The sequence below is a fragment of the Ipomoea triloba genome, chromosome 12 (genome assembly GCF_003576645.1).
Source record: "Ipomoea triloba cultivar NCNSP0323 chromosome 12, ASM357664v1".
NCBI classification, from domain to species: domain Eukaryota; kingdom Viridiplantae; phylum Streptophyta; class Magnoliopsida; order Solanales; family Convolvulaceae; genus Ipomoea; species Ipomoea triloba.
The window spans coordinates 27,191,267-27,318,211 of NC_044927.1; the positions used below are offsets into that span (position 1 = coordinate 27,191,267).

General features: G+C 36.7%; 19 protein-coding genes and 1 non-coding gene across 28 annotated transcripts; 11 read left to right on the forward strand and 9 right to left on the reverse strand.

The window, feature by feature from the left end:
* Positions 1-806: 806 nt before the first annotated feature.
* Positions 807-5,964, reverse strand: LOC115999789 (plastidial pyruvate kinase 2). The gene is made up of 12 exons (XM_031239694.1): positions 5,526-5,964; positions 4,279-4,566; positions 3,912-4,077; positions 3,622-3,756; positions 3,376-3,486; positions 3,190-3,278; positions 2,789-2,851; positions 2,488-2,663; positions 2,141-2,243; positions 1,884-2,032; positions 1,490-1,598; positions 807-1,336 (listed from the first exon to the last, which is right to left on the reverse strand). The coding sequence occupies exons 1-12, from the start codon at positions 5,763-5,765 to the stop codon at positions 1,229-1,231; spliced, it is 1,737 nt and encodes a 578-aa protein (XP_031095554.1). The 5' UTR covers positions 5,766-5,964; the 3' UTR covers positions 807-1,228.
* A 1,929-nt stretch (positions 5,965-7,893) lies between these two features.
* LOC115998557 lies at positions 7,894-10,217 on the forward strand. Its single transcript, XM_031238153.1, has 2 exons — positions 7,894-8,364; positions 9,744-10,217. Exons 1-2 carry the CDS (start codon positions 7,961-7,963, stop codon positions 9,847-9,849), a joined length of 510 nt encoding a protein of 169 aa, XP_031094013.1. The 5' UTR covers positions 7,894-7,960; the 3' UTR covers positions 9,850-10,217.
* A 312-nt stretch (positions 10,218-10,529) lies between these two features.
* On the reverse strand, positions 10,530-11,867 carry LOC115999607 (UDP-glucosyltransferase 29-like). Its single transcript, XM_031239448.1, has one exon. The coding sequence runs from the start codon at positions 11,865-11,867 to the stop codon at positions 10,530-10,532; it is 1,338 nt and encodes a 445-aa protein (XP_031095308.1).
* A 1,729-nt stretch (positions 11,868-13,596) lies between these two features.
* On the reverse strand, positions 13,597-13,668 carry TRNAM-CAU. The gene has a single exon. It is a non-coding gene; the product is annotated as a tRNA-Met (tRNA).
* Positions 13,669-16,952: 3,284 nt separating this feature from the next.
* On the forward strand, positions 16,953-19,108 carry LOC115998174 (probable inactive receptor kinase At4g23740). Its single transcript, XM_031237666.1, has 2 exons — positions 16,953-18,219; positions 18,319-19,108. The coding sequence occupies exons 1-2, from the start codon at positions 16,989-16,991 to the stop codon at positions 18,972-18,974; spliced, it is 1,887 nt and encodes a 628-aa protein (XP_031093526.1). The 5' UTR covers positions 16,953-16,988; the 3' UTR covers positions 18,975-19,108.
* Positions 19,109-19,256: 148 nt separating this feature from the next.
* Positions 19,257-21,358, reverse strand: LOC115998175 (myosin ID heavy chain-like). The gene is made up of 4 exons (XM_031237667.1): positions 21,084-21,358; positions 19,769-20,087; positions 19,588-19,646; positions 19,257-19,487 (listed from the first exon to the last, which is right to left on the reverse strand). Exons 1-4 carry the CDS (start codon positions 21,271-21,273, stop codon positions 19,441-19,443), a joined length of 615 nt encoding a protein of 204 aa, XP_031093527.1. The 5' UTR covers positions 21,274-21,358; the 3' UTR covers positions 19,257-19,440.
* Positions 21,359-25,253: 3,895 nt separating this feature from the next.
* LOC115999683 (SUMO-conjugating enzyme UBC9-like) lies at positions 25,254-27,147 on the forward strand. 4 transcript variants are annotated; one of them, XM_031239548.1, is made up of 5 exons: positions 25,254-25,407; positions 25,536-25,616; positions 26,177-26,304; positions 26,503-26,607; positions 26,765-27,147. In XM_031239548.1, the coding sequence occupies exons 2-5, from the start codon at positions 25,547-25,549 to the stop codon at positions 26,906-26,908; spliced, it is 447 nt and encodes a 148-aa protein (XP_031095408.1). In that variant the 5' UTR covers positions 25,254-25,407; positions 25,536-25,546; the 3' UTR covers positions 26,909-27,147. The 4 variants fall into 4 exon arrangements, with proteins under 4 accessions (XP_031095408.1, XP_031095409.1, XP_031095406.1 ...); XM_031239549.1 differs by having other exon boundaries at positions 25,257-25,407; positions 25,523-25,616; XM_031239546.1 differs by having other exon boundaries at positions 25,268-25,407; positions 25,491-25,616.
* Positions 27,148-27,181: 34 nt separating this feature from the next.
* Positions 27,182-31,535, reverse strand: LOC115999682 (potassium transporter 26-like). Its single transcript, XM_031239545.1, has 6 exons — positions 31,360-31,535; positions 30,210-30,699; positions 29,078-29,128; positions 28,669-28,982; positions 28,210-28,579; positions 27,182-28,086 (listed from the first exon to the last, which is right to left on the reverse strand). The coding sequence occupies exons 1-6, from the start codon at positions 31,402-31,404 to the stop codon at positions 27,266-27,268; spliced, it is 2,091 nt and encodes a 696-aa protein (XP_031095405.1). The 5' UTR covers positions 31,405-31,535; the 3' UTR covers positions 27,182-27,265.
* A 23,180-nt stretch (positions 31,536-54,715) lies between these two features.
* LOC115998645 (ethylene-responsive transcription factor CRF4-like) lies at positions 54,716-56,408 on the forward strand. Its single transcript, XM_031238267.1, has one exon. The coding sequence runs from the start codon at positions 55,060-55,062 to the stop codon at positions 56,140-56,142; it is 1,083 nt and encodes a 360-aa protein (XP_031094127.1). The 5' UTR covers positions 54,716-55,059; the 3' UTR covers positions 56,143-56,408.
* A 7,535-nt stretch (positions 56,409-63,943) lies between these two features.
* Positions 63,944-65,667, reverse strand: LOC115998403 (plastid division protein PDV1-like). The gene is made up of 2 exons (XM_031237978.1): positions 65,249-65,667; positions 63,944-64,795 (listed from the first exon to the last, which is right to left on the reverse strand). The coding sequence occupies exons 1-2, from the start codon at positions 65,624-65,626 to the stop codon at positions 64,280-64,282; spliced, it is 894 nt and encodes a 297-aa protein (XP_031093838.1). The 5' UTR covers positions 65,627-65,667; the 3' UTR covers positions 63,944-64,279.
* A 1,253-nt stretch (positions 65,668-66,920) lies between these two features.
* Positions 66,921-69,136, reverse strand: LOC116000227 (inorganic phosphate transporter 1-11-like). The gene is made up of 2 exons (XM_031240259.1): positions 68,087-69,136; positions 66,921-67,660 (listed from the first exon to the last, which is right to left on the reverse strand). The coding sequence occupies exons 1-2, from the start codon at positions 69,104-69,106 to the stop codon at positions 67,079-67,081; spliced, it is 1,602 nt and encodes a 533-aa protein (XP_031096119.1). The 5' UTR covers positions 69,107-69,136; the 3' UTR covers positions 66,921-67,078.
* Positions 69,137-72,538: 3,402 nt separating this feature from the next.
* On the forward strand, positions 72,539-76,658 carry LOC115998113 (mitochondrial carrier protein MTM1-like). 2 transcript variants are annotated; one of them, XM_031237589.1, is made up of 11 exons: positions 72,539-72,766; positions 73,308-73,596; positions 73,731-73,820; positions 73,949-74,077; positions 74,306-74,365; positions 74,489-74,659; positions 74,886-74,988; positions 75,131-75,222; positions 75,339-75,488; positions 75,584-75,642; positions 76,048-76,658. In XM_031237589.1, the coding sequence occupies exons 2-11, from the start codon at positions 73,315-73,317 to the stop codon at positions 76,178-76,180; spliced, it is 1,269 nt and encodes a 422-aa protein (XP_031093449.1). In that variant the 5' UTR covers positions 72,539-72,766; positions 73,308-73,314; the 3' UTR covers positions 76,181-76,658. The 2 variants fall into 2 exon arrangements, with proteins under 2 accessions (XP_031093449.1, XP_031093448.1); XM_031237588.1 differs by having other exon boundaries at positions 72,540-72,766; positions 73,298-73,596.
* Positions 76,659-78,512: 1,854 nt separating this feature from the next.
* On the forward strand, positions 78,513-82,649 carry LOC115998642 (dihydrofolate synthetase). The gene is made up of 10 exons (XM_031238263.1): positions 78,513-78,848; positions 79,645-79,742; positions 79,840-79,990; positions 80,112-80,174; positions 80,292-80,453; positions 80,607-80,798; positions 80,904-81,003; positions 81,110-81,241; positions 81,400-81,531; positions 81,977-82,649. Exons 1-10 carry the CDS (start codon positions 78,558-78,560, stop codon positions 82,324-82,326), a joined length of 1,671 nt encoding a protein of 556 aa, XP_031094123.1. The 5' UTR covers positions 78,513-78,557; the 3' UTR covers positions 82,327-82,649.
* A 5,360-nt stretch (positions 82,650-88,009) lies between these two features.
* Positions 88,010-90,509, forward strand: LOC116000346 (transcription factor SPEECHLESS). The gene is made up of 3 exons (XM_031240413.1): positions 88,010-88,543; positions 89,022-89,546; positions 90,178-90,509. Exons 1-3 carry the CDS (start codon positions 88,166-88,168, stop codon positions 90,241-90,243), a joined length of 969 nt encoding a protein of 322 aa, XP_031096273.1. The 5' UTR covers positions 88,010-88,165; the 3' UTR covers positions 90,244-90,509.
* A 1,079-nt stretch (positions 90,510-91,588) lies between these two features.
* Positions 91,589-95,446, forward strand: LOC115999897 (RNA polymerase sigma factor sigE, chloroplastic/mitochondrial-like). The gene is made up of 6 exons (XM_031239842.1): positions 91,589-91,708; positions 92,568-93,261; positions 93,371-93,517; positions 93,651-93,887; positions 94,017-94,280; positions 94,922-95,446. Exons 2-6 carry the CDS (start codon positions 92,626-92,628, stop codon positions 95,117-95,119), a joined length of 1,482 nt encoding a protein of 493 aa, XP_031095702.1. The 5' UTR covers positions 91,589-91,708; positions 92,568-92,625; the 3' UTR covers positions 95,120-95,446.
* A 6,295-nt stretch (positions 95,447-101,741) lies between these two features.
* Positions 101,742-103,859, forward strand: LOC115998553 (bidirectional sugar transporter SWEET3). The gene is made up of 6 exons (XM_031238147.1): positions 101,742-101,863; positions 101,949-101,985; positions 102,094-102,316; positions 102,430-102,591; positions 103,044-103,163; positions 103,251-103,859. Exons 1-6 carry the CDS (start codon positions 101,827-101,829, stop codon positions 103,434-103,436), a joined length of 765 nt encoding a protein of 254 aa, XP_031094007.1. The 5' UTR covers positions 101,742-101,826; the 3' UTR covers positions 103,437-103,859.
* On the reverse strand, positions 102,933-106,642 carry LOC115998552 (pentatricopeptide repeat-containing protein At2g13600-like). 3 transcript variants are annotated; one of them, XM_031238146.1, is made up of 2 exons: positions 104,587-106,642; positions 102,933-103,300 (listed from the first exon to the last, which is right to left on the reverse strand). In XM_031238146.1, the coding sequence occupies exons 1-2, from the start codon at positions 106,597-106,599 to the stop codon at positions 103,298-103,300; spliced, it is 2,016 nt and encodes a 671-aa protein (XP_031094006.1). In that variant the 5' UTR covers positions 106,600-106,642; the 3' UTR covers positions 102,933-103,297. The 3 variants fall into 3 exon arrangements, with proteins under 3 accessions (XP_031094006.1, XP_031094005.1, XP_031094004.1); XM_031238145.1 differs by lacking the exon at positions 102,933-103,300 and adding an exon at positions 103,772-103,920; XM_031238144.1 differs by lacking the exon at positions 102,933-103,300 and having other exon boundaries at positions 104,380-106,642.
* Positions 106,643-107,998: 1,356 nt separating this feature from the next.
* LOC115999773 (polypyrimidine tract-binding protein homolog 2-like) lies at positions 107,999-112,687 on the forward strand. 2 transcript variants are annotated; one of them, XM_031239679.1, is made up of 11 exons: positions 107,999-108,172; positions 108,727-108,931; positions 109,038-109,247; positions 109,734-109,796; positions 109,894-109,967; positions 110,579-110,671; positions 110,834-110,891; positions 111,206-111,310; positions 111,410-111,491; positions 111,662-111,774; positions 111,987-112,687. In XM_031239679.1, the coding sequence occupies exons 2-11, from the start codon at positions 108,746-108,748 to the stop codon at positions 112,314-112,316; spliced, it is 1,314 nt and encodes a 437-aa protein (XP_031095539.1). In that variant the 5' UTR covers positions 107,999-108,172; positions 108,727-108,745; the 3' UTR covers positions 112,317-112,687. The 2 variants fall into 2 exon arrangements, with proteins under 2 accessions (XP_031095539.1, XP_031095540.1); XM_031239680.1 differs by lacking the exons at positions 107,999-108,172; positions 108,727-108,931 and adding an exon at positions 109,393-109,450 and having other exon boundaries at positions 109,076-109,247.
* Positions 112,688-113,249: 562 nt separating this feature from the next.
* On the forward strand, positions 113,250-119,331 carry LOC115999041 (ATP-dependent zinc metalloprotease FTSH 11, chloroplastic/mitochondrial). The gene is made up of 17 exons (XM_031238776.1): positions 113,250-114,072; positions 114,435-114,588; positions 114,815-114,907; positions 115,130-115,215; positions 115,356-115,476; positions 115,560-115,679; positions 115,811-115,861; positions 116,122-116,183; positions 116,311-116,368; positions 116,528-116,653; positions 116,733-116,813; positions 117,077-117,206; positions 117,387-117,535; positions 117,829-118,110; positions 118,285-118,374; positions 118,455-118,508; positions 118,780-119,331. The coding sequence occupies exons 1-17, from the start codon at positions 113,477-113,479 to the stop codon at positions 118,936-118,938; spliced, it is 2,412 nt and encodes an 803-aa protein (XP_031094636.1). The 5' UTR covers positions 113,250-113,476; the 3' UTR covers positions 118,939-119,331.
* Positions 119,332-119,623: 292 nt separating this feature from the next.
* On the reverse strand, positions 119,624-122,452 carry LOC116000505 (abscisic acid receptor PYL8). Of its 2 annotated transcripts, XM_031240595.1 has the most exons (4): positions 122,435-122,452; positions 122,004-122,308; positions 121,205-121,420; positions 119,624-120,306 (listed from the first exon to the last, which is right to left on the reverse strand). In XM_031240595.1, exons 2-4 carry the CDS (start codon positions 122,124-122,126, stop codon positions 120,088-120,090), a joined length of 558 nt encoding a protein of 185 aa, XP_031096455.1. In that variant the 5' UTR covers positions 122,127-122,308; positions 122,435-122,452; the 3' UTR covers positions 119,624-120,087. The 2 variants fall into 2 exon arrangements, with proteins under 2 accessions (XP_031096455.1, XP_031096454.1); XM_031240594.1 differs by lacking the exon at positions 122,435-122,452 and having other exon boundaries at positions 122,004-122,377.
* Positions 122,453-126,945: the final 4,493 nt, after the last annotated feature.

Sequence of the window (126,945 nt, forward strand, 5' to 3'; positions counted from 1 at the left end):
TGTGATGGGTAAATATGCACATGTACTAGTCGGTCCGTAAATCACCTGTCCGTCAACGGTCACCCAATCGCTCCGTCGACGGTCACCCAACCGGGTCGGTCACCCAACCGGTCCGCATGATCGGAAGCAACATGCACGTGTACTAGTCAGTCCGTAAATCACTTGTCCGTCAACGGTCACCCAATCGGTCCGTCAACGGTCACCCCACCGGTCCGTCGACGGTCACCCAACCGGTTCGGCCGCATGATCGGAAGCAACACACCTTGTGGATTGGAGGCTCGCGAGCGCAACAATAGCTTGATGTGACGACCGACAACTTTTCAGGAACAAGGGATCCGTGTTTTCTTCACCTCGAGTAACTCAACCACTTCGAGCAAACCAATGCGCATTTTGCGGAGTGACTATTCAGCCCATGCAAATATGCCCTCCACTTGCATATCAGACACCATGTGCATAGTAAATCCACTTTGTATAAATATAGGGGTCATTCCCCTCACTGGAGGAGAACACATCAGTACTACACTAATACACTTGTGATTTGCTCATTCGTCTCTCTTGCTCTCTCCTTGTTACTGTTCGTCACCTGTAGAGCGATATAGCTTCTTACCGCTCAGTCGTCAACCGGTAGAGCGACCGATTAACCGGCCGAGCGGCATCCTTCACCACACGTAACACACGTATCCGTAGCGTAATCGTAGACCCGTTTACATTTACGCTATCACTAAGACATAATAAGCTGTTTTTTCATGTGAGTCCAATACGATTGTCTACATCAAAATTTTATGTGGGTGAAAAAAGGTTAAGAGTAAAAAATGAAAGTACACATAGCATTTTCCTATTAAATATTAGGGAGTACAAACCATTATTTGTATACAAATGTGTGCATGATATGATGATAATACAATTAAGCTACTTAGCTACATTATAGCAGTACATCATGATTCATGAGAATTCACTACAATCATACATTTTAAACATGGGCAGCATCAAGTATCCCGCATCAACATTAACAGTATTGAACTTCTTTACCAAACTGTAAAGGATATGCTACCATAAACTCACTTCAACAATCTTTCACGCTGTGTTCACCAGAAATGGGTAGGAAAAAAACACAACAAACTAAAACCAAGCTGCCTCGTAGACTAGTAAGGAATTTATCTGATAATTAAAGGAAAATTCTACCAAGCAGGGAAGCATCCAAGGATGGTGGATCTTTAACGGTCTCTGTCTAAACCTTCCTAACCTGAATGTTGTGAGTGGATTGAAGCCGCCAGATAGGTTGTCGGCCACTCTGAACAAGAGCTACCTGTTCTCCTTCCTTCACCATTCCTTGCTTCTGTATTTGACAATGATGCAAAGGAGACCGTGAAAATGGGGAAGGTCTCACAAGAAACAAGAATGTTCAGATTTTGTATAGCATAGGTTACTGCCTATAAAAGGTCAAAGAAGAAATAGATAACTAGAAATCAAGATATAGCGATGATCTCACCTGCAGCACCGACAATGCATTTGTAAATGTCTCCTCAGCATCACTAGAGAACTCCATGTATATGGGGCATATGCCTTGGTACAAAGCTAATCTCTGTTGTATCTTCTTCCTGAAGTTGAATTGCAACTCAACAATTAATGGAACTTGCAAAAATTCTTCAGAATCACCTCACAACAAGTTTTATAAATTCAAATAATTACGTTTTAATCACGAGCATCTAGATAACAAACTGAGCATAGCACAGTACTACTTATCACAACTTGCCAATGTACTTGATTAGATATAGTACCATTCCAGAACAGGTTTTAACAAATTCATTTTCTGTAATCCCTAGGCATCCAACTTCCATCTTAGATAACATTAACCAATGTTCTATAATGGATGAGAGACTCACTCATTTGTGAAGGCAAAAATAGTGCCAGAAGGTCGGTAATGGCTCAGTAGTATGCCCATGAAACCAGTTCTTGTGAAAACAACTATTGAAGTTCCAAGAGTGTTAGACATCATGGTTGCGTGGAAAGCAAACATTTCACTCATATGGTTCTGTAAAAAAACAATGAAGGCAGTAAGTAATTTTGTAAGAAAAGAAGGGAAAGACTGCACATATAGTAACAGAAACAGTTCTAATAAAATAAGGATTAACAGTTAAACCTTGAAAGCTTGGCCTAGATTCTGCGGTGTTTCACCGCCAACAATTGTTGCTTCAGTCCTCAGAGAGACAGTGTGCATAACTTTAACAGCTTTTAGGGGAAACCTATTGCATAAACAAAAATTGTTTAGTACTAATAAATCCCCTAGATGAGAAACCTTCATAAGTAGCCAGTTCCCCAACTGCAATGTCCCTAACACCACCAATCATCATCTCCCCCATTTAGCAGGTGGACTAAGTTTTACATATATAGGTAATTTCAAACAGGCATTAATTGCAATGCAAGAAAAATAAGTTCTGCACTATACTTAATAAGGTATTAACAGTTACACCTAGAAAATCCACTCACTTTCCATGAGCTGTTTCTCCAGAAAGCATGACAGCATCAGCACCCTCTCTAACTGCAATGGCAATATCAGATACCTCTGCTCGTGTTGGTGTGGGATGAACAATCATGCTCTCCAGCATATTAGTAGCAACAATGACAGCTTTCCCCATACTACGGCAAATCCTGATTATTTCTTCCTGCATTCATAATTAATAGTTACTACATTAGAAAATGAACATGTACAATAAGTTGGCTACACAATATTGCACTCAAAAAGTTTTCCAATCTTTAGAAACTGTCCAAGCAGCAGCATATGCATTACCTGTAATAGTGGGACCTCTTCAATTGGCAGCTCTGCACCAAGATCTCCCCTTGCAACCATAGCCTGAGCAAAACACACAAATCTGTAACATTCAAGCGACTTGATGATATCCACAATAGAGCAAAATCAAAAGTATTTAAAAAATAAAGAGGGAGGTGGGGGTAGTTAGTCTTCTTGATAGTTCAGAAGAACCATGGGATTGTCAAATTTTAAATGCGAAAAAACAAAATTATCCTAAGAAAGTGTAAAGATAACCTCAGACCAGAACAAAAGTCATATAATGGGTACCAAGCTATTTTTTATCTTACACCATCTTGCTTAATAAGGAAACCAGTAAACCATCTGAATTTCTAAGGTATAGAGCAAGGACTCTTATGAACAACAAAAGTGTTGGCATTTACCCCATCAGAGGCAGTTATTATTGAATGTAAATTGGGAATGGAATCTGCGCTCTCAATTTTGACAATAACATGAATGTCCGCATCACAGCCTGTCACAAGAAGAAATTGCAAAGAGGTAAGAAAATATGAAGCATCTGAGAATTATTCATCCATTCAATTAGAAGAAAATGCATTATATAAGTTTACTTTTCAAATAATTCTTCAATTCATGGACCACTGCAGCATCTTTGACAAAAGAAACGGCATAGAAGTCAACTTCATTATCTACTCCAAACTTGATGTCATCCCAGTCCTTTTCTGTTGCATTGTAGTAGAAAGTTAAATAAATAGGTAAGATGAAATTGAGAGAAATAACGGACATATACACACACATACACCACAGGTTAATAAAAGTATATGCAGGTAAAAGGATGCTCAGATGACATGTCTGACCAGTAATAGATGGTAGTGTGGCACTTTTTCCTCTGACATTAAGATGTCGCCTTGATTTAAGCTCTCCTCCATCAACAACTTCACACTTCACTGAATCTTCAGTCTTAGCTTTCACCGTTAAAGACATCATGCCACCTACAGCGTAAAATAGGTTGTAAATTTTATTCACTCCAAGGCAGAAACTTTGGCGTGTCAACTATCATTGAAAAAAGTATGTGATTCAGAGATATGCAAAATTCTTATTTTTAGATTGTTGTGAAAATTTAATGAAGAGAACCAGTTCGGCATACCATCAACGAGAAGCATGTCCCCAACTTCAACATCATTTACAAAATCATCATAATTAACACTAACACAATCAGCTGTGCCCACCCCTCTCCGAATTGTGAAAGTGAATTCATCCCCGCTCTTTAATGTGATTGGTTGGGGCAAGTCACCACTCCTAACCTCAGGACCCTGCCAGTTTAAAGCCATATAAAGTGAGAAATCAGACTGATAATCCAAAATATATCTGCAAGCTCAAGGGCTCGTGTTGATGACATTAGAATCACCAAACCCAAAGCATATTTAATCTTGATAGGAGCCAACATCATCTAAGATATTTATTGAATTCTTTTATCTGCAACCTCAAGCAGGAAAAGTGAAAAACAAACTAACCTTGGTGTCAAGCATGATGGCAATGACGTTGTCTTTGGATTGTGCGTTATATTCCTTAACCAAATCAATCACCTTCTGATGAGAAGCATGGTCTCCATGAGACATGTTGAGACGAGCAACATTCATTCCAGCTTCAGCCAACTTCCAGATCATTTCCCTTGTGTTGGTAGAGGGACCAATAGTGCAAACAATCTTTGTCTTACGCCTCACTGTAGGTTTAGACCACATGCCCACTGATGTATCACCAAGTTGTTGAATTGCTTGTAGATACTGAACTTGCTCCTCACTCTGATTGAAATAACAGAAGCATGGGTAAGATAACAAATAGACACATCAGAAGGCTGAGAATCTTGATAGCCTGAAAGCTTTCAAAAGGTTCACATCTCAACTTCAAATTTTCAAAGCTTTAAGAGTGATCATTACAAAACACTTAAAACAAATAACAGAAATTTCCAAAAGAAAAATCATACAAATAAGACCACATTAATCATTAAAAAAATGTGTCGTACAGGTTGCAGAGCATTTTGTTCTCATCATATCAGTAATACAGTTTAACTCCTTTCTCACTTCTGGTGCTAATTACCAGTTTGAGTATTGCATAATTGCATAACAATCAATAAATACAAACACCTTTTAGGTGTTTCTCTTTTCCTCATAACTGAACGAACTACAACACGATTAAACTTAGGGTGTGTTTGGTTCATGGGTTTATACACTAAGAATGGGAATCAAAATCATAATTATTGTTTGGTTGACAACTTTTTAAAACACAACTATAGGATTTGATTATCCCTTCAGTTAAGAACCCCATTCCCTAATTAAAAGAAAATATCATTCCATCTTATATTGGTAATTTAATTTTTAAGTTTGGATTAGTACTTATAAATTTTTGTTTTGATTTTTTGTTCATATAAATGCTTTGGATGTCATTATATTATATTTTTTGTTTTTATATTTTAAAAACTTTTATTCCCATTATAGGGTCATACATAAACAAACATCAATACGAGTAATCATTCTAATTCCATCGTCCTACCAAACATGCAAAATACTTTCACTAAAACTCATTGCATCCTTTCCGATTTTCACTAAAATCCATTACCATTACTAAGTATCTGATTCTCATTCCGATTATGATTCCTATGTGCGAACCAAACACATAGAGAATAATACTACTATATAACGCCTGAGCAATAAAAAGCGTGCTATAGAGAATATTTCAAATGTATAGGTAGTAGAAATACGACCTTTGGAAAATCTTCAGGAGACACGGGAAGGATTTCGGTCTCAGTGCGAGCAGATCTCTGGGCGCGGATTGGCGCCGCATTTAGCCGAACAGCTTTGTAACTCTTGCTTCGATCATTTCGAGCTAAGATTTTCGAGGCAAATCCGGATGGTTTGAGCTTCTCGACTTGGCTCTGCAAGGATCCGGAGCTAGGGCTCGGGAATGAGCTCTGAACACACCGAGTCGCCACCACCTGAGCCATTCTTCGCCGGAGGTTATGGAAGGAGGTGAATTAGTGGAGAAAAAGAGATCAGAGAAACAAGAGTATAAATTAGAGAATGTGAGAAGCCTTGAAGAAATCGCCGCTATGGTTGGCTGGAATGAGGCTTTGGCTTCGTTTACATCGACGACTAGACGAGGAAAAATGGAGGGTTGCTCAACTGTGTTCAAAAACAGTTGTATCTTTGTTTTTTTTTTTTTTTTTCTTTTCGAAAACCACTTTATTATATTTTAATTAATTCCACTTTGGTCTCATAATTATACTGTACTAGTTTTTAGTTTCTTTTACAATTTCACCGCCTTAGACTTCAGCATCTCAATAGTAATTTTTGGATGGTTTTTGTCGAGTTTTTTTGGATGTGGTATGTGGGAGAGAGATATAAGAGCTAGTATGCAAGTTTAGATTTTTTTATTTTTTATTTTTTGGTGGGCCTTGCATAGAACGAAAAACATATTAGGGAATGATAGGGAATATTTTCTAGTCTTGCTAACTATACATACTGCATACCTATTCGGTATCTGAATGGATTGTCGAGAGAAATTAGTCTTGACCATTTACCAATCTTAAAGTCAATCAACCCGACTTGGTATAGAGAACCGACAATGGATTAGTCCGTAGCAGTATTTTCCCGCCGTTTGGCACACCCTGACTATTGGAGGTCATTTAAAAGTCGAGGGACTACAGCTGGTAAATCACTAATACTCGGAGGACCATTGAGGGTATTAACTCAAAAAATTAATGTGTAATATTAACATAAAACCCCTAATAAGCCCCTGCCCTTACGTGGTGTCCCTCAATAATTTAGTAGGGCGACCAAAGTTGGAATAACATGATGAATACAACGCCATAGACAAATTATGGATGTTTGGAGGGATCTTTAATCTCCATATGTCACGCCATACCCCATTAAGAGTTACACCTTAATCATACAAACCAGAGAGCAATCGATAGTTATGTTTAACAGAATAACAACCGATAATGTCCCCCTCCAACACAATTGATCATCGAAATGACTGGCAACCAGAACCTTCAAAATGAGCTCCACATCATGAGGCTCGAACAGCTCATTCAAAATCGCAATATCCTAATCCGCAGAGCATGCATATTCTGTAAAACTAACATAGATCTTCCATGCATTTTTTTTTTGGAATAGAAAGAACGATAGCATTAATAATAATCAGAGTTCAATACATCGGATAGAAAAGGAAACGGAATAGTAAAACAATCCGAACAGTCTGGCATAGAAAGGGCGCTTCTAGCTAAAGCGTGCGCGACCCTATTCGCAGATCGTTTAACAAACATAAAGCTGAGATCCACAAAATCTCTAGCCAAGTACTTAATATCATTAACCAAAAGATCAAAAGAGGATAGGAGATCATTGTTATGGATAGCAATGAATCTTCCATGCATTGTTAAAAGCATCCTTAGCAGTGGAGATATTTCGCGATTTTTGAAGAGTTTTTGTAAGTGTGATTAAGAATGAGAAAATGAGAGGAAATAAAAAAAATTAAAACAAAATTGATTTAAAAAATAAATTAAAAAAGGCAGGTGTCAAGCGCGCCTGACGCGCATCAGGTGCAACAAGATTTTCTTTTCCTCTTCCAAGTTACTGTGCTATGAACCCTTAATTTGCAGATGATGCAATTCCTCTGTTCTCTCCATTCTCACTCATCCATGTAAGATTACACTATACTATAAACCTCCAATGCATCACTGATAGGGATGCTCTAATGAGGCTAGCAGGGGCTGTTGTGTACGGTGTCTTGTATTCTTACTTAAGCTCCCTAAACATTGTATACAAATTTAAAATAGAATATAGACCCAATTTCTCCATCATCATCATTTTGTTTTGATATCTTAAACTGCCTACTAAATCCAACAATTTAGCGACTTATTCCTTCAATAGGTTGAGAAAATAGTTATGAATAAATACTATATTATACAACAATGCAAGTCCTACTAGAAAAAAGGTGCCGCCAACATAGAATGGCTTTGGCGGCAAAAAGGAACAGTGTAGAAAATAACGTTCGCACCACGTGAGGGCGAATGAAAGCACGTGACGGTGTAGCGTGGCAAAACGACGACGTAGGAACCCTATCTTCATTTCCATGTCTTCTTCTTCAATAACGTGGGGCGACTCGACGACAGTAACAGAGCAGAAGAAATAAACGGGGAAGATGGCCGCCATTAACAGACCTCCAAGTTTCATCACCAACGACAACGCATTATCTGCAATTGCTTCATCGTCTTCTTCGTTGTCAAGGTTTTCTACTGTTTCCCCTTTAATTTTCACCAAATTCCCGCCACGTCCCCGCCCTCTCACCTCATCTTCCCTGCCGAGAAGACCGTTGCTCTGTTCCAAGCCTTCTGGAGAAGCGGAGCTCTCCGGCACGGGGGACGAGTGGCTAGAGAGGCTGCCGGACAAGAAGAAGCCGCTGTACGCTCACAGCTTGCCCTGCATTGAGGCCTGGCTAAAGAGTCTAGGGTTTTACCAGAGCAAAGACGATAGGGCACTTTGGTTTGTGGAAAACCCTGATTGGCATGCTCAGCTATCTCTCGATGCCACTGACCTATACATAAGGTTAGTGTATTTATAAATACATTATGGTGTTTATTTCCTATTAAAGCTTAGATACTTGTAAACTTGTTGTTAGCTAACCAGCTCAACTAAAAATGGGCTAATAAGGCAATAACTTGTACATTGTGGTTATTTGACCTTCTCAAATTAAGAAGGCGATTGTAACTTTGTGGTGAGCTGACCGGCTCAAATTAAGAATGTGATTATAACCTTGTGGTTAATTGACCGGCTCAAATTAAGAAGATTGTTTTAAACTTGTGGCTAGCTGACCGGCTTAAATCGAGAATGCAGTTGTAACTTTATGATTAGCTGACTGTCTCAAATGCTTTTGTAACCTTATGGTTAGCTGACAGACTCAATAGGCAAGTTGAACTTATAACCTTGAGGTTATCAACAACTTGACCAAATGGGTTGCCCAAATTTGATGGCATGTGTAGTTTGGTTGAAAATCTTGATTGAGATGCTCAATTAACTGTTGGTTTTCAGAAGTGCAGTTTCTGTTTTTGACTAAAAATGGTGTTTCTAAATGCAGCTGCACTGAGAATTCTGAGTGGAATGATTAATGGTTGCAGTTGAATGCATTGATTCAGTTTGAGCTGAGGGACTTGAAATGGGTGTTTGGGATGTTCTTTTATGGTTATGACATCATTAGTAAATACAGTGCTAGGCCACAACTAGGATGTTGTTTGTGAAATTAATGACTAAGATAAGGGGAATGATTGATTGGAGTTTTAATGTCTTTAATTGGCTGGAAGCATATAGTTTAGTGTTAAAAGGAAAGTTCAAAGTTTTAATTGGCGATTAGCTGATTACATATTTACATGCTAGATGATTGAGAGTGAGTTGGGGTGCATCGTGTTCTCGAGGTTCCCTCTAGATCCTATAAGAAGAGCATTGAGTACGTATGTGAGGAATTGGATATTGTGTGCAGTGTTTAAGAGAAAACTTTTCTTGCTTAAAGAATCATAACCATCTGGCAGAACCTTGAGTGATGAGAGTAATCCTTTTTTCCTTTTTTGCTTTCTGCAAGTGTGTATTTGGATCCTGCAGGACGAGCCAACGCCCTTTGGTAGTTCGTTGCATTTTTGAGTATGCTTCTTTAGAGCAAAAAACGAGACAAACAAAAATTTCTCTGGACTTGACCATGTTTATAGTACAATTACATTGAGTGTTTTATATTCGTTCAAGAACATCACCAGAAGCACAGCATTGAGCATACATCATTCTTTAAATACAACAACACATGTGTTCTTTAAGTAATACCAGTTTTCACTTCGTTTCATCTAGACTCTCATTGTTTCATGTTCTTTTTACAGCAAACTTTGGTTCACTACTGCTACGTAAGCATCTCAGCCGACTTGAACTTCATTTCTGAACTGCAGGTACCTTAAGAGCGGACCTGGAATACTCGAGAAAGATGTCGAGAGAAGATTCAGTTACGCACTCAGCAGAGAAGATATCGAAAATGCCATACTCGGAGGTCCATAAGAACAGCTTGAAGCCAATTTGAAATATACTGTCATTCCAAGGATTAATCCCAGGCAGCCTCACTTAACTGCACATTGCTCATTGCAGAAGCTTATTTCAGTGACTGGTATGGGTGATATCACACCCAAAACACATGCATATATGGCTATATACTTTGGCAGAGAAGTTTGGGCTATGATTTGTGTAGAGATGATTGTTGCTTCAAGTTTTAGTATAACCCAATAAAATGTATGATGTGACGACAATGATCTGATAGTGTACAAGGTAATAATTGAGACAAAAAAATTGCTTCGTGGGTTTTAGTAACGCAATAAAATGTATGATGTGACATGTGAGTATATGACATAATGATATGATTGTTTGGTAAATTAGTTATTAGTTATCAACGTAATTTTTTCAATTAGCTTTTTGATAAAATAATTTATATCAGACATCAATTAACAATTTATCAAATACCTTCTAATGTTATCAATTAGTTTCAGCTAAGAATCATTTAGCAAACAAGAGTAGAATAGTAGTCGAGATAACAATTAATACGAAAAATTTTCAAAATTATATAATTTGAAATAGTGGACAATAACAAAATACTTGTCCACTAGCTAAAGTGGTTGTGCACTTAAGTAAGACGTAACATTTTTAAGTACTAGGTTTACTAAAATTATAAAGATGACAAGACTAAATTAGAAGACAGGAGTAAAATCATGTGTCTTCTTGGAGCAAAGCTTTCTCAGCTCTTCAACTACAGTGATGATTTCTTTGTCACCTTTCTCCGCCAGCATCTCACGCATGGCCGCCGCCGTGGAACTCACGCCCTCGCCGTCTTCCTCCGTCACAACGGCATTAATCACGGCCGTTATTTTCTCCCGGCGAAGTTTTCCTTCTCCGTCCCTGGCAACCTCCACCGCCACGCCGACCTCCTGCGCCAGCCTGGCGTTGACCGGCTGGTCAATGTGCATGGGAACGGCGATGATCGGAACGCCGTATTTCATGGCCTCCATGACGGAGCTCCACCCGCAGTGGCTAACGAAGCCGCCGATGCTCGGATGTTGCAGGATTTTCGCCTGTGGGGCCCAGCCTTTGACCACTAAACCTCTCTCCCCTACTTTTCCGGAAAATTGTTCAGGCAAGACGGAGGTGATTTCGCGGTCTTGTCCTTTAGGGAACCGTAAAACCCAAACGAAGTTAACGTTGCTACCGGCGAGTCCGTTAGCGATTTCACACGTGTCTTCATCTGATAAAAAGTATTCGCTTCCGAAGGAGACGAACACCGTAGATTTCGCTTCTTTTCCGTTAAGAAACCCGAGAATCTCGGAGTTCTCATCTTCGGAACAAGGTTCCTGGACCAAAGGTCCGACGGGGACCACATTTTTCCCGGTCAAACTCGTGATGTAGCTACTGTACTTCCCTTCAATCTCCTCGAAGCTCTTGATGAGAACGAGACCGCAGGAGCGTGCAAAGCACTCGCGTACGCGATTCTTATCCTTCTGTTCTCTCTCGGGCGGGGTTTCCGCCGCCATTTTCGCGAACCGTTTCAGCTCATAGTCACGGAACCGGACATTCGAGAACGGAAAGTCGACGCCGGGGCGTTTGAACCGGTGGATCATGTACGCCGTCATGGAGGAGCTGCTGCTGATAAACTCCACGGCGGGGATGTCCAGATCCGCGGCGGCGCGTGGCGCCCACGGCTGGAGAAAATCGTAGATGAGCAAATCGGGGCGGAGATCTTCGAGAAGCTTCGCGAAGCTCGGAGAGGCGGCGTCGAAGGCCTCCTTGAGAGCCGGCATGAGGTGCGGCGGGAGGCCGTTGGTGGTGTGGAGATCGGACGGGAGGTCGTCGGAAAATGGGAGATGGAGTTCCGTGAACTTCACGGCACCGGAGAATTCCTCTCCGAGCTTTTTTCTGATGGGATTTAGGGTTGCAGGCGTGGAACAGATGAAAATAGTGAAGTTTCTTTGGCTGAGCTTCTTGGCCAGCTCCAAGAAAGGGGAGATATGGCCGTAGCCTAGCCATGGAAACATCACGACACGGAGGTTTTGCTCGGCGGCGCTCATGGTTAGTTTCTCTGATCTCTTCTTCTTTCAAAGCAAAGTTTTAGGGTGGTGGAGAGAGGTCTAGGGTTACGTTTATATTGTGGGAGAAGACATGCATGCATGCTAATTACATGGTAAGCTTTCACTGAAATGGAAGGAAATTAGATAAAAATATTGGGAAGATTATATTTTTCAGAAAAGGTATTTATACCATGTACGCCATGCATGCAAATTTCTCGCACAAGATCTAATAAGTCTGGAAAAGATTATCTTTGTTTCCTTTACTGGTTTTACTTATTACTATCTAGTAGCTACTCTCATTGTCCACCAGTTAAAAAAATTGTGCAGTTATTCTAGATTCGATAGGAATTTGTGACATTATAAAAGAATGGATTTATCAGGCACATACCCTACCCTTAGAAGGTGACTGATTGTAAGCTTTTCTAGTCTAAATAATTATATTTGTGTACTTTGGCTTCCTAAAAATCAACATGCTTTAATTGTTAATATTCATTTTCTAAAAAATATTTTCATATCCCGTGTTTAGTTACGTTGAATTCTAAAAATATGTCTAGGTGTGTTTGGTTCATTCCCATAAAATGAGGTTATTTTATTTTGATCAAAAAGTCATTGTCCTTTGACTTACATTTTTTACCATTTACCAAATATTGTAAACCCAAAAAGTGATTTTCATAATTTATTTTTCGAGTTTCTAAACACACTCTAAAGGAATAATGAATTAAAGAAAAAAAAACCCACAAAAACGAAATAATGAAACAAAAAAGTTATTATTTTATTACCTACCTAATTAGTCATGAATTCTATACAGTAATGTACAACATTCTAGATGTATGGATAGAGAAAACTACATTAGGATTATTATTTGCTCGGCAGAAAATGGTAATTCCATTGTACTTTTTTTTTTTTTTTTCTTTTGTTCCATCCCCAAAATCTTCCATATTTTGTCTAATCTTTTTAAAATGTTCCCTATTCAATCTATGACTCCAATAAAAGTTTATATAATAATTAAATATATAAACTTTAAATACAATAATTACTTGTGAAATGGTGAATATTAAAAAGTGATTTATTAGAGAAATATAGCAAAGATGTTTCCATAATATATACGAGGTATCTTTGATGATAGGAAAAAGTGTCAAATAGACCACTGAACTTGTCGCTTTTGTGCAATTGGGTCATTGAACTTAAAAAGTGTGCAATTCAACCATCAAACAAGCAAAATTTGTGCAATTTGACTATTTTTACAAAAAAATTTAGTTCAATTTGAGTTAAAAACATTTCAATATTGACTCCCATCTAGTATGGTACAAGAAAATGTCACTCTTAATACATATATGTTAGTAATATAATTGGATTTTACCAGAAAATTTTTGTAAAAATGGTCCAATTGCACAAATTTTGCTTGTTTGATGGTTGAATTGCACACTTTTTAAGTTTAATGGTCCAATTGCACAAAAGCGATTAGTTCAGTGGCCTATTTGACACTTTTTCCTTGATGATATATTAGGTGGTAAAACGGAAATCTAGCTTAAATGTAATGAGTTCCATATATACACACACACACACTCAAAGGCCCAAACATCTTTAAAAGAATGGTAATACTTGGGCCTGGAGCGAAGCCCAAGAGAAGAAGAGTGGTAATAATTGGACATGAAGGAAAGCCGAACGTGAAGCAAAAAGCTTCGGGAAGCCCTCTTATCAGAGCCAGGTTTCGATCCTGAGACCTGTGGGTTATGGGCCCACCACGCTTCCGCTGCGCCACTCTGATTTGTTATTTGGTAAAGGTTTCAATCCTGAGACATGTGGATTATGGGCCCACTACGCTTCCGCTGCGCCCACTCTGATTTGTTATTTGGTAAAGGTTTCGATTTAATAAAACATAAGGTGGTAATACTAGCGCCCTGAGCTTGGGCCCACACATTTCGGAAGCCCTCACGGCCTCACCGCTTCGCGACTCTAATTTGTTGTTTATTCTAAGGTTGAAATATTTTGTCTGTTCTAAATCAAAAGTCTTGTGATTGAAGTTATTTAATTAATTTTTTTATAATATTATGTTAGTATTAGTATATATAAAATTTAGAGTTAATTCTAAAGGATGGTCATATTGTTTTTGTAGCAATTTTAAAATTAGTTTCGTGTTATTATTTTTGTCATTTAAAACCCAGATTACCATATTTTAGACATTTTGGTCATTCTGATGATTTTTTGGTTAAACTCTATTTTATGTAATGATATTTTCGTCTCTTCAATTTTGTTATTATTTTTTTTTAATGAGTTAGTTTCAGCGGAGGTCACACTGTCTTTCGTATAATTCTAAATTTAGTCTTAAACAATCGTTTTGGACCCTCGAAATGGGTGGACAATCGAATAGGTGAAGTTTGATTCTCTTACTAGAATATCACAAGTTTGATATTTTTAATGCTGTTTAGCTCTCCTATGTAATTCGAGTGATTGTTATATAGGAACATAGTTTATCTGTGTACATCTCTAGCTACATAATAACTTAAATATTTAAAAAGCATAATTAAATATGTGAATCTCACAATAGTCATAATTTAAAAATAAAACTTGTTATAAATAAATAGCAAAAAGAGGAAGACTTTTTTCAATTTGTCGTTGCTCGTAAGTGGGATTTGTTAGGGAGATGATGTATGATTGATGTGTAATTTTAAATTTATTTATTTATTTCTTAAAACAAAGATTTGTAGTAGCTTTCAATTGCACGTTTAGTATTATTATAAAAAACATATTGACAATAAAGTGAATAATATGTTCCAACTGCCATGCATGTGATCATTATATCATTTCTCATCATTTTCTTTGTCTAATCTAAGGTTTTTCCATTTTTAATTACTCCCATGCATTACAAGGAAACCCCTTTTATATCAATACCATGTTATTATGTATTATAAGCCAAAGAAAAGAATATATGCATAGTATAAAATACGTAAAATTTTATTACATATCATATCTGAATATGTCAATTCAAATTGTATCATACTATCAAAATTTATATATAATGAGTAAAATTGCATTATCATCAAAGCTATATTTGCACTATTAAATATATTCACATAAAATTGAAGATGATTCCATAATCATGTCAAGTCGAATGTAATAATTCTTGGAGTGAAAATTTTACCATTTGTAAGCAAATATGATGACACTATAATTACCTCACCTACATATGAACTAATGAACCTATTGTCTTCATTTATAACTTCTACTCCAAGGGGTATTATGTGTATCTTGCAAATCAATACAAGTTTCGATAAAACAATTCTCATAAGACTGATAAGAGCATTACTATATGTAATATTTAAACTTATTCTCAAAAAAAATAATAAATTAAACTTCTCCTCCAAGCGGTATTATGTATATCTTGCAAATAATACAAGTTTTGATAATATCTCATGTAAGACACTTCTCGTAAGAGCATTATTATAGTATTTAACTTATTTTCACTTGAACCAACATTGTTTTTGTGTAACTCGTATGAAATCGAACAATATGAGACAAATAACAAAAAGTAATGAAAATGGAAGACAACCTACACAATCCTATTCATTTTATTTGAATGACAAGAAAAACTTACATCTACTCAACTAGTGTCCAATAGTATGCATTGGGTAAATCTCATTTTGTTTAATAGCTGACAAATTACACAAAAAAAAAAGTAAACAAAAAAAAAATAAGAGACTCGATAAACTGAGCTGAAAAATATTAACAAGAATCGAACTTATAACTTTATGATTTACTAGACTTCTTAAAAAAAAAAAAAAAAAAAAAAAAAACTAGACTTCTAATATTTTCCTTCTTAGAGTTCACGACGAGCTGCTCATAACACGACAGAAATGGAGTACAATTTGCTTTCTTCTTCAATCTCCACTTAAACTACAGCCGACATCTTCTATTCGTTTTCTCTGCAACAATTATTTATTCTTTTTGTTTCCATTTGTTCCGTTTCACATCGCAGTGATGCATATATATATATATATATATATATATATATATATATATATATATATTCCAAATAGTAAAAGCTGTTTCCTTCCATCTTCCTTCTTCTACGTAGCACTTCCGCAATGTCTGCACGTGCATCCTCCACTCTTTTCGCTCCCCTTTCTTCTCCAAAACACTTCCACTCATTCATTACACCCCTGTCCCTTTCACCACACCCCACCAATCATTTCTGCTTCTTCAAGCAATCACTGATAGCGTAACTCTGCTACTACTTACAACCCCTCTCCAATTCCACTCTCTGCGTTCATCATTCTCAGCTGCAGCCACTAGCGTCTGCTGCTTGACCGTGAATCTTGCCCGCTTCTTCAAACTGATCGGTGAGTTTCAGCTTTCATTCATCTGTTATCTTCAGAAAGTTTTGGTTTTTATTGATTGGGGAGTGGTTGGTTTAGTAAAATTCTGTCTGTTTTGGCTTCCTGTGTTTAGATTCAAAGCTAGAATATGTATTTATAACCACACGGGTAGCTCAGTTGGTTATTGGGTATAAATGACACAAGATGAGCCCTTACAGCAGCGGGAGACTTGGAATTACACCCGATATGGTGGACTTTCTGTGTTTAGATTCAAAGCTAACATCTTTTTGGGTCTTTTAGAATGTGTACTTATAATCGCACGGTATCTCAGTTGGTTCTTAGGTATAAATTATGGTCAATAACACAACATTGAGTCCTTACAGCTATAGTGAGAGACTGGGAATTACACCCAATGTGGTAGGTTTTCTGTGTTTAGATTCAATGCTAATGTCTTTTTGGGTCTTTGGTTCTGGGTGGTAAATTGTGGGTAAGGACCCAGGATCGAGCCCCACCTGTCTATACCCATATACCCAATGTGTTGGGCTCCTTGTGAGCACCAGGTTGTGGGCAAGAATGTGTATTTATAAGGAAGAAAGAAACGTCTGTTTTTAATGTGATTGGGAATCATTTATGAGAGGTGTAATTGTAGTCATAACACTGCAGTTGCTGATTCTGATTTTCTTGAAATTGTTGCAGAGATGAAGAGAGGTAGCTGCTAGTTTTGGTTCAGGTGTTTAGCTTTAGCTCACAGAAAGGAGGAGAGGAAGGAAGAATGGGTTGTAAGATAGTAACATACTTGGCAGTTGTGTTTTGTGGAGCTGTTGTTTCCTGCTTGACAAGAGCTGAGCCAACTGAAGATAAAAGAGCTCTTCTTGATTTCCTCGGAAACATACACCATTCGCCAAAGGTGAACTGGAAAGAGTGGACTTCAGTTTGCAGTGGCTGGGTTGGAGTGACTTGTAATCATGATAAATCTAGAGTTATAGCGGTGAGATTACCTGCAATGGGATTGCGTGGCTCGATCCCTGTAAACACTCTGAGCAGGTTATCGGGGCTTGAGATCTTGAGTCTAAGAGCCAATGCTTTCAGTGGTCCTTTCCCTTCGGATTTTGCAGAGCTTGGGAACTTGACAGCTCTGTATCTTCAGTCCAATGGCTTTCAGGGTTCTCTGCCAGCTGATTTTTCTGGGTGGAGGAATCTTTCAATCTTAAATCTGTCGAATAATGAGTTTAATGGCACTATACCTTCCTCGATTTCAAACTTGACTCATTTGACTGCTTTTAGTCTGGCTAATAACTCACTGTCTGGTGATATTCCTGATCTCATTCTCCCCAGCTTGCAGCTGTTAGATCTGTCTAGCAATAACCTCACTGGGATCGTGCCCCGGTCTCTTCAGAGATTCCCTGATTCAGCTTTTGCTGGTAATCGTCTTTCTCCCAATGTCGCTTCACCTCCGGCTCCAGTTGCCCTTTCTCCAAGTGTTTCGCCAAAGAAGAAAACCACACATCTTAGCCAACCTGCTGTGCTGGGAATTGTGATTGGAGGTTGTGCATTAGGGTTTATAGTAGTTGCTGTGCTGTTGATTCTTTGTTATTCACAGAAAGAACATGAGAATAGGGCCTCAGAAAGATCACTCAAAAACGACATGCCTGTTAAGAAGGCGGCTTCCAGCAGCCAGAGAGGAAACAGCAACCTTGTATTCTTTGAGGGCTGTAATCTTGCATTCGACCTCGAGGACCTGTTAAGAGCTTCTGCAGAGGTTCTAGGGAAGGGAACATTCGGGACTACATACAAGGCGGCTCTGGAGGATGCAACCACGGTTGTTGTGAAAAGATTGAAGGAAGTTTGCGTTGGGAGAAAAGAATTCGAGCTGCAGATGGAAGTTGCTGGGAGTATCAGGCATGAAAATGTGGCTCCTTTGAGGGCATACTATTACTCCAAGGATGAAAAGCTCATGGTCTATGATTACTACAACCATGGGAGTGTTTCTGCAATGCTGCATGGTATGTTTAGAGTTTAGTACTCATACTCTTAGTATTTTTCTGTCAAATTCAGTATGATTGGCAAGATCAAATTGTAATATATACCTCTGTAAACTGCAGCTAATACGGGCGAAAACCGGTTACCTCTAGACTGGGAAACGCGTGTCAGAATTGCTGTTGGTGCAGCGAGAGGAGTCGCCTGCATCCATGGAAAGAGTGGAGGAAAGCTTGTCCATGGGAACATAAAATCCTCAAACATATTCCTCAACTCGAAACAGTATGGTTGTGTGTCTGACCTTGGCCTGGCAACACTGATAACTCCAGCTGCTCCAACACTCACCCGAACTGCAGGATACCGCGCCCCAGAAATCACAGACACAAGGAAAGCAACTCAGGCATCCGATGTCTACAGCTTTGGCGTCCTGCTGCTCGAGCTTCTCACCGGGAAGTCACCTGTGCATACAGCAGGGAGCGACGAGGTTGTCCATCTGGTGAGATGGGTACACTCTGTCGTTCGCGAAGAGTGGACGGCTGAAGTGTTTGATGTAGAGCTTCTGAAGTACCCCAATATAGAGGAAGAGATGGTAGAGATGCTGCAGATAGGGATGAGCTGTGCAGCTAGAATGCCAGAGCAGAGACCAAAAATGGCAGATATAGTGAAGATGGTAGAGGGCATTAGAATGGTGAGTACTGGAAATCAAACATCCACAGGAGGTACAACACCAGCTTTAACACCTCCCATGCCTCAAACAGGACCTTCTTCATACAAACATTGATTTTAATGTTTTCTTAGGTTTTTTCCTTTACTTTAAGAACAAAAAAAGTCTCTATTGTTTGTATGCATGGCTGATAATACCCTATAAACATGTCTTCATGTTGGTTTAATCAACAATCCTAACCATTTCAATCATTGGGTTAATGCCCTTCCCTACATGAGTATATAGTTTCAAGTCTTTAAAGGCTCTTGTTTTTTTCCATATTCAGTAGTCACATTAAAATCATTTGAAGGGGGAACACTGCACAATTCACAAGATTTGGAAATGCCAAAACAATCCCAATAGTAAAATTTTGTTCATATTATCCAGAAAACTTCAGAAATGTTACAGAGAGGTTATAAGCCCTAGAGTACATGTTCCATGAAAGAATATATTCAATCTCCTCCACATCTTTTACTATCTATTTATATGGAGTACACAGGTATGCAACCAAAATTAGCCATTTGTAATTTAAAAAGAAAAAAAATCATTCTTTACGCCGAGTGTTCTGCACAATTCTTGTTTTAACACCACCTGGTCCAAGAAGAAGTTGAAAGCTTTATAATCATATAAACAATTGTGAACATGTAAGTGGTGTGATGTGACACTGTTGTATGATAGAATCATTACTAACCTTCAACTTCCTCAAATTTAACTTGTTTCACTAACTCGGCAGTCGCATTATACTCAAACCTGAGAAATCAGAAAGAATACAAAAATACTCATAAGAGAGGCATATTATTTAAAGGGGAAAAAGAAGAAGAAGAAGAAGGAGAGCTGTGACCCTAACATCACCATACTACAGCATTCATTACCTATTTGAGTGAAAGACATCAAGTTCATAGTTAGATACAGTCCTGGTAGTGTCCACTATGGACATTACAATTTCAGTTTTCCTAGTGCTTGCCATGAGTATATCATACTCGGTTGGGATAATAATTGCAAAGAAGTTATCACTTAGTTTGCTCAAGCAAAGCTTTTCAACAGCTGCCAGGGCAATCCGCCTCTTAAGAACGTCAGTTTCTGGGTCCACAATATAAATTGCAAAATCAGTGATAAGAAGGATGCGTCGTTTCATCTTCCCTGAACCCGTGAACTTCAAAACCTTATCGGCAAAGACAAGGTTCGTGTCTCCTGCAAAAGATGTCATATTCAGTACACACAAGTTTTCTCTATATGCACACACGAAACAAGGGGTGAAAATCACTATTCATTCATAACTTAGCAACTAAAATGCAATTGTCCCCAATTAAAATTTTAAATAAATAAATAAATAAACACCCTACTGAGAGAAGTTCCAGGAAGCAAGAAGTTCTTTGCAGACAATCTCTGTATTCTTAAGTTGCCAAATGCAGTTCAAAATTGGGAAAGCTCGCTGACAAGTAAAATAGGTACTCAATGTAATAAAACAAACCTACAAACTTAATAACAGTATCATTCACTTACATTATACACCAAGTAAAAAAGAAAGAACATTAAACTTCCATTATCACCCACTCTCACCCAAAAGAAAACTTCCATATCATCATCATCATCACATGTTCGTATAGACCCAATAATGTGAGCTTAAATTTTTAAACCTTTTTCTTCCAACAATGAATCTGTACTCCAATCTAGAAGGCACCACCTAGATCCTTAAAATTCATCACAACAATCCTCATTTGGTTTCCAAGTCATTGCTTTGCTTTCATAAGTAATATCGTTTACTTGTGAACACATCTATCACTCTTTCACACCACTTGTACACATCTATCATCTTAGGAGGGGAAAAGAGGAGCAAAAAATCTAACAAGAATATTTCAGAGATCTAAGTATTAAACACTCCCTTTTTATTGCCAAAAGAAATTCAGTGAGCAAAATAAAACTGATGAAGGAAGGTAACGACAGTAAAAATGCATGTTAATACCAAGGATTAGAACACCTGTATTCAAGTTATATAGACTTAATCAATCCTTTTCCCTGCAGCTAGAAATATATTTCAGTTTTCGCATAAACGATCAGATATCAAGCCATTAAGTATATTTAAATAGAATTGCAAATGTTCTTCCATTAATCAAATGATATCAAGCAATCTAATCCAAAATATCAATCAATTCAAAATACATTGTGCGATATAACTGAACAAAATACCTTGTTTTTCGAGAATTTTCTTGAGGTAATGACGAGAAGGCACGCCGACATGATCGCCGGGGCAATCAACGCCTCGGCTTCCTCCCTCCTCTTCGTTGTTCTCCGCCGCGGTTTCTTCGTCGTCACACCGGAGATCTTCGGCTTCATCCGGTTCTACGTGGACCGCCGGATTCGTTCGGTACCTCGACATTGCTGCGCGGAAACAAGCGGTGGCGTGAACGGCCGGGAAAGATGGGTTCGATGCCGGTTTAGCGTGAACGGCAATCAACTAACTGTTACCCTTTACCCGTCTGCGGTCCGCTACGCCACCTTTTTAAAAAATTAAACAATATAATTGCCAATTAAAATATTAAACACAAAATTATACTATTAACTAGAGTCTACCTTGCATTGTAAACCTTAATCCAAAAATATTGTTTAAATTGTGTATATGTAGTTGTCTAGTTGACACATTCTAAACCTACGGTATAATTTATGTACGTGTAGTTATCATATTATGTGTCAACAATTATTAAGTTATTTGTTTATATGTACAAAAACGGTTAACAGTAAGTATAAAATGTGTTAATTAAATGTGCATAATTTTTGTATCAAGATTCACAATGTAATATGAACCCCGGTCCATAGTATAACAATTGCCGTAAGTTGTTTACCATATAAATGTTTCGGACTATTTTCTAGTTGGCAAAAACTTGTGTGAGACCGTCTTACCGTGAGACGAGTCGGGTCAAGATGTAGATGTAACACTTATACGCACAAATGTCATACTTATATGCTCAAATGTAATACGTAGTACTAATCATGAATCAAAATTTTGTTACTTATAAGGGTAAATGTAATACTTTTAAGAGAAAATAAAATACTTTTACATTTCGATTTAAAAGTATTATATTTTTCTTCAAAAGTATTATATTTTCCCTTATAATTAAGAAAAACTTGTCAACATTACTTATTATGAAAAATGTAATACTTTTTCTCTTATAAGTAACAAAAATTGTATTCCTGATTAGTATTATATTTGAACATATAAGTATGACATTTGTACATATAAGTGCGACATTTGCATGGTACTTCGACCCGACCCGACCCGTATCATGAATAAGGATCCGTGAGGCGGTCTCACACAAGTGTGATCTTTTCTAGTTAAATTCAAATATATATTGTTATACGGATATTGATTTTGATATATCAAAATACCTGCAAAAAAACAAAAAAACAAAAAAAACAAAAAAACAAACAAGAGAGGCCCAAAAATACGCAATCGCGGAAGACATGCACCAAAGTTCTGCTCCCATCCCTTTGAATTATCTCCTTGCATTGGCTTTCCAAGCGCTCCATCTACACCCGAGGGGATAGGAGAGTTGAAATTCAAACTCGTAACTTTATGATTAAAAGTTTGTATCTTTAACCATCTTAATTTGGATTACCCTATCTCAATTTAAATCTACAAGTGGTTGGATTGGAAAAGTCATTCTTATTAAACAAAATAAAAATAAAAATCCTCGTGACTTGCAAGCATTGCAATAGATGTGCTTGCAAATTGACATTGTCTCAAACTCTCAACTGATATATAAGAGATTAATATTTTCAAAAAAAAGAATATATAAGAGATTATAAAATTGACTAGTCAACTAACACACAAGGGATATGCTGACCCATTCCTGACTAGCTATTGGTATTGGACCATAAAAAGCCCAATCAGTGTATTAAGTTGACCCATTCGTTGTCCCTAAAACCAAGTCAAATATTTAAAGGCAAGGTTGAATATTCTGTTGTTATGCTATGGACCCAAATCTATTCTCACAATTTTAAAATTTTGTTCATAATTTCATAATTTTAGAGCTCTACATTCACAATTACAAGACTCTATATTTACAATTTTAAAACTCTATGTTTACAATTTTAGAACTCTATATTAACAAGTTCATAATTTTATATTCAATAGTATTACACAGTTTTTGAATTTATATAACAAAATTGTGAATATAAAATTTAAAAATTATAAATATTGATATCTAAACTTGTGAATATAGTATTCTATAATTGTGAACATAAAATTTTAAAATTGTGAACATGCATAACATAATTTGCCTTGAATATTGACTGCTTAAACGAAAAGAAAATAAAATGAAGTTCCCACCAAAGCCCAAAGTCTAAAGAAAACCCAAAACGTACGGTGCCAGCCCACGTTACAATTGCGCATCCACTTACAGATTGACATGTAGGCTTTGTTTGATATAGTTTATCATTATGCTAACGACTCTCATACACTTTAAAAATTTTTTATCAACTTTAAAAATTTGATAATATTCAATTTAGACTTTTAATTTTTTAAAAAATATTTACTAGTATTGGATTCAGACTTTTCAAAACTCTTTAAAATATACTAGTATTCGATTCGAACTTTTATAAAGTTTTTAAAAGTCTACTGGTATTCAAAAAGCTATTAACTTTCATAAACCCTGTTAGAATAGAATTTCTGTAGACTTTTTTTCTCATTAATATAAATAGATGAAATTCGACCCTCCCACCCCACACTTTTTAACATCCTCTACCAGCTTTCTTCCTCCAACCACACACTTTTTAACATTCTCTACAAACTTTCTTCCTCTATCTAAACCAGACAAACTCTAGACAAACTCTTCATCAATTTCACGGGTACGTTTTAAACCTTTCATAAATATTATTATATTATTTATTGATGTTCATAGCAAAATTTTTTGCTGCGAACAGCAGCAAGAATTTCTTGTTATTATAATTGTTATTTTACGGTACCTTTCAAACCTTTCAAAAATTATTTTTTTGATGTTGGTTGCAGCAAAAAAAAATATTGCTGCGAACAACAACCCGTTCACAACATATTTGTGTTAAGTTGAATTTTTTGAGGTATTCTTATTTTTTAATATATTAATAGAAGTTATAGAATGTTTGTAAGAGTGTATTCAATTTAGAGTTTTAATGACTTTTGTAGACTTTTTAATAGGAAAAAGTTGGATAACAAGGTTAATAATGGGGAGAAGAATGTAATCAGGTCATTAAAAAAGAAGAAATTACTATGTTAACCCTTCTTTTTAACATCCTATAGACGAAATTACTAACAAATGACTAAATAGGTAAAATCATCAAAGTTGAAAACTAAATTAAACATAAAAAGTCACTTGGGACTAAATCTAATAAAATTATTATTGTCTATAGGTATTAACGTCAAATTATACCATGCACCACGGTGCACATAGCAATGTGCACCACGTACCTAAATGACTTCGTTTTGAGCATTGTAAACTAATCATCCGTTTTTTTGGAAATCACGTTTCCCGTTTCGCTCGGTTTTTGTATTTATGTTAATATTCTGTGTATTCCAGACAATCATTCTGTGTATTCTAGGTCGTTATGCGTATTCTAGGCAACCTTTATGTGTATTCATGTTAGTAACACATGTGATGTGTTTGTGCATTCGAATGTTTAGGAGGATGAGTTCTGTATATTTTGTGTCAATATTTTGTGTATTCATGTTATTAACACAGGTTGTGATGTGTTTGTGCATTCGAATGTTAGGAGGATGAGTTATGTGTGTTTGTGTCAATATTCTGTGTATTCTGGGCAACCATTCTGTGTATTATAGGCAAACGTTATGTGTATTCAATATAATGATTATGTGTATTATAGATAATGAATTCACTGGAGTCATTCGCGTCAACTAACATCTGTTTATTTTGTGTCAATATTCTGTGTATTCTGAGCAAACATTCTGTGTATTCTAGGCAAACGTTTTGTGTATTATAGATAATGATTATGTGTATTATAGATAATGAATTCTCTGGAGTCATTCGCGTCCGCGTCCACTAACACCAAAATGACGTCGTTTTACGTACATGGTGCACATTTCTATGTGCACCGTGGTGCAGGGTATAACGATTGGGTATTAACTCTTTTAAATTTTATACTATTTATTCCCTAATTTAAATTACCATTTTATTTTTACATTATTCATCTCCTTCCAGCCAAACATTCCATTGCATTCAAAATTAGGTAGGAATGAAATTGTAATCCCTTCCTATCAACTCAGGCTAAGGTTAGGAATTGTCAATAGGATCATGATTTTGTTTTTCTTTTATAGAAATTTTATAAAATTCTATTACGGTGGACCTAATCAATAAATACATTCCTCACGGGAGCTCTTATCTCTCCTGTTCTCTTACTGCATTTTCGTCTACTTTTTTTCCATTTTTCTTTTTCAATAAAAATCCCCCTTGCGCTACACAGATTACAGAGAAACCAAACGCCAGCCGGGGAGGATCGGGTTCCTGTTCCCTTGTTTTCCGAGGTGCGATTCCCTAATCTCTTCTCCAGTTTTGTCGTTTTTTGTTTCCTTAATTTCACGAATGACGTTTTTGTGCTTTGAAACAGACGAAGTTGAAACGCTTTGAGTTGGATCTAAGTGGGAATTGACAGGACTGGTTGGCATGGCTTCCAAGCGGATCTTGAAGGAGCTCAAGGATCTTCAGAAGGATCCTCCTACTTCCTGCAGCGCTGGTAAATTCTGAAACCTCCAATTAGTTATGCAAAAGGAATCGAAATATCGAATATAATCGTTATCGGTTGTCTATCGCCTCGCTCTTAGCCACTCCGTACATGAATATTTTTGTGGGATGCTTTTGTCGTTTCTGGAATCAGTTTTGATGCTAATATGCTATGCAATTGCAGTGGAATTGTGTGATGTTCATGTTTTGAGATTTGGATGCTTGTGATTTTGTGTCAGTGGTGCAGTTTTGATGTGATAGAGTTGAAGTAGAGAGTAAGGGATTAGGATTCAGGGTAAAGTTTGTAGCTTTTTTTGATGTTGCAACTTGCAAGCTGTAATGATGGATATCTGAGTGTATTGGATCAAGCTAAGCATATACTCATATACATTGTTTGTTTTGATTCAGTCTGTGTTTGATTATGTGTTACATGTTTCCTGCTTTGGATGGATTTTTGGAGAAAATTTTAGTTTTTGTGCCATAAAATTGAGATGAGTTTAAAATATGGAGTAAATTTGCTGCTTATGAAGGATTTTTGTTGGTTTGTTTTGCATTTTGACAATGCATTTATAGGTCCTGTTGCTGAGGACATGTTTCATTGGCAAGCTACAATCATGGGCCCTCCAGATAGTCCTTATACTGGTGGAGTTTTCTTGGTTACCATCCATTTTCCGCCAGATTACCCATTCAAGCCACCAAAGGTGTGCTTCCAACTTTTTATTATTCCTTTCTGATCCTTTCAATGCACAGATTCGATAAGGCTGTGGCAAAGTCTGTACTATGCATGAGGAGTTTATTTGACTTGCTTTAATTTGTGTATTTGGGGTATTTCACTGTTTCCTATGCCTTTAATCTCTAGAAACTCACCACCTTTTACATTCACCTTGATAAATTTGCAGGTGGCTTTCAAGACAAAGGTTTTCCACCCAAACATAAACAGCAATGGAAGCATATGCCTTGACATTTTGAAGGAGCAGTGGAGTCCTGCGCTAACAATTTCCAAGGTTCATTTCTTATTCCACCCACCTCTTGTATTAGGAGAATCTCTTGATGAATAGATCTATATCGCCACTGGTTCCATGCGGATCAAAACTTATTCGCTCTATATTTTTGTGTCTAGATTTCATTTGCTGAAAAAAAATTATTTGTTTTAAATTACAGGTGTTGCTTTCAATCTGCTCTCTGTTGACGGACCCAAATCCTGATGATCCCTTGGTACCAGAAATTGCACACATGTACAAGACTGATAGGAACAAATATGAGAGTACTGCAAGGAGCTGGACTCAGAAGTATGCTATGGGCTAAGCCTGCTTGGGTATGTGCAAGGGAAGGCATTGTGCTTTCAAGTATCTTGGTCTTTGCAATTTATATTTGAATTAGTTGATTATCTCGAGTTGTTAAATTGGAAATGGAGAAGTCCATGTCCTGAATGGGAGGGAGGAAAATCATGGAGTGTGCTGTTAAACATTTTTTCTTTATAATGTGATCTGTGAATGAAACTGCGGAATTACCTTCTCTCCCAATTAATTGCTTGTGTTATGTTCTGTGGCTCACAGTCTTGCTCTTTTCTTAAGCAAAATAGAAATCTTTTAGTGGGAATATTTAGGGAGCTTTATGGTCTTGTTTACAAGAAGTTTAGGCGTTTTACATTTAGAAATCCTGTCAGATTTCATAAAGCATTCCTACCTGCAATGTTTTGTCGAGCGGGAATTCAGCTGTTGAAATGGCCCCTCTACAGTTCTTTTGAAGAAACCTGTACAAATAGTTTATCGTAAACCTAGAAAACCTGCCATTCTGCCCATTTGCTTTTAGAATGGTTCTGCCTACCACAAAAATGACCCCTCTCTGTGTGGCTGAACTTATTTTTTGTTTTTCGCCACTCGATTCAGCTGCCTCCTGGAGCCTTGCAATCATTGAACTAACACATTCTTCTCCCCCAACATTCTGAGAATCCTTGTACCCAAACTGAACCAAACATCTGTACGCCCCCTTCACTCCTAGCTTCTGTACACTGAAACGTTCCTCAGGGGGCACGGTTTTGATAGGAACAGTCCTAACCGTGACAATCACCATGATTTCTTGAATAGAGCCCGTGTGCTGAATGTAGTGTCGTACAATGGGTGGAATCCCGTTGACAAGATCAGTAAAGAAGAAACAAGTTCCCGGTGTTCTATACATGTAACTGACTGATAACATTTCATCTAACTCTGTTAGGGCCATCTTCCTTTCAGCTTCATACTCTTTCTTCTTACTGCTCCCATAGGTCCAAGAGATCATGACTGCAAATAGGATAACAGAGATTGCAAATGGTACCCACCCCCCTTGTGGTATTTTACGTAGCAGGGAGGTCATAAAGAAGCCTTCAATCAGTATGTAGGGCAAGAAAAACCCTAGAATTAGAAGAATATTTGTGTTCCAGATGAGCAACATGACTAGGGCTGTCAAGAAAGTAGTTATAATCATTACCCATATCACAACCACACCTGTAGGTTTAAGTTAGCAGTTAGCAATGTAGACTGAAGGGAAAAAAAAGAGTGTTGAATCCTAACCACAGATCTAGTGAAAGTGTGAAACCCTCGGGTGCCATTTCTATACTTAGTACTTACCATAAGCATTTGCCAGTTCAACACCGCCCTTGAAGCCGATAACTAGACCAACACAGAGAACCATTAGGGTGTAGTTTATTTCTGGACAGTAGACCTGCCCTTCGTGCTTGGAAGAAGTGTGGACAATCTTCACCCTCGGGAAACACTCGAGAGACAGGGATTGTTTCACGATGGAAAAACAAGCCGATATCATAGATTGGCTTGCAACTATGGCAGCTAGGGTAGAGATTCCAAACATTGGCCAGTATACAGCCTTCGGGATAGAGCTGTAATAGGCGTTTGTGATCTTCTCCGGGTACCTGACTAAGTAAGCCGTTTCCCCAGCATAGGTGATAACGAGCGATGGGTAGACAACGAAACAAAAACCCAACTGCAGCATCATCAATTAGAACCCGTTAACAACCTTAGATATGTTTAGTATAGTATACTTAGTTTAGATTCATCTTCTTTACTTCTTACCTGAATTGCCCTTTTGTTGAAATGACCTAAGTCTGCAAACATGGCCTCTGCTCCTGTTATGCCCAGGAACACAGCGCCAAGAAGATCCCACGCGGTCTTGTGGTTTCTTATAAAGAATTTCACCATATAGTGAGGAGAGATGGCTCTGAGAATGGATGGATGGTACTTTATGATATTGTAGATGCCAATAGATGTATTAGTGGCAAACCACAATAGCATTATTGGGGAGAAGGCGAAGCTAACTTTATTGGTTCCGCAATGCTGGAAAGCAAAGAGGACGATTAGAAGAACCGCAGACATGAACACAACATGATCTGCAGAGAGGGAAAGACTAGGATCAACCACAGTAAAAAAAAACACTAAGCCAAGCTAGATAGATCCCTATGAGTTTTACTAGAAAAAAACTTACCTTGAGTTATCTTTGGGGAGACAGATTGAATTCCCTGAAGGGCTGAAATAACTAAAAGAAGAAGAAAGCTACATTATTTGCTTACTTGACCAAAAATTATAATATTCAAAGTTAGCAAACTCAAGTAGTTATCTATCTAGGAGGCCAAGATTGTTTGGCCGAAGTTGATCAGCTATGTGCACAGAAACCCTCAAAAGGCGGCGTCCTAGGAAGTTTTTTCCTTGGAAACTTACAAAAACTAATGCGAACACCTTCCTTTTCAAAAAATTTACAAAAACTAGATATAGTTTTTTAAGAATGTTTTCGTAATTAAAAAAAAAAAAGTTACAAGAATATTTTTCTTAAAAAGAAAGAAAAATAATGTTTTTAGCCCCTAAATTGTTTCACTTTTTGAAATTTGGTTCTTGTAAGTTAATTTAAACAAATTTAGCTCCTTAATTGTTCATAATGTAACACTTTTAGTTCATAATGTTATATAATTGTCAAACTTCATTAACATATGAGATTATTTTTATCAAATCAATATTCATTATTAAAAATGATGTTCACATGGAGAAAATGAAACTTTAAGAGTTAATTCCATTTTAGGTCATAGATTTATAGTTGGTAGTACACTTTTGATCACTTTCTATCAGAACAACATCATTTGGTCTTAGTATATATTATTGTTGCGTGACCATTTTTGGTCACTCGTTAACAAAATCGTTGAAATGCCGTTAAATACAAGAACATTTCGATTTTTTTTTAAAATACAAAGTAGTTTGATTCGCTATATTCTTTTTATGAAAAAAAATCATAATTGAAGACCGAAATACCCTTGTATTTAACTAAATTTAAACCGTTTTGTTAATAGAGGACCAAAATAGTCATACAACAATAATACTAGGACTAAAAGTAGATATTCTAAAAAAAAGGGACTAAAAGTGACATGCCATCTATAAATCTAGGACAAGAGACTGAATTTGTTTAAATCTGACCAGATTTTCAAAAGTGAACTAATTCAAGGGCCAAAAGTGTTGTTTTTCTCAATATAATTAACATTTATGCATATCTAAATAAAAATGAAATTTGTAACCATATAGAATTTGACAAGATATAGAGAGTGCAATAAGTGCATGATGTGATGTTTTACCACAAGTGGCCGGCGTGAGAGTTCCATCACCAATCACCATGCAAGTCCCCAGCAGCACAATAAAAGTAAGAAAATTCTGAGCTCCCGGGCTGTTCTCAATAAACTTCTTAGCCTTAGCCCTCAGCTGCCCTCCTGATCCGCCATAATACACTGGGCCGTCGTCTGGTTCGCCCTTCATGCAGCTCTGTATGGCGAGCTTGCTCCGAATGTTTATGTGCTGACAGAGCTGCGAATACAGGGCGAAAGTGCCGCCCTCGCCATGATCGTCTGCATGGATAACGATGAAGGTGTATTTAATCAAGACTAGTATGGTTAGGGCCCAGAAGATGAGGCTTAGTGTGCCTATCAGATCGTCTTCGCTGAGATTGGTGAGTTGGGTGGCTGAGAAAACGTTCACCGGGGAGGTGCCGAGGTCGCCGTACACGACTCCGAGGGATTGGTAGGCCAGGAGTAGCGTCTCCATGGGTGGATAGGAATAGGATATTCCTGCCTGCAAGTTGTCAAACAAAGGTTGGGGAAATTTCCAAGTTCTTAAACTACATACACTTCCTACGTTCAAAACAAGATAGGTTAAGGTTGTCCCCATGGGCAGCTTAACTGGTCACCGGGGTGAAGTTTGGGAACAAAAGACCAGGATTGAGTCTTACTAGCGTCAATGTGGGGCAACCTCAATAAACAAAGATTTAGCCTTTGTGTTCAGTTGAATTAGCTAATATGATTTATATCCTTCCAAATGCTTTGTCAGGTCGAGACGTGTGAGTTCTTAGGGTTGAGAATTTAACCTTTTGGAAGCCAAGAAAGATAAGTTAAGGCTGGCATGTGGATCCTTAGAATTGGGGATTTAATCTTTTGGGAACAAAGAAAGATAATTTAAGGTTGTCCAGGACACTGATCACAAGCACTGGTCAAGCAATCAGTTTAGTAACTATAATGTTCCAAATTTGACTCTCGGTTAGAACTGTTGTTTATACGCTGGAAACAGACTAGTCCCATAATAGGGCAAAGATTTCCTAGGAAAATGTTCTTATAAGTCCTTTTCCTTGGAAATGTTCTACATATGTACATGTCCTTTTCCTTGATCTTAACTATCACTACTCTTTTTGTTGCTTATCCTTCTACACAAGGAAAAGAAAAGAAGCCAAGAAGGTACCTTGAGCTGATGATGAGACCTGTACGGTTGATAGAAACTAATCATAGTATCTCCGGTAGGGGTCGCCGCCGGAAAGACCAACTGACTGTCGGAGAAGCAACGCCGACCACTGAACCGGCGGCCATTCTCAGGGTCATTCTTATCAGACACAGGAGAAAAGGGTTTGGAGACTTCCATTCCGACCACCTTTTACATAAGAATGTTTAGACGGAGATGTATAACATAAGCCAAGAAGAAATGAGATTAAATAGCCAACAGAATAATACCACTTGTTGAGACTGTGATTTGGCATTTGGGGTACGAACAAAATCATTTGACACCAGCACTTAACTAATGTGACCCAACAGTTGATAGAAAAATCATATTAATCACCGCCAATCTATCCACCTCCAAAAACTCCATCGCTTTGACTCGAAAGGGTGATCCAGTAGATGAATCATAGTTCTCGTAAAAGATTACAAGTTTGATTCTTGTCGACACCTACCTTATCGATCAAACCCATCACGCAAAATCTTTCTAATATAGTTTACTTCTCTATCTTATGTGATTCGAGAACTATTACACAAAAGTAAAATTTTCTTAGGGTACAAATGATACCCGATAGTCTGATAACATGATTACCATCATATATATGCATACATCATACATGATTGTACATGGTATTGTTGACAATGATTTTAATATACTTAGTGAATCGTGTGTAAAAATGTAAAATACATAATTGTATCGGGCACATATAATAAATCAGCAAATTATGCTATGGACCCGGGTCTACCTTGAAAGGTGGACTCAAGTCCATGTTTACAATTTTAGAACTCTAAGTCCACAATTTTAGAACTTTATATTCACAATTTTAAATCTCAATATACAAAATTGTATTACTCAATATTTATAAATTTTGAACTCTATAGTCACAATTTTGTTATATAGATTCAAAAATTGTGTTATACTATTGAATATAAAGTTATAAAATTGTTAACATAGAGCTTTGAAATTGTGAATATATAGTTTTCTAATTGTGAAGATAGAGTTCAAAAATTATGAATATAGAATTAAAAAAATTGTGAACATTTGAGTTCAAAAACTGTAAACATAAAATTCTAAAATTGTTAACATAGAGTAGTAAGATTGTGAACATGAACCTGAGTCCACTTTGCAAGGTGGACCCAGGTCCATGACATAACAACCGCAATAAATCGATGCATTAGCATTTGTCATATAACACAAAATTAATTAATATATTTAAAATTTTGCCAATTCCTCTTTTATAAAGTAAAATAAAAGTTTCTCTGTTTCAATTTTTGTCAACAATAATTTTCCAGAAACTATCCAAATATCATCTTGCTGGTTAATGGAATATTCCCCTACTTTGAGGAAGCAAACCAAAACCACGATTAAAGAATTAATTTTAAACTTTCCCGTTTCATTTCAACTAATGGATGCATATCATATTCTTTGGGCCAGGCCCCCCATCCTCTTTCTGACAAATTATTCTGTAGACCCTCAAGGTGACCCGAGTTCAAAATACATAATTTACATACTGAATGTTTACAAGTTATATACTGATGAATGTTCACAATTCAAATTGTGAGTATCAGTATGTAAGTTGTCATTCAATATGTAAATAGACACAAATCCACCTTGTAAAGTAGACCCTGATTTATGGTATAGCTATTGCGTCTTTCTTCCATCGTCACCTGTTTGTTGAAGGCTTCAAGCATGGGGAATATATGCTAATGATCAAGTTTGTGGTGTTTGAGTGAATCCGTAGCAAATTTGCAGGCAGTGCGTGGCATTAAAGATAGGAATATATAATCTATGCTGTGTTGAGAAAACTAAAGCTATTTGGTGATGGTGGGTTTGAGTTGAGTGACTTGAATTGTCTCAAGAACTTGCCAATGCTTTTACCATGTCTTTCCTAATACTTTATGCCACACTATACTTGTCTCAAGAACTTGTCAATCAACTATAGGTGGGATGTCCCAAACTGAATCTGAATTAGGGTGTGATTGGTAGTCTGAAAAATGATTTTCATTTTCGGGAAATTATTTTTCAGGTTTTTGGTATTTGGCAATGCCTGAAAAATGTGGTCAATGAAAAACAACTTCCGTTGACAAAAAAAATGAGGCCATTTTCCTGGAAAATGACTTCAGACACGGACTTTTTTTCCAAAAGTCATTTTCCGGACTTGACTTCAACAATTTTCTGACATGTAGCTTCTGGTGGACTGGTTTCCGGCAGAAACTAGTCCTTCTACATATATATATAGGCATATATATATATAAGAAATTGAAGATTTAGCGAGAATGATTAATAAGAATTAAAGTTGAATTTAAAAATAAATAAGAGCCAAGTTTAGAATTTCATGAAAAAAAAAAATATGAATCTTAAAGCACGCAGCATAATCATGCCTCATGGGGTGAAATTATTGATTTTATAGTGGGAGATTATTTTCAAACTAAAAATTCAAGTAATTATTTTAAAATCAGTACACAGCAATAAATGAACTTAAACAGAAAAGGATGATGAATAACGTCGAGGCTTCACCTAAAATATCGGGGTTGTAACTTATAATATCGTTTTTTTTTCCACGTGTTAAAAAAGAAAACTTTAAATTCTCAAAAAAAAAAACTTTAATTTTGTGAATAATAATCAAATAAAAACGGTGAACGAACTTGTAATCAAGTGCATGTAATGACTTTTTTAAATGGGAGGTCATGAGATCAAGTTTCAGTGAATACGATATTGACTATTTGTGCTTCGTGGTTAAAAAACCAATCAATTCAAAAAAGTATTTATTTTGTAAATTAAACATGTTCTGATCTTAAAGAGACATTAAACACGTTGAAATCTAAATCTTGATCTATATTATATATAGTCTAATTAAAGCACATAAATTTTTGCATGCATCCTAATTCTCTTCTCAGTTCTCCCACCTATAATAGAGTGTTTTGTTTGTATGTAATTTTATAAAAGAATAAACTACATTGTTTGGTTGGAGAGAATTCCAATTCAACAGGCCGGGAGGTAGGGGCTGTGTTTGTGTGTGGGCATGAGCTATATGTATAGCTCTTTATTGGACATTGACTGGAAGGGGATGAAGTGGCTATTTTGTGTGTGAGCATGGGCTATATGTATAGCCCTTTCTTGGACAGTGAATGAAGGTAAGAAAACTGTGTATATTTCATGAATAGTCACATTTCAAAGTAGATAGTACTCACATACCATCAATTCAATATTTATGAACCTGGAGCGTGTGGTTGAGTAGAAGGGACTCATTCATCCTTAATCAACTTTAAATCTCTAGGCCAGCTGTTTTATCCAATACGAACTATGTTCGACGGTGGAGACCCTGGGTTACACAAAAAAAAAAATTCAATATTTATGGATCGTATGTTGCTTTAAATAATTAAATTTATGACATTTTAGTATGAAAATCATGTTTCACCCACTTAATCAGTCCTTCTAGACCAAGTACTTTAGAACCAATTATAGGTGTGAATTGAAGTATTGAAATAGCAGTACATCAAATAATTATGACCAAAAAACCCTTGAAATAATTAAGCTATCTGTTAAAATAATTACCACACTGTTCACTTACCCTGTATTGAGGGAGCATCTAGAATTTCTTATTATAACAATAAATAGGATGTTAATTCCTACTTATAAACATCCTATCCTATCCTATACTACTATATATGCTATACTACCAAAGCCATAATTAATTCCTCTTTTCCCCTCTATTTTGTCCAAATAAACTCTTCTTAATTATTTTTTCATCCTTCCTTCTCTTTTCTTACTCATTTTTTTTTTTTTTTGGAGTAGGCTCCCAATTGAAGCGAAATTTTGCGATATCTAATATGCCATGTAACTTTACCCAAGTCACACTCAATTAAACTTTAATAGCTAATGCAAATAAAATTATAGAAGCAATAGAATCTGTTGTCAACAAAAAACAACTCATTAATTACGTGTATAGTCTATGTGAAAGTCACAATTTTTTTAAATTATATTAAAAATAAAAATTATAAATATTTTTTAAAAAAATATTTTTATTATTAAAAGAATACTCACCATTGCAACAATACATTTCAAACACCATTTACTAACCCCATATCCCAAAAGTCCACACCCATTAATTGAGATGTCAAGATCATCAACCCAATGTTGGAAAAACAAAAAGTTTTTAGGGCAAATTCCCAACATTTTCCTTTCATAAATCATAGGACAGCAAATTTGCCTAACCTTCTTGGTCAACTTGCTATTTGTTGGTTAAACAAAGTTACCGTTCTCGAATATATGTTCAATTTTGTTCTCAACAAATTATGCCAACCTGCCAAAGATTTTGTGGTCAAACCGTCAATCGGCATGAAGTGACTCTCTCAAATGGGAGGTCATGAGTTTAAGCCTCAGTGGGTGCAATATTGACTTGTTGGGCTTCAGTACGTTGAGAAAGTATATATGAACAGATATTACATGCAACAGGGTCAACAAGGTATTTGGTATAATTAGCATTACTACCAATAGAAGACAAATTCGTAAGGTGAATATTCTATGCGGCGTTGCGGCCTATGAGGCAAATTATTCTATGGACTATATACTGAATGCTAACAATTCAAATCGTTGAGCCTATGAAATATGGGCTTAGTCTATTGGACTGTTTGTATTGGAGGGCTTTAAGTCGAATGATGCCCTTCATTTTTTTATTGGGCTTTATTATCCATATGACTCCTGAATACATATGCTCATTATTAAAAGAATTGCATTCTAATTCTGATTCTTGAAGGTTTTCATAAGCCATTTTCTCATAATCTTGATAAATAAGGTAAATCGTAAAATATGTTATATTAATTTACAAATATATATGTACTTCAGTAGGTTGAGAAAGTAGTCATGAACATATACTACATTGTAACAGAGTCAATAGTACTCAAAAAAAATTTACAGATATTTTAAAGTGCATGTACATTATTGTTCAGGATGATTCAAATTTTTTACAGTCATCTATTTATCTTATCCCGAAGGTAATTAAATAGTCTAAAAATAGCAAAAATTTGACAAGGATATCAATCTTGGAACAAGGCATGGTCCCTGAAAATCTGGTCCATTAATTTTACACCCAGCGCAGCAAAAATATTACAATTTAAATTAAAATAATAATTAAAAGAAAAAAGAATATTCTTCAAACCAAAAAGTTTTTTTAAAGAAAAACATAAATCAAATACAATTTTTTTTGAATACTAAATCAAATACAATAGAATTTAAGATTTGTCTCTACTGAAGACATAGGTTGCTAATGACCTGTTGACTCCCCACTTTCAGCCTGTGCTGTTTAGTTAGTGGAGAGACTGAGATGATGCGGCGACTTGTTATAGTTTACGATGTTCAATTCAACTTTTTTTTTTTTTTTTCATCAATGATTGAAGTAAAACTAATTGACTAAACCTCTAGAGAGTTGTTTGAATGATTATAGCAATAAACTACTTTAATCTTGATGAACGTAGGTTTTCCAATACAAAACAGAGATGCAGTACCTATATGAGAGTTAGCACTAAACTCTCTTAGATTGTAGGTACTGACAATTGATTGAAAATACAAGCTATTACTAAAACAATAATATAACATAATAATATAAATGTGACATGGTTAATACGCCCCCTCAAGCACAAGGTTGTGAGGAAACGACATTGAGCTTGGCACGAAGAGTCTGAAAGCGCTGAGCAGGCAATGGTTTGGTGAAGATATCGGCAAGTTGATCCTGAGTTGACACAAAGCTGACTGTGAACTCTGCTGAAGCAACTTTGTCTCGAACAAAGTGATAATCAACTTCAACATGTTTAGTTCTGGCATGGAAAACTGGATTAGCAGCCATGTAAGTAGCACCCAAGTTATCACACCACAAGGTAGCGGGCTGACCGGAGTGTAACCGCAACTCTCGGAGTAAAGAGACAACCCATGTAACTTCAGCAGCAACATCGGCTAAGCCCTTGTACTCGGGTTCAGTAGATGACCGAGCCACAGTGCGCTGCTTCCTGGAAACCCATGAAATTAAATTAGAACCATAGAACACTGCATAGCCACTAGTCGATTTTCTGTCAATCGGACAGCCAGCTCAGTCAGAATCAGAGTAGCCATGTAAGGTGGAGTGTGAGGACGGAGTAACCTGAAGGCCCATGTCCAGCGTTCCCTTAACATATCGCAAAACCCGCTTGAGAAAACCCCAGTGTTCTGTTGTGGGCGAATGCATAAACTGACAGAGACGATTCACGGAGAACGATAAGTCTGGCCGGGTAATGGTCAGATACTGTAAGGCACCCACAATACGACAATACTGCGTAGGATTATCGAAGGGCTCATGAGAAGGCGAAGATGACTGAGAGACAGCTGCGGGCGTGCCTAGAGGCTTGCAGTCTGTCATACCGGCCCGAACGAGAATATCTTGCATATACCGCTTCTGTGACAATAGAAAACCACCGTTAAATGCCAGAGTCTCTATCCCAAGAAAGAATCCTGGTGTGCCCAGATCCCGGATCTTAAAAATGTTAGAGAGACGGAGTAAGAGAGAATCAACCAATGCTGCATTGTTACCCATCATGATGATGTCATCAACATAGACAAGTAGATAGACCCGAGAATCTCCTGACGTGAAGTAAAATAAGGAGGCATCGGTCTTGGAGGATGCAAAACCTTCAGAAATTAGGAAGTCATGTAGCCGTTTGAACCACGCACGCGGAGCTTGCTTCAAGCCATACAGAGAACGCTGTAGGTGACAAACGTGTCCAGGGTGCAGCGCGTCCTCATATCCGGGTGGTTGTTTCATATAAACAGTATCTGGGAGATGCCCATTTAAAAAGGCGTTATGAACGTCTAACTGTCGGAGAACCCATGAATGAGTGATAGCTAACGAGAACAGCAGTCTGACTGTTGTTGATTTTACCACGGGGCTAAAAGTGTCAAAAAAATCCTCCCCTGCACCCTGGTTAAAGCCTTTTGCCACAAGTCGAGCTTTATATCTGTCAATAGTACCATCTGCTTTGCGTTTGGTGCGGTATACCCATTTACAGCCAATTATATTCATAACCGGAGTTGCAGGTACTAGTTTCCATGTGTTGTTATATAGCAAGGCATTAAATTCTTGATCCATCGCATCCCTCCAATGAGTATGTTTGACCGCTTGTGTGTAGCAGGTTGGGTCAGTTGTTGCGTGCAGAGCATAAAACTGTTCCCCTGTACCCCGAGTCTTTTTGCGTGTACGCATAGCATGACCTCCTGTAGTAACCTGTTTACCCTTTCCAACAGTGTCATGAGACCCTGACGTCGATGAGGAATCAGTCTGAGTCCGAGAGGAGTGAGCTTGTAGCCCAGATGAGACCGAATCCATAGGTAATGGCTGTGGAATAGGAGAAGCATTAGGGCGAACCGGAGCAGTTGCCCAGGGTGATTCTGCAGATTCAGAAGACACACTTTCCTGCAAAGTTTCCTGAAACGGAAAAATGTTTTCAGCAAAGCGGACATGGCGACAAGTATAGACTTTACCAGTGTTAAGGTCCATGCAAGGTATCCCCTATAGGTGACCGGGTAACCTAGAAAACACAAGGTGCAGAACGGTATTCTATTTTGTGGCGGTTATAGGGACAGAGATAAGGGTAACAACGACAACCGAAGACACGGAAGAAGGTATAAGGTGGGTGAGAGTTATATATCTGAAAGTGAGGAGTTTTGAAGTTTATGGCTGAAGAGGGTAAACAGTTGATTAAAAACGTTGCAGACTCGAAAGCGTAGTCCCAATATTTAAGTGGAGTTGAACTTTGGGCTAGTAAAGATAGTCCAGTTTCCACAATGTGGCGATTACGACGTTCTACCCTCCCATTTTGCTCGTGTGTATAAGCACATGATTGACGATGTGTAATTCCTAAGGATTCAAAAATGGTATGTAAACGACGATACTCCCCTCCTAAATCAGACTGTATGGCTTTGATAGAACGTGAAAACCGACGTTCTACCATCGCCCGAAATAAAGTAAAGATTTTATAAATGTCGGACTTTACACGGAGTGGATAAAACCAGGTATACCGAGAATAGTCGTCTACGAAAAGAACAAAATACCTAAAACCCGAATGTGAAATGACAGGTGACGGACCCCATATGTCCGTAAATATTAAATCTAATACATTGCTACTATTATTTTGAACCCTATCTAGTGGAAACCGAGACAATTTGCCAAGTTGACAGGCCGAGCAAACATCTAACGAACTGACTTTTGGAGTTGTAACTGGGCAGTGTTTCAGAACACGCTGCAGGACTTGACTGTGCGGGTGACCCAAACGCTGATGCCAAATTTTGGATGAGGCCCGGGCGGTAAGAAAGGCGTTGTGACTGTGAGGGAGTAACAGTTGGTATAGAACGCCCGAGGTGAAACCTTTAAGAAGTACCGCCTGTGTTGTGCAGTTCTTCACAAGAAAGTAGTTTTATGAAATTCAAAATAAGCATCATTTTCATTAGTAAATTTATAGACAGAGAGTAACGAAAGAGACAAGTTCGGGACATGAAGAATATTAGTCATTTTTAAAGGGTGCAATTTAGAGGGAATAACCGTGCGACCCACACTAGTGATGTCCAAACCTGAACCATTACCCACTTTCAGAACATCAGATCCAGTATCGGGCTCAGAGTGATCCATCAGATTAGCATCTGGCATTGCATGGGATGTTGCCCCCGTGTCCGGGTACCAGGAGTCCACCGCCGACGGGTTTGCCACATCGCCGGAGTACACCGCGTTAGCTTGCTGCGCCGGCCTTTCATCATAACGGCGGAAGCAGGTGACGGCCGTATGACCGTGTGAGTGACAAATTTGACAGCGCGGCGTATTTCGACCACCACGGCCAGGAGCCCCCGAGCCGCGACCACGCCAGTGACGACCACCACGACCACCGGAGTGACGCCCACTGCCTCCGGATCCAGTTCTGCCACGACCAGCGTAAAACGCTGCGGGGGAAGGTTGCGGCAACGACGGACCCGCACCACCAAAATCTTCTGCATGGAGGAACTCCTGTGCTTGGAGATGATCAGCCAATTGAGGAATGGCCATTGGCGTCGCAGTAGCCGTAAGCGTGCTCGCCATGGCTCGGAATTCCGGCCGCAATCCCCGGAGGACGTACAAGATCTGTTCGTCGGGTGTAAGGGGTCGGCCAGCCAGCGATAATGCCTCCACAAGCATCTGCACTTGGCCGAGATACTCCGCCGGCGTAGAATTGCCTTGCCGGAGTGTCTGAAACTGACCTAGGAGACTCAAGCACCTAGTGCAGGATTGCGAAGCGAGCGCGACGGTAATGGATTCCCAGACCGCACGCGATGTCTCCTTGCCGACGGCGAGGTACATGACCTCACTGGTTAGGGAGGAGACGATGAGCGATAATATCGCTTGATCCTGCTGCACCCACGATATATACGCCGGATTCGGGACTGGAGGTGGCGGAGCAGCAGTCGACGACGCCACAGCGGAAGAGATCGTCGGAGAAGGACACGGCACTGTACCGTCCAAGTAGCCGATCAGCCCTTGGCTTCGGAGAAATGGCATTATCTGCGTACGCCAGTATATATAGTTTCGAGCGGTCAGTTTAATTGAGACGTGGTGGTTGGCCGTGGAAATTGTGGGTGTCGGTGGCGGTGGTGCAGCGGCGAGAGAGGGGGTGATCGCACCCTCATCGGCCGGTGTTGTCATCGGGAAAAAAAAAAAGAAAAAGGAAATAACGCTACAGGTAGGGAGGGTGTAGGGAGAAGGATCTAACCCTAGCTGATACCAGATGAACGTAGGTTTTCCAATACAATAACTGAATAACAGAGATGCAGTACCTATATGAGAGTTAGCACTAAACTCTCCTAGACTGTAGGTACTGACAATTGACTGAAAATACAAGCTATTACTAAAACAATAATATAACATAATAATATAAATGTGACATGGTTAATAATCTTATTGTCATTATTTTAACACTGATTAAATCTTGCAATTGTTCTTTAGAGCGTCATTTGAATAAATTGCAACTAGAGTGGTTGAAGCGACAAACCGCTTCAACTGTATAAATTTTAACTAAAAGAGTAGAGGAGCAATTGGATTACTTCAATCTCACCATCAACGCTCTAATTGCCTCAATCTTACAATTGTTCTTTAGATGACAATTCAAATGAATTACAACTAGAGTGGTTGAAACATTGAACCACTTCAAGTGCAAAAATTTCAATTGAAAGAGTAAGGATCCGATGATAATCGTTAGATTATTTCAATCTCACCTTTAGCTCTCTAACTACCGCAATCCCACAACTGCTTTTTATAAGCTAATTAAGGCAATTCAAATAAATTACAACTAGAGTAGCTAAAGCGGTTGTGAACCGCTTCACAACTATAAAAAATTCAATCATATGAGAATAGTTGAATTACTTCAATACCACTCTACCTACTTCAATCTCATTGCTTTCCTAAACAGAGCCTAAGTTGTAGTCTCCACTATTTAGACATAATACTATATGCATGTACTCGCCTTCTTTACTCTCACAATTGAAATTTTGATGTAGATAGTTTTAGGGGTCCACATGAAGAAAAATAACCTATCAGCGCCCGTCACATCAGATAATAAATTTGATAGAGTAACATTTGTGAGTCCATGTAGTAGAACTCCAGATGAATATACTATATTTCGCGTGGAATTGGATCTTTGGGCTCACATAGTATGGGAAATAGAGGCCCATAGAGGCCCATAGACCCGATGAAATTGATGGGCCTAGTACATTGGACTCTTTATGGGGGGCCAACACTTGAAATGATGTCCATAAATCATAATTGCCAAGACAAAGTAGATAACCTAAACTCGTACAAATTTCTTGTTGTTTACGCTAGTAATAATATGGTCACGCCATTAATGGATCAAAACATGAAAGAGGGGAGAATGATATGATGAGTCCTACAAAAATTCTGAAATTTCTTGCCATTGAAGCATTCCCATTCCAAACCCATATGAAGGGGAATCATTGTTCTTATTTTAAGTACAAAAATCTCACTGAAAAGTACCACTTAGAAAGCTCAGAAAGTGAGATTAAGAAACAACTCCCTAGGAATCTTAAAACTAATTAATTAGTCATTAGTTTATTACTTTGTTGTTCCCCACAAAGCCATCACCCCCTAGACCTCTCCTTTTTAAAATAATAATACTCTATTCATTTAAATATCTTGGTTTTTACATCTACCTATATCAAGACAATAAAAATATGTTAGCATCTAGTACTCTAGTAGCCACCATTACAATAGTAATCAAAATTCAACTCGAATTGCTCGCATGGACAGCTCAATTAGTCATAGGGATAAAATTTGAGAAGAAAAATCAAGAATCGACTGATCGAGTCTCACCAACGGCAGTGTGTTGGAGCAAACTCTCAAAGTGAGAAGACCCTTGGGGTCGGGGAAGGAGAAGAAAAATTCAACTCCAATCATTTGATATCTTATTAGACTAGCTAATTCGAGTTCGACATGTTTGTTGAATCTAGTAAAGAAGTAGTTTGATTCAGAGTTCTTTAACACGGTACACATCTGACCTTACAATTGTATTATTAGTCCGTTTGTCAATTGTCAAACACCGTTGGGTCTCAATTTTACCTAAGGAAGTCATGACTCATAAGCATGACCCACAAATGCATATAAAAGTCTATTTACAAAGTGAACCGAGTTATGTTGAGTTCATCTTTATACTAATTTGTTTTAAAATACGTCCGCTCAACTCAGAAGCTAACACATGAGTCGCATAAGTATAAGGTTTGAAATTCAAATTCATGTGTATATAACGTCGGCTTGAAAAATTGCTCCTAAATGTAGTCATGTCAAGAATCAATGTACCAAGCTCGCATGGCAACTCAGCTGCTGACAAGCGTAAAGTTTGTGAAGAAAATCAGAAATCGAGTCTCACCAGCAGTAATGTGGAAGTAACCTCTCAAAGTGAGGCGGGTCCTTGTGCACAGTAAGCAAATGTCTAGCATATTCGGTTGAGTTACTCAACCTTTTGAAAAGAAAGATTCAATGTACTCGACATATCATGCACGGGTCAATTATTCTTCCATAAATTACCACAAGTAAACTGTATTTTGAGAATAATTTTAATATTATTATCAACTAGCTAGGGGAAGATCAGATACGATTTCATACCAACTCTAATACTGAAACATTATTTACATTAAAAATCCAAAATAAAATCCGGCAAAACGGTCGTGCACACGAGTGGAACGTAACATGGCATGGTCCCTGAAAATCTGCATCATTAATTTTCCCTAACCAAACTCAACAAAGTTAATTTTAAAAAACAACTAACTAATCAATTCAATAATTAATAATAATTATAATTATTATTTTGTCTGTACTGAAGACAACGTTTGAGAATGACCTGTTGACTCCCCACTTTGAAGTTATGGTGTTTGCTAAGTGGAGTGATTGAGTGGCTGCGCGGAGTTGTTAACCAGCTCGATATGTATACCATAATACCCAAAAAAAAGAAAAAAAAAAAAAAAAAACTTATAAGTTGACTCAGCATGAGCGGTCAAATGGGCAGAGTATGATTTTCGAATCAGAATGTCACTCTTTTCAACACTGTTGTACAAAGACATTTTAGTACGCGCTGTTTGCGAGCTATTACACATTAGTATGGTTTATATTACTATCTTCTCGTGCGAGTCACTCGCAACAGATTTTCTTAGTGTGATTTGTTGACTATTATATAGAAGCGATATTTATGTAGTGTACACTCTCTATTAGTTGCTGTGAGTTTATTTTGTCATAAAAAATAAATAAATAAATAAAAGCAACGTATATACTATACATGTTTGTGGTTGATTTTTGTTTAATTAATTAATTAATTAATTAATTGGACAATAATGATTTTCCAATAATGGATCGCCTGATCCCACTCATTCTTGTCTAGTTCCGATAAAACTCCAACCTAAATTTTTGTCGGATGAGTTTTCTGTAGATGTTTATATGAATTAATATATTATAGACATCATATAATGGAGATGCATGAAAGTTATTCATTGGATTTAAAAAAAAAAACATATTGAAGTGTATATTATTACAAATTAGATTTATTTATACATAATAGTTAATAATATATTTAACTATAAAAACTTATCAATCTCATTTTATTTCTTCATAATTTAATTAAAATATAATAATATCTATATATTAATCAAAATATAAATACATAAATATGAGAAAAGTTTCATATAATGTGTATATGTTGCGCCATGCGTGTATTGTGCTTGCGTCGTACGTGCATTAATTTATACACATACATTTATTTTTTTTTAATTTTTTTCATATATGCGTGCTTGTTCAGCTAGTTCATTTCAAAAACTATGTATTAAGGAGAAAAGTATATTTACAACCAAATACAAAGTAACAAACACTAAAGTACTTTTTAAAAGGCCTTTAATTACAATTTCATACTTTTCAATGTTTAATGCTAAACTTTAAAAAATATGACTAAAAGTGAGTTACAAAAATAATTTAAAAAATCTTGCATTATTATCTCGAGAAATTTGAATTTCACAATCTTAAAAACTAAAAGAGAAATAACTTCTGTATGCTACAACTTCACGTTTGAGGCGTTTCAACACCACGTTAAAAAATATCTTAAACGTGATGCAACCAAACGCCTTTTCGTTTGTGTGTGAGTGGGAGCGGGGCAGACTATAAACACTCAAAAAATTTTTCCAAACGGGCATAAATGAAAGAAAATATATATAACATTCTCTTAAAAATATATTTACAAAAATACCACACAATAATGCAGATGAAATGCCACTAAAAAGTTTAATTATAAAAGAATTTGTTTGAAGAAAGACAAAATGCTTTAGTGTTGGCAAAGGGCAAAACATAATTTCCCCTATTTAGGGAATTTGAAACCCTAGCTATGGTGCTTACATTACCAAACCCATTACCTATTTGTCAAATACTTTTTGCTAGCTTCATCTATCTTCTTCTACGTACTTTATGGAAACTCCATATAATAAACAAAAATTGCATTATTTAACAACAATTATTAATTTATCCATCTTTCATCCACTAAATTAAATTCCCTATTCTAGGGCACCCTGAAATGCATTTTAAAATGCAAACTTATACTAAAAGCCTATTGAATTAAAATAATTTGATTGCTAATTCTTTAGTTTCGATTGATTGTACTCTCGCGTTCTTCTCTCTTTATTTTGATTTCAATTCTTTGTCGTTCTCTTGTTGAACGGCTCTATTGTATGACTTGATGAGGGGCTTCTCGGTTCCAAAACTTAGGGGTCGTTTACTTCATTTTTCTGTTTTTCCATTTCCAGTTTTCTATTTTTCCATTTCTCCAGTTTTCCTTCTCCATTCCTCCAATTTTCCATTTTTCCATTCCTCCAATTTTCATTTTTCTAATTTTTTATTTTTGTTAAATACAATAATCACATATAGCATTTGTACATTTCTATTATAATAATAATATTATTATTAATATTAATATTAATACTAATAATAAATATAATAATAATAAAGATAATAATAATAATAATAATAATAATAATAATTAATATTAATACTAATAATAAATATAATAATAATAATAACAAAATAATAATAATAACAATAGATAATAATAACAGATAATGATAATAACAATAACAATAACAATAACAATAACAATAACAATAACAATAACAGTAGTTACAATAATAATAATAATAATAATAATAAATAAATAAATAAATAAATAAAAGAAGAGAAAGAAACTATGAAAAACTAAAGAATAATTGTAAAAGAAGAAAAGTAGTGCGTAAGAAGAGAAAAACTTAAGGAGAAATGCGCCCAGCAGGGATCGAAGAGCTGACCTCATACATAAGGAGCACTGTTCATGCGTGTTTCCTCCATTCTTCCATTTGGAGAGATCCAAATTTCTATTCTCCAAAAGTTACAAAGAGGAAGAAGGGAGAGGAGTTAGGCAGTTAGAAAGATGATTTTAGTAAACAAACTTTCCATTTTCGATTCTTCCACTCTTTCATTTCTTTGTTTTTCTAGAAAATTCTCCATTTTTTCAAGTTAGTAAACGACCCCTTACTTTTTAATAAAGTTTTCATTTCGCAAAAAATAAATAATAAGATCAAGAATTCGTGTCTGCTAATACCCTTCAAAAAATGCAAATTTATATTTCGGAACCTTATCATCATTCCTTTTTCTGCTTACTATATTTGCTTTTTTGCATGCTTGAACAACATCTTCTTTCTATTTTCAAATTAAGGTATTATACAGTACCATTAATCTGTACAACATTGTACTCCGTAAATACTTTATTAAAAAAAAAACAAAATAAAAAGAAACAAAAGCAGAATAAAAAAAGAACAATAATTATAAAGAATTTGTTTAAAGAGTACCAAATACGTACACATACTCTCCACGGCTACACTCTACCAAGAAAAGTTTGAAAAACATAAGGTTAAGTAAAGATTATTGTAATAATTAATTAACTTTGATTAATTAGTATAAGGTTAATTATAAAAAAAAATAAGACTTTGTAGTCAAGCGGCATAATTATGACTCTCTCAAACCCCAATAGGGTATCGCCTCTGTGTGTTTCAATAAATTGAAAGAAAATATGTATGAAATAATACTACTATACATTGTAATAGAGTGAATAGTATAAAAACAAAACGAATTATAATCATTAAATAATTAAAAAAAAATAAAAGGGGGGGTATAGAGATGATGATCTGAGTGCGTATGGGGAAGCGGATCCACGTCAAGGGCACATGGTGAAAACACATGCATGCCGTTAATAAGTGATCTGCCGGAGAGCGTGAACGTTGCCGGTCACCGTTCAGAATTCTTATATATCACTCTCCAAGCTGGGAATTGAGTCCCATTATATTAAAACTCAAATTTATCCTCCTAGCGAGAAGAACATGCATCCAAAGAGTTGGACAAATTTTAAGATTATGAGTCGAGTCTTACCAATTCTTTACAGATTGATCCCATTGTATATAATTTTTACAGTGTAATTTACTTCTCATGTGTAGTTTGTTGACTATTGTCGATGAGGGGGTGCGGCGCCACTCTCATAACGTTCAGTTATACCTTCGCTATTCGTAGTAAGCATTTAGTTAATACGATAATAACCAATAATTAGACATGCACTATATATGTACTACTCATAATAAGCGTTTAATTTAGACCATAAACAATAATCAGTTAACCCGTCAAGAGAGCGCAAAACAAAAAATATCTCATCATCAAATTGCATTTATTTTAGGGAAAATAAAAATTATGAAAATTATAGTGTGCATTAAATGTAATGTAACATGACCGCCCAAAAATAAATAGTAAAAAATGAAATTATTTTACGACCAGGGGCATGGCATCTCCATTGGAACCAGTGATTATAGTACCAAAAACTGTTAAATTTATGGGTACCCTTACCTGACTTGAAGGGGTTATGACCTTCAGTAATTACTACAAAAATAAAAATTAAAATTAATTTTATATTTTTTAGTGGAGACCAACATCTCTTGCTTGAACAACACTTCCATGCACGTTGAAGGAAGATAACGTTAATAATTTTGTGTGTTTTTTTTTCCTGTTATTTATCGGTTTTACCGTCTCAATAATAACCTTGTTTTTTGGGTTCAAAAATTTAAATTTTTGCAAAGCATGAAAATCCGAGCACAAAGGTATTTTGTTCTCTTCTTTTCATAATGGATCTTGGACACTAATTAAGCTGTGTTTAAAAAAAAAATAAAAATTATTTGGGTATTTCTTTGGGATTTAGTATAAGAAACATTGGGATTAATCCTTGTTTTCTTCTTTCGTTTTTCCATATTGTTTAAAAAAAAAAAAAACTAATTAATCCGTATGGATATTTTAGTTCGTCATAGAGTCGAAATTTGGAAAGAAATAAAAACAAGGGATTGAGTCTTATCATCGACAGTGTGGAAGCAACCTCTCAAAGTAAGGGCTCCTTGTGCACGGTAAGCAAATGTATAGTCTATGTGTTCAGCTGAGTTACCATGATTTACATCTTTCCAGATACTTTGTCAGGCCGGGACCTGGTTTTATTGTGACAGTTTCTTTGATGATTAGGTTTGCAACTTACTCCGTATCTCTGTCTTTGTCGTTTTAAGGGAATTGATCGAAGTATAAAATTAATCCAGTAACATGGGACAGTTGGTAAACGAATTGCTAACGTAATTGCATAGTCGCACAATTTACTCTAGTAAAATTACGCCACATTAAAATTAGAACTCTAGGCTAGACATTTCCGACCCGATTCAAGCCAAACTCAAATTAAGTTTGCAATAGTTAACATCAATATAATAATGCATTAATTCCTCATAAGATGCATGCCATTAATTAACTTAGTCTAAGATTGAACACTTGCATACATAATGCATGTACCATATAGAGACACCAGAAAAATTGACTGAATACTCCCACAGACAGAACAAGTATGATAAGCTGGAAATCACTGGAATCAAGGGCATCTAGGGCTTGATGACAATTAAGTTAATAATGATGATTAATTGGGAGGTTATTAGCTAGGGAGACCTTGGGCTTGATGATCATTGACTTATCTCCCAAACACTTGTGTAGTTGTGTGTTAGCAGATAACTCCACAGATGTAACTACACCTAATCAAAAACAAAAACCTTTAAAAAAACATTGGTATTAATGTATTATATATGTATTTTCTTTCATTTTCTTTGAGAAGCCAAATGATATATCTTGAACAGACAAATTAAACATGTTGTGTTTGTTTGGTTTTTGTTTTTAATTTACTTGTAATTTCCTTTATGGTTCTTAGATCACTTGGCTCAATGTAGGAGGACAATACCCAAGATGGACAAATGATGTAAGTCTGGTTTGGGATTTGCTAATGCTAATCCAAATGCATGTAAGCTTAACCCTAAATAGACAGTTTTTTTCTTCGAAACGGAGTAATTATCAATTATGATACAATCTCATATCGATTCTACAACATATATGATATATATGGTACCTACCTATAGAGTGCTTTTTCACTTACTAGACTTATCCTGTAAAGACGAACTTTTTTTGAGTTTGAGTACGTACCAATCATGTTCGTTGCAATTATATATATACATTCGTGTAATTTTATTCTATTTCTATGAAATGATACTTAACGTAGAAACAAAGTAACTATCCATCCCGTTACAAACCTCATATCAGTTACAGTGAGAAGTTCTTCCGTTTATTATGCCAGTATTATACCAGTCTTTTTAAATGTGCCAGTTTATTGTGTATATGTACTACTATCACATTTGTTACAATAGTCCCACGAGAGATGGCATAGTAGGTGAGCATAATTTTTGTATGTGAATGATCATAAGTTTATTTATTGTTAACATCTTCTCGATTAACTCCGACTTAGTGATTACAAGTTTCTCTTGTTACCTAAAAATATAATGAAACAATAGTTTAGTTTAATTTTCTTTTGAGCAAATTGTCATTTTGGTCCACTGACTATAGGGGTATTTTTAATTGCAGTCCACGACTTTCAAAACTGTTAATTGCATACCATGACTATTCAATTTTTATCAATTTTGGTCACTCCGGCCAAATTACCGGCCAAATATCGCCGGAAAATTCTAAACCCTAAAATAATGAGGGTATTTTAGTCATTTCATGTATGTTTTCTTCTTCTCCGGCGAATCTCTTCTTCTCCGGCGGACCATCTGCTGCTTCTTGCCTCCTGGAAAAGTGCGACGCCAAACGAGGGCTGGTCACGGTGGAGCTCCTCTACCGGATTCCGTCCGGATGCGCGGCGTTTGTCGCCCACGTGCTCACAGTCTCGTGCACCATTTTCCCGTCGCTGCTAGAAGGAGAAGAAGGCCGAAGAAGGAATCCTGCCCGCCACTGTCATGGTTTTGTTGCATTGCGCCGCCGCGGGAAGCTCGCTGCTCACGCCGGACGAGGAAGTGAAGAATCGACTGACAGCACTGCTGGTTCTTCGCTCCATCGCTGCTCACAGTCGCCGCCGGGAAAACAGAAATGTGGAAGGATGTTGATTGCCGGAGAGGAGGCCACTATTGTTCGTCGTTGGAGGAGTGTCAAGGTCGCCATTGTTCTGCCAGAGAGGAACCAGAGCTGCCGCCGGTCAAAGCTGCTCGGAGAGAACCAGAGCTGCCGCCGGAAAAGTAGTGCAAGAACGCCGGAGATGAAGAGCATGCATGTGAAATTACTAAAATACCCCTCATTATTTTAGGGTTTAGAATTTTACGACGAATTTGGCCGGTAATTTGGCCGGAGTGGCCAAAATTGATAAAAATTGAATAGTCATGATATGCAATTAACAGTTTTGAAAGTCATGGACTGCAATTAAAAATACCCCTATAGTCAGTGGACCAAAATCAGAATTTGCTCTTTTCTTTTTATCGAATTCAAGTACGACTTGTTCTCCTTAAAATACTTTTCACTAGAGCTTATCACCAACTATTTACTGTAGTTAGTTACTGTGACTTGTCACAGAGGTTACAAACTTACAGTTGTAATCTAAAAGCCTAACAAAGTAGATGTAGTAGGACAGTTGAAGCAGTGCACAGCGCGTGGGTTGCAACTGGAAGCAGCGCGTAGGGGTGAACACCGTACCTCAATAGTGGTAAATAGAAAACTTAGGTAAAACCCAGAGGGCCGTACAAATGTGAATTTATAAATGGCGGCGAGTTCAAGGTTGCCCGCCACGTTACTCCAAGCTGTAAAAAAAACCCTTTTTTTTCATAAATTTTTCGATTTAATCTGTATAGATAACTCGGTTGTTTCTTATGTGATGAATTATAGATAAGAATGGATGACCGACCTTGACAGTCACAATGTTAATGTTACACTAAAAATGTTGGACTCCTTGTATGTACCTAGTAATAATCCTCCAACTTAACAGACCGCTTAATAATTTTGATTGACTCATCCACTATCTCGTGGTATCGAGGTGTAGTAGAGCATCGTGATTTACCTATCTATTATTCTGTTTGATTGAAATGTTAGACGCCAGTAGCAAAAGAATTTCACCTTTTGTCATTTTCTTCTCCTCTTCACGATTGTCATTTTCTTTTGCTCTTTTCTCTCTGCCTCTCCTCTCCATTTTCGCCTCCCCCATCGCCGTCCACCACACCTACGATCTCGCACTGTCGCCGTGTTCTTCGGCTATCGCCGCCCCTTTTCCTTCCCTTCCGACATTATTCCTCTTCCACAGCTTCGGATCTGTCAATAAGTACATCACCATTGAATAAGGAAAAGAAGGTTTTGGGTTTTGCAAAAGGTGAAGTAGGAAGGAGTGGTTTTTCTTGATTCAAAGCAGTGTTGTTTTTTTATTAGTAAGTTTTGTTGCTATTATATCTTTCGTTTATTTATCGAATTTGTTGCTTCTCGCATCTTTAGCAAGTTTATTCCCTCTCGCTTCTTTTGCGAGTTTATTCCCTCTCGTTTTTTTGGCGAGTTCTTGTTATAAGCGTACGTAGAACGATAATTGGTCATGGCATATGTGAACCATAAAAGAATGAAGATTGATACTCGGGTGGTGTCAACGACTTTTGAACTAGAGTATGCCTTCGTTATGTTTGACCAAATTACTATTGACAGTAAAGAAGCTTGGAGTGCTCCTGTCGACTTCAGCTTCAAATTTGTGAAACAGTTTGCGATTCAAGTTTTCGATAACATTATTAGGAAATTTGTTTCTTTGTCTGACTGTAAGGAATGTTTGTCCATTCCATTAATCTTTCTTGTAAACGTTTCCGCTTATGATTCAATGAATTAGTCTCAAGAGATTATTATCAAAAAAAAAAAAACATGAATACAGGGTGCTAACTTTTTATGACAAAAATGCCCTCCTGCAATTCAAATATTAACCATGTGACCTGCCAGCCGTTAGAAATTTTGAGTAAATTCTCATAATTGAACGGACCCAAATCAATTGCATAATTAGAACGGTGTATCTAGCAAAGCATGCCCAAAGCCCCAGGCCAAATGAATCATCATTACAAAGTATTTTCGATATATTAGTTACGCTGTGGCAAAGAAGTCATAAACGCCAAGTCCACTTGCATTGAGCAAACTGCACTAAGCCAACATGTGTTTGCCACTCAATTGAGCTAACTCTTCATAAACTTGACTGACCTGTATTGTTGACAATCAAGCCATTTAATTTATATCAATCAATAATGATGTGTCATGTCAGATTCACTTGTCACGAGTCGTCGTGACACTAATTGTAAGGTTGGGTACAATTTTTATTTCTTTTCTTTTTTTAACATATACTCCGTATAACCTATCTTCTTCTCCATACTACTTACATTGACACATACGTTGCACGGAAACAATTTGCCATACTCCTAGTATGCATTACCGACGTTTATGCTATCAAGTGGAATATTCACGTTTGTTTGATGTTTAGTATTCAATACATATTAATTCATCGACAATATACGTTACACATATAACTTTATGTTCAACCGAGATTCATTATGCTCATTAAAAAAGGTAGTATTTTTATAGTAAATTATAATTAATGTTAACAAATTGCATGAAGACGAAAACTGTTAAACAGTAAGAATGAGTAATTATTAATGGTAAGCATTTACAGAGCTTTAATTGATTAGTCAAAGAAGTGAGCTGTTGCCTAAGGTTTTCACTTTGACTGAGATTTTTTAATCCGGGCCGGGCATCATGGGCCTGGGGGCACGTGACCGGCAACACGTATATCAAGACGGAAAAAAAACTCAGCCGCTGAGTCAGCACCGTTAGATTACACGGATTGGGCCAGCGACGCTTTCTTGGCGCATACTTCACACGTGGCAAAACTATTTCAACAAATTTTTATATACCGAGACGGTACGGGCAGTATCTTCCCCTTGTCGGCGATGGTCGGAATCTTTGGCCCCACAATTTCCGGCCCGTGTCGCAACTTCAAGGCTTTCCCACCCACACGCATATATTTTAAGGAACCTCTAATCAAGCACTTTAGTTAATTTTTGTATCATTGCCCTTATGCTGATATGCTCGTGCCTGAACAGAGCATTTGAAATAATGTAAATCATGATAATTGAACTGAACATATACATGTGAGAATTTGTTCTTATACCGTCGCAGGAAAGACGCAATTTTTTGATATTTCATCCCAAACTCCTGTCTATAAATGTTAATTTTGTGTAAATAATTATATATAGGTAAAGATACATAGTAGAGTCCGGGTTACAGTGCAAACGTTATACTCAATATGATAGGTTCATTGTGGTACCTGGCACTGATCTAGTTAATGGATCATTGAGTCACATAATGACAAATTATATTATGAATCTAGGTTTACGTGAACCACAAATAAATGTTTATTTTTTAGCATACTGAAAATTCATTGTCAGGTAGTATACTTAAAGCTGAATCCTAAACACAAATAATAAACCTTAGAAAATCTTAACGTATTAAAATTAAAATTACGATACATTAAAAATAAAATGTATGTTGGTGATACACCTTATAAAGTAAATGATAATATAATGATTGGTCACGACCGACCAACTGTCACGTTATTTATCCCTCAACTATTCTCTCTGGCCGGATTTGTGGGTCCGGGGCAAGATATTTTAAGGAATGGAGCCAGTAAATATTGATTTGTTATTTTGAAGGCAAAAACTTGTGTGATGCCGTCTCACCATGAGGCGGGTCGGGTCAAGATGCCAATGTACCGCTTATATGCACAAACGCCATACTTATATGCTCAAATGTAATATTAATCAGGAATAAAATTTGTGTTACTTATAAGCGTAAATGTAATACTTTTAAGGGAAAATACAATACTTTTACATTTCGATTTAAAAGTATTACATTTTTTCCTCAAAAGTTTATATTTGCCCTTATAAGTAAGGAGCACTTGTCAACATTACTTATTATGAAAAATGTATTACTTTTTCTCTTATAAGCAGCAAAAATTATATTTTTGATTAGTGTTATATTTGAGCATATAAGTATGATATTTACACATATAAGTATGATATTTGCATGGTGCTTTGACCCGATTCGACCCATCACACGAATAAGAATTCGTGAGACGGTCTGACACAAGTGTGATCCTATTAAAAATAAAATTTATGTCGGTGGTACACCTTATAAAGTACACCATAGTATAATGACTGATCACGTTATTTATCCCTCGACTATTCTGTCTGGCCGGATTTGTGGGTCCGCGCAAGATATTTTAAGGAATGCAGCCAGTAAATATTGATTTGTTATTTTGAATGATAAGTCCGCATGTGAATTTCGGGCCGGGTCCTATAAAACCCCGTCGAGTCATCGTCTACTGAGAAGAGGAACTTCTCTCTCTCTCTCAGTCTCTTTTTCTGTCTCTCTGAAAAAGGAAAAACAAAACCAGTTTTCATTAAAAGCTCCGAGGCTGTGGTTTTGCTCTGACGCCACCCTTGTCCGCCGTGTGTTTTTTTTTTTCTGCCTTTTGGATCTCATCTTTCAATGGTGTCAGAATTTTCTGAATCTGAATCGCTCTTCCTTTTCTGCATTTCAATCTTCTCCTTCAAGCCTCTTCTCTGATCTCTCCTTATATACTGTCCACTGCGTTGTTGTTCTTCTCAAAGTAAACTTGCTTTTAAGTTTTAAGCTTTAATCGCCGGAAAAAGAAAAGAATGGATCAAAGTATGTTTTGTCCGATCAAATATACTGAGCATAGAAACGTCGTGAAACAGCTGCTAAAACCCTGCCCCGGCGCCGCCGTAAAACCGGGTAAGTTGCCGGAGGGTCCGAGGACGGTTCGGGTCACGGTGACCGACCCGGACGCGACGGATTCGTCGAGCGATGAGGAGGAGGAGTTGTTTGGACGGCAGAGGGTAAAAAGGTATATTCACGAGATACATATTGAGCGGGCGGGGAAACTCGGGGTTGACGGTAACGGGAGAAACGGGAAGAAAAAGACGGCGGAGGGGGTTCACGCGCGGCAAAAGGCGGTGAAGAACAAGGAGGTTCCGGTTTCTTCGGGGGCGGTTAGGAAGTTCCGGGGTGTACGGCAACGGCCGTGGGGGAAATGGGCGGCGGAGATTAGAGACCCGGCGAGACGGGTCAGGCTTTGGTTGGGGACTTACGATACGGCGGAAGAAGCCGCCATGGTTTACGACAATGCGGCGATTAAGCTCCGGGGACCGGACGCTTTAACCAACTTTATAGCCCCGCCGGCGAAAGATTCGCCGGAGATTCTCGCCAACGCTACTTCCAACTCCGGCTACGACTCCGCCGATGAATCCCGGAATCTCTCTTCTCCGACGTCGGTTCTCCGGTTCCGGTCTAGCCAATCCAGTGAGGAATCCGAGCCGCCGGTTCCTGATTACATGGAGACTGATCAAACCGGGGAGCTTTCTCCGGCAAAGACGGAATTTTGTCACTATGCCACTCCGCCGGAAAATCAAGAATGCCATGGCGAAACCACTATAATACCCGATTACACCCACGAGTATTTGCCCACAGATATCCCATTCATCGACAACTTCTTCGACTACCAATCATTGGAACAGACATTATTCGACGATTCACCGTCGTCGGGTTTTATCGAAGATGTCGCCGTTAACCAGTTCGCTAATGACTTTTTTAGCGACGATTTCGGGGTGTTTAATGATACGATGTCGTTTGAAGACCTCGCCACATTGGATGTTAACGTCGACGATTATTTCCAAGACTGCGGCGACTTTTCCGGCGTCGATGCCGTTCTAGCAGTATAATGATGATGTCCCTGCTTCAGTGTTTCTCTCCTTTATGTCCATCGCTGCCGCCGGCTTGCCATTTTTTCGGCAAATTTTGTTCACCGGCGGCGACAAGAAATCGGCTAGCGTATTGTCTCATATTTTCTCTCGTGTTGTGATCACCGTTAAAATAGACGGAGGTTTTAAGTTGTATTGTAATAAGTAAACAAATAGTAGATGATGGGTTTTTGTAATGCCAAACGGTTTCCGTAATCAAAGTTACACCAAATTCTATTCCGTTATTACTTCGTGATTTACAACGTTGTTTCTTCGTCAATTACTGGGATTTTGTTTGTGATTCTGAGCCACGTTGTACTGCCACGGTGGCATTCCATTTGTCCCCACCCCAGTAGGCGTAACGGTTGGGTGTGGAATTGACTGAGTCAACTCGGTGTGAAATTGGTGTAGAAAATCTCTAGTTTTCTTCAACCACACAAGTTTGGCGTGTATTTGCCTTTTGAGAATGTATAATGTTATTTTTGTTTCCCCTCCTCCTAATGGGGAAAAAAAATATGTTAATGTGTTTTTTTTTTTTTTTTGAGTTTTTGGAAGACTAAAATTAATGTATTTGTGCGTGTTATGTGCACCATTACAACTAAGTAGGCATGTGCACTGAACTCGCACGCTAAGAGCGTTGGTTAGGGACTAACGTTTTTTTGGAGATACTAAGTACAATAGAAGTCTACGAAATTTGAACAGAGTTATAAAAACATGATCAAGTCACACAAGCACATGCATACAAAATTGGCCTAACGGATAATATAATTTGATAAGTCATGCAAAGCGTGTAAGCTAGGCTGGACAAAACAAGACATTTGTTGCCCGCTAGTCCATCTAGATATTCTCTCTCTCTCTCTCTCTCTTTTTTTTTTTTTTTTTTTTTTTTTTTTTTAACGAATATGATTAACATGACACATTTCCATTGTAATGGTATCTCTTCAAAATTCCAATAACTACACAACAATAGTAAATCAGATCACTTATGTATCCCTTCAAATAATCTTATTATCTACGAACATGAATAACATGACACATCACTCTTGCAATGATTATCGCTTTAAAATTTGAACAACTGCAAGACAATACTAAACCATATCACTTACGAATCCATCTAAATATTCTCTTTTCTACGAACATGAATATCTTGACACACATATCCCTTACAATAATTATCTCCTCAAATTTTGAATAACTACACGAAAATACTAAACCATTTCACTTACAAATCCATCAAATTATTATTATTATTATTATTATTATTATTTCATTTTTTATTTTTTGCAAACATAAATAACATGATACCTCTCCCTTGTAACGAGTATCCTCTCAAAATTCGAATAACTAAACGACAATATATACTAAGAATTTACTTACCAAACATTATATTGTTTCTCATATACTGGACATCCCAAAAAAAAATTTAAAAAAAAAAGCTACTTAATAACATATGAATCCATTTATTTATCAATGAAAATTTGTGGATAAATTCAGTATTTATGATTTTTTTTCATACATAAATTTAATTATTCCTGTAATATATTAATTAAGATGTAAAATAAGTGTTTAACATATAGTACATTATTGTCGGCATATACTAACATGCATAAAATAATTAATCTAAAAATTGTCAAACTGTTATCAAACTTAGTCTAAGTACGCATAGTACGTCTTGATGATGAGTCATGATCCACCACCTAAAACTAAACTAAAAAATTGACTAATCACCACAAGTGTTATGGAATTTGGGCACACTAAATTTTAGGACTTTTCTTTGAATTCCAACATTTCCTATGAAAAGGATCTAAAAATGTCTACCTCAAATCTACATTAATATTTCCTAAGGTACAAAAATTTCTCCCCCAACTTTTGTGCTCACGCACAAATTCCACATAGTACAACAATATTCTATTCAATGTAGACCTATTTAACTTCCTAGTTATATATTTAATATCGTTCGAGTATTATTTTTTCAAATATTTGTATTTAATTTATAGTCTATAGACGAATATATATGGTCGACCAATGTAAAAGAGGGTTTAGAATGTGTATATATTTTGCTATGTGAAATACTAAATTGCTTGTCTTTTTTTCTTTTTCTTAGAGTTTAATTATATTTATAATGGACGGATTGATGGATGAATGGAAAAGAAACCAACTTTTCTAAAGATTTTGTATACAAAATAGGTAAATGTAGACTTTCCATTGTTGATACTTAGCTTTCTTGAGCTCCAAGGCTTTCATGATGATCTCAATTTCCTCAAAAGAGACCAAGTTTCCTTATTAAAGGCCAAAGATATCTTAGCTTGGTACAACACCATGGTATTATTTTTCATATATACTTATATAGTTCCATGGGGTATGGTATTATTGTTGAGCTGTAAAATAAGCGGTTAACATATAATACATCATTGTTGGTAGTATTAACATGTAAAATAATTATCTAAAAAAATTTTATTTCATTATCAAACTTAAGGGTGTGTATTCAATCTAGACTTTGGAGAATTTTGAAAGATTTTAAAATTTTTTTGATATTTGATCTAAACTTTAAAAGTCTTTAAACACCGATCCGTTGGTATTTGATCCAAACTTTCAATTACTTTTAAGTTATCAAAATTTTCTAGCTTACTAGCCGTGAGTACTTACAAACCAATTTGGAGAAGTGATTGATAATAGTAACGAATAAATTTCAAATCTTTAAACTGGTCAAAGGTAACTTCAATTCTAATTAAAAAATTATAAATTTTCAATTACTTTTAATTTTCGTGAATAAGAAAACCTTAATGTTTTCAAGAACTACTAAATACAAAACATCAAAAATTTTAAAATGGTTAATACCAAATATTGACAAGTGTAGGCCAAGTGGTTATATTATAAAATATAAAACTAGCTAGCTAGCAACACAATGATGATATATATATAGCTTAGCAGTTATATATATAGATATAGTTATATATATGACTCCCCATGCATGCGTGGGATTAGGCTCTTCCACACTCAATCATGGCGACGAATGTTCTGCAACATTCATCTCTCACAAACCTCCATCTCACGCAACGTTTGACACATGCAAAAACAGTACTAAATACATACATATGCACGACCACTATTATACTTCGACACTACTAAGATTTTTAAAGAATCTGCATATTATATCTGATTTCATTCCCCTTTATTAATTTCTAGTCTTTTTATGCTTAAATTGCACGAAAGCTAAATTACCCAGTTTTTAAAAAAGTTAAATTAAAGTTATTAAAATGGCCCCGTGTATTTGGTTAAATTACAGCTACCTTAAACTGACAACTATAGATTTATCAAATCTACCATGTTCATAGCCCTGTCGCCGCAGAGACAAAATTGTCCCTAGTTGCAACCACTTGCAGGTGGGGATTTAATACAAACAAAAATTTTGTGCATAAGTGGAATATAATACACATATTAATACTAATAGTCTCATTTTCTAGGTCGCGGAAGAAATTCTGCACTTATGTAGTAGCTCATAATTCTCACGAGAAAGGTAAACTGCATTAGAAAGGCTTTGTGCAATGAGCTCGACTAAGAAAGTGTACGTTGAGAAACACTCTATTTTTATCTCCATTGTTAGGCGATCTGGTTTGATTCATCAAGAAAAATGTGTGGGACATTAGGACCTTAAAGCGTGACAAAACATCATTCCTTTATGAGTTTTAAGGTAATTGCATTACAGAGTTTGAACTCGAAATCTTCAATTAATCATGGTCATCTTGAATGCAATATTCTTTGACCCCACACTTTAACACCTATAGTTATTTTGGTAGGTAAACTTTTACTTAACTTTTCTCAAAGTATCAAGATTTTTCCTTGTTTTATTTTTGTTTTTTTGTTGTTGTTGCAAGAACCACTAGGGAAGTACGATGCATATATGTTTATTAATGAAACAATAAAAGTCAGTTATTATATCACCAACAATTCGATTAAACCTTTAATCCTGGTAGGTATGGATGCCAGTTATTATATACACTGTGTATATTACCAATTGATACCTTTTACATCAAGTGTGTACTAAAAAGTTTTGAAAGAGACTTTAAATTTATATCAAATATATATTGTGAAGACGTTATAATGTCCCCACAATAACATATACAAATTTAAAGTATTTTTCATCTACTTTTAAGTTGCACCCAATATATATAATTGATTAAACACAATATATAACTAGAAATACTTACAAATAATAACTAACAACATGACATATACTACATCCAAACAAATATTCGGTATTCGTTTTTATGACTGTGTTTACTCTAACTCTTTAGCTAGTGTTCCATTTCCAGTTTGCAAACACCTCTCAATCCCGCCGAGCTCCGAGTCGATCTTTCTAGTGCAGTTACTTCTCATGTATGGTTTACAAGTTATTATACATGAACATAATTATTTACTGAGTGCCGCCCTCAGATAATGACTACGAATAATTTCCCTCTTCACGCAACGAAAAATCTGTTGTTTTGCCAACACTCTCTCAATCAAGCACGTCAGACAAGTTCGTTTTAGTGCAGTTTACCTCTCGCCTCTCCTGTGGGGTTTAAAAAATATATATATATATTTTGCGGTGCAACAAAAAAGGGTATTTGCTATGGTGCAGAGAGTGGGTAGACAGACAGAAGGATGGGTGAAAATGATAATGTAATGATGAATGGAAGTGTAGAAAATACAATTAAAATTTTAAATTATATATATTTTGTACTTTCAAAAATAATTATATATATTATGTGAGGCAAGCTTGCTAGGTGGTGGGCGTAGCAGAGTTAAAAGGGTGAGTAATTACTGCATACAACTTCTGCTTCTATCACGTGAGTTAATATAATTTATGAGTAGGTGTTGGAGCACAGGTGAGAGTGTAATATTATTATTATTGTATACCTAACAATATATTATAGTAGTTGGTCTCTATTTTATTACTGCACCCTACATTTTAAAGATCTTCTAACCATGGTTAATTCATTCATGGCCTCATGGGTTAGTTGGTCAAACTCTCATTGCATTTATTATATTATATATGTATTAATATATACATACTGCAAGTTGTTGTAATTATCACTTCTGCCCCTGACTGCTTGTGCAACTTGCCACCTCCTAATTGAACAATTAGTCCATCAAGACTAAGATTATAGTTGATCATAGTTTTTTTTTTTTTTGGTTTGATGACAATAAAATTTTATATTCATTATCCGAAGGTCACGTGGAGTCCATGCTCAGGCCTCGACCGGGACCGAAAGGAGCCTCTACACGGGCCCTAATATCCCTAAAGGAAGGAAACTCACTGTCAAACTGGGGCGACAGGTCGGTGTTGATCAGAAGGGTTTGGGTACTCAATCGAGGTCAGTTGGGGAATCCGCATTTAAGCCAACGAGGGTAGCTCGGTGCACAGGATGGTCGGGAGCGAAAGGAGGAAGGGATCGATTCCGGTCGAGTCAGACTTGTTGCCGGTTGAGGGTCCGTTATCGACCATGACACAACTATCGGGGTATAGTCCCATCAGCTGACAATTTTAGTCATTGAATCATCAAATTTATCATTTTAATAATAATTAAAAGGGTTAAATTTACACAAGAGATTAAAAGTGTGATTTAACGGTTTGGTTAGCAAGCTGCGGTTGAGTGCAGCTTTGTGTACGGTTGATCTGAGAGAGATCAGACAAAATCAATTGGTCGGAACGTGGAGAGTGGTGTGTGTAATGTTGCTTTTTGTTTTGGAGATTTTAGTGTGATGATGAAATGTGGAAACACACATGATTAAGGGACACGTGGTAACGAACCTCGTCAGATCAGTAGTTAATAGTGGGTTTTAACTTTTAAGGCCCAGGAGAGGTGTGTGGGTCCACTTGGGCCCACTATCACCTGCCCACCCCGGAATTTGGGTTTCATGACCTGCTGAAAATCATCGTCGATGCATGTTCGCCTGTTGACTTATTCTATGGAAAATGATAAGTATATGCTTTACAACTAAAATTTTTATAACATATTTTAATTGATGATGTGTACAGAATAAATCTCGATTTCATGTAATAGTTCACAAATTATGCAGCCGTATTAGGAAGACCTGGTGTGACAGGCTCAATAATGAAGATATTAGCAATAATTAAATTTGTAACCTTCTATACAAAAAAACATGTTTTACAGTTTTACCCACTTACTCAACTCACTCGGTGCCACCTACTTTCTTGAATCAATCAAAATATGTCATGTCATTCGCAACTTTTAAAGAATCGGAGTTGATATAGTGTTACTTGATCTCATTGTAATCGATTGGTCTAAGGTTTTGTCAAACATTGGATCCGACAACTGGAAATGATCAAAATAGAAACATGTGCCCATATGGACATGCCAAAATGGGGACGACTGCATAGTAATACAATGATGATGATTACCTCCCAAAGTAATAAAAGTCGACCGAAGAATTGAATGGAATGATATCCCTACGCCCAAAAGCACAGGAGATTACGATACATATAATCTTGATTAGAGTAAGATAACTAACCAAAAAGATTGGGGACAAGGACAAAACCAAATGTCTTTTCCATGTCGTGTTTAACATATGAAATCGCGGTGTTTTTCAAGAATGGTGTGCTGAGCAGTAAACCCAATAACGCCAATTCAAAGAACAACTTCTCCTGGTTCATTATCAGTGTCGTAATAAACATCGAAAAATATTAAAGGCTCATATTGTTCGCTTTCACACTCAATCGACCGCCGCGCCATGCAAAACTTGCGCACCGTTTAAAGCGAACTTTCCGACATTCTTTTTGCTGGGATTGCGGATTTTAGCCGCCTCGCATGGTCATTGCCGATTTTGGTTTTGTGTTGTTTGAGATCTGATGTGACATATGACACAATAACGTTGTTGAGATATATTTGGTAGAATCTTTGGACCGCGCCGCCTACCAGTTGATGACCAAACTAGATTTACCATGACAGGAGTAAGTGGGAAAAGACTGATCATATATTCATATGAATCATATCTATGGTTAGCCACAGCCACTGTTCACCTTTTGATTTACGAGAAAACTAACTGTCACTATCCGAAAGTAGCAGGAAAGCTAACCATCACTACCCAAAGATAGTACGTTTTAGGTGAAGCTTATCTTGTAATTACAAGTTCGACTCCTAGCAAGAACATCGTCCTTTTTGGTTTAAACTAGTTAGCCATGGACAACCTAGATTGGTTTAAGGTTGCCCATAATTAAAACAATTGTTTACTATATTTGTTGCTAAATAAACTTTCCATACCTTGCCTGAGAATTATGTATCTACTACATTCACATAGTGATGTTAATCCTAGTTCGAAACTGACGGGCTAGTTCAATAAGACTAAATTGAAGAGGTTTAGGCCTGATGATTCAAATCAACAATGTAACAATAGTTATAGCATGGACCTGGGAAAAGATAGACCCATCACAATTTACTTACCGAATATTCATAATTCAAATTGTGAACATCCAGTATATAAATTTTGTATTTTGAACCCAGGTCCACAAAATAATTTGACACAATGTAACATTTGGGCTTGGACTAAACTGAGCCCAGAGATCAACTTATGTAACACAAGACACAGGGCAAGTAAACAGCTGGAAACACTTTCATGATCAAACACACTGCAGAACACTATAGAGTAAATCAAGAGTTTCCACAAGCTCAATTTCAAATACAATCTGTAGATGTCTACTTGTGATTTACAGGTACAACATTAGCAAATTGCAATCGAACAAAAGCGATAAAGGCTTAGAATCTAACAGTGTTTCACAAGATACGCGCAAGAACATAACTTTCAATAAATCAACTGTTACCTGCATACATAGAGTTGCACATTTCGCACAGATACAAATGAATGGAAGTTTATAGTTATATTATATACAATGAAACTTGCTGTTTAGTGGAAAGGACCGGACTGACATTGTATTACCAAAGAGAATAACAATCAATGTATCATTTGGATACTCAAGATAATGAAAATTTTCCTAGGCTTAACCTATTTCGGTTTTTGTCATCACATATGGAGCCTCTCTCTATTCAATTAACAACATTTGAAGCAACTCAAACAGTCAACCCAAGAAGAGAAAAGATTTTATAATATTACTTTCAGTCTAGCCCCTAGCTGACAACACGTTCAACTCTGACAAACGACTAGATGATGAACCTGTGGGTTGAGAGACTTTGGTCATATTTCTGTTGTAGATAACATCTTCTTGTCTTTGTGGAAGGGCCAAAACGAATTTTTCTTTGCAACCTGCTTGTTGCAGATGCATTAACGCTAGCATACTAATTGCAACCAGGGCAGCGTTTCCAAGCACCCCACCCACATGATCTAGTCTAAGGGACTGCTTGACGAAATTGAAACTAGAAAAGAGAACATTAAGAAACACATTTGATCTCTTCCCATCCCGTGCAACAAAATCCTCACAGTGTGCATTACCAGAAAGGCTTTCAGGTGAAACGAAATGGCTGGCATCCTTAACATCACAAACCAGTGCTTGAGCTTCTTCTATACATTTATACCTTTTACCCTGATGCTCTGCTAATCTCAACGCAAGGAGGATGCGGCTTTGTTCTATGCGAGCAAGCACAACATCTCTCTCAGCCCGTTGCTGCGTTTGCATGGTCTGCAAAGCAAAACACCTCAATATATTTTGCAGGCAAACAGAATTAGATTACCGAATAAACGAAAAAGACCTCCTACATCTGCATTAACTTATCGATTTTGACACATAATATATTCCAGCACCTAAGAAGCTGAATCAGTGAGTGAAAATAAATGGCTATAACATCAGCAATTCAAGAGGCCTAAGGGCTAAGTCTAGTCATTGTCTGGATTAATTGAAAACTTTTAAAACAACATCTCTATCTTTCTACCTTCCTTCAATGCACAACTATAACACCACTATACTTAAATAACTTTAAAAAGCAGATAAATCACATCAGGTTAGTCGATTCAGAATCAAATAGGGTATATATAGCTAATAATTTCACATATCTTTGGGGGAAATGTTAACAAATTCATATTTACAAAACATAAAACTGGAATTCAGAAATTAAAAAGAAGTTGGAGAGCTTACATGGAGGAATTCGAGCTGGTCTTCGAGGTTTTCGAGGGCGGTTCGGATGGCGCTTAGGCTCTTAGCTTCACGAACCGCAGCCGAGTCATCCTCATCGCCAACTCGGAACTCCTTCACAAAGACGAAACCGGAAGCCTTGTTTCCGTCGTTCCTAAATTCGTTATTGTGCGCGCTCTGATCGGAATCCGCCGCCTCCGGCTTCTTCGTTGACCGGAGGGGAAAGTGGAAATCGTCGGTTTTGGCGCGAGACTTGACGGAGCTGAGGAAGTGAGCTCGGGAGATGGAGTGAATTGCGTCGCTAAACTTATCGTGCAAATCCCAAATTTTCTCGAGCACAACTTCGATCTCTTTCTCTTCCACCTCCATTTCCCATTTCATGGAGGAAAAGACGAGGACAAACAATCCTCCGGGATACAACTGTTTCTGTGTTTTCTAGGGTTAGGTACTCCCGTTACCCAGTATTTTATTTATTCGTTTTATTTATTTATTATTATTATTATTATTATTATTATTATTATTATTACTACGGAGTATTATTTTATACACTAGTTTTTTTTTTTGGCTTGACGTCTGGATAGTCCTTAAGTTTCTAGCCCTTACGTGTATATTTTCACTCTGTGCACAATAAATCTTCATCACTTCTGATCAATCAAGATTTCTTAATTATTCTCTAAATTTTGTGTGAGATTCAAACTCTCACACTGCAGCAATGTAACTTGAGCAAGATCTTAGTGAATCGATTGAACAAACCGCATATAATTCAATATTCTACTTGTCTTGCATTATCTAGGCTAGCCCAATTATTTATAGTAACCTTGTACATGGTCATCTTTTGTACAGCGAGCTCTCGAGTTGGGCACTTTTATGGAATTTTGGGAAGAAGAGGGGTTGATTGAGTAGGTGGATAGGTAGATGATTGATGAAGAAGCCTTTTATATTAGAAAAGTAGGTAGTGTACATGGTAATTAGGTATTCGTATGGTAAATTGGTAATTGTATATTTGTGGTAGAGTAAAATATTAATGGGATAAAGATGTGATTTAGGAAAGGTAAATATATTTTGATTGCAAGTGTAATTGTTTCTTCATAACTTGAATTGGACCTCTTACATACTTGGGTCTTCACGGAGCACTTGCCAAGTCCAATTGGTAGACCACTACAGGGCCACTACCAAGGTCCTAGTACACCATCCAATACCAATCAAGGTTTTTTTTTTTGGTAAATTTACATGGTCTTTCTCTCCATCCGTTTAACCCATGTTCGCTCCGGGAGGCACGGGAGTTCTCCCGAAATTCCTCCCCACAAAGAGAGATCACTTGCCACTTGAGCTACCCCATTGGGTTAATACCAATACCAATCAAGTTGGTTGTATTGTTGACTTGACAATTATAATGTTACAAGTTAAACTTGTAACGAGAATGACTTGTTAGCCTTATTGGTTTGAAATTTTGAAGAAATCAATTATGGACAAATTATGTTAGTATATTTACTTGTGATTATTTGTCAATTAAATAAATAATACCTGATTTATTCAATGCACACCCTCAACAATTTAGAATTACGATGTAGGACAAGACGGAATGGATTCACCCCACGAAGTTAACCCATTTTAACCAACTACTTTTAGACAATGAATTTTACATTATAAAAGAACAAATCCCATGAAAATAATATAAAGGGAATAAAAGAAAAATTCTCCTTCAAAATGTAGATGTTCATTACAACTCCACATATTATTCATAAGGATGCTGACACACACATACATACATACAACACATCAAGTGCACCCGCTTATTACGTTCAAACCGATACACTTTCTAATCTACCAAAATCACTCCCAATCTCCTTCCCTGTGACCTGGCGGCGGCGGCGGCGGCGTTGTTCTATCCGTCGCCGGCGTCTCCGTCGCTCCGCCGCCATCCTCGCCGGAAATTTCCTCCAGCGACCTCCCCTTCGTCTCCGTCAGCAAGAAACTGCAACCGAATCCCAGCATGTTAGTAAAAGCCAACAAAAGCATAGCTTTTTTTATCTTCGTCGAGTCGCCGTCCTGCGTGTAGTACTGCACCCCGAACGCGCTCACCATCGCCCCCGCCTTCCCCGCGGCGGCGCTGAGCGCGTGGCACGTGGACCTCACCCTCGTCGGGAAGAGCTCCGCCGGGAGAACAAACGTCGTGCTGTTCGGGCCGAAATTCGCGAAGAAAAACGTCAGCCCGTAAAGCGTCGCGAACGTCCATCTATTCTCCGACTCCTTCAGGTAATCGTACTTGACTCCGATGATCGCCATGAACAACGACATCATGAAGAATCCGACGACCTGGATGTTCCACCTCCCGATTTTCTCGATGAAGAAGACGGTGAACCAGTAGCCCGGGAACGTCCCAAATAGGGCAATCACGAACATGGCCCGTGAAACCTGTAATTAGGGTTGTTAGCGAACAGAGTTTTTCAGAGTTACCTTTATTAAGGTAAACAAATATAAATAAATAATTTTTAAAGCTCAGTTCAAGCTGAACTATTATAGACTCGTTTGTTAAAAGTTCATTTTTCTTACCGTTCCTAGGAACGCTAGCTGATTAGTAATTTTTTTAATATTAAAAAAAAAAAGAAGAAGAAGAAAGGTATTGGCTACTGTTTCTAAGCTGGAATAGTGGCTCATACCCTTTAATTTACGAAATTGTCACCACCAATTTTTTTAAAAATACACCACCGTTCTGCTAAGAACTGTAATTAAATGTTAGTTTTTATGCTCCTTTTTAACTACTAACAAAATTTTCAAAAATCTTAATAAAGAACCTGAACAACATTGGCTCGTGTATGTTCAGTTCGTTAATAGTCTTACCTGGAACATTTCCTTCAACGCGCTGACTTCTTTGGCCGGTTCCGTTAGGTGCATCACCGGAAAGATATCTTTTTGGGTGAGATTTTGGCTGTAGAAAGCAATATCCAGTAAGAACCACGTGCTCATAGTTCCGACCAAGTGAAGCCCGTGGCGCTGCCAAAACTCATCGGAAAATAGTTTATAGCTATTAGCCGCCTTAAACTGCGACAACTTATCATTATCCGCTTGGATTTCAATGTCCATAACTTTCCCCATATCTATAGCCGCCTGCTTAGCATTCCCCTGTATAATCGCCGTGTACCGCCCCGTCTCCGGCATCTTCATCCGCCAGTAATACGTCAGCACCGCCGGCAGCGCCCCCATCATCAGCACGATTCTCCACACGTAATCCGCCTCCGGCTCCGTCGCAAACACGCCGTCGATTTTCGGCGGCGGGCCGCCGTAAAAATGGAGGAAAATCCTGGAAATTATCATGGAGACAAGGCCGGCGAAGATGATTCCGACGCCCTGCATCGCGAAAACCGCCGCGATAAACGCTCCACGCGTCTTTTTGTTGGCGTATTCCGACATAATCGTGGCGGAGAGTGGATAGTCGCCGCCGATCCCGAATCCGAGCCAGAATCGGAAAAAACAGAGCGTGCCGATCACAGCGGTGGGGCTGGAGCCTAATGAAAGGCCGGAAAAAATGGCGCAGATAACCATGAGGATAAGTGTGATTCCGTAGACTTTTTTCCGGCCGAGCTTATCGCCCAGCCAGCCGAAGACTAACTGGCCGGAAAGTGTGCCGACGAGAGCCACTCCGATGACAATATTGTTCGCGAAATGAGTCAGTTTCCCCGGGCCGCTGCCCCTGTAGAAATATATCCGGCCTAGAAGCTTCGAGACGGTGGAGATGCAGAAGAGATCGTAGGCGTCGGTGAAGAAGCCCATTCCGGCGATCACGATGGCGGTGACGTGGTACCATTGTGTCCGGGCGGAATCGAGTGCATTTAGCACTGCAAGATTGTTGGATGACGACATTGTTGTTAGCTGTAACGAAGTTTGTGCTCCTGTATGTATATATCGCCGATGAGGTAGTGATAATATGGTGGTGTTATATATATATATATGCATCGGAGGAGTTGATTTTCTCTATGACAAGCTAAGGTTGTATGAATCTGATGGCGTTTATCACTAGGCTCCGAGGTTACAAGTTACAACAAGAAATTGATGGAAAACTTATGTATTTATGGTGAATATTCTCGTCATTTGCTTGCGTTGGAGCATATTCTTGTAAGATTAATCGATTTTATCCTAATCAACCAACAACACTGTTAAGCTTTAATTTCCCAGCGACAGCCTAAGAGCAACCTCTCAAAACAATGGACTATTTATACACAGTAAGTAAAAGTCTAACATTTATGTTCAGCTGAGTTAACATGATTTATATCATACCAGATGCTTTGTCGGCCCGTGGCAAGGAGCCCTTAGAGTGGACGATTTAACATTTTGGGAAGAAAGCTTTAATTTACTAGAAAGGTTGTACTGTAATCCTAGTTTAAATTATATTGTTGGGAGGTGCATTTTGGGTGAAGCAAGTTTTGTGATCCTAATTTAGGTTGTTCATAACTGTGTTCGGTTACCCATAGCTGGTCAGGGCATTTTAAATGAAGTCAGCTTTATAACCAAGTTTAGGTTGTTTGGAGGTGTGTTTTAAATGAAATTCACCTTATGATTCTAGCTTAAATTGTTCAGCTATGAATGCATGTGTGAACAACTTCTTGTGGCCCTAGGTTTTAGGTTGCTTGTAGTTTATGGGTTCAACCCGAGAAGTCCATCCAAAGGCAACTCCTACAGAAAATCAACTTTTGAACCTTGTAATTACTCGATCATTGCCAAATAAGAGCTCGGGTTGAATTTCCCCTTAGGTAATATTAGAGTTGATCGTCTAATCTCGTGTATATCTTGTCACCTGTCTCGTTTTGAACTCCGACTAGCATATTAGAGAACCAACTTACTTGAGCTCCGTCCGTAAGGACAACCCAGGTGGTAAGAGTGCTCTACCTACAACCGAGAGGTTAGAGGTTTGATCCTCAAACCCTTGGGTTTGAGCCGGTCAGCTATAGGTAACCTAAGCTGATTTACCTCCTTTTGATTCTTTGCCGGCTAGGGTCAAGGGGCGAGGAGAAAACCTCGTTAAAAAACTTACTTGAGCTCCTCATAGGTAGTAATGGCCGCCAAAGATGCTCTACGCTAAGGACCATAACCCCCCGCAGCTAAAAAATGTAATATAATATAAATTTGTTAATGAACGAGAAAGACATTTAAATAATTACAAGTTTTATTACATCTTTTGATATGAGGGACATTATAATATTGTTCCTCTATTAAAAAGTGTATATACACACACACAACGACAGCATTGGAATCATCTATTTATATCTTGGCATGAGCTGCCATCAAAGGCACCCCATTTTTTGTATTATTAAATATTGTAATTTTTGCCAACACTATATTGATTGAGACCGTCACACTTATTTTCATATGTGAATTGTAAACTATTATACAGGAGTGACGTGATGTTTACTTAAATGAACATAGTGGTTGCTTCTCTTCTTACAATATACGGAGTACTTTCTATTGTTTATAACAGTAGCATAATATTTATATACATGTGTACTTTAACTAAATTATAAGTAATTAAAGATGTTTGATAAACAATTATAATTAGTCAAATTTTGAATAACTTGAATAAGTTTGGTTGTTTCTATTGAAGCTCAATCTCGTGATCTCTCTCAATTGAGAGAGCCACTATATGTCGGCCACTTGTCAAGCCACAAGTTCATTAGCAACATGAAAGTTAAGCAAACGGTTTATATAGTAACTGATTTGTGCTGAGTTGTTCAAATTGTACTAAGTCAAACTATACCTACATTATTACTCGCCTAGCCCGTTGTAGCTTCATGACAAGTTTGGCACATTGCTAATTGATGTGAGTTGACACTTGGTCGCCACCTAAGAGCATCCCCAATAGGTGCATGTATTTTGATGAGTTTTTGTAGGGATGACTAGGAGAGATAACATATGAGAGAGAAGGGAAAGAATAAGAAGAAGAAGAAGATGATGATGATGATGATGCAAAGCAATAACGCACCCGAGTGGGCGTTCTTGGTGTGCCTCACGTGCACCAAGGACTCTCTGTTTTCTGGTTAGGCCCACAATTCCTTCAAAAATCAATGTTTTTATTGGTTCTTGACACAATTTCTCTTATCTCTCTCATCCCCATGGGAATTGCCTCCTAAAAAATCACACAAAAAACTATTATTGTGATTGCCCTAAGCCCGCCAACCATTGTATTTCAAGTCAAAGTAACTTGCCACAAGTCATTATGGCACAAACCATTGCATTAAGTATAAATAGGATTTATATTTTTATTCGAGTCATCTTCTACTTCGCATTACTACACATACTAGCACTTGTAATATGGATTGATTTGATATTATATTTATGACCACCACAGGTTAACAGATGTCTCGATCACCTTGTATTTATCCCATCAATACATAATCATCTCTTATTCTCTATCTCACAACATAAGGTAACTCTAAATTATTACCTGGCCTAATTTACTATATAAATATAGATAAACTCATTTATAATTCAACTTATAAATTCAATCCAAATCTTAATTATTCAAATCACTCATAAATGGCTATGATTTAAATCATTTACTCATCAAGGGATTCAAATCACACAATATTTAAATTATTCCAAATAACTTATCTTTATATTAGGAATTCATATTAATCCATTTACTTATTTGATATATCAAGAGATAAAATTCCTTTAAGAACCGGTTTCTAATTATTACTACGTATTACTTTTTGGGTAATAAAGGAAATTTATCATCATTATCTAAGAGTGTACATAGAGTAAATGTAACTCCTATAGCCTAATGTAATATCTCATAAATCACACAAGAGTAATAAATTAAACTTAAAAACTATGCGCGTTACAAGTTCAATCGAAGAAATATTAAGTATAATTGAATTCTACCGATTTCTAATTAGAATTAGAAGCAGAATTCTAACTCAATAGTTATACCATGGACCCGAGTCCACATTGCAAGGTGAATCCATGTCCATTTATATGCTGAACAATTTGAATTGTGAACATTCGGTATATAAATTGTGAATATTCAGTAGGTAAATTGTGTATTTTTGAACTGTAAACTCTGAGTATATAAACTGTAAACATTCAATATGTAAATTGTGTATTTTATATCAGATTTAATCCGAGTCAACATAATAATTTGCCAACGAACCTTTAAAAAAAAAAAAAAAAAAAAAAAAAAAGAGTCTACTTTCGACAATAGCGGTCGCGCTCGCGCATATGAATCCTGCCAGCAATGTGAATACTAGTCGCGTTAGACTTTGAATTCGGGTAATGTATACAAATATTTGTCGTTTTTTCTTATTTGTCTAAGGTTTTCCAATGTCCTAACGCAGCCCTAAATCGAGAAAGTTCTTATTTTTGCTGCCACCTCTGATTTTGTGTGGGGCAAAACTCTCCGCGCGCTTGGTTTCCTCTTCGCCAAGCAAGTTGGAAGCACCAGCTTCCACTCTGCGAAACAATTCAATTTTCAATCTTATTTTTTTGCTGTTATGCTTCTAATCCTGCAATCACACGACCAAAGCTGAGGTAAAAATGGTTCTTTCTTATCTTTTTCGTTTTGCAATATGTATTCGAGAGCCCGCCGCAAAGGGCGCCCTTGTTTGCTTGCAATTCTCGTCGCTGGGCGGGTTTGTTCCCATTAAAGTTTAAATTCTTTTTATGGTTTTGTTAGTGCTGTTTGTTTCCTGATATTGGGATTTCAGTGTTTTGATAGAGCAATTGCATGGTTTATACTGCTCTTAAGATTGGTGGGAGAAGATTTTTGTAAATGTGCTGGTACTTGTACATTGTCTGTAGTGTCTAGTTGATATTTCATTGGACATGAATATTTTTTTTGTGCAGTTTACATGTTTGATACTATGCCCTTTGTTTTGCATTGTTTAATTTCTTTTCAATGAGGTTCTGATTTTGTTTTAGGGTTCTTTGAGGTTTGCTAAATTGTTCAAGGTTTTGTTTTTTTTGGGTCTATGGGTTATGGGTGGGATTTGAATTGGTAATATATTGGATTATATTGCTTTGGGAATATTTCATGTCAAGTTGACACAACTCTTGTGCTAGTTTGTGATAGATAGTACATGTCCATTGAGAGGGACAAGATGGTGGAAGAATCGAAGCACGATGAAGGCCCATGGTTAAGCCCTGCAGAGGAACAATCGAGAATTATTGATATTGCTAATAACATTTCTGTGATTTCTGAACCGGTTGTGATTACTGATGACCCTTGTCTTGAGCTGATTCAGCCTGAGCATTCCAGCACATCTTCTGATGACCAACTGGGCCTCGTTGAGCGATCCCTTTCTGCTGCTGGTGCTGCAATTCTCTCAGCAGTGCTTGTAAACCCTTTAGATGTTGTTAAGGTGTTTATCTTCACCTTTTTTTTTCATTGTTATTCCATCTACTTCAAAATGATCTTGTGAAAAGAACTAATATAAATAATTTGTAGTTTTTGGACATTTGACATGCCTGCTTAGCATTTCTATCCACTTTGCAGACAAGATTGCAAGCACAAGCAGCTGGAAATATGTATTCACACCCATTAAGCAACATGACAAGTCGAATGGCAATGTTTGGACCACACATGGTATTGCAGGCTATAGTGTTCATTTGGCATAGTTCCTTTTTAATATATTATTATTATTATTATTATTAAATCTCCCCTTCCTTTTATTAATTTTGATTTCTCATTAATTTTACAATACATTTGCTTAGTTGTTTGCTGATCTAAGATGTTCACCTTCATGCACCCGTGCTGGTGTTCATGGAACAGTGGCAATCTGTCCACCTGATTGTTTCCAGTACAAAGGAACACTTGATGTCTTTTACAAAATTATTCGACAGGTTTGTTGTCTAGCTGTCATGCTTTTGCAAAGTGATTATTACTCAGATCAATTTTATCCACTGGTGCTGTGAACTGATGGAATTGTAGTAATGTAGTGATACTTTCAATAATGAAAATGATTTTATATCTCTGACCCTGAATTCTGTATGAACACTGACGTGCAGTTTAAATTCTCATTTTGCATGGCTTTAGTTGTAATTTGACCACTAACTGGAATGTTTTCGCAGGAAGGTATTTCTAGACTCTGGCGAGGAACAAATGCAGGTCTAGCACTTGCTGTGCCAACGGTAAGTGTTTAGCATGACTAGTTTTTAAAATCCTAAAACCCCTTCACAGATCCTAAATGATAGGAATTATTCAAATTAATTCTAAGAACTCCCCATTGGAGAATAATTGTGTCTTCTGAACAGGTTGGGATATACTTGCCTTGCTATGACATTTTCCGCAACAAGTTAGAGGAGTATGCAGCCCAAAATGCCCCAAGCTTGATGCCATATACTCCTTTACTAGCTGGTTCATTAGCTCGTTCTTTAGCTTGCACAAGTTGCTACCCTATTGAACTTGCCAAAACACGTATGCAGGTATTTTCTTCATCCTTGATTGAGGCTTTATCTATTCCACAATGCTTCAGGGCTGGAAGGAACAAGAATTTGGAAACTTGTCTTAGTTTTCTTTGTCATAGTTCTATGTCTGAAACATGTTTCTACAACGTGTGCTGTTGAGCTAGTTGGTATTCTTACTGTTGTTACTTATTGTCCTGGAATTAGTTGTTTGTGAATTTTCATTTAGTTTAATTTTTGTATACAGGCTTTCAAGGACATGCACAAAGGTAAGAAGCCTCCTGGAGTCTGGAAGACTTTATTCGAAGTCATCTCTAGTGTTAAGAGCACTGCTAATGCTAGTAACACCAGTAAGTTGATGTTTTCATTTTCTTATTCATAAGAACATAACTATTTGTTTGTATAGACGATTTTTAAACAACTGCACTGAATAAAAGCAGCAATTTCTATTATCCTTACTGACAATTCTCTATTGAAATATTATTATTGCAGTACAAAGCTATCGTGCTCTTTGGACAGGACTGGGAGCACAACTTGCTCGTGATGTTCCCTTTTCTGCAATATGCTGGTCCACTCTTGAGCCAGTGAGTTCTCATACTTTTACAGTTTTACTTTAAGATTTGAATTTGTGCCTTTGAGGCTTTGAGTTTATTTGGATTAAGGTCACAAAGGAATGATCAATTATCAATTATCATCACAGGCAAGAAGACGGCTTCTTGGTCTGACGGGAGATGAAGATAATGCTGCCCGCATCCTTGGAGCAAATTTTTCTGCTGGTTTTTTGGCAGGAAGCCTTGCCGCTGCTGCAACATGTCCACTCGATGTGGCAAAAACCCGAAGGCAGATTGAGGTTTGGTTGCATCAGTCCTTTTCCCTGTATTCTTTCTTCCCTCCTTTCCTCCATGTTTGGTTGCATTATTTGGTTTTTTTATATCATGCTTGCAGAAGGACCCTATCAGAGCATTGACCATGACAACGAGACAGACTCTGCTGGAGGTGTGGAGGTACGAATATTCAAAAACTAGTCCCATTGATTTCATTTTGTGGCACATAATTTTTCTCAAACCCGATTATAGTAAACAATACGGGGAACCAACCTATAGGCTTGTAACTTAAAAGTGTACCAGAAGAACAGTATGCTTTGGTTTATCAAATCAACAACCTGATTTTAAACTTAATGAATGATATTTATCCTCATATACAAACAACTCTACTCTGATGTCAATTGTCGGGGGGAAATAGGACTCTTAATAGGCTTCCCGTGAATTTGTAACTCCACAATTGAACGCACACACAAACACACATCTGCAGATGCATGGCCACTTATTTGGATCTTTATTAACTATAGATAAGTGATATAATATTAAAGTGATTAAACTTTTGACTTCCAAGTGTGCTGATGAATGCAGAGATGGGGGCGTGAAGGGACTGTTTACTGGTGTTGGACCCCGTGTAGGCCGAGCAGGCCCGTCAGTTGGTATAGTTGTGTCGTTTTATGAAGTTGTCAAATACGCCTTGCATCATCAGTACGCCACACCTTAAACTGGACAAAGGCGCACAATCCAAATCTAATTAGTTTCTTCTGGACATTGACACAAAGCAACAGGTCCTGACAAACAAATAATACTTTTGCTTTCAGTTGCATAGGAACATCGCCCTCGTCTTCTTGTATGTTCTTTGTGGAGACATTGGAGCGTACAAGAAGCAGTTTTGCTAATGTTGGACCATCATTATAGATGCCTAGTTTTGTTTAGGGATAGGAAATAATCCTTCCTCCCTGGTTTTACTGAACAATTTGGTTTGTTTGGCATCTTGGGTGGAGCAGAGATTTTGGTAAATGTTTGTCAATTGAGAAAGTAGTTTTTTACTGAGTTGATCTCAGTTTTGTTAAAGAAATCCTTGTTTTTTGTTAACTAATTATATCCTTATTGATACGTAGTAGTTTCTTGTGTATCATTATTGTACTGTTATGGGGAGTTGAACTTAAAAAACTTATGATTATATGATTATTAGAAATTGATATGTATTTTTCGTCTATATTTTACACACACACACACGGACTACACATGTGACACGTATATTTTGGTCAAGTCCGAGGTGCGTCAAATTATTGTGTGGACCATGGTTCACATAGTTGTGTGGATCATGAATGTAACATATATATTTTAATATACTAAAAATATATTATTTGTATATATAAAATACATTATTTGAAATTACAGGCAATCTCCGTTCAGGTTGGTCTGATTCAATTCAATTACAAGCAACTCAAGCAGGATGAGGTGCCCTGTACTGAAGCTGAAGGGGTTCGAAGTCTCTTACAGTCACTCAGGCTAACCAAACTTGTTGGCCGATTATTTTACCAACACATTTCTCAATCTTTTACACAACTTTAGATGAGTCATTAGTCACTAATACCACTATACAATATAGTACTTTACATGGAAGTATTATTGTAAACAAGCTAGTACAATGGATGATTAGTGTGGCCATAGAAAAGCGCCGATGGCGAACTTCCTCTTGTGATGAACGCTGCCCGTCGCCGGAAGGCCGTATTCCGACAAGAGGGCGTCCAGCTTCCACTCCGGCATTGACTCGTAGTCCGCCGCAGTGTAGCGGGGGTAGTGCAACGGCATCTTGAAATCCCCATATCTCTGTTTCTCTGGCATCTTAATTGGTTCTCTGTTGGGATTATTATGCCCCATTTTCATGTGCCTTTTATAGGGGGAGAGGGACAGCGATAGCCGGAGGCGGCACGCAATTTATTTACAACTGAATGAGAAGTTCCAGAACATTGGTGGGAATGGAGTTGAGGTGGAAGCTTAGAAACCACCATCTTCTTCTCCTTCCTCAATACGACGCAGTAGTCACAAGAAACGCCCAAAAATGGCAGGGAAAGACCCCAACTTTGTGGGATTTAGGTGCAACGCTGTTGTCCTAATAATGGTTGAAAAACACATCATACCAAGAGCCCAAGAGGAATGCAAAAATTGTAACTACATGCGCCGTTACTCCAACTAAGTGTCGACTTGGCAATCACAAAATTTTAAGTTTTATTTTAAAAACTTTTTATTGATCATTTTGGTCTGAATAGGTACGATATGAACAAGTTTATATCTTTGTAGTCTTTTATCGAGGTCACAAGACTGTCTTCACTCATAGCTACCTTCAAAGTAGCAGTCAACCGATCTTCTTGAATTGAGCTGATTAAATTTGAACAACATAAGTTGTTTTGTCTTTTTGTTCTTTAGGCTAATGACTTTTAGAGTAGCATATGACTTTTTTAGTTTGGGCAAACTACTATCTCTTTGTGGTTCTTGTTGGTTAAGTTTATAAAATATACTTTATTAAAAGTGTATTTAGTAGCTGCTTTTCCGTAAATCAAAACTAGGTGAGAATTCAATTTTTATTAACCATACAATTCTTAAAGACGGAATAAGGAGAAGTTCTTGGATTGAACCTTCGGAAACATCTGTCCTAAACCTCCAACCTTAAACCTCACTAAATATTTGTTCTGCCTATGAAGACTAGGAAGACATTTTTTTTCTTCTTTCAGATGTTATCCTATCTATGAATTCCACGTCATGCGGTATGGTAACGAAATTAACCACTGATTTGGCAGTATTGATTTTATTACAAGGATCAAATTAAATAAAATTTATGTAGAGAAAATATTAACTTAAAAAAAATTTAAATAATAGATGAATTTCTCCGGGACGTTGACGCAAAAAAAAAAAAAAAAAAGAAAGAGAGAGATTTTGATTGATGTAATTTCGAAGGAACATTTTTTTTTTCATAAAAAAAGAAAAATTTTCAGCAGTTATTTATATTAAAAAGTGATTCTTTTTTAACTACTAGTAGGAGTTTGCTGTTTGCTTGGAGCTTCAAGGCTAAAAAAATCTGAGAAAAAAGTGTAAAGATGAGAGCTTTAAGCATTCTATGTGGGTTCGCTCGTTCAATTCAGAGCAACAGGAGCAGTCTGATTTCTTCGGTTGCTGGAGTGCTCAACCCCTTACGTTGTCGAGCTTTGTCAACAATGTCGAGAGAGGATCCAGAACTGAAGGAGCTGTTGGATTTCATGGACAACCTCAAGAACTACGAGAAATCAGGGGTACCCAAAGGCGCAGGAACAGATTCCGATGATGGGTTCGATCTTGGTAGAATGCGGCGCCTGATGGCGCTTCTGGGCAACCCTCATTCTACGTTCAAGGTCTGTCTTTTCTATGTATTTTTTTTTTTTTTTTTTCATATACTACATGTGTTCTTATGCGGAGTAGTAAATTTACTGCTTTATTGAGGAAGTTTCTTTGCTGGTTTGCTATGCTCTCTCTAGCAAGATAGCCTGTGGGAGTGAAAGGTGGAATGCAGCTTTTTTTTTTTTTTTCTTCAATTTTATTTGATAGTAAATGTTTAACTGATTGGGTCAATTAGTTGATAACATTAGCAGATTGTAGAAAGTGTTTAGTAATTTAGTTGCTAGCTTATAGCTATTTGGTATAATTTCTTTTCTCAAAAAGCTAATTGAAAAAGTTGTTTTGATCAGCTTTTTGAATTTTAACATTTTGGAGTTACAAAAAGCTGATTAACCAAACACTTATATTGATTTTTTTACCAAGTCAAACATCTAATAGTGGTCAAATAAGCCAAAATTGACTGATAAACTAATTATTTTACCAAACATGACAAAGTTTGTTGTACATTTTTTTTTTGTTTATGATGAGAGAAACCCATAGTCACTATTTGAGGGTTGAGAGATGTGCACCGGATAAATCCAGCCATATGGCCCTAGTCAGGATCCAAGGCTGACCAGCTCAAATCAAGAAAGCCAATAGGCCTGGCCTACTGGGAGTCCAACTTGTAACCACACGGTTACAAAGTCAATAGTTTGACCAATTTGGTTGGTGTTGTGCCGTTTGCTGTGCACTTTTCATTTCACTAATGGAACCATTGCACCAGCTGGTTAAAATCTGTAATTGGAACCATTATGACTAATGAAATCATAATAGGCTGTTCATATTGCTGGTACTAAAGGAAAAGGATCAACTGCTGCATTTCTGTCTAGTATCTTAAGAGCAGAGGGCTATTCTGTTGGTTGCTATACCAGGTATTCAATTGTTTTAACATGAATATTTCTCACTAGTTACTAGAGTAAAATGTTGTCATATGTTGTTGGCTCAAATCAACTACTTGTTCTTGGACAGTCCACATATAGAAACTATTAGGGAGCGTATAACCTTGGGACGGTTTGGTGAGCCAGTGTCTGCCATGGTATTGAATCATCATTTCCAGAGGGTGAGGACAGTTATCGAGAGAGCAGTGGAACTTGAAGAAGGGTGTCTCAGTCATTTTGAGGTATGATTATGATGATTATCAATATTCCGAGATTTTTTTTTTCAATGAGAAGTTTTTGCTGGTCTGACCATTTTTATTCTTAGACATGTAACCTGTGCTGTGTTTGGAATTGAAATCTCAGATTTTCACTGCTATTGCTTTCAGCCTATTTTCTCAAGAGAATGTTGAAATTGCCGTTGTTGAGGTTTGAGTACTTATCCTTTTTCATTGTGACTATATTTTCCTTATGCTTGTCTCCTTATCCTTTCAATTGAAGTTGGCGTTGAACTGGATAAGGCCATAAAATGCAAATAATTTTCAGGCTGGATTGGGTGGAGCACGAGATGCAACAAATGTGATTTGTGGTTCTCATCTTGCTGCATCAATCATAACAACAATTGGCGAGGAACATCTAGATGCTTTAGGGGGTTCCTTGGAAAGCATTGCAGTTGCAAAATCAGGGATAGTCAAAGATGGCCGTCCAGTTAGGTGGTTCTTGCTACAGAAACCTTTTATTCTCATTTTTCTCTCGCACTTATACAGTTCTTTGCAAACCACATCAATTCGTCTCATTCTACTCTGCTTGGAACTGGTTTGACAATTCTTGGTTTTGTTTTCTAACGGTTAAATATTTCAGTTAGTTCTAGGTGGGCCATTTCTTCCACATATTGAGTGCATTCTCCGTGATAAAGCAGCTTCTGTGTCTTCACCTGTAGTATCGGCTTCTGATCCTGGAAATAAGAGTTCTCTCAAAGGCTTCAGCCCAACATGTGGCATAACTCACCAATTGTGTGACATAGTGCTCCGGATTGAACGAGACCTTTCTCTGGTGTGTGAGTTAAAACAGTTTTTTTAAAAACCTTTTACATTTCTAATGACTGATGAACTGTTTTTCTATCTTAATAAGTTTTGCATTTCTACAACAATCATGCAGTCCATTGAGTTATTTGATGTGAGGCTACACATGCTTGGGTATCACCAACTTAAAAATGCAGTGACAGCTACCTGTGCAGCACTTTGCCTTCGTAACAAAGGTTAGAATTGTGTTTTCTGGTACTTTATCCTCGTCAAGTGTGTGACATCCTTTTTTTGTTCTATTATCTTTCTTTTATTTGTTCTCACATTTTCTATTTGTCTCAGGATGGAGAATGTCTGATGCATCCATTCGTGCTGGTCTAGAAAGTGCGATTTTGCCAGGCAGAAGTCATCTTTTAACTTCAAAAGAATCTGAAAGGCTAGGACTACCTCAAATTACTGTACTGCTTGATGGAGGTTAGATCCCGATGTCTTGAGAATAGCTCGGGCAGATTATGTATGGATGATTGCATGTATGTATGTATGTATGTATGCACGTGCGTGTGTGTGTTCTTGTAGTGTATTAAGGAGTTGTAGTTTTCGGTCTTTTACAATTAGATTACAATTATTTTCAGCACATACGAAGGAATCAGCCCGAGCTTTGGCCGAGACAGTCAAGATGGCATTTCCAAAGGAAAGATTAGTTCTTGTGGTTGCTATGGCAAAGGACAAAGATCATCTAGGTTTTGCGAGAGAACTACTCTCAGGTTTTAGTTATGTTCTGTTATTTTTTTAAAAAGGATACCTACTTTTACTGTGAATAAAGTTCATAAACAATAGGGTTAGCCTTGCTAAGTCATACCCTGCCTATTTGATTAGTTTATCATCCTTAACGTGTACTCATTTTGAGGATCACCCTTTGATATTTTAAGCACTCATGAGCATATCCTTTCACGAATTCTTTGAGACAATGAATGATTACTGACGTTTTAATTAGTATGAAATATACAAAGTCCCTACTTATCAAAAAGAAACTCTCGCCCATTTCTATACATTTGTTGGATGGATTCCTAAAAAAAGTGTGAAGACTATAGGAGTAGAAGTGTTATGTTGCTTTATGATTTTGAAGAATTGTTTTTGCTGTTTTATTTTATGATTTTTTTACGTGTTATGACCTGCTTCTTATCGATGATCTGCTTGTTCTTTTTGCAGTTAATTCTTTGGAAGCCGTATTTCTTACAGAAGTTAGCATTGCTGGAGACAAATCTCGAACGACTTCAGCATCTTTTTTAAAAGATGTTTGGACTAAAGCTTCGAGAGAAATGGGTATTAATGTTCTTGATCTTGAATCTGCAGATTGCAAACAGTTTACGGATCAGTCAATTCTTTCTGCTAAGGCTGTAGAACCCCGAGCAATATTATTTTCTCAAGGGTCATTAATGGCCTCGATGAGAGTTGGATCTCAGATTCTGAACGAACGAAAGGGAAACCAATTCGGAGTTCTGTTAGTTACTGGGTCTTTGCACATTGTTTCAGCTGTATTACAGTCCCTCCGTTTATGAGCGTTGGAGATTTTCACCATTCGTTGCAAAGAGAAGATTGGAACACAATATGTGTTGTCCCGATGCCTCTCAGAAACATATTAAGGGGACTCTACCTCTTTCGGTCTACATTTTTAGCATCATCGTTAAGGAATGAAGAAAAACGAAATAATAGTAGAGAGGAATTAGTTTGTGTGTATGTAACTCATTATCGATGAACGATATCTTTAATAAGATGTTCCTTTGACATATGGCTCGAGGTCGGGCTATCTCTTGTGGTACGACATAGTGCTTTCTCATTAAAAGTGCTGCACGAGCTAATTCAACTTTCTGGTATGCGCTTACACTCCTTCCATTTCCTTTATTTCGTCTTTTATTTTATTTTTTCCTTTCAAGATGATTAATTCCTGAAAATTTAATTCTCATTAACACGGGGAGGACATAACTACATAAGTAACTAGCATGATTTGCTTAATGTACCCTTTCGGGACACTTAAAGTGGATGGACCCGAAAAAAAAAACATAAGCATTCATGCATAGTATTCCCGATATAAATGCAATACATCACTGGTAGCAATTACTTGGTGTCTGCTTGGTGAGGAACTGAATTTATTATTTTTACATGGATATCTATGAATCTATATATAAAAGGGTTCTTGTATTTTAACCCGGACTTAAAGACCCCGGGGCAAAGGGGCTTGTACGTACCATCACACAACATCACAATGGGGCACGAAAATTCATTTAACTGTCAAGAAGCAGGCCGAGCTGGCCAGCTGTGGCGGCTTTCCATTGGATGTCACGTCTTGAATTTGATAAACAGTTAAAGGAATGAATGGTGAAAAATTGAAATATATGGTTAGAGTAATGTTTTGCCTCATACATTTCGTGGTCGTCTTTAATGAGGTGTTCTAGATTGTGATATGAATGCAGTTAGGAGGACCCGCATATTTACTTCAGTGTTGTTTTAGGTTTTGTCCTACATTGCATAAATGCTATGTAGATGTCCCGGTCTATAACATTAAGCGATGCCTCCTTTCTACTGAAAAGGAAAAGAGAAAGGGCCTTAGAAGAAGGTGGTTGTGCTCTTCTCTTTACCATTAATTGAGAATTTTTGCCTTATTGTGATGGGTGTGCATGAATGTAGATATCGGTTTCTTTTCACATGTCAAAATCTCATGCAGATCTTCCTAGGGTTAATATGATCGCTAGAATTACACTTCTTTCGGTCTTAAGACCAAAGATCTCTTCTACGATGCATCGTAATTTGAATACTGTATATCTGTATAAGTAAGAAATTTTGACTCTCCTACCGTTAGGTTATGGATTCTTTCTAAACCGAGGTTAAGGTTCACTAGGGTTTCTAATTAGGTATGTAAATATGTGCTGTGAGCTTATCGGGAATGGAGAGCAACTGAGCAATACTATTGTTGGGAACTGATACTTAACAAGCTAAAGGCGAGATTGGTTGAAATATTACAGTATTACTTATGATTATTGGAAACCGGTTGTTGGTTATGGTTTCTTGTGAGACGCTTGGGCTGTGACGTTTGACCTCACAGCTCTCGGTTTATCCAAGAAGGGTTGCATCTGAACCATTATGGTCGAGCTTTGTAATGGCGTTTTGAAGTTTCTTCATTGTGGCTGAGCCTGGAAAGTGGCAATGGATAGTGAAGAAGCTTTATGTATATATGAGTTTCCATTAATTTCAAGAATAACTTGTTAAACTTCAAAATTTCTAAAATTTTCAAATTCAAATTTTGAACTTAAAAAATATTTCAAAAATTTTGAGTAAATGACTGCTAATCTATGGACCTGGAGCAGTGCTTCATTGATATCCTCCAGATTGTCTGCAACTTTCTGCTAAACAATTCATAATAGGCTATGTGGCACTAAACCGAAACTAAATACACTGTTTGTTTTTGTTGCCGGGACTGAATTTAAGCCAGTGAGGCTTAGCCGCTTAGGCTCATAAGCGGTTTTAACAGGTCTTATGGCTCGAGTCTTGTAAGTATATAATGCTCATCGTCTGCTACTTCACTTCTAGACTTAAAGTATGATTATTTCTTGAAATTTAATGTTTTCATGGCTTTTTAGGTTGCGTACTTGTGCTGATTAATTGGTCGGTTGGACTGAAATCGCATGGAGTTTTCTGGTAATCGCGGTACAACCCTAATTCATTATTGTGCATATATGCATGGGGGGGTTGTTGGGGATGGTAAATGTGAAAGATGATTGGTGATATGGAAAAAATGTATTTGTTCTGAGAAGGGGAGTAAATGCTAATATGCTATGAATCCAAAACCATTCTGTGTTGTTTTTGCTGTTCCAGATTGTCATAAAAACGCCCCCACCCCAGCCTGCATTTACTCTTCTCGCCCGCCACTCCTCTCTCTGCCATCATTATCGCCCACTTAACTTCACTTCACCTGTATCTATCGGTTTCTTTGTGTGTCTGATCTGATGCTCTCTCTCCCGGGACATTTAAGGTGCTCGGTTTTTTGAATTTTGGGAGAGACGAGGGCTTAAATGTGTGTGAATCAGAAGGGGGGGCACGTAAATGGCGTGTCTGTGCATTGATATCACAGCAGAAGCTGCTGCTCTGCTCTGATTCTGCTGCAGCAGGCTCGTCCCCGCCTTCAATGTTCATTATTGATCGAGCTTCTCTCTTTCTATCTCTCTCTCTCTTCGTTAGAACAAGTTGCAGTTTTTGCCCTCGTCATCACCCTCCACCCCGCATTTACTCCCCCCCTACCCGAGATTTCAGAGCATGGCGTGGCATCCATGGCTTTAAAACTGAAATTCTGCATTCTGCAGAAGGAATGAAATGAAACAAATACTCTTTACTCTTTATTTTTTTCTGCGTTTTAAGTACTCTCTTGACAGAACTATTGAACCTTCAAACCCCCCCTTTTAACTTCTTCACATTCTGAATATATGGATTGAATGAATGGCAATAACTTCAATTCTCTTTTCTTTTGTTTTGTTTTCATCCCACTTTAAGTTTCTTCAAGAAAGAATTTTGAAAGTTTTGCTGTTTGCTTAGTTTGCATTAATATTGTAGCAGTATATTTATTATACAACAGATATAGATACATCTTTTGTGTCCTCTTGTATACATATTAAGCTATGCATTTATGCCACCCAATTCCACGCGGTTTGTATTAAAATAGTAGATGTGTATCAATGTAAGATTATTATGGGACGGATGTAAACATGTTTTATAACGTTCGAATTTCGATTGAGATCACTTCGTATATTTTCCCATACACGTAAGATGTTTATAAAATGGATAAACTTATATTTAAAAAAAAAAAAAAAAAAAAAAAAAGAGAGAGAGATAGAGAGATACTTACAACTTGGTAACATAATTGTTCTCAAAATGTTGGATCCCCAATCCTAAGGGCTCCCACATTCCGACCCCAAGAACATCTGAGATGATATAAATCATGATAACTTAACTGAACATAGAGGTTAGTCCCACTTTTTTTGAGAAGTTGCTTCTACACTGTTGTTGGTGAACCTCGATCTCGAGTCATTGTTCTCAAACTTCACATCAGTGATCAACTGAGCTGCTGTTCATGTAGGCAAGTTGGTAACATTATTGTTTCATACAGTTTTTTTTTTTTTTTTTTTGAAGAGATACAAAGTTGTTAAATGTTGTCTCTTTTTTTGGGCTGCTTTAATTAGCAGAATGTTTCCCTTCCTGCATAGTTGGCAGTAAATTGGTGGCTAAATAGATAGATAAATAAATAAAAATCTATATATGATATGATAAAATTGTTATGAAGGGGATAATAAATTTATGAAAAATTCTAGGGTACCACATACATAAAATCTATGATACACAAAACTTTAAAAAATGATTTTTTTTTTTTGTACCGATCCTTCCATAAACGTACGTTTTCTTCTTCTTGAATATTTACGGAAACTTTTTCTTTCATCCTTCTTTTTCAAAGGATCCACCATATTAATTAAAGAATTCTGTGCTAATTTTCACTCGAGTAAGAATTAAACTTTACGAGTGCGACTCAAGTCGAATTCATATTAGTCTTTCAATAGTGGGAATACTAAATACTGTATGTACAAAAAAAAATTGAAAATGTGTTTTCCAAAGTGACATGTATTTTAAGGATTTAACCGGAAAGGAAAAAAAAAAAAAAAAAAAGAAGCTCATTTCTAAAGGAAAACTTGTTTTTAAATTGTCATTTTTCTATGTCTTGTTTTCCATTTCCCGCATTTTTTGTTAACTAGCTTAAGTAAACTAATAACTATAAGCCAACTAACATGTAGTGTTATGACATTCCAATTACTATTTGAAATAGGTGGTCATAGGTTCGGACCCCAACAGAATCATGAGAAACGCTTTCACTAATATTATGTTCATAAATAAGAGATGGTCCCTAGCTAGCTCCCTCCTTACAAAATGGTCCTAAAGGGGTGGGGGACTTGGGTGCTTTTTGTCATTTTGCTCCACTTTTATGTAGTGTTTTGTTGCCAGGGAACCACCAGGAGAAATTATAGTCTATATTTGTTTTCAGAGAGGAAAGAGTAACATCTCCCCCATGAAGGAAAATGACACTATATTTTCATTTCCATATTTGGGGAACTGAGCATTTGTTGAGACTTGAGAACATATGTTTTTATGTATAGGATTTCCTCCTTTGAAAGGTATATACAAACCTAATTATTTAAAAAAGTTTAAGTTTTTCAATCCACAGTTACTATTCATTATTGACAATAATGACTAAATATATAGGTAGTAATCAGTATGAGATGCATTTAAGCCAAACAGAATGTTTGAGACATTTGGTAAATGAGCTGTTAATGCAATTATAAGATCAAATGATTGACTCTTGTATATATGTATCATGTTAAAAAATTATGGACCGAATTTACTTGTTACTAATAATATAATTAAACTCTGTGGGTGTTACTCTGAGTTAAATTTAGATTAGTCTCACACAAGTGGAATGCATAAATATGAATGGATATGCAAGGGAAGTCATTAATGGGAAACAAGTGGAGCCTAAGTACTTAACCATCCCATTGTTTGATTGCTTAGTTGTGTTTAAACATGGTTGAGCAAAAACACTTGCAGTGTCAAGTCTAGATCATGCTCCATTTTTAATCTCTATATATCTTATTCTTTCTTTCCCAATAAATAAATGCTTTAAATTAAAAAGTAAATACTGCTCTATTATTTACTCATAATAAATTCTTCATTTTTTTTTAAATAGGAGTAATTATTAAAAGCAAGACATGTGTAGAAAAAGTGTTGGGTGACTCGATTAATGCCTATGCAAGCATTCAAGCAGTCCATTTTTAGGATAATGTGGTAGGGCCTTGGCTTTTCAACATAATAAAGCCTCTTTACATTGCAATCTTGAATTCTTAAAGACAGTTAAAAAAACTATTTTTAGTCGAGACAAAGCTAAGCTATCATTTTTTACTTTATATATGTATGTTAATTGTTGTATGATACAATACTCAATGCCATGCCCGCAATCAAAACCTAGGATGTATGGTACAAAAGATAATGGCACTATAAGCAAAATTGAATTTACCTTGTACCTACATAACGGATTTCATTCAATTCCATAGATAAATTCAAAAATATTTCACTATTTACATGCATGAAACCCTTTATATATATCACTCTTGTGATGTCAGTATTGTTCTAGGGAATAACGTCGCCATTTATACACCCTCTGATCTGCTCTCTCCTATCAAATTAAACCCTCTCTCTCTGATCTTTCTCTCAATTCAAACACTCTCTCCATTTCTTCAATTCCCCTCTCAGCTAAAACATCTAACAGTTTGCTGGTTTTGATTGCGTCGTCATAACTCGTGACAAATAATGGATACAGCTGGGAATTTATCAGATTTCTTTGAGGACTCGGAGTTCGCCCGCGACGACATCTTCGGAATCCTTGAAGGTTTGGATGATGTTTCCGACTTTAACCAGATGACACCAGCGTTTTCCGGTGAAACAGCCGCCGGTGGTGGGGTTCGAGAGTTATCTGAGGAGACTGAGGTAGAGGGTTCATTATCACCACCGAGGAATTGCAAGAGACAGAAAACTAACGGCGGCGCGGTTCCTGACGACGTTAACCCGTCGTCGGATGAACAACAGCCTCGGATGTCTCACATAACGGTGGAGAGGAACCGCCGGAAACAGATGAATGGCCATTTATCCGTCCTCCGCTCCTTGATGCCTTGCTTTTATGTCAAAAGGGTAAGTATAGTATATTTGAATGCCAACCCGATCACATGTATGTATAGTTTAACTATCAAATTAAACTATAAATAGAATACACTCAGCAATCTCAAAAACAAACAATCTCAATCAAGTTAGCCAGACTGTGAATTTGGTAACTAACTACAAGATTACAAGTTCAAACTCTAATCTCAACGGTAGACCAATAGTTCTCTATTGGCCTTCATGGACCACCTAAGTTGGTTTACTCTGCCACCTAAGGTTATAAGTCAGGTTTACTTAATGCATATATACCTCAAGTAGTGACTGAGAATTTAATGATGTTATTATTAGGGTGATTCAACTCTGATCTCAATAGTAGGCCAATAGCTGTCTATTGGCCTCATGCATAACCTAAGTTGGTTTTCTGTACTCTGTCACCTAATTAAGATTATAAGTCAGGTTTACCTAATGTATGTATATGACTGAGAATTTAATATAATGATGCTATTATTAGGGTGATCAAGCATCAATAATTGGAGGGGTTGTGGACTACATAACCGAGTTGCAGCAGGTTGTTGAATCTCTAGAGGCCAAGAAACAAAGAAAAGTTTACAATGAAGTTCTTCTAAGTCCAAGAAAACCAGGATTATTGAGTCCCAGAATAAGCTATCCCATCAGCCCCACAACGCCGCAACCGACAACTACCTCGTACAACAGGCAGCCGCCGACGGTTTCAGCCGCCATTGCCGCCTGCCAACTTATCGAGCCGCCGTCGTCGTCTTCTTGCTCTCCGGCCACTACTTCCTCCTCCTCCTCCGTGGACAGCGCCAACGAGCTGGCCGCGAATTCCAAGTCGGAGATTGCGGAAGTGGAGGTGAAGTTCTCCGGCGAGAATGTGGTCGTGAAGACGGTGTCTCCTCACATTCCCGGGCAGGCCGTGAAGATCATTTCTGCACTTGAGGATCTCTCCCTCGAGATCCTCCACGTCAGCATCACCGCCATTAATGACCACACCATGCTTAACTCCTTCACTATTAAGGTAACTTTTTTGCATGTACCACGGGCATGCATTATTTCTTTATTGCCTTTTTAGGCTAGCTCTCAACCTCGGGAATACCACTTTTTTCTCACTGCATGCAAATTAGGGCTTCATTTTCTTTTTTACTGCAAAAAGACTTATTTATTCCATTTTTTTATTAAAAAAAATAAGATGCAGTTCTCAATAATCACGGATAGATTTTTTTGCATCAAGTACAACTCAAAAGTTAAGAAACAAAGCTTTGAGTTTATACCTGTAGGCGGGGGCACCAATACTGATCACTACCGGGACCCAAGGGCAGAGCTACAGTGGGGGCAGTTGCCCCACTAACCCCCCCACACCTCATATATAACCCTGATAATATATGTATATATATAATACATGTTTTAGAGTATAACTATATTAAACAAATAAATGTAAACAAGAGGTTAATTAGTTAGACTAGTTGGCATATGCGTGTTTTATGCTAGGAAAGGTTAAATGTTTCTTTTTCTTTTTTTCAAATTATCTCTTTTGTTTTAATGTTTCAGTCTTTACTGAAAAAAAAAATTTAGATTTGCCCATGACCGAAACTTTTCCTAAAGATAGTGTTATTGATTAAGGCTAATGGGTGTTTTTGTTGTGTGGGTAGATTGGGATTGAATGTCAACTCAGTGCGGAGGATTTGGCTCAACAGATTCAGCAAACATTCTGCTAATGATTATGAATGCTGTCACAACAACAACATTAAACTACATATATATGATTGCTCCATCATATCATGTCGGCATCCAGTTTATATATGCCCATATATATAAATATGTAACTTAATCTTGTTTTGCTAAGAATAGATAGGGCTGCAGGCTTTCCCAATAGATTAAATTAGTTGTAGATTTTGTCCATTGATTAATCCTAATTAATTATGTGTTCACTGTCGTCTGTCATTGGTTAACTTCTTGTCTGCTTCCTTTTTTTTTCTTTTTTTTTTTTTAGGGCCGTTTGCGTCGCTTTATAGCCCATATAATAAGTCTACGCCATTGCCAGTTTAATGGGCCTTTACTTAAAATACTTTTTGATCCATATTCAATGGGCCTGCATAAATTGGCTCTATGCATGATATTTAACAATAGTTATACCATGGACCCGGTCTACCTTGCAAGGTGGACTCGTGTTCATTTATATACTGAAATTATGAACATTCAGTATATAAATTGTAATACCCGAGTTCACAAAATAATTTGCAGAAATTTAATGTGATATTAATAGCGTTTAAAACATGGTTACATACCTGGGTCTTTGGATCTTGGGTCGCTAATTGAAGATATACGAGACACATATGACAATTTTTGACCTTTTTAAAAAAAAAAATAATTCTAATATTTTACTTCCCAACCTTAAAAGTTGCGGAGTAGACCCTATATGAACAAATAAGCAGCACATGGAGCGTCTTCTCACTCATCACAGTCGTTCTTCCTTGACTTGTAAGTGAGTGTCACATGCTCCTAGTTAGTATAAAGATATGTTTCATCCTCAACGCTATAAAAGTCAATTTTATTTCACTTTTCGGACTATTGAAACCCTTCCGACCTCCTAGCATTGTAAGATAGATAGAGATTTTCCTAAGTTAATCAAACATCAAATTTCACGAAAACTTGACACGAGGAGGATTCAAGAAATGACGAAATGTTCTTTTTGCAAAATTTATGGCTGCTATTATGCAACGTTAGTTCCCTAAAGCCAACGCCACGTAAAACCACAAAATTTTCCAATCCACTACAAAAAGATGGGGCCATGGTGACGTTGACTAACACCTTTGACCCATTTTCAACCAGCCACGTGTCATATCCATATCTATTCTCCCTCCAAAATATCTCCCCTCCCACTCTCATCTCACCACGTCAGACTTCCTCCACCGTGGCACCCTCCACGTCATATTGCGTTTCTCTTTGTGCTCGACGTGGATCGTTTTTCACCGTCCGCGGAATCGCTCGACACTTCTGGGCCGTTGATCTGTCATGTAAAAAAGCTTGTGGCTGCAGAAATTCGAAAGGGTATATATTGCCTGAGAAACATTTTTGTCTGTGAAATACTACGGTCCAGGGCCCTCCGTTTGATTGAGAGTCACCGGAATCTTGAATCTCCGGCGACCAGAAACTCTGCAGACTTGCTAAATTCTCTCTGAGGTACATACAACTCTCTTTGGGTTTCTTCTTTTGTTTGAGAAATCGTGCTTGGATTACTGTTTTGTTGGATTTGAATAGCTGAAAATTGAATCATTATGCTCATAAATGCCCAGAAATAAAAAATCAATCTTTAAGAATGAAATTGGACAATTGGACTGTATTTTTAGTAGATAATGAAATTTTTTTCTGTATTTGAATTTGAGCAACTGAGTATTCCTTAGTTCTACTAAAGTGTATAGGTAGATAGTATTGTAGTATCTATTAACCCAATAATTTAGAGCAGTTGGTAATATGACTATTAGTTTCAAAGATCGGTTCTTGTACGGGTGCATCATGTTATCATGTCAAATAGCTCTAAGTTAGTTGGGCAACACCAACCGATTAGACGGTTGGCTTAGTAACTATATGATTTCAAGTTCGACTCTCAGTAGGACTAATGGTTTCCAAGTTCGACTCTAAGTTAGTGGGGGCAACACCAGTTGATTAGACTATTGGTTTAGTAACCACAAAATTTCAAGTTCAACTCTTAGTGGAAGTGACTTAATAGTTTTCTTGGTTTGAGTCAGTTAGCTATGCGCAACCTAGGTTGATTTATTTGATTGTGGTCCTTTGATAGCTAGAGTCACAATGCGGGGTTTAACCAATGTACACCCTCGGGTAGTGATTGCGGAGCTAGGCCTTTTTGGGACTGAATCCGGGTTAGTCTGATACGGTGATTGGGGATTAGTTATTAGTTGATTGTATTAATAAGATGTTTCAAATGTTGAATCTTCATGGTTTGCTGGTTGGAATAATGTTCTTACTGACAACATTGTTAGCTGATTTGTATCAATTTCATGTTTATAAAACACTGTGGCAGGACTGGCAAGGAAACCATCCTTCACTACAATCCTTTGTAACACACAGACTTTATTGGCATGGGAGTTGTGACTGTTTCTAGCTCTGCTGCAAGGAGTCCTTTAGGATTGAGCACGAGATTTTCCTCTCGTTTATGTGCGCTTAAAAGACCATTAGTATTGTCATTCAAAGCCAATAAACCGAAAAATGCTGCTTTGGTTCCACCTGATGAAGCTACATCATTGTCTCTAGAGACATCAAAAGAGAGTAAAAAGAGACTGGGGCGAGCTAAAAAGCGTTCAGATAGGATACATGCTGTCTCTACCGGTGAAGCCTCTCCGAGTACTCTAGATTTGGATTACAACGATGTTGCTGCCAAACTCGAGAAATTATACATCCATAGTCCAGAACCCACTACTTCTGGTATAGGTTCTGAAGGCTGTATAGTCAAGAGAAGTTGTCAAAGGAAGAAAACGAAACGGTTGAGTCTTGATAAGAGGGTTGCTCTTAGAAACATGAAGGGAGGCGAAATAGTTGCTTCTTCCCACGAAAGGAAGCTTAAGGAGGAAACAGAAGAAGAAAAAATCAATAAACTTGTTAGAGAATATTCGGTTGGCACAGATTTAGTGAGCATGGACTGGAAGAAAATGAAAATCCCAGCAGTGCTTGCTTCATCTGAGCATGCCTGGCTCTTTAAGTTGATGCAGCCTATGAAGGTAAGGATAACGTTTATGCGGTTTATTTTTTATCCTGATAACAATCCTAGAACTATTGTTATTTCTCCTATTATTTATGGTGTAAACTTTCTTTTTTGCTGAAATTAAGGTAATCCTTCAAGTTAAGGAACACTTACAAAACGATCTGGGGCGAGAACCATCTGGTGTTGAAATAGCAGACGCAACAAATGTGGATATTGTTCTACTAAGGAAAATATTGGAAGCTGGTCGAGCAGCACGAAACAAATTGATCAAGGTAACTCTTACATTTTATTGCCTTCTTCTTTTAAGAAAAGTTTAATTGTCCACTTGTAATGAAACTCGTGTTACACTTCGTTTACTTGTTTGGTAACTGTTGTAGTTCACATAGTGATCATATTTCGTTGCAGCACAACCTACGACTGGTTTTGTTTGTCATCAAAAAATATTTTCAAGATTTTGCAAACGGTCCAAAGTTCCAAGACCTGTGTCAAGCGGGTGTGAAGGGCCTTATCACAGCCATTGATCGATTTGAACCAAAAAGGAAGTTACAGCTCTCAACATACGGTCTCTTTTGGATTAGACATGCAGTTATACGCTCCATGACTCTTTCGAGCTTCATTAAAGTGTCCTTTGGGCTTGAGTCGGTTCGTTCTATATATTCTGCTACACCTGACACCTCTATTATATATAAACTCCATATGTTTTCTATTGAAATTATTAAATTTGGTGCATGTAGATGCCAATAAAAGAAGTGTGATTTTCTTTTGATTCAGGTACGAGCTGAAATCCAGAGGGCGAAATTAGAATTGTTGTTTGAACTTCAGAGGATGCCAACAGATGATGAGATAACAGAACGAGTAGGAATCTCGACTGACAGATACCACGAAGTGATGAAAGCATCGAAACCTGTTTCCTCTCTCCATGCAAGGAACCGCGTGACACAAGAGGAGCTTATCAATGGAATTACTGATCTCGATGGTGTTGAAGGCGATAAGAGGCAGCAACCCGCTCTTCTAAGGCTTGCTCTTGATGATGTGGTAATTTCTTTCAATCGCTTTCTTTAAATTTTAGCTGTAACCTATGTTGCTTTCTAAAAAACGCTTTTCTATCCAGTGCCTGATAAGTTGTAGCTGTAAAACCTCTTTTCCCCTCCCTCCCCCGTCAAATTGGACCATCAAAGTTAGCCATTTTTTATTGGATACACACATTACAGATAACATCTTTTTTTATGTTATCTAAGGAAAATGGTTTTGTGACTACTGACTGTCCTATCTTCCTAGTACTCGTTTTTATAACCAAAAGAAATCTTCATAGTACTTGAGCTGGTACTTTGTCATTAGTTTATCAGTTACCAGTTTCAGATGGATTGATATGCTAATCTTTTTGTCTTGATATCTTGTGCTAAGTGCGGGTACACTAGAAAGCCCTCCAGGTTCTATAAACAAGTGCATTCGTGTTATAGCTGTCATGTTCTTCATAAATATCAGATTTTATCGCTGTTATTATTCAGTTTCGAGGGAGAGGATGCATACACTTGTATAACATTAGAAGAGGGCAGTCGATATAAAAAGATTTATTTGCTGATAATCGCAATGAAAAGATGCAATGTATCATATCATTGGCGCTTTTCTGCAATTGTTTAATGGTTCTTGCTGTTTTTCTGTTTATCTGTTCATAGCTTGATTCTCTGAAACCGAAAGAAAGCCTGGTGATTAGACAGAGATATGGACTCGATGGGAAAGGCGATAGGACACTGGGAGAAATTGCAGGAAACCTAAACATTTCGAGAGAGATGGTGAGGAAACACGAGGTGAAGGCTCTGATGAAGCTCAAGCATCCGGCTCGAGTGGATTATCTTCGCAGATACATTTTCTAAGGACACCAACGCCCTTGATCAGCTCGAGCCATCCACACCCTGCTGTTGTTGATCAGGATAAGCTCCTGCAACAACTATATGTGTTTGCTGTCGCGATTATACACTTATACTAATCATTTGTATCATAATCACATACAGATAATGTAACTTACACACATGATAAAGAGGAAAAAGAATCATATAACAAAGCAAAATATTGAGTTTTACAAGACTGAAACCACTATCTGTAACTAAGCCAATCAATTTACAACTTCTGCAGATGGCTTTTTCTCTTTTTTTGGGTAGTAATGAAAGGTGAATGAATGTGTGGTAGGTGTAAGTTGGTAATAGTACTGAAAGGGATGTGAATCTACCTTTGCTTGAATCATCCTAGTACTGCCACTTTTTCTGGTTAGTTGGCATATGGTTAGGACTGTTCATTGAATCTGACATGAGATCTGTCTTAGTCTATTGTAACTAAAGGTCTAAATTGATCGTGAGACTATAAATTAAATTTATGTTATCCTCAACACGCCCTCACACAAAGAAGTTTTCTAGTTTAGGAGCTAAACCGCATCTAACTTGAACCAAAGTCAAAGCCTGCATTGCTATATATCAAGTGCTTTGGTAGTGGATTGGTGGTAGGAAGTATTTGTGTGACATGATAAATACAATCCCCACAAGATTTTAAGTTTGATTTTTTTGTCGGGGTTATTTATTAACCTTCTTGATTTGAGGCTGGTCTGTTAGTTATGGGTAACATATGTTGGTTTAACTCTCTGTGATGATCCTTTTTTTGACTAGGGTCACAAGACATGCTTTATTTAAGACACCCATTTGAGTACTGGTTGCGGATTTTTGGTAAATCAAAGAAAATTTGAATGTCGAGAGTAATAATACCTTATAGTAAAATTTGTGTATCATGAATGTTGAGACCAAACTAAGCTAGATTTTACCTATTGTGGTAGAGTTAGAGTTTCAACTTGAGTATTGTTTCGTTCTAAACTATTCTCTGGGACCTTATTATCAAGTAGTAGGTTGTCCTCTATTACACTAGCAATGAGCTCATCACCTCTCTCACCTAAGCACCTAATGAGTAGGCAACTCTCACTTTAAATTTTTCTTAACTCCCTTTAAACATTATCGACTGACTCTTCTAGATAATACACTAGATTTTTAATGAAAGCACCAAATGCTATGCCGCGCGCCTCAAATTAAGTTGATATCAGTTTAAGTATCACATTTTTTTAACCGATATAAGATCGTATCACGAAGTATCCCAACAATACAATAACCTAAACTAGATAATGGCTTCATTTTCTCAAAAAAAAAAAAAAAAAAAAAAAAAAAAAAAAGATAATGGCTTCATCTTTAAAATATGCTAATCCACGTATTGAAAAGATATAATATAATACAAAATAATGGAAGAAGGAGACGTGTATATGATCCATCAAATGAAGCTTTTGATGTAGCGATCCATAAATGGAGTTAGCAATTAAGTAAAGATATATCTAATCATTGGATAACGTTAGGCATTATGCATGTTCCATTGACTAGGGAAAATTAAGCACAAACCACAAGCCTTAGTTTTCATCCTCCACTATTAGACCAATCTCATTTGTGAGATTTATTCTATTAATTTTTTTGACCTCAACATTCACCTCATCATCATTCATTATTTCACTCAATCTCAATAACCCTTCGTCTCATTAATTTTAGATTTTTTTTCTCAATTTTCTGTGAACCTATCATTTTATTTCACTATATTTTAATTATTTTTTTATTTATTATCATTAAACAAATTATAATTACAATTATTATTTTTTTTTGAGAAATTACAATTATTATTTTTATTATATTTAAATTAAACATGTCAATGGAATGCGGAAAGTGCTACTATATAATAATTGAGGGACCAAAATTAAAGACACATATAATTATATTGGGTGGTGACTGAAGAGGTCACTTTATATTCATAATTGTGAGATTAAAAGCGTCATTTTTTCTTACAATAATAAGTTATTCATAATTCAATAGGTAAAAGATGGACGAAAACTTAATATACAGAAGTTTTTTTTTTTTTTTTTTTTGTCAAATCACATTTTGATTTCATCAGCCATGGTACACGAAGTCTCCACACATCGAGACTAATAATGTTCGTAACAGACCTAAATTTGAGATTTTTGGTTAAAAAGGAAGAGATATGCATCCCTTCATCCACACCTTATTAGTATAAGCCAAAAAAGGAATTGATAATTAATAATACATTGTATATATAGGGATGACATAATTGCCAACTTAAATTTGATGTGACACAAAACCAATCAGTGTTGCAATTACACATCGAACTCCAAATTGGGGTATAAGTTGGGTGATGTTTGATTGAACTTCTTTCTGAATCATAACTAAACAACAACCCAACAACATTAATAAATTCATAAGAACATTATTATAAAGATTGTGTGGCTCTGATGCATGCTATGAATGGTTTGTAAAGAGGTTAGAGGCACCTGAACATGCCTCACCTGCAATCACTTTTTCCACACACAAAATGGCAATTAATAAATATAATGAAAACATGATTTTTTGAAAGTTGTGTTTTCAAACGAATATGTTACACAAGGTCTTTCTAGTTAGTATGATTTACTTTTGGTTTTATATATAGTTTGTTGGCTATTACATAAGAGCAGTGTTTAATTAGTGAACACCCTTGAGTAAAGCTTGTCGGTCTCCCTCTCGTCACCTAGAAAATGAAAACATGCTTGGTGAGTGCATAATATATTCTGGTAAGATATTTACCCTCACATACATGCATACACATACAATGTATAAGGGAGATTTGAACATGAATTATGCTTAAAACATGTGCAAATATGCTATAAGAGATGACTAGATATTCAGTATTTGAATTTGATTATCAGGATTGGTGTGCTTTCCAGTAATCACAACTAGACAGATTGAAATAACATGTACTCTCAAAGATGAGTGGTCGAGTAAGTAGAACATGATTCTCATACATAAAAGTCACGGACTTGATTCTTGCCAACACACTTTCCATTAAGCTCATCACATAGAATTTTTAATGTGATTTATTTATCCTGATTGAATACACATTTTTAAATAATGGTTATGATTGTAAATTTCTCTGTTATTACCAAGAAAGCTAGAGTGTAGGTATATTATATCGAAATGGAATTATTTTGTTTGACTCGCTATCATGATATAAAAGAACCCAATGAAGGTTACAAGACAATAATGCATTTAATATTCTTTAGTTTGATAGCTTCTTTCCAACAAATTCAGGAGATATATATCTTTTTCATTCCTTTTTTATTCCAAATTATTATATTGGAATATAATCCAATGGAAATTATTATTTACAAATATTCAATAAATAAAATAGCATAATCAATCCAATATTCTAAATGAATGGACCTCATTTTTTTGGTATTTCACATGTATAAACACTCCTTTATAGTTTATACTATGAAATCAAATTTACTTCGAGTGACTCTCAACCAAACTCATTGCATATAATTTTTTTAGTGTGATCTACACCATGGTATCATTGGAAATTAAACAAAACAAAAAAAAAAAAAAGGAAAAAGGAAAAGGAAATGTAAGGCATATCTATTTCTCTTGAAAATTTCATTTTACAATATTAATTTACATACATACATACATACATACATACATACATACATATATATATATATATATATATATATATATATATATATATATATATATATATATATATATTACATATCATTACCTAGCTTTGAGTAAAATCAAGTTGTTCATTTCGTTTTACGAGTTTCTTCCTCCAACAGGGTCGGCCCTAACCATGTCTAGTCAGGATGACGACACAAGGCCCCCAATTTTTTTTAAAATTATTTTATATTTAAAGTCATTATTTTATACTCGATAATTACGTTTTTAAAATTCATATATTAGTCTTAATTGTAATTGAAAACAAAATTTTAGAAAAAAATGGACATTGAAATCTTGGTAAATAATTTTGTATTTAAATATGCATTAAAACTGTCACTTTTAAATTAAATTGTATATTTTCTCACTGCCGCAGGTGAGACTCGATCCCTGGTCTCTTCTTCCAGACTTCATTCCTGTGACTAGTTGAACTGTCCATGTGAACTAAAATTATATTTTTTGCCTCTATAAATAGACATGACCCTATTTTTTATGAAACAGCCCTACCCTCCAACCTGAAATTGTTTGATATGTCTCTCCAACATCCATGTTTTATTAGAAGATTGCATTGGTGCTTCTTAGCCTAGACTAGAAGAGTTTGTGTTGTGACAAGCTATTATATTAGTTGCTTTCCGAATTTGCCCATCATTTTGATATATAAAAAAATCATTGCCTTTGAGCTACGACACGATACAATTTTAGATGAGATGTGTTATGTGTACGTCAATTCAGCATATACATCACATCAGGCATCCTTAAAAATCCACTTTCACCAAATATTCTTACATTGTACGGAGCATTTTTATTAGGTTCAAATAACAACCTTTGTTAACATGTGAATTTGTGTATCATTATGGATCTTGTTCGATTTTGTGATTTATAATAATTTTGACCTGCAACACAACTGCACCAGTACACAATTGCACCGGATGCCACTCTTCTGATCTCGACCGTTCAATCTTGCAACATCTCAATTGTGTATAAGAATTCAGAGGTTGAGACTCAAAAAGTGGTTCTCAACACCATATATATTTATATAAAGGAATTGAATTACAGCCAACAGAATGAAGATTGATTCTTCTACTGATTAAATTATTATATTATTCCATTCAAAGAATGCATGTCTGATCTGGATGCCTGCATGCTGCAACATTAAAAATAAAAATTTAAAAATTTAAAAAGGAAATAAATAAATAACAAAAATATCTTAGCTTTATTCAAGTTTCAACAACGGCTTCGTCATCTACATTTGCTCTCTCACCAAATTGCAAAATGAATATTGTGTGCATACATGCATATATATAGGGGCAGATTAAAAAATTTTACTCAGCGAGAAGTAAAAAAGTTAGTTCGAAACACTATTTTAGTACAAAAACACATATTAGACTAATCTCAAATGCAAATACTATTCAAATACAATTAGAGAACCAAACTATATATAGTCCACAATTTAATTGACGTGACAATTCCATATGTTGTAATAGTACATACAAATTTTATTATTCGTACATGTTTCTTAAAAACCTTACTCTTATGTAATAAGTCACAAACTATACGTATAGAAAAGGTAAACTTTATTAAAAAGATTTGTCGAAAAGAATGTTGACAAAAATCAAATTCATAATCTTTTAATATAAGAATCATCTTCATATCTACTTAATCACATCTTTTGGACAACAACATGAAATTTTGCAAGGAAGGGATAGTGGAAATCCATAGCATTCTCCACTCACCCATTCGAGAGAACCAATTCAAGAACCAACCTTAATAATAATAATAATAATAATAATAATAATAATAATAATAATAATAATAATCATAATCATAATAATCATAATAATAATAATAATAATAATAATAATAATTATTATTATTATTATTATTTTACGTATTTTTCCTAAGATTGTAGTTATTATCAATATGGAGCATTTTCATAAAATAGAAAAAAATTAAAAATAGAAGAAAAATCCTGCATATAGGATAGTGCCCACATTTTCTTGCAGTCAGAGTACTATTTTATTTATTTTTTTCTATTCTATTCAATTATCATTAGCATTCACTTCATCTACCAACTTGTGATTTGCAAATATATATAGTAGACGTACGTATACGCCCCTTCTTGCTTATTTATTTATTTTTATATTTTTGTTTTATTTATTGAATAATTTATTTATTTTTTTGTATATTGTACTCACCAATTAATCTCTTGCATTATCTACGTACAATTGCATTAGCAATTTGCTTATCAACACCCAGTTCAATGATTAATCACTATAAAAAAATGTGAGGTTTCACTTGTATAGTTTCAATAATGTTTCATATAGATAGTAACATGCATGCACTAGCAACTTTTATATTTTAAGAAAAATGAATTTACTACTACCAAAATATTTTACATATTACATCCGATATCACTGCTATTGTAAGATTAATTCAGATTTTACATAAATGGCACTCACAAAGTTTGACTCTTACTCATAAAAAACATGAGTGGCCTCCAACTTTACAATTGCACGGAGGAAAACCTACATCCACTATTGAAAAATGTGAACGGAATAAACTCCACTCTTATACGTGTAATACATAGCCCACACAAAAGATCATAGGTATTAGGTAACCACTGCACCCTAATTAAGAAGGCTATGTGATAACAACCATCTACAAAAGAGAAGTAAATTGCACTAAAAACACCTTGTGAGTCATGCTTAATTAAGTAAAAGGGTATTGGTAAGAACTAAAATGGTGACATTCATGTACAAGTGTACAAGAATCATGCTTCATACTCAATCACCTATTTTGGGAGAAATAAAAGTCAAATTTTGGTTATATGTGAATAGTGAGGTGGCCCATTACTTAAAGATAGATTATATATATATATATTCATCATTCTTGCCTTCTTGGTGTAGCGTAGTATTTATATATATATCCCTCAGCTGGGAATGCACAGCTCATTTCAAGAAGCTAGCTAGATAGGGTTTTCCAAAACTCTCTTCAAGCTTAGCTTCCCAGTTCCCACCATGGAAGATAGACTGCGTTTGGCAGTGGGAGTAATGGGTACGTAAATATATGCATATATGTCTCTAATATCCATGAATATATATTTATAAAAATTAATTAACTTGCATGCATCTTTTTGCAGGTAACGCCGGCAGCTTGATGCTCTACTCTGCACCAATGTAAATAAATTATTAAAAAATAATATATTTATATATCATGGAAATTTATTATATAGTTGAATTTTTGTAAAATTATTTTAGATAATTGATTATTTCTGTGATGTGCAGGTTAACTTTTGCGACGGTGATCAAGAAGAGGAGTACGGAAGAGTTCTCATGCGTTCCTTACATACTCGCACTGTTCAACTGTTGTCTGTACACGTGGTATGGCCTGCCGGTGGTGAGTCACCGGTGGGAAAATTTTCCGGTGGTCACCATTAATGGACTCGGGATTGTTTTAGAGCTCTCCTTCATTCTCATTTACTTTTGCTTCGCCTCAAACGCCGGAAAGGTATGTTGAGCATATTTACTTTTGCTCCGCCTCAATCCAACTATCAGCTTAGACTTTTAGTTGAGATCATGCTTTAATTATATATATATTATGGGTTAGAATTGGATTTGCAGAAGAAGGTGGCGCTGATGATGATTCCGGTGGTGGGGATGGTTTTGGCCACCATGGCGATATCCACTTTCAGCTTCCATGATCATCGTCGCCGGAAAGTGTTCGTCGGCAGCGTTGGACTCGTCGCCTCCGTGTCAATGTACTCTTCTCCTCTTGTGGTGGTGGTACGTCGTCGTCTACCTGCTACCTTTCTATAATCATTCTGAAGTGGTTATGTCACGTAAACCTCATTTATTAGATATGTTTTTTAGCGGGGTACGTAATACTGTAAAAATATGTTGAGATAATAGCATTACCCTTACTAGTAATATCCAAAAACAAAAGTCTAAGGTATTGATCAATAAAGTACATATTTACGGCCGGGTCAATAGTTATATATAAAGGCGAAGGTAACTCTAGTCAATTTAGTGGAACAATATAATTGATTTGATAATGTTTTAAATTTAACTCCTTGGATCATAAGGTAGACAACTTAGACTGGTTTATCACTTACTGGCTAGGAAACTTCACCCAATAAAGTAGGTTTTTTGGGAAATAAAAGTAATAAACACTAACCATTACTGTACACGTGGCATGCATAAATACGTACTAACATTATTGTACACGTGGCATGCAGAAGCGAGTGATAAAGACAAAGAGCGTGGAATATATGCCATTCTACTTGTCTTTCTTTTCGTTCGTGACCAGCTCACTTTGGATGGCTTATGGGCTTCTGAGCCACGATCTTGTTCTTGCGGTTCGTAAATTACTCCTATATTTAGTTTATTAGTTTCGATTTGTACAACGTAGTTAATGAATCTTGGTCGGATAACTGTGGTGTCAGTCTCCGAACCTTGTGGGGTGCCCACTGGGCATGCTGCAGCTTCTGCTCTACTGCAAGTACAGGAAGAAGGATCAGACGGTGGGTGAAGAGCCACACAAATGGGATTTAGAAAGCTCTCACGATGATGAAGATAATACTAAGCTGAACAATGGAGAAGCCGTTGGTGCAGTTAAACTGGAAGCCTAACACCACATATCATTTTGGAACCTATTCTGCATGAATGGAGATCAGATAGATGCATGCAGTGTTTACAAAGTTTAATTTAGTGTTGGTAGGAATATAATCAGTTGGACCCACCCATCACTCGAAAACATGCATTGGATAAACCTTATTTATATGTATGTGAACCCTTAGTTCGTATATATATATGTTGCCCATGCGGGCAACTTCTTACTATAGTGTGACGTTATCTCTAAGTCACGTAAAAATTAAGCATATAGTTAAGTGTTCAAACTCATGTGTATGCATCAACATCCTTGGAAGAGTTGTCCCGAATGAGGTCTAACCAAGGTTTGGCTGAATAGTCGCATCAAGGGGTGCAGACACCATTGTAGTATGTTAAAAAGAAAAAACGAAAACGTCAACTTGCCATGCTTGAATTAATTGTCATGCCATTTGTCAAACACATTATATGCATCAACATTCTTGGAAGAATTGTCCCAAATAAGGCCTGATCGAAACTCGATTGGATTAGCCTCATTTCGAGGTACAAATACCAGTGTAGATAAGTATAATTAAAAAATCAACTTGACATACATGAATTAGTTGTCACTTGTCAGTACACTGTATACAGTACGTAACAAGATTCCACCTTTCTGCCATTTATCATGCAATTAAGTGGGGAATGTAAGAATATGTGATATGCTGAGAATCTATATGACTGCTCAAGAAATCTCATCGGCTATAAGTTTAGCCAGCAGCACTAAAAATACAGAATTTGATGAGAAAAATTAAAGTGAAGTGATGGTTATTACACATGCATAAAGGTATTTTTTAGATGCTAATATGCCAGAGCCATCAGAATCAATAACCGAGAATCTAAGACCGCTAATGTAAATTGAAAAACGTGTTTTGTCCCAACTAAAAGTCTAAGCTAGTGCAAAATGCAATGTATAGTTCATGGCAGAGATTTAACAAGACAATGGCATTCAAGTAAATTACTTTTTTGTCAGAGCTAAGTAACATATAATTCATGTCTGGTTAATTGTGAAGAATTGAAATCAAAGAAATTACTGGAGTTTACATTAGCTGTTAGATGTTTCAAAGTTGAATAAACTGTGTGACAACATGGATGTATTCTATCATCTATAACAAAGACATGGATTCTGTTATTTACCTCTATCCAGCTACAACCAGGAGGCTTCTTCGCTTCCAATCCTTTCAACGCCTTCCTCGCCTGCATCTTCTCCCTCCACCTTCCCGATCCAGCATACATGTTCGACATGATAATGCAGCCCGACACGGGGTTGGGGTCGAAAGAGAACATTTTCTCTGCAACCCTCTCGCCAACTTCCATGTCTGCCCAGAACCAGCAAGCGTTGAGAAGAGCTATGAGTAGTACCTTGTCGGGCTCAACAGGCATTTCATTCACTAGCTCCTCAGCTTCCCGGAGATGGCCTGTTCTACCAAGGAGATCCACTATGCATGTAAAGTGTTCCAGAGTGGGGGTTATACCAAAACGAGCTTCCATTTCATGGAAAATCCTCATGCCCTCACTGACCATACCTGTATGTGTACAGGCAGACAGTACCGCTACCAAGGTTGCTGCGTTTGGGTGTACCCCTTGCTCCAACATATGCTCAAAGAGCGAGATCGCCTTAAAGCCAAGCCCGTGGTGTGCATATGCATTGATCAGAGCTGTCCAAGCTGCTACGTTGGGACAAGAAATGCCAGCAAATGATGCTTGAGCATCGGCTATGGTTCCACATTTGGAATACATATCCACAAGGGCTGTCCCGACATAAACATTGGTTTCAAACGGAGTTTTAATCAGATGGGCATGAATAAGTTGCCCTTGCTGTAGAGACCCGAGACAGGAACATGCATGAAACAGGGCAGAAAAGGTCGATCTGGTCTGGCTTATTGGTACCCGACGCATTTCCAGATACAGTTTTAGTGCATTTTCATGTTGATCATTATGAATGTAGCCTGAAATCATTGAATTCCAAGTAACTGAATTTCGTTTTCCTTTAGTTTCTTCGAAAAGCTCCAGAGCCTTTTCAGTCTCGCGATTCCTGGAATACACTGATATCATAGTATTTGTGGAAGTTAAAGTTCTTTCTGGCATTTCAGAGAACACCCGGTTTGACTCCTCAACTCGACCACACAAAGCATACCCTTTTATCATCAGATTGTAGGACACTGCATTTCTATTAATCAACCCATTAAAAATCAATTCAGCTTCTTCAATCTTGCCAGCCATGACAAGACCTGCAATCAACACGTTCGAATCATTCAAGCAAGGATTTACCAGCTGGCTGTATTCTCTTTTAGCATCATCCATGACCAAACAATTGCAGTAAAAATCAATAAGTGCTCCACAAATCGAACTGTCCAGTTCGAAACCACCTCTGACTACCAGCCCATGAAGAGCCTTTCCCACTCGCAAAACGCCCTGTCGACCACAAGCCCTAATGACACAATCCAAAGTGAATTCATTTGGTGTGATATCTCCACTCTTTCTCATCAATATGAATAACTCCAAAGCCTTTTGAGCACCCTTTTCGGTTTTAGAGTATCCCGAAATCAATGTAGTCCAAGCAATAACATCATGGCTTGGCATCTTGTTGAAAAATCTTGAAGCATCATTCAGTAGATTACACTGTACATAACCAACGAGCATCAAGCTCCAAAGCAGCTCATTTCTCTCATGCAATTCGTCGAACACCCTCCTTGCCTCTTCAATTTCGCAAGAACTCGAGTAGAAATACAGCAAAGCGCTCCCAACAAGCTTAAAACTTTCGCACCCGGACTTCAAAACCAGTCCGTGAACTTGCTTTCCCTCGCTGGACGACCCCGAATGAGCGCAAACGCTGAGAACTGAAGAGAAAGTGGACTCGTTAAGCTTCGTGTTGCTGCGGTGCATTGACCACACCAAGCTGAAAACTTCGCTGTACTTTCCCCATTCGGCGTAGCCAGAAATCATGGCGTTCCAGGAGACGACGGACCGCTCACGCATTCCGTCGAACAGCTGCCGTGCTTCTTCGAGTTGGCCGCTTTTGGCTCGCTTCGTGATAATACTGTTGGTCAGAATGATAGCGGATTTGGACGGTCCGGCACAGACCGTGCAGTAGTTTCTTTTCCACCGGTTGTGCTTCCAGACTCCTAAGAATGACGATCTCGTCAACATTCCGGCCAGAAATTAACGTGCGCGGCTCGCGCGCTTTCGATTTTGTCTGTTGTTGTCTTGTGAGATTATGTACAGAGTATAGGTCTTGCAGATATTTGTTGGACATACTTGTGACAAATTATTCTGTAAACTCAGGTGCAAAATACACCATTTACATATTAAATGTTTACATATGTAAATTGACAATTTAATGGGGTAGCTCAAGTGTCAAATGAGCTCTCTTTGTAGGGCAGAAGAATTTCGGGAGAATCTAGGTTCGAGTCCCACGGCCCCGTGTATGTGTATGCAGATTGTTGGACTTCCATGGACGTTTCATGTTGATAAGATTAGATTTGTTGTTAGAAACACATGTCCTACGTGCGTTTGTACTTTTTTTTTTTCAATTATTGACCAAAACGGTCGCCGGTGACTTTATTGCCGGAAATATCGTTAGAGTTGACCAAAATCATAGTGACCTGTTTTAGCAGGTCACTAACAATTTTTTTGGACTTCATTGCACCAAAATACAATATTGGTGGGTTTAATTGCTACTTTAAAAAGTTTAAGGGTCTAATTGACTTTTTAAATGAAGTTCGAGGACTTATTTTATAATTTTTCGCTATAATCTATTATTATATTAATAACTAAGAAATATTTATTTCATTTATAACTATGCAAGGTATTCAATCATGACTTTCATAGACTTTTAAATACTTTTATTAACTTTAAAAGTTTGGTGGTATTCAATTTAGACTTTTAAAGACTCTTTAAAAGTCTACCGGTATTGGATCTAGACTTTTTCAAAACACTTTAAAATATACTGACATTCGGTTCAAACTTTTATAAAATCTTTAAAAGTCTACTATTCAAAAAGTCATTAACTTTCATAAACTCTGTCAGAATAGATTTGTGTAAACTTTTTTTTTTCATTATCATTAATATAAATAGATAAAATCCAACGATCAAATCCCAAACTTTTCAATATTATATATATATATATATATATATATATATCTATATATATTATCTATCTAATCTAGAAGAACTTTTCATTAATTTTACGGTACGTTTCAAAACTTTCATAGATACTCATATACTTTGCTGCGAAAAATTATTATTTGTTGATATTTAGAGAAAAAGAAAATTTGTTACGGTAGCAAAAAAAAAAAATTCTTAATTTAATACACATCTTAAAATGAAAGAAGTGTACCATAAATACATTAGATGACCAATAAACTTGTTAAATTTAAAATTTTATGATTATTAAACAGTTACTCGACCAATTTGAAGTACAAAATTTTCCTCCGTTGTATGTAAAAGGAAAAAAAAACTCCGTAAAAGAATAAAAAAGAAAATAAGTGTCTTTTTAACTTTTTTTAGGCCGTGGCCGATGCTAAGATACGCCACCCAGTCAGCCACGCGAGATCTATCTCAATTCTCAACTTGCTAACCTACGTAGGGTGCTTCCTTACGCACTTCCCCACCCAAAATTCTCATCTTCTCGCGGCGATTCGAGCTGAAGAAAATCTGTCTCGGCGGTTCCCTCTCTGCAACCCTACTTTCTCAGAACTTCCACATTCTCTTCGTCACTAACGTAATTTCTCCCTTTTGTTGTTTTCGTGCGCTATTTCAATCTATATTCTTTCCGATTATACACTGCGTGTTGTGTTTGCTAACTTCGCTGTGTTTTTATATACTAAGATTGATAATCGTGATGATGGAATCAGTTTGTGTTACTAGCGATTGTAATTGCATAGATTTACCTGGAAGGCGGCTTAGACTTCTTCACCCTCGTGGTTTAGTTTTAGTTTTATTTGATTTTTGAATGTTTTCAGATAAGTCTTGTGTATGGCAATGAACCAATGAACTTTTTGCAATAATTTGGAGACTTCTCGATATAAGGAATAGTATTGATATGGATGGATGTGGATATAGATCTAGTTGCCTTGATTGTTAACAACCTTGATAGTCCTCAAGGGTGATTTTGATCATATTTGTTCGATTTTGTGAGCCTGTTTTGGGGCATCGAGAGTGAGATATTTATACTATGTTGTATTATTCTGGCATTTTAATGTTCAAACTGGGATTACAGAGTGCTTATTCAAATGAGATGAATATATTTCTGACTTTTGCTGTTTTTCTATTTAGGTTGGGTCTGTGGTACAGAATGTCATCTGTGTCTAGCCAGCCTCAGTTCCGATACACACAGCCCCCATCCAAGGTTCTCCATTTAAGAAATTTACCTTGGGAATGCTCAGAGGAGGAACTAATTGAATTGGGGAAGCCATTTGGTAAAGTTGTCAACACAAAGTGTAATGTTGGGGCAAATAGAAACCAAGCATTTATAGAATTTGTGAGTTCACTTCTCCCTTTTTCTTCTCCTGCTCCATTTGTACACAATAGAACTTTATTCTTTATATTATATTGATATTCTTGTGTGTGTATCTTGATGTTTGTAGGCAGAACTGAACCAAGCTATTGCAATGATATCTTATTATGCTTCTTCATCAGAGCCTGCTCAAGTACGAGGAAAAACTGTCTACCTACAATATTCCAATAGGCAAGAAATAGTCAACAACAAAACTACTGCAGATGTTGCTGGAAATGTACTGTTGGTGACAATTGAGGGAAATGATGCACGCCTTGTTAGCATTGATGTTTTGCACTTGGTAATTATTATGCATTTTCCTTGTTGTTCATGGTCTGAAGTAAAATGCTTTCAGTAGAATAAACCTATCCATAGTTTGGTGCTTAGACTGTAGTACGTCAAGCTCTCTTTGACATCATTTGACATAAATGCAAATGGATCAGCAGGCCCCATGTCAAGGGAAAACTTCAATGGCAGCTTATTGCATCGAAAGAAAGAAAACACGTGTGTTTGTCTCCTTTCTCTTTTGCTTACCACTGGCTCTTCCTTCCATACTTATCCTCATCTAACTATCCTAATTCCTGACTTTCCTGGAGTGTGGAAACTCAACTTCGTTTTAACATGTGTAATGTGTGTGGGTGTTGGAATTCCCTAGTACTAGTAGCATAACTAAGCCACCAAGTGTATAAATAGTATTCAGTGGCATTAAACATTTGTTTGTATGTTAGCTACATTCTTATTTCTTGCGATCTAAAGATCTGTTTAATTGATATTTTATTTTCTTCAGGTGTTTTCAGCTTTTGGGTTTGTTCATAAAATTACTACCTTTGAAAAGACAGCTGGATTTCAGGTGTGCATATTTTAGGAGAATTGTCCTGTTAGTTGTTGATTTAACTTTCCCTGCTTGTATATTTCAACTGTTAATCACGGATACCTTTTCTCATTAGGCTCTGGTGCAATTTTCTGATGCTGTAACTGCTACTTCTGCAAAGGATGCTCTTGATGGAAGAAGCATTCCAAGGTGATGTTGGATTTATATTTCGGCTTGGGATGTAGCCCAACTGTTATGGATCATTATCTGTAGATGTGCTGCAATTTCATTGGGGCTGGACATCTTTCAAGAGCCTTTTTAAGAATCAGCTTAAGGGGTATATGCATGCTCCTCACCCCATTCATCTCTCATTTATGTTCATTTCACATCTCCCCAATCTCATATTCTTTTCAATTTTGGTGTGCTGGTCAACAGCCATTTGCTGCAATTTGAACTTAGCTTAGGACAGTTGACTTTAAGGGCTAATGCATCAGTATAAGTAGGGACTTGCAGCTTTTTATTTATGAGGAGCTGATTAGTGTTAATCTATGTGGGTCGGAAGAGGTCCTTGCTTAGACATGCTCCACAAATGCAGCTCAAAGTGGTTGATAGCTGGCTGATTTAATGTATTTTAGTTAAATGATACAGCTCCTTTGTTGTTGTTATTATTATTATTTAAATCAATGAGGTATAGTATGATGTTGCATTTGCATATTAATGTTTGGCCTTGTGAACATCCAGGATAAATTTTTAGAATTGGTGGTTTCAAACCTTTGATGTGCCTGAATTGGACTGACTTTGTTACTTTTGCTTTGTATCAGCTATTTAATTCCAGAACTTGGACCATGTTCACTTAGAATTACATATTCTGCACACACTGATTTGACTGTGAAGTTTCAGAGCCATCGCAGCAGGTAGACTTGCTTATGCTTTCTCATTTTTGTTGCATGTGGTTGTGAAGCAAGTGCTACATTAACCCTTTGCTATTTTTGTTTTTGTTTTTGTTATTTTATTTTAATATTGCTATTTTTTCTTTTGCTATAGCCTTCATCTTGATCATAATTATATTTCTTCAGGGACTACACCAATCCTCTCCTTCCTGTTGCTCCCTCGGCTATAGATGCGAACTCTCAGGTAAATGTTCTATGATACTTGAAGTGGCGAGATAGAGATAGCTGTGTAGTATGAATAATTTGGCTAAATTTTTTTTCATCATTTTGTGTGGATGATGCATCATGAGATGTAGATATTTGTCGTTTTGTATAAACCCCTGATGCCTTGTAAGTTTTGTGGGGTGTTACTGAATTTTCTGAAATTATTCACTGATGTGAATCACCAGATCTTTTCCCATGGTTATATTTGATAGGCCATTGATAACTTTCCTTGTGTGAGAGTTGTTACCCTAGCTTTGTAATTTTGATCTCATTACTTCATCACTGTTATTGCAGTTCAGCGTGGGATTAGATGGAAAGAAATTAGAGCCCGAGAGTAATGTTCTTCTTGCTTCTATTGAGAACATGCAATATGCAGTAACCTTAGATGTCTTGCATACGGTAAACACTACATTATGCATCAAGTTTTTAGAAATTCTTCAAAAAACCAACTTCCTAGATATTTATTGCTCTCTTCTTTTCTTCATGAGTGGTGTTCAGGTTTTTGCAGCTTTTGGGCCTGTCCTAAAGATTGCCATGTTTGATAAGAATGGGGGTCTTCAGGCTTTAATCCAATATCCTGGTAAGATTAGTCAGATTTTTAGTATTATTACGGACTATTATTTTTTCTTGTTTCCCTTCTCAATATTTTTGCGGGGAGTTTGGTTTTGAATAGCTTAATTACATACTCCACATAATAAAGGCTATGAGTTGTTTGTAAGTCGAGATAAACATAAAAACATGGGTTTGCAGATGTCCAGACAGCTGTTGTTGCAAAGGAAGCCCTGGAAGGACACAGCATTTACGAAGGAGGTTATTGCAAACTTCATATTACTTACTCTCGACACACTGATCTCAGTATAAAGGTAACTTTAACTCTAGAAAGTAACCCCGTCTCAATAAATTTTGTACTCCAAATAAGATTTTACTGCATGTGGATACATATGCTACTTCAGGTCTTATTTACATATAAACATTCAGATATGGTCTGCATTTCAGACCCTGTTATGATTTGAGTGAGTTGTAATTGAGCTTAATTTACAGATTTTTATATGAATGATTAAATATTTGATTTCAGGTCAACAATGACCGAAGCAGAGATTATACAATTCCAAATGCCCCCATGTTGAATGCTCAACCCTCAAATATGGGGGGACAGCAACCTCCGCCTTCAGTGGGAGGTCCTGGTGGTCATCCATACAACGGGAATCAGTATGCTCCAGCCCACGATGGTCATGCAGCACCTCAGCCTTCAGCCTCGTGGAACTCGGGCAATGTCGGAGGACCTCCACCAATGGGCATGCAGATGCATAATTCTCCATACATGCCGTCTGCTAGCGGTCCCCAAGTTTACAACCAAAGCGGGCTACCACACTCGGGTGCCATGCCTCCATATCAGCCGCGATAGCTTTGTTTGAAATAACAACACTTCTAAAAGACTAATAGGCCATTTTCACTGCAAACTGCTTCTTACTTTGGTTTGTGGCCTTGTGGTTTTCGGATTTTTATGTAAGCTCTCAGCATTTTGCAATCGGGTGGTTTCTTCAGTAATCATAGGTTCACACCTTAAATTGCTATGAAAAACTCTTATCATTCAGAAATTTGACTTGGCATTATTTGTATTCACCCAAAAGTGAAGCACTTGTATAGTTGTATTGTTCTATTGTGTGTTAACGTTGGAAGCCTGTCTGTCTGATTAAAGAATATGGTCATCCGCCAAGGTCTAAAGCCTGTCTTTAAGACTAAACAGTTAATAATACTGGCTCACTATTTTGCAAATTTCCCAAAACGTATGCAATATTACTGTTAGCCATTCTAATTTGATACCCCTTTCCATACCACATTCTGGTCTGTTTGGTTGACAGATTTAGCTATGATAGATTTAGCTATCAGGAATGGGTATCAAAATTATTGTTATTGTTTGGTGTCATTGTTATTGTTTGATTGACAGGAGCATTATTATGGGTTTTGATTACCCATTAATTGCAAAACTCATTCTCTAATAAAATAAGATTTTAATTCCCTTCTTCCCAACTGTTAATAATCACTTTCATTCCATTGAGATGAAAATATGAGAAGATTGCTGTTTCTAACACTCGCTATTGTTTTTCTTTGAGTTCTATTAATTTTATTAGAATGTAGTATCTCTTAATAATTACTGAAGCATTGAGACCTCCTATTTGAGAGCCACTTCGTACCACTACGCTAATAAAACATGATTTTGTGGGATTCCAAAACTAATTTCTTCCTTAGTTTTGTGGGCTAAAGAAGATAAGGTTCCATATTTTGTTTCTCCCCCATTCCGTCAAAATTATCAAACACACCAAAAAAGTCCCAAATCTTGTGGCCAACACTCTAACACGCTTCCCCTCCCTCTCTCTCTCTCTCTCTCTCTCTCTCCGCAAAGTGCAAACTGAGAAGGGAGCGAGCGAGCAAGGAATCTGATTACTGTTTTCTGACTTGTTCGCTCGGCAACGCATAGAGAGAGAATCTCTCTCTCCTTTCTCATTTATGCTTTTTTCCGTCGATTCCAGTCTAATCCAATCCCAAATCCGCCATTGAAATCCAATGACTGCGACTGCACTGCAAGCTTCCCTTATATTCAAGCCTTTATCTCTATCGTCTTCTTTCTCCTCCTCTTCCTCTTCTTCTTCTAAGCGCCGCCTCGGACTTTCTGTGAACCCTCGGGTTTCCCGCCACCTTAGATTGACTTTCAGCTGCACATTCCGTCCTGACAATGTGAATTCGTCTCCCGACTCTTCCTTATCCAATAGCAGTGATTTGATTTCGGATACTAGTTCTGAGAGGCCGGAAAATACTGGATTAGTAGTTGAAGATGGGAGTTCCGGCCAAACTACGAACAAATTTGAGTCGGACGAGGTGGTGGGGAGTAGCGGAGCTGGGGAAGTGGAAGGAGAGGTCAAATCTGAGGGTTTGGTGGGAAATGTGGACGTCAAGAGTAGGCTGCCGATCGTGGTGTTCTTAATGGGATTGTTTGCGAGGTTTAAGACAGGGTTCCAGAGGCTTCTCAAGTCAGATTTGTTTAAATGGCTGTTATTCTGGAAACAGGAGAAGCGGCTGGAGCTTTTGACTGCAGAAGCTGATGCTAACCCCAATGATGCGGCTAAGGAGAGTGCTTTGTTGGCTGAACTCAATAAGCACAGGTTAGAATCTTCTTCACTCCTGCCTTATTGCATTAACTTTAGTAATCCGGTCCGGATTGAAAGGAATAGAGTTTGTTTTTCATGTGCGGGAAAATTTGCATTCAGGAGCTGCATGTAGTAATAATTTGCTATTCCAGCAAAATCAAGAGAAAACAATAGGTTTCAGTTCCAAATATGGTACAAAGGTTTTGGAGAGGGCTATGCCATTGTGCGTTTAATTATTATTCCTTGCATGATTCTTAATATAATTAAAGAATTAATTGTTTCAAGCTATCCATTTCCATTATACCAAGTTAAGCCTGAAACACCATGTTTAATTTTGCTAAATAAAAGTATTTTAAACTTTTGCTTACTTCGTCTAGCCCTGAGTTAGTCATCAAGCGCTTTGAGGAAAGGACTCATGCAGTAGACAGTAGAGGAGTTGCAGAATATCTCCGAGCCCTTGTGGTCACTAATGCTATTGCTGAGTATGTACCTGATGAGGATTCTGGAAAGCCTTCAACTCTACCTTTGTTGGTGGGTACTTGTTCAACTGCTGCTTTTTATGTGGATGCTTTAGTAGTGCAATTAGCATTGTTATAGAATTTTCAAAATGTTTCACTTGGAAACCGTTTTTTGGATTCTATATTATGCTATAATAAATTCTCCAAAACACATCTGCAGTTTTCAAAGCAAATTTTAGAGTCAGACTCCAGAACTGCGATTTATGTTCTCATCTTATTTAATCATAATTAACATGCAGTTACAAGAGTTGAAACAGCGTGCTTCAGGGAACCTGGATGAGGCCATCCTGAACCCTGGTGTATCTAAGAAGCAGCCATTACATGTTGTCATGGTAAGATATAGTGAGATAATGAGATGTGGCTTAAATGTAAAAGATTTTCCTTTTAAGTCCACACACACTAATCAATATCAAAACATAAAGCAACTAATTTATTCTGGTTTTAGATTTTCTTTTATGTCATTAGTCTTTCTTTTTTCTAATTACCTATGCAGTTGAAGGAATTTCAGTGCATTCTTATGATTGTATAGCTCAGAAAATGTGTTTTCTGATCAGGTTGATCGTGATGCATCAAATACACCAGGTTTTGTTCAAGAGGTTATCAACACTATGATATTCATAGCTTGTGTTGGTTTTATATGGTAATCATTTTCTTATCTCTAACTGCTTATAATTGGCATAGATGATAAGGATCACCCATGAAATTATTGTGATGTGCATTCTCCTTTGCTTTTTGCATTACATTTGTAACCATTGCTAACGAGAACTTCTATCTTTGTAGGTTTATGAGTACTACTGCTCATAAATATGCTGGTAGCTTAGGTGGTATTGGTGCTCCAGGGGTTGGTTCAAGCTCATCTTACTCCCCAAAAGAGTTGAATAAAGAAATAATGCCTGAAAAGGTATGTTCTCCTGGCTAAGCTGCTAAGAGATTTTACTGGCTATATTTGATCCTAAGTACCATATACATTTGTGCTTTATGCAGAATGTCAAAACATTCAAAGATGTCAAAGGTTGTGACGATGCTAAACAAGAGCTTGAGGAGGTTGTCGAATACCTTAAAAATCCCACTAAATTCACCAGGCTTGGGGGAAAGTTGCCCAAGGTTATACTTTTCATGTTCAATTATTATTATTATTTTGCACATTTTATTTTAGCAACCCAGACACTTGCACTGTATGAAGAGAACAGCTAAATAAATAAGTCACTCAATTGTGTATAATTTTTTCTTTTCAGGGCATTCTGTTGACTGGAGCACCAGGAACAGGAAAGACTTTACTTGCGAAGGTAAGATTTTTACGTTACTATGATTGATTTTTGACTTACTTGATTACCTTTATGGTCACATCATACATCATTGCAGGCTATGATGCACTAGTTATTGGACTGTTTATTTTTAATTTACATAATTATTTACTCCATATTATTTATTTTCTGACTTCCATGGGTGTCATAGTTGAAAGTTTGTGACAGTAAACTATCTGTTATGATTTGGATGTAATATTGCATTCCGCTGCTGATTGTGCTTGATGCATCTTGCTTTGAAGGCTATTGCTGGAGAAGCGGGGGTACCATTCTTTTATAAAGCAGGCTCCGAATTTGAAGAAATGTATGTTAATTTCTCTCCCTCAGGAATTTGAGGAAAAGATGCAATATTGTTTTATAAGCCTAATTCCCAAAGCGTTGAGTTCACTCACTGACTTGTTATACAATAACTGCACTTTTCTGTACTCCAGGTTTGTAGGAGTTGGTGCTCGGCGTGTAAGATCCTTGTTTCAAGCAGCTAAGAAGAAGGTTTGCTCAGCTTTGACTGCTCCATCTATTTCTTGTGTCTTTAAAATATGTATCTGTATAATGAGTCTGTTTTTGTGCTGAACTATTTGAAAATAATTCTGATACGCTTCTAAAATGCCATTTCTTTCTCACTTCTCATATTCACGACTGCCTTTTCAGGCTCCTTGCATCATATTCATTGATGAAATTGATGCTATTGGGTCAACTCGAAAGCAATGGGAGGGTCATACAAAGAAAACACTGCATCAACTACTAGTTGAAATGGATGGTTTTGAGCAGAATGAGGTACATAAATACATGTGATGCGAACTGCTTCCCCATCTGAATTCTGTAATTCAAAGTGCCTTCTATCATTTTTGTACAGGGTATTATTTTGATGGCTGCAACGAACTTGCCAGATATACTTGACCCAGCTTTAACAAGGCCGGGTAGGTTTGATAGACATGTAAGTGTTTTTACTTTTGTTTTGTTTAGCAGCTTATTTTGTTAATGATCAGTCTTATACTAGTTTATCTTTACACTTAGTATGTCATTTGCCTCACTCTACCATGGAGAACTTGCCTCTACTTATGCTTTTTTAAAAAAAAAAAAAAACAAACAAATGCACACGCAATAATAATTATATATACATGTTAATGTTGATACTATATTTTGGCTGCATGATATTCTCTTTATAAGAATTATCATTAATTCAAATGCTTTTTCTAGATTGTTGTTCCTAATCCAGATGTGCGTGGTCGTCAAGAAATACTGGAGCTCTATTTGCAGGACAAACCAGTTGCTACTGATGTCAATGCAAATGCTATTGCTCGTGGAACACCAGGGTTCAATGGGGCAGGTATAAATCTGCTTTGATTTTTATTTTTCTAGTTAGCTCATCTTTAACTTTGGGGAACAATCATATTTTAAAAATATTATTGACTTAAACTTGGCTTTGGATATCGGAAATCCAAGTGCTCATGGGTATTTAAGAAAAGTGCACATTTCTTCTCTTATGTGAAACTGCATCCCCGAACAGATCTTGCAAACCTGGTTAATATTGCTGCTATTAAGGCTGCTGTTGAAGGGGCTGATAAGTTAACTGCAGCACAGCTGGAGTTTGCAAAAGACAGGATAATAATGGGCACCGAAAGGAGGACAATGTTCCTATCAGAAGAGTCAAAGAAGGTGTGCACTCTATGCAAACTCTGCTTTTGTTTTGACCAAGATAAAGATCGAATTATGCACTTGTTCAATAAATTCCAAAGGTCGATTTATCATTTAGTGAAAATTTTCACGTATGATTGCTAGAATTTTTAATTATTACCCTTTAAGCTGCAACTTACAATGTTTTCCACATGCTTGTGTGTTGGTGCACATTTGCTGCATTGTTGACTATTGCATTTCTTGTATGTTGTAATGTGGCTTCGCTTTGAAATTCTTGCTCCACAAGCAGCATGGTGATGTTTGATTCTTTTCAGCTGACTGCATATCATGAGAGTGGACACGCAATCGTTGCCTTGAATACTGAAGGCGCACACCCAATCCATAAGGCAACAATAATGCCACGTGGATCAGCCTTGGGAATGGTTACACAGCTCCCTTCAAACGATGAGACTTCTATCAGCAAAAAACAGTTATTAGCACGCCTTGATGTATGTATGGGAGGAAGAGCCGCAGAGGAGCTTGTCTTTGGTCAAGACCACGTAACAACTGGAGCTAGTAGCGATCTTCACACTGCTACTGAACTGGCCCAATACATGGTACCATTTCTTTGCTTAGCATAGACACTTAAAAAGGAAAGGGCTGGCCGAGTGGCCGTGACATATTAACTATGAAATGCTACTCTCATACTTGCTAATCTCCGTTTTATCTTTTGTCGGTTGTTATGATTGCCTTTTGCCTATTATGTAACAGTGTCTGTCATTCTTGACTAGGTATCGAATTGTGGGATGAGCGACACAATTGGACCAATTCATATCAAAGAGCGGCCAAGTGCGGAATTGCAATCACGCATTGATGCCGAAGTATGTTCATTTGGATCTTAAGTTGTTCTGGTGCAATGAATCGCCTCTTACTAGTGACAACTTATTTCTTGGTTGTGCAGGTGGTTAAACTCCTCAGAGAAGCTTATGATCGAGTAAAGAACCTGCTAAAGAAGGTTAGTGTCATGATCATATATATGATGTAAAAAAATTAAAAGCTGCACCTCCCTGATGGTTTAAACAGCAAACTGGGCAAAGTTCTAATAGTTTTAATAATCCATTAACAGAATAGCTAGATTATTATTAGGTCATGTGACTGGCTTGTGAGCTGCCATCACCAAACAAATATCGCATAGCAGGGATGAAATCTAGGGACAATTACGATTTCAATCATGTATTGTATTTTGTAACTTGTGTCTAACTTTCTGTCGATGCATTTCCTTCCAGCATGAGTTGGCATTACATACTCTGGCCAATGCACTTCTTGAGTACGAGACATTAAGCGCAGAAGAAATCAAGCGCATTCTTCGTCCCTATCGTGAAGGTCGGCTCTCTGAACAACAGCGGCAGCAACAACAACAGGAGGAGGAACTCGCATTGGTTTAGGTTTGGCTCCCAGTTTCTCGTCTCAATTTGAATCCCTATGATGTTTGGATCTTCTCAGCTGCCAGGGGGGCTCCGCGCAGTGCAACGAGGCAAATATACTAATTATTTTCAATTATATATATTTTCTCAATTAATTTTATTTTCTTCTTTTGTAACATTATTCATAACAGTGGTAGTCCCTTGGCAAGCAATATCTTTAAGTAGAAGACAGTAAATATCTCTTAGCACTTAGTATTTTGCTTCATTTACAGCACCCTTTTGGGTTAAATTTTGGAATTGTAGTTTTGAAATCTAATCTCTTTACAGTAATCCATGAAAGCCTATAGTTCTAGCTTTGATGATGATTACTATCGCTTTCAAATGGAATATGGCTTCAACGCCCTTTTCTATCAAGGGAAGAAGATACATATATTATCTTTCTTATTTTACCTTGTCATACTTATTCACTTCCCCTCTTATTTTCTTAAATGTTTTTCTGTATTATGTTTAAATTTGATATTTTTGTATTTATAAGTGTTTTGATGCAATTTCTAAATATATACGGAGTAATACTTATACACTAACATTAAATTAAATTATTATTTATACACTAATATTAAATTAAAGTATAAATAACTCAGACACTTAAAATGAGACGAGACGGAAAAGAATGATACATTAATACGCTATAATGTTCATATTCAGGGAAAACCAAAATAATGGATTCTAGTATTATAACACGGTTGCAGGTTTAAAAAAGCCAGCTAGAAGTGCCACATGAAAAAGAAAGAAAGCTTTTCACAGATAATTCAACAAGCATGAATCATGTAGGTGTCTGTGAAGCATGTCTGTCATACACAATCAGTTACATAATTTTTTTAAAAAAAGAGACAGATTGTGATGATGTTTGTACTTGTCATTCAATTGGGTGTCTAAAATGACTAGAAATGCTGTGTTCATGTGGTATTTGAACACCTAGGAACAGGAAGGAAGTTGGACATGACCTCAGACTTGAAAGCTAAGCAACACAGCTAAAGAAAGAAGCGGTAAAAGTGGCAAAATATGGAAGAGTAGCTATGAATGGTGTACCACCTCCAAAGCTCCAGAAGAGATTGAAAAGCCTTAGTGAAGCTTTATCCTTGGTGAATTTAGCCTCTGGGCTCTGGCTCTTTACATAGGATCTATGGGTTCTGTCCTGCCCTGCACAGCAAGCCGCTCTGAAACATCCGCAAGAGATTTCAGATTGCATTTGATTAATGCTTCAACAAAGTAGCAGGTTTCGTCGATAGTGTTTCCTTCTGGCACATCTACCACGAATGATTCTATCACCACAGTTCCAGGTCTTCCGTCAATGACCTCTGGATGGACAGATATGACTGAGGAATAGTTCTGCAAAGAACAACAAGATAAATACAGATTTTGCACAAACCCATACAACTTGGTATAATAATTTAGTCATGATGCCAGTATGGCACTATGATTTAGCTCCTAATTCTGCAAGCAAAAGTTTATATATTTGGACAGTGAGTAGAGCTGCTATATATTTAGGACAACCCTTGTGCCCAAGGTAGTATGTAGTTTGGCCCCAACCTACATCCAGGTCCCCTGAAAACTATTGGTGAAATCAAATTTTGCTTCAGATATTGCAGTTTGCAACTGGGAAGATTATGTATGGCACTGATGTCTAGAGTGTAAACTCTAAACTCAACTCAAAAATTATGACACGGCCTGTATGAACCAATCACAATCCACCTTACAAAGGTAACAGAATTCACCACTCCAATTTTCTTATGTACAGCTAGAAGATACTATGCATTTGACTTTTTTTTTTTTGAGTACTATTGACTCTATTACAGTGTAGTATCTGTTCATAGTTACTTTTCTCAACCAAATGAAGCACAAAGAGCCAATATTGCCTCCACTAAGGCTTGAGCCCACCCCCTCTCATGAAGTTAAAAGACTATGAAGACTATGAAGTTAATGCTTTCAGCCTTTCACTATGAATATGATATGAAGCACATACTGTGAAGTGAATGCTCCAATCTCTTTTTCTTTTCATGGTAGATCTGAGGGGGAATTGGGATTGAAGCTGAGACATCCTTCCTATGGTTCAGGCTACTTGATTCAAGATCTTTGGTGTTCATGTTTTCTCTATATGTAAGAAACGAATACACACACAAAAAATCTGACCAATAACTAATTAAAGATTTCAAATCTAAACAGTCAGATGAAGAGAAAGAACAGAGATTGAAGATATATCTAGTAAAACAGAGAAAATTGCACATACCCGAAGTCGGTGATCCCCACCAACAATCCTCACACTGAGTATATGCTCATCATCATCGAGAAGCTCCAACCTTTCTGTGCTTGTTGTGGCAGGCAGGCCCGACTTGACATCAACTTCTCTAAGACTACCAATCTCAAGACTTCCCTGACTAATGCACCTGCTGATAAAGGGCTTGTATTTCTGTGGCTGATCAAACCTCCTAACCAATGACCAAACCTGTTAAGACCAAGAATCTCCCTATTCTTAAAATCGGCAATCCCTATGAAATCAATATATAATTATATCACCATATAAGTGGCCTCAAAACTAGGAAATATGTCATATTCAGTCAAGGAAAAAAAACACATGAATGATGGTCAGACCAAGTTACAACAGTCCATAAATCAAACAGCTTCTATTCATTCACACATTTGACCATCCTGTTTCCATTCTTAATATGCACTCCATTTGTGAGAAACTCTCATCATAAGCACAAAAATGGAAGCAAACATTGCTTTAAGTAGATGCTAAAGCTGAACAGTCATACAACATAAATCTAACTTAAAACTAGAAATTGAACAGTCATACAACCAGTCAACAGTCTGAAATTGCTAGAGACGTGGAACGAAATCAACAAATCATCCAAAAATTCACGAATCAGAACTGAACATTGCGGAAAAAGAAATTCATCAATAATATTTAACCTATAGAGAAGTGGATCTATCCACAAACTCAAACACAAATCCAACTAAAAATCAAATGCAAGCAGTGAAGCACAGCGACTCAAAATAAAATAGAGCAGAGGGAGAAGATAACGAACGAGGTTAACAGGTGCTCTGATGTGCTTGATCAGAAACGAACTGCATTGATTCTCCGCCGGCGCGTGCCTGTGATGTTTCGTTATGTACTCTCTCTCCACACCGCCGTTCCCAGCCGCGTTCATCCTCCCTGCTCCCTACCTCTCTCCAATGACAACACAGCTCCCCCGCCCCCGCCGCCGCCGCCGCAATACTCCGATCGCAGGACTGTAACGCTCCGAAACACGAACGAGTTGACTCACTTACCTCCGGAAGTCGGCGCCGCCGCAGAGAAGAGAAACTCCACCATGGATTTAGCGTTCACCGCCTGGAAAATCAAAACAACTTTTGGCATTTATATATGTATATGTGTGTATATATAATAAATTAGTTTCCAGCAGTAGGTATTGTTGGCACTTGGCATCTTCAGCGTGTTATTTTATTGTCAGCTTACCAATCTGTGATGAGTGATGATGGTGATGATGATGATGATGGCTGCTCTGTTTGCCCTCAGACTTGTCCATTTATTTCTGATGTGCCACTCTTCTTTGTCCGTTTCTGCCTTTGGACTCTTGCGCACTTATATTTTTGCCCTCAGATGCCTATTTATTTACTCCATTACTCATTAGTTTATGGGTTCCCGCGCACTACTCCCTTTCTATTTTTGGGTGCACTAACTTCCACCATGGAATACAGTGACTAGTCCTTTAAGGGAAAATGACACTTTTTCTTCCTATGTTATGTGCATATTGTACTTTTTCTCTTGTGTTATTAAAGTGACAGTTTTCTTCCCTGAAATGTTAAATTGACATTGTTACCCCTAAAAATAATTATTTCATTTTTTTTTCTTCTCCAACAAATTATTATTTGCATGTATGGATGATCATGATTCGGTTCGAACCTAACCAAACATTGTAACAATCATATCGAAATAGTATGGACGGTTCTGGTTACGATTAGAACCTAAAAATTTAAAATTAAATAATTGTTGAACCGTGAACCGGAACTTAACCACAGTCATATATAGTGAAAATAATCAAACACTTATTTTGATAAATCGGTACGGTTCGGTTCCAATTTCAAACCGCCAATCAAAACTTATGTATTTATTTACTACGTATTTATTTTTATAATTTTATTTCTTATTTAAAAATAGTCTAAATTTAACAATTATTTTATTTTATTTTTTCGGTTCTGAATCGTAACCATAACCGTCTATACTATTTAAGTTCAATTGCTACAGTGTTCAATTAGATTCGTATCGAACCGTGATCTTCCATACATATTAGTAACAATTGATTGGAGAATAAAAATAAATGAAATAGTTATTTTAAGGGCAAAAGTGTCAATTTAACATTACAAGGGAGAAACTACCACTTTTAAAATAATTGAGGGGGAAAAACTGCCACTTTAATAACACAGGGGAGAAAAGTGCTATAAGCATATAACATATGGGGAAAAAGTATCATTTTCCCATTCTTTAATTGAATTATAGATACAATAGAATACAATTCTTATTCTATTTCATTCCTTATGGAATAGCATTCCTATTATCTTAAAATTCATTCCGTGAACCAAATATGCTGTTAGAAATTTAAGGTTGATCTATTTTCAAAGTCAAAGATTGAACCCTTGGCGTTTGGTTAAGGATAAATGAGTTTCCTTTCATTCAACTACACTTGTTACTAGTCCCTTTCTGTATTAACTGATCATTGATTATTATTATTATTTTTTAATCTTGTCCAATTAGAGAAGGATAGGTTAAATAAAATTAAACCTTGCACAATTTAACATTTTCGTTTTCCATGAAATAAAAGTGTTTAATTATGTATATACTTTTTTACTCGATGGACTCCATTGAAATTTGAGTATTTGACTAGATTAATCTAGCTTGCCATGAATACCAGCTTAGTGTAGTATTGAAAAAAAAAATAAAAAAATTAAAAGAGGTGTGTGACAACTGACAATAGAGTACTTTGTTTTTAAAATTTATTTTTGGGTGCAAAATTTGTCCTTTCTTGGGTGGTACTAGCTTACTCCTTGGTTAATCCTCTCCGATCCTTTCTTCCCCTTTTTGCTTTTGTTTTGTTTTGTTTTGTTTTTATTATTATTTGGCTAAAAGTGGAGTGTAATTTACAAAGGAGTAAGCCAGTACCACCCAAGAAGGACAAATTTTGCACCCAAAAATAAATTTTAAAAACAAAGTACTCTATTGTCACACACCTTTTTAGGGTGTGTTTGGTTGATAGGTTTAACTATCAGGTATTAAAGTCATTGTTATTGTTTGGTTGTCAGGTTTTTAGAACACTACTATGAGTTTTTGTTACCTCTTAATTGCAAAACTCATTCCCTAATAAAATAAGGGTTTCACCCTCTTCCTCCACTTTCCCAACTATTAATAATCATTCACATTCACTACCAAACATGCAAAATACTTTCACCAAAATCCATTACCATTACGAAGTATTTGATACCCATTCTGATTCTGATTCCCATGTACGAACAAAACACACCCTTAGTCATTTGGAATATGGAGGTGTTGGCAAAGTAGTAATAAATTAAATTGGAATGTGTTGGCATCAAGTTCTTTTCCAAAAGAGTAAAAGCTTCCAAAGCAGCAGCCATAATGTTGGTATGGTAGTCAAGACAGTTGATATATGATTGGTGGATTGTGAAAAAGCATGCATGGCATGCTATAGTCCCAAACTGAATATAATGTTTTAATTTGCTTCTTTGACCATAACTCCTCATTTCTCATCATATCATATCAAATCTGCAATTTTAATTGGAAAGTTGTTCTACTTCAAACTCCTTCTAGAAAAAGAGCAATATTATTTGATGTCTCTTATTCATACCCTATACCAATTGACATGCACCACATTAATAAAGGATATAAAAATGAAAGTCACGAAAAGAGTCGTTGAGTACGTAGATTTTCCTAATGCGATTTATTTATCTTATGTGATTTACGATTGCACACTATTGAAAAAAAGAAAATCACGAAAGGGGTGGCTGAGTGAGTTTTCCTAATGCTATTTATTTATCCTATGTGATTTACGAGTTATTACACATAAATGTGATTTACTTAGTGAACACTGCACACCACCAATTAAATAGTGATTAAGAACGTTTCTCATCATTAAAAAAGTTATAATCAACTTTAAGAATCTTGAATTTATAATGTATTGGGAGAAGATAAATATCTTCTTTCATCGTTTGTAAACCAAAATATCTGCCTAGATGGCTAGATAAATAAAGTTAAAAATAATAATCAACAAGCCATCTGCATTCTGCCATTACATTATTGCTACGAGGAGACCTAACATGCACTGTCACTCTTTCAATTCCTAACCCTAACCCTAACCCTAGCTAGCTATAATTATAATATAATTTAGCCTAATGCCGTCCTAATTGCTGAATTAAATGACTACCCAATTAAACAACAAATCCCAAATCCCCAATTACGATATGTTCCATACATCTAAAAATATCAGGCTATATGTACTACTCCGTATAACTTAACTAATTTGACTTAAATGTGTGATTAGGAGCTGATAATTAAATACGATCTGAATTAGTAATTGGAAAGCATCAAGCATGCATGTACTATTACCTGCTTTTGGTAAAATAGTCAAGATGGCGTGAGATTCAAACCTTACATTTGCAAATCAAGATAAATACTAAATTACAAAATTATCCTCACATAATGCCTTCATGATAACCTCAAGAGTAAATATCCAAAATTGTCCTTCAACTATAGCATATATAATTCACAAATTGATTATCAACTATTGATTGAATTCAATTAAATCCTCAACTATTCAAAATTTATATGATTAGGTCTTCAAGGGAGCTTATTGATCAAATTACGCTTATGACCTCATGTTTTAAACAAGGGCATTGACAAAGGACTTAATCGGGTCAATTTTGACTAGTTGAGTTAATCGGATTCAATCAATAATCAATGATAAATTTGTGAATTATGTTATAGTCGATGGACTATTTGGGTATTTACTCTAACCTCAATATCTTTTTTGGATCGGACCACAAGTTTCTTAGCTGAAGTATATACTAATACTTACCACATGTACCTAAACAAATCCTAAGTTTCTAACCCACCCTCTGGCTTAAAAAGAAAAGACTCACATTATCTCATTTACATCTCCTCATAGGTGACATCAATATCCTTTTTTAAGTATATATATTCTTTGACCATTTATATGAAGCAACAATATAATATTCATGTAGTAGTACATCTTTTTCAAGTATCACACATGTAATGAGACAATTCTTCTTGTAATTCTCCTTTTTCACCGTGGCTTCTTTTTAAGAGCATAAATAAAGTGTTTTGAGGACTTTTTTGGGTTAGGAATTCAGGATAAAACTAAAGGAGAAAATTACTTCAAGTAAATATTATATTATACGGAGTATTATATTAGCTAGCTAAGCTAGTACACGTACAGTTTCTAGAACGTGCATTATTCGTCATTACGCAACTAGATTAGTGACCGTAGCTTATAGTTATAGATACGCCAAAAACATGATAAACATGTATGGTGGGAAAATAATATTATTAGGTTAGTGGAGATGCGATCAGTTTGCTAACGCTATGCATATGCGGCATATCATCAATACTTTTAAAATCAATATGTTATCTTCTGTTATGTTTTGTCTTATATATACTATAATATATAGTTAGTTCGTGATCCTATCCACAAGTAATGATAGAAAATAAAAATTAAAAAACTGGATTAAGTGGTTTTGGGCAGGGGATATGATATTATTCTAAGCTAACACTAATCCTACTTAATTAGTATATATCAGTTTCATTATGTTCTAGAACTAGTATATATATATATATATATATATATATATATATATATATATATATATATATATATATATATATATATATATATATATATATATATATATAAAGAGAAAAAAAAAAAAAAAAAAAAAAAA

Excerpts from the sequence above, each read along its gene's own strand:
- LOC115999789 (XM_031239694.1), bottom strand. The coding sequence starts at position 5,765 with ATGGCTCAGGTGGTGGCGACTCGGTGTGTTCAGAGCTCATTCCCGAGC. Across the intron at positions 4,567-5,525 it reads CTCCTGAAGATTTTCCAAAG|AGTGAGGAGCAAGTTCAGTA; the intron begins GTCGTATTTCTA and ends TATTTCAATCAG. Across the intron at positions 3,279-3,375 it reads ATTGAAGAATTATTTGAAAA|GCTGTGATGCGGACATTCAT; the intron begins GTAAACTTATAT and ends TTCTTGTGACAG.
- LOC115998557 (XM_031238153.1), top strand. The coding sequence starts at position 7,961 with ATGGCCGCCATTAACAGACCTCCAAGTTTCATCACCAACGACAACGCA. Across the intron at positions 8,365-9,743 it reads GCCACTGACCTATACATAAG|GTACCTTAAGAGCGGACCTG; the intron begins GTTAGTGTATTT and ends TCTGAACTGCAG.
- LOC115999607 (XM_031239448.1), bottom strand. The coding sequence starts at position 11,867 with ATGTTTCCATGGCTAGGCTACGGCCATATCTCCCCTTTCTTGGAGCTG.
- LOC115998174 (XM_031237666.1), top strand. The coding sequence starts at position 16,989 with ATGGGTTGTAAGATAGTAACATACTTGGCAGTTGTGTTTTGTGGAGCT. Across the intron at positions 18,220-18,318 it reads TGTTTCTGCAATGCTGCATG|CTAATACGGGCGAAAACCGG; the intron begins GTATGTTTAGAG and ends TGTAAACTGCAG.
- LOC115998175 (XM_031237667.1), bottom strand. The coding sequence starts at position 21,273 with ATGTCGAGGTACCGAACGAATCCGGCGGTCCACGTAGAACCGGATGAA. Across the intron at positions 20,088-21,083 it reads GAAAATTCTCGAAAAACAAG|GAGACACGAACCTTGTCTTT; the intron begins GTATTTTGTTCA and ends CATCTTTTGCAG. Across the intron at positions 19,488-19,587 it reads TAAATTTGAGGAAGTTGAAG|GTGGTGTTAAAACAAGAATT; the intron begins GTTAGTAATGAT and ends TTCTTGGACCAG.
- LOC115999683 (XM_031239548.1), top strand. The coding sequence starts at position 25,547 with ATGGCTTCCAAGCGGATCTTGAAGGAGCTCAAGGATCTTCAGAAGGAT. Across the intron at positions 25,617-26,176 it reads TCCTACTTCCTGCAGCGCTG|GTCCTGTTGCTGAGGACATG; the intron begins GTAAATTCTGAA and ends ATGCATTTATAG. Across the intron at positions 26,608-26,764 it reads CTGCGCTAACAATTTCCAAG|GTGTTGCTTTCAATCTGCTC; the intron begins GTTCATTTCTTA and ends TTTAAATTACAG.
- LOC115999682 (XM_031239545.1), bottom strand. The coding sequence starts at position 31,404 with ATGATTAGTTTCTATCAACCGTACAGGTCTCATCATCAGCTCAAG. Across the intron at positions 30,700-31,359 it reads GGTCTCATCATCAGCTCAAG|GCAGGAATATCCTATTCCTA; the intron begins GTACCTTCTTGG and ends GACAACTTGCAG. Across the intron at positions 28,087-28,209 it reads TGAACTGGCAAATGCTTATG|GTGTGGTTGTGATATGGGTA; the intron begins GTAAGTACTAAG and ends TTAAACCTACAG.
- LOC115998645 (XM_031238267.1), top strand. The coding sequence starts at position 55,060 with ATGGATCAAAGTATGTTTTGTCCGATCAAATATACTGAGCATAGAAAC.
- LOC115998403 (XM_031237978.1), bottom strand. The coding sequence starts at position 65,626 with ATGAAATGGGAAATGGAGGTGGAAGAGAAAGAGATCGAAGTTGTGCTC. Across the intron at positions 64,796-65,248 it reads ACCAGCTCGAATTCCTCCAT|ACCATGCAAACGCAGCAACG; the intron begins GTAAGCTCTCCA and ends TTTGCTTTGCAG.
- LOC116000227 (XM_031240259.1), bottom strand. The coding sequence starts at position 69,106 with ATGTCGTCATCCAACAATCTTGCAGTGCTAAATGCACTCGATTCCGCC. Across the intron at positions 67,661-68,086 it reads CGTTGAAGGAAATGTTCCAG|GTTTCACGGGCCATGTTCGT; the intron begins GTAAGACTATTA and ends CCCTAATTACAG.
- LOC115998113 (XM_031237589.1), top strand. The coding sequence starts at position 73,315 with ATGTCCATTGAGAGGGACAAGATGGTGGAAGAATCGAAGCACGATGAA. Across the intron at positions 74,660-74,885 it reads TTGCCAAAACACGTATGCAG|GCTTTCAAGGACATGCACAA; the intron begins GTATTTTCTTCA and ends TTTTGTATACAG. Across the intron at positions 75,223-75,338 it reads GCTGGTCCACTCTTGAGCCA|GCAAGAAGACGGCTTCTTGG; the intron begins GTGAGTTCTCAT and ends TTATCATCACAG.
- LOC115998642 (XM_031238263.1), top strand. The coding sequence starts at position 78,558 with ATGAGAGCTTTAAGCATTCTATGTGGGTTCGCTCGTTCAATTCAGAGC. Across the intron at positions 80,454-80,606 it reads TAGTCAAAGATGGCCGTCCA|TTAGTTCTAGGTGGGCCATT; the intron begins GTTAGGTGGTTC and ends TAAATATTTCAG. Across the intron at positions 80,799-80,903 it reads TTGAACGAGACCTTTCTCTG|TCCATTGAGTTATTTGATGT; the intron begins GTGTGTGAGTTA and ends ACAATCATGCAG.
- LOC116000346 (XM_031240413.1), top strand. The coding sequence starts at position 88,166 with ATGGATACAGCTGGGAATTTATCAGATTTCTTTGAGGACTCGGAGTTC. Across the intron at positions 88,544-89,021 it reads CTTGCTTTTATGTCAAAAGG|GGTGATCAAGCATCAATAAT; the intron begins GTAAGTATAGTA and ends TGCTATTATTAG. Across the intron at positions 89,547-90,177 it reads TTAACTCCTTCACTATTAAG|ATTGGGATTGAATGTCAACT; the intron begins GTAACTTTTTTG and ends TTGTGTGGGTAG.
- LOC115999897 (XM_031239842.1), top strand. The coding sequence starts at position 92,626 with ATGGGAGTTGTGACTGTTTCTAGCTCTGCTGCAAGGAGTCCTTTAGGA. Across the intron at positions 93,262-93,370 it reads AGTTGATGCAGCCTATGAAG|GTAATCCTTCAAGTTAAGGA; the intron begins GTAAGGATAACG and ends GCTGAAATTAAG. Across the intron at positions 93,518-93,650 it reads CACGAAACAAATTGATCAAG|CACAACCTACGACTGGTTTT; the intron begins GTAACTCTTACA and ends ATTTCGTTGCAG.
- LOC115998553 (XM_031238147.1), top strand. The coding sequence starts at position 101,827 with ATGGAAGATAGACTGCGTTTGGCAGTGGGAGTAATGG. Across the intron at positions 101,864-101,948 it reads TTTGGCAGTGGGAGTAATGG|GTAACGCCGGCAGCTTGATG; the intron begins GTACGTAAATAT and ends ATCTTTTTGCAG. Across the intron at positions 103,164-103,250 it reads GCCACGATCTTGTTCTTGCG|TCTCCGAACCTTGTGGGGTG; the intron begins GTTCGTAAATTA and ends CTGTGGTGTCAG.
- LOC115998552 (XM_031238144.1), bottom strand. The coding sequence starts at position 106,599 with ATGTTGACGAGATCGTCATTCTTAGGAGTCTGGAAGCACAACCGGTGG.
- LOC115999773 (XM_031239679.1), top strand. The coding sequence starts at position 108,746 with ATGTCATCTGTGTCTAGCCAGCCTCAGTTCCGATACACACAGCCCCCA. Across the intron at positions 108,932-109,037 it reads ACCAAGCATTTATAGAATTT|GCAGAACTGAACCAAGCTAT; the intron begins GTGAGTTCACTT and ends TGATGTTTGTAG. Across the intron at positions 111,775-111,986 it reads ACACTGATCTCAGTATAAAG|GTCAACAATGACCGAAGCAG; the intron begins GTAACTTTAACT and ends ATTTGATTTCAG.
- LOC115999041 (XM_031238776.1), top strand. The coding sequence starts at position 113,477 with ATGACTGCGACTGCACTGCAAGCTTCCCTTATATTCAAGCCTTTATCT. Across the intron at positions 114,908-115,129 it reads AGCCATTACATGTTGTCATG|GTTGATCGTGATGCATCAAA; the intron begins GTAAGATATAGT and ends TTTTCTGATCAG. Across the intron at positions 115,477-115,559 it reads AAGAAATAATGCCTGAAAAG|AATGTCAAAACATTCAAAGA; the intron begins GTATGTTCTCCT and ends TGCTTTATGCAG.
- LOC116000505 (XM_031240595.1), bottom strand. The coding sequence starts at position 122,126 with ATGAACGCGGCTGGGAACGGCGGTGTGGAGAGAGAGTACATAACGAAA. Across the intron at positions 121,421-122,003 it reads TCAGAGCACCTGTTAACCTC|GTTTGGTCATTGGTTAGGAG; the intron begins GTTCGTTATCTT and ends TGGTCTTAACAG. Across the intron at positions 120,307-121,204 it reads GTGGGGATCACCGACTTCGG|AACTATTCCTCAGTCATATC; the intron begins GTATGTGCAATT and ends TGTTCTTTGCAG.